Genomic DNA, 121,896 nt, shown 5'->3' with positions numbered 1-121,896 from the left:
TAATTATACACATAAAATGAAGAAATAGAACAGAGAAGCATGCAGCTGCCCACACGATCTGCTCTATTCGTGGAGAATAGATTCAGCTCTAATTCCAGATTTCCCCGTCCACCTAGAGGATTTTGCTTTGGTCCACCTCTCTACACATGCCAAAGAACATGACATCTTTTATGTACAAAGTTGGAGCTGTAAAATATCACTGTGGGCACATCAGATCTTACAGCACAATTGCTGAGTCAGTCCTGGTGTTGCAGAAAGTTTTATCTACCTCTGTGATGGGAAAAATCAATAAGCAGGTGGCTTACGTACAAGGCAGCCCGAGTATTCTTGCTGTCACGCTTGTTTCAGGTTGATTGACCAACTGTGCTGAAAGGTATATTCTGTGTTTCTATTGAGTTAGTTTTAACAGTAAGTCTGCCTTGAAAACAAGTGAAGAGGAGAATGACTTGAGTTAGCTACCCACTTGCCTTCATTCTGATATTAAAGCAAGAGCCACTTGTTCTGAGATATTCTTTCTAGCAAAGCCCATCTGAGGAGTAAAGTTCATACTGTAGAGATGTTGACTAACATTAAAAAGATTTCATCAACAAAGAACAGATGCTATCATCAGGAAATAGCATAAGGGAAGCAGACTGCCACCCATCCACGAACTCTGGAGGAGTATAAGAGACCTGGGATGCTTTCACAGGATCATAGATTGCAGGTAGCAACACAGGACTAGAGAAGTCACCTTTCCAGACTCTTGACGTACTTCCGTTATTTCTTTTCTGCAGGCAGAGGCACACTTATAATCCCATTCATAAATGAATTAAACTCCACTGAAACGTGGTGTAGATGGTTTGCTCTCACTACTCCTACGGGAAGATTGTTTGAGAACATCAAGTATAGCTAGGAACCTTTGTTTCATTTCTAGCTAAATTTATTCTCAGCTATTTTAAGACCATATGCTCCTATACTAACATTGTTACTCATTACCAGTAACTGCAGACATTTGTACACTTGCTACTTCAAGATTGTTTTTTCTCTTATTATTTGTTCTTCTGCATTTGTTTGTTTTCCAGTTGTCTGCTATGCTTTCAATAGTTTTTGAACCTGCTGGTCAATTTCAGTCTAATTCAGGAGACAGAAACAAGTTCTTGCAGGTTCACTGAAAATGAGCTGGGCGTACAAAGCCCAGAAGGAGAAAAGGACTGAATAATTCCATTTGGTGGCTGTCTTACAGACTGGCTAGTAACATGTATGTACTAGACAGACAGCCATCACATAGCAGCCTACAATCAGCCACTGCTGCTTCCCCAGCTTCTGCTGTGTGGTGGGTTATGTATGATTTAATCAGAGCTGAGGGTGCTATGCTATTACATCAGTCATAATGAACTAAAGAGGGAAACTGGAGTTATTTAGTGGGAAGGCCTGGGATGCAAGACACAGCCACAGGGTAGCACACTCCACTAGATTTACAGATCACAGAATGATTTCTGCACACTGGCAAGATCAGTGATACCTGCAAAAATGATACCTGCATTAAAGAAGGCTGCTGCTCATAGTGTGCCACTCCTAAATGGCAGATCCAGAGGGACTCATCCAATTCAGAAATGCTGCAAAAACACTGGTAATCCACAGTTCAGGGCTCAAGTCGAGTGAGGGAGAAACAGAAACCCAGAATATAGGAATCTCAGAGAGAGAGAAATGAAAGCTGCGTCTGTCACTCAAGGAATGGTTCAATTACACTGAAGCAACTCACTCCACCACTGTAATGGTAACCATTTCCAGAGCTCAGTGTACTTGTGAAATTGGGCCAGTACTTCCACTACTGAAAATACAGCCTTCCACTCTGTAGCATAAAGTCCTTGCTGGTATGTATGAGCTGGAGGCACAGAAGATGACAATTCACATTTCAGGCACCAGACAGCCTAACAAGAACGCAGCACTGTGGCTGTACAAACACAGCAGTTCCACTAAAATGATGGCAATAGGAAAGAGCTTGGTTTCTTCACAGAGCGACAGCCTGAGAAATCAATAGCCATTTATTAGATCCTGAATTGAACAGCTGAGGAAAAAAGCACTGTAAGCAATTTTAATAAACAGAAAATGACACACTGCAAACAAAAAGTATTTACAAGATCCTATGGCCTCAACAGATGGAAGGGAAAATTCTCACTGCAAAAAATCTAATCTTTCTTTTCATCTTGAATAACTGCACACCCCTTTCACGTATCACTAAAAGCCATGTAGCCCCCTGAGACTGAAGGGCTATTAAAAATGAGAGCTTAACCACCTTAGTTCTACTTTCCAAGCCACACATAGGCCTTACAGGTTCACCCATCTCTTAAGTTTTTCAGCCAAATCCCCTTCCAGAACCACATCACTAATTTCTGATGTTCAGAATTGCTGATGTTCAGAACGCCCTTGAGGACTTGCTCATACCAGAAATAAAGGTAAACAGATAGAATAACAGAAAAGCTTAGAGTTCCTTTCCCAACTTTCATTTTTGCAAGCAAGCTACTCTTGTATCACGACATTTTCTCCTTTAACTTTGGTCTATCTGATCCCCATATAAAGGCCAGGGTTCTATTACTGGCTGGGAAGAACTGGAACACTGCTGGCACAATCAGGTAAGGTAATTATGCTGTTACCACTTCCAACTGCTTATGGCAGTGCTTCAGATGTGCAGTATAATTCTATTAGCAGAAGAAACTGGTAAATGAGTCAGATGCTTCTTTGATGCATACCTACAAAGAAGGCACACTGTGTTTCTTTTCTGTAACAAATCATGCAGTAAAAGACAGCATCACCCAATTTTTCTTACTTTTGTTCTTTTTGAAACACTTCAGTGTTCTTGCTTAGCTTCTAAGATGGTCACATTGCTTGTGCTTCACTGACTTTTCTTGGCTTTTCACTGTCTTTTCAGCCAGCTCCTACGACCAATCTGCAGTTCTCTGCTAAAACTTGCACGCACACTTGTTCTCCCACACAGAGTTCACCCAGTAATGCCTGGGTCTCTGCCTTCACGCTTAACCTCTTGATGATACTCCTGCAAAGCCTGACCTGCTTTGCATCAGACGCTGTTTCATATTCAATGCTCTATTTCTTCACAAATCTATCTAGTTATTTTTTGAATCTATCTATAATTTTTGTAGGAACAAGATTTGTAATTTAAAAATGTGTTAAAAGAAAATAAGGCTCTGGGGTGACCTCATTGCAGCCTTTCAATACCTAAGGGAGCCTACAAACAGGAGGAGAATCAACTCTTTGAAAGGGTAGATAACAGCAGGACAAGGGGAAATGGTTTTATGTTGAGGGAGCGAAGATTTAGGTTGGATGTCAGGGGGAAGTTCTTTACAGAGAGAGTGGTGAGGTGCTGGAACAGCCGCCCAGAGAGGTTGTGGCTGCCCCGTCCCTGGAGGTGTTCAAGGCCAGGTTGGATGGGGCCCTGCGCAGCCTGGTCTAGCATTAAATGGGGAGGTTGGTGGCCCTGCATGTGGCAGGAGGGTTGGAGATTCGTGATCCTTGAGTTCCCTTCCAACCCTGACCATTCTGTGAGTCTGTGATTCTGTGTTAAAAAACAAACAAACAAACAAACCAAAACCTCTTTGGGCTTCAAGTCCAAAGACTTACAGTCAATTTCAGCCCTCTCGTTCCTCATCTTGAGAAGGAATTAAAAATTTCCTATTCACAGACTCCAACTTAGCCATGACTTTGTACATCATGATCATATCGCTCAGTCATTCTTTCTTGAACTGATCCAAATGCTGTCCTGGTTACTGTATCTTTATTAAAAAAAAAATCCAAAAGCCAATTCAGATCTCTTGTTGTTATTGCCATCCGGCTTTGAACTTGCTTATGTAAGCCAGTCTGCCTGCTCTGTACTGCTTACATAATTTTGTCAGAAGTCTTTGAATGTTGAAAGTCAACAGATAAATGATGAAAGAAAATCAATATATTTATATTTTTAATTACTTATACTGCCTTGGTTTCTTTAAACACTTTCTAACATCTTTCCTTGTTCAAAACAAAAACTGAATTTTGGACAAAGCTGTTGGACAGTGATCCTCATTTTTAGGATCAGATTAATTGCTGAATTTTGTCTTATTATGTAGTTCATTTCAAGGAAACAGTTCTCTACTTTCAGTGTCATGAAAAAAAAAACCAGCACTGGGTGAGTGTACACCTGCAAATGTCAGCAAAAGCAGACTAAGAAGGAAAGGGAACAGGCTTCCCATTCAGATCAGTCCAAGGTGCCAAAAAACCAGCCTGCAACCCAAATGCACATTCTTCACCTCCCCGCCCACCCCACCACAAGTTCCTACTCCTACCTCCTGTTTGCTGACACAGTGGTGTAATGGAATGGATCGTCGCACTGAGCTGATGGATCTGCTTCAGCTGGAGGGGAAATGAGATGAAGTATTTGGAAGATAGCAGTGTTCAGGTGTGGTTGGATGACCTGGTTAGGATAAGAACAGAGAAGGTTGCTTATGAACATTATTAGAAATGAGACATCTGCCACTGGGGCATTACAGTTTTTAAATACTAACACACTGCTAACACACTGGGTGTTTTATGCCTTTATAAATTAAAATAGTCTGAAATAGTTTTATTTATGAAGTAAAGATGTTATAAATATACTTAAAAAGGAAAAGTGTCAAGGCCACCTCAAATAAACCTCCCCCAAACTCATAACTGATCAGGTCTCTCTCTGGATTTCTGATTTTAAAAGTTCAGTCAAATTCCTCAAATATGTTTCTGTCACAACCCAAGAGGAAAAAAACCACAAATATTTGTAATGTTTTTCAGTAACTGGCACTTTTATGGACACACAGCCAATTATCTTAACGTGCTTTGGAGAACAAATTCATCATGTTCCAAATGATCAGGTTTTGAAGATAAACTAGTTCTCCTGTGTATTAGACTGTAGACATTTACCATGGACCACATTGAGAGACACTAATAGAAAAACTGTCTTTGCCATGGGAAAGCCTGGATACAAGCGTATGAGAGAACACTGTAAATATAAGTTTGGTCTGTTGGACCTTAAGACGGTAAATGAATGCAGAACTGAGCAAGCATAATATTCAGTCTTTGTATTTATTCACTGGAGGGAGAGAAAAACTGTGAGAGTCAGAGAAAGAAACTGGAGCTTGAGTTCACTTATTTCTTTGTAGAATGTATTACTTTTACTAAGGTGATGAAATGAAGTGTTCTGTTAGGAAGAACATTCATGTTCTTCATGTTAATATATTCAGTCTAGCAGACAGGAGGTTCCTTTGATGAGCTGAACATGAGGCTCAGAGAGAGGTGATAAAATGCTCAAATGCCAGGAATATTTGAAGTGACCCTTTAAGGAGAGGACAGAAGGGAGACCACAAAATAGAAGGAAGCTTCAAAATACAACAAAGCCTTATACAGCTTCAGGATGAATACTAATCAGTTATATCTGCTTATGCATCCTTACCATTTCCAAGTCACCGTTACTTGGAAGTATCAAATGTAATCAGAGTGAGAAAAAAGCAGCATTGCATTTTCATCAGGAACAGGGCAACTTCAGAAATTATGTGTATGGGCATCTCTTGCTGCCTAGGCATTTTCATGTTTCAATAATAGAACGCCAGATGAAAAGAAACAGCTTATTTAAAATTGCTCGAACACAGATTACAGGCTTGTCTTGCCAACAGAACGATGTATTTCCAGATCAGTTCTTTCGTGCACTCCTTTTCCAAAGACTGCTCATCTGTTGCCATAGAAACCCTTTCCGACTCACTCTTCCCTTTAGCACAGGTTCAGTTCTGGACGATCCCCTCTGCAGCTGCCTGGGCTGCTCTGGCCTTGCATTTGCTCGGGGGCAGCCAAAGGTTGGACTAAATGATTGAGGTTGGATTGACATTTGACGGTTGGACTACATGATCTTGCAGGTCATTTCCAACCTTGTGATTCTATGAAAGGGAAAGCACAACAGCTGCAAGTACACAACGAGCAGTTGCAGGCAGCAGATTTTCTGTAGTTTTTATGCAGGAAACTGCCACACAGTGGGAGGATACAATTTGGCTACCTGGTGCATGAAAACACGGGCGGGCACCACGACTGCTGGATCTGCAGAGATGCTTTGTAGCCCTGCAAAGGGGCCTGTCCCATCAACCACATCCTTCATTTTAAATCCTTGTTCTAATTCTGCTTTTGCTTTCATGGGAAGTAACAGAAAATGCAAAGATTCTCCTTTGGTTAACCGGTAACTTTGGCACATATAAGCCCCGCTTTGTACACGTGGGGGAGCTGCTCTCATAGCAGCGAGGGACGGCACAGGTCCGAGCAGCGGCTGCCCTGCAGCGCGATGCCAGCGGGGCAGGGCTTTCGGGGCTCCTCTTCAGAGCTCTCCCCTCAGGGCGCAGCTCAGCCGCCTCAGCTCCCGCATCCTGACAGGAAGGGCCCCTCCACCGCTTGCTTTCGGCGCTGCACGGTTTTTCTCTTTCTTTGTTTTTAAATCTTTTTGTTGTTGTTGGAGAAACGGCATTCGGTAAGGTCAGCGAGAAGGAGGAGGAGCCAGCCGCCCATCTGGCCCCTGGTACCGCCCCGAGGGGCGGTGCCAACATGGCGCTCCTCGCCCTCACCTCACGGTCCTCAGACAGCGGCGCAGTCGCTGCACTGCCGGTGGGCCCGCCCTCTCCGCCGAGTGGGGGCGCTGTGATTGGCTCTCAGCAGGCGGAAGTGGCCCCGCTTCGCCTTGAGTGGCGGCGGCTTGGCGGGAAGCTGCTGCGGGGAGTGCGCGGCGTTGGGGTCGTGCGCATCGTGATGCGCTGGGTTTAACTACCACGCCGAGCTGAGGGGACGGCGAGGAGCCATGCAGGCCTTCCTCAAAGGCCCATCCTCCATCAGCACCAAGCCTCCAGCCGCCAAGGAGAGGAGCGCGGCGGGGAGCAGCGGGGAAGGCAAGAGGCTCAAACCCGTCCCCTGGGTGGAGAAATAGTAAGGGCCTGCCGGGCTGGGGGCTGTGGGGCGGGTCGCGGCTGTAGGTGTCTCCGCTGGGGGACAGTTGCGCTCCAGAAATGAGCGCGGGGCGGTGTTCTGTGTTCAGCACAGACGGCTGAACGTAAGCTGAGCTGTCGGGTCACCGCGGGGAGGCAGACCGGAGGCGTCTGGCTGAGTTCCTGTTGGGATTCTGGCCTCGGCTGCGAAATTTACTGTAGCTCTTTGGCATCGATGTCATCAGGAAGGGGAATGTTGTCTTTCTCAATTTCCATTCTCGCTGAAACTGTTTGGTAATAAACCGCATTTGATGTCTTTTCTCTTTAGTCGCCCCAAAAACGTGGATGAGGTCGCTTTCCAGGATGAAGTTGTTGCTGTGCTGAAAAAGTCCTTGGAAGGCGCTGATGTGAGTGCTGCCGTAACGTCTGCCTGAGCACAGAACGTGTAGGCAGTGGTGGGGACTTCCCTTTTCCGGCTTGGCTATGGCTGATTCTCCAGGCTAACGAAGTGACTTCCAATGGCACGTGGTGAGCAGTGCGGTGTCTCTGCTGCTTCCAGCTCTCAGAGCACTGTGACACATTGGAGTTTTTCTGAGAAATCTGAACTGGTGAACTTCCTGTTAATAATTTCAGTGCTGCAGAAGCTTTTGTTTTCTAGATGTTATTCAGCTGATGCTTCTGTCATTTATGACAAAGAGTGGAGGGGAAACTTTTCATCGAACAACTTAGATTGCCAGTTATTGCTAATCAGTTTGAGTGATTTACTAAGAAAAAGCTAAACGTGTTTCTTGTTTTTGTGGTGTTTTTTTTTTTTCCCCCTCCTACTCCCCAAGTGTGGAAAATCCCTTTCTTACATATATGTTGACACTTCTTTAGCTCCATATTTCACCTAGAAGGGGTATTCTTGTGCTCCAAAAATGGCTCTGTTTCTGTGGACAGCCAATGCTAGATGAACTGGTTGGTAAGGATATTCCAAAAAGAGCAGTTATGATGTGGATATCTGCTCACTGAGAGCTATAAAAACTATGTCAGGCTTTTCAGAGAGTTATGGAGGAACCCTTTCACTTATTTGTACTCTGATGTGCGATGTGTATCCATAGTCTTTGGTGTTTGGAACTCTTACATTGAAACAATTCTCCTTTTGATTAGCTTGAGACTGTTTATACCTGAAAATATTCATTTAATCAGAACATGCAGAAGCTGAAGTATTTTATATTTGAGTATGGGGGTTAAAATGGAGCTGGGATGGCGGAATTGGGAAAGACTTGTGTAACTTATTTAGTCTATGTCTCCAGATTCAGATTATTTTAAGGACATGGTTATGACCTTACTGTGTAACGTTGCATCCTTGAAAATCTAGGTCTCAACAGCAACGCTGCTGTATTTTAGTATTTGTGTAGTTCTAGAAATTAGTAAGGCACTGTTAATGGCTGAAGCGAACTGAGTTCTGTCATCTCTTCTATCTGGACACATCAGTCTTGCAGTGTTGCTTAGGTGATGGGTTGTCAAGTTCTATTTTGAGCAGCAGTTATTTAAAACCCTTTGCTTCTGGATCAACCACGTATCTCCGTCATGAGCCTTGTGCACTTGTGCTGACTTTTTGCCTCCTGAGTTGAAAAAAGGCAAATTATAACTCTTTTCTATGGTGGCTACAGGCTCTGTATTTTACTATAGAAACCCAAGCTCAGCAAGCCATTTGAGAACAAAATTGTGAGTTGTTCAAATATTTGATGCTTTCAGAATTTAGATGGTTTTGACAATTCTTGAAAGAACTCATTCTGTCAAAAAGGCAAAAGTGTAATTTAAACTCTGAGTGGCTGACTCTTGTGTCAGGAGTTCTTACTGAATTTGGAGATCTGATGGGATCAAAGAAACAGCTGTGATGATGTGCTAAGCTTGTGTCATGTGCTTTATTTAAACCTTACTGTTGCAAATGGAAAGTTGGTCCTCTGTTGAATTGCTTTTAAGTATTTGTAGGCCCTGGTTTTGTAGTTGCTAAGTAGGGCAGGATTTCTAAAACTGCAGTATATCTCAGTCTAGAATTGCAAGCATCTCTCGTTATAAACTGGAAAGATCCGAGTCCAGGTGGTTTTGAGCCTGAGACATTGATTTCTGTTTTTGTTGCTGCTTTTTTTCAGAGAAACTGACATATGTTATGGTGTTCTTTAATTTTCAATTACTAGATTATATTTTACTGATAGAGAACCTAGAAAAGTAAGAGTAGGGCTGTAATTTTGGTTTCCATCCTCACTTGTGAAACTTGTAGACAGGTATTTGAGGCTTCTCCTGCTTGTGGCAATTCCATTGAGCAGGCGGTGCCTGCAGGTATCCTGCCTTCCCCAGCGGGCCTGGAGCAATGGTTAAACCAGCTCAGCTTACAGTCTGTTAAAATTAGAGCCACAGAGTTGCATGAAGGATGAGGCTGTGCTGATTGACAAAGCAGTGTAAATACTAGTGATAACCTCAGTGAGAAATGAGCATAAAAGGGGTTGAGCCCAAGCAATAGTTGCAGCATGGATTTAACAGACTCAGAAACACTGATTCCTGTTAAAGCTTTTAAGCAGCTAATGCTTGTTTTGAGAATTAGTGTGAATTAGCACAGAGCCATGGAATTGTGAATCTTGAAAACACAACTCCACAAAATGTCTGCTTGTGCAGTGTGCTGACTAACATGGCTGGGGGTGAATTTTCTGTTGTTGTTTAGGAAGCATTTCCTCTCCATGGAGATTTCTTAAAACTATATATAGGGAGACAATGATGCTGTGGGGTTTAATTAGACTTGAAAAATCCTGTGTTTGTCTTGAGTACTGTTTAGTTTTCATTAGCCAGGGAACCAAGCAACAAATGATTGGCAGAAAGAGCAGGGAAAGCTCAATGTGCTTTTTATAATAAAATGATGAAATTCTGCCATCCATACTTTTCCAGCCCATACACAGTTATGTTTCTTCTGTCTTACCTTAGTTTTTAAAATGAAATGCCTGTTGCATAAGAGGTCTGTCTGTCATTTTCTGACTGTGGATCATACATCCCTGCGTTTCACTCTGCTCTTTAGATGTCTTTGGCTTTTCTGCTCTGATTCTGTCTGCATTGCTTGCTATATTCAGCATAAAATTCTTTAACTTCAGTTGAATCTTCAGAAATAGAACATGAACCAAAAATAAGTCAGGCAGGAGAGGTTTATATTATTGCTGTTCTAAGAATGTGGAACTGGAACATCTACTGTCAAAAGCAGTTGTTTTAAAACACAACGTGATAATTTATTTGAAGGACTACTTGCAGAGGTGTCTAGCTCCAGTGCTGCTTGATTTCATCCAAAATTAAATCATGGCTAACTTACAGACTTTGGTTTTTGCTGGCTTTGTTCTCTCCCTGTTGCTGTTGCTCTGATGCATCTATGGGGTCAGTGGATACTTGCTCTCCTTTTCCTGGGCAACTCTTAAAAATAAATAAAGGAATTTCTCGTAAAATAAATCCTCCATTCCTCTAATAACATTTTCCAGTTAGAAATTGTCTGTGGTTTCCCAGGTAATGTCTTGTTAGCCTTGTGTTAGTTTTACTAATTGTCCATTTGTATGAAAACGTGCATCCTAGGGGCTGTGTGTTACAGTGGTGAGGAGTACAGGAACAGCCCTGTGACAGACAAATGAGGTCAGCTTTTGTTTTATTTCCAGCTTGTGAATTCCAGACGCCCAGCAGACATTTAGTGATAAGGAAGTTTTATGTGATGTGCTCCTAGGTATTATCCTATAAATATTATTGTGGTCTTCCCTGTGCTTCTTTCATCTTCCCATGTCAGTGTGCTTCTTCAGTGCATTCCCGTTTCTCATCCTAATGTCATTAGTGAAAATATTTGAAAGATCTGTTAAGTTAATCTCTTTGAGAAATGACACAGTTTCTTCCTTTGAAAAATCTTCTGTCAGGTGCTCAGATTCTCAGTAGATTTTCCTGTTTTGTTTGCTTGTGTTTGTGGTTTTTTTTTTTTTTTTTTTTTTTTTTTTTTGTTTGTTTGTTTGTTTGTTTTTCTTAATAAATATGCCTTACTGTTCCAGCTTCCCAATCTGCTGTTCTATGGCCCGCCTGGAACTGGAAAGACCTCCACTATTTTAGCAGCTGCCCGAGAACTCTTTGGGTAAGCTAGAATTGTGTTGCATTGGTATAAGCAACAATCACATGTCTTCTAATTGTTTGTCTCTGGTTGTTGCCTCTTCTTATGTCACTTCTGGAAACTTTCTCATATATTCTTACTCAAGAATGGCTTCATGTTCTGCTTCAGTTCTAACATCAGCTGTCTCTCTCAACCTGGTTAACTCATGGTTACCATCATGGCTAGCAATACATACTTGAGTTTAACAGCCATGGTAACCCTGTGTACCTTTAACCAAGTGTTCATTAGCAGAAAAGAGTATGAAAAGAGATGGTTTGCATGTGCTGTGCTGAACTTTGTAGAAGAACTCCAGTTTTGACAATTTATTCAGTAAGTTGTTAGCTAAACACATCTTCCTTCACAAAATGTCTGTATCTCAGTGTTTCTGCTGCATGCATTGAGTTATGGCAGGAAGTAATCCTGGGGCTCAGACCAACTTTCAGCATGTTATAGCTCTTGTGAACTCTGTGTACTTTCACTAAGAGAATTATAACATGTTTTGAGAAGTGTTTCAGCCTGATCAATAAGCAAAAAATGCACAAGAATGCTTGTTGGTATAATGGAACCTAATGCTGATTATGGTGGCTCTTTCCCCTCTGCCTTCAGTGTTTGAGAGGATAAATTCAGACAACTCTTCATTATGTGATCATCTGAATTCCCAGAACTCAAAATCCCCTGTATTCATTTTTATTTATTTTAAATCAGAGGTGCAGCTGTATGGTAGTGCTGCTAAATTCCACGTGTTTCATATTTTCTACCTGTTTACTGTTCTGGTAGTATTGCAGTGCAGACCACCCCCAGTGACCAGACCTGGAGATTTAACTGTTTCTTCCACATTGCTCACAGCATATAAGTAGGACACACAGTACAGTGCTCTGTGGTTATCAAGACAGCTTCCATTGCTTTTTCCTGGGAAACTGTTGTAATTTTATGCTTCATTGTTTTTGGCAGCCTGGGAGTCAATTTTAAGAACACCTAATTGAGATTCATACAAGGCGTGAATGGTTTCATCTTTATTGTGCTGTACCAAAGTAGGTTATAAAGTAATACTAGCAGAAACAATATCTGGTTCAAAAGGGCTGGAAGGATTGTTGGTATTCTTTGTCACACACTTTTACAAGCAATAACAGCTAACGTGCTGCAATAAAAATGTTACAGGCCTGAACTATTCCGACAAAGAGTCCTGGAGTTGAATGCCTCTGATGAGCGTGGGATACAGGTGATCCGCGAGAAAGTGAAGGCTTTTGCTCAGCTCACGGCGTCTGGAAGCAGAGCAGAGTAAGTGCTGAACCCGAGCTGGCTCTGTTTGGTGGACTTTCCTGCTTAGGACAAATCTCATGATTGTTTTTATTCAGGTGAGCTTCATAATTCTCACCCTGCTCTGAAGTGAGCACTGCAGTCGAGCTCGCAGTGCGTGCAGTACTCTGCTAAGCTTTGACTTGATGTAACTTCACGTAAAATATGACTTACTGATATTTTAACTTGACTGTGTGTCTCCTGGATAACAGATTTCTTATCTTTCAGTGGTGAAGTTTGTCCTCCTTTTAAGATTGTGATCCTGGATGAAGCAGACTCTATGACCTCAGCAGCCCAGGCAGCCTTAAGACGCACAATGGAAAAAGAATCTAAAACAACACGTTTTTGCCTTATTTGTAACTACATCAGCAGGTGTGGAAGGAATTTGTTGCTTATTTGAACTTGTTACTCTTCTTCCTACTCAGTACTTCTTTTTTTGCTCTGCTTAGGTTTCAACTTATATATTATTTTATAGTGTTATGCTTTGGTTCTGTTTGCCTCCGTAGCTTCATCTACATGAATGTGACCACGTAACCATTTGGCAAGCATTTTTCTTTTTCAGAATAATCGAACCTTTAACATCTCGATGCTCCAAATTCCGTTTCAAACCTTTGTCAGACGAAATCCAGCAACAGAGGCTATTGGGTGTTTCTGAGAAGGAAAATGTGAAAATCACTAGTGAGGTGATTACTGAGTAATATTATTGTTTAATCCAGTGCATAACTGCATTGCAGCACAGGGACCTGAGCCAGCACAGCTTTCCAGACTTCTCAATTGTACTAAATATCATGTTGAAAATAATTTGGATGTTATTCTCACCACACAGATGGGGGTGGAATTTTCAAGGTCGTCTTAAAATCAAACTGTCTACCAGAGTAGATTAGGGGAAAAACTGTTGGGCTTTTTGCTCTATACTGAGTATAACTTACTGAACTTAAATCCATACTTCATTCTGAAATATCCAGCATGTGTTTGCAGTGCTTACAGCTGTATAATTTGTGGTGTACCCAGCTTTCTTACGCTTTCTGGATTATGCTTGCAGTTACTCAAGATTTGTTAATCACAATGAGATTTTAAGGCTGGCAAGTAGTACTTTGTCACAAGTAGTGACAAAAGAAATGTTCTGCTAGGTTATGTTTGTTCATTTGTGTTGTTCAAATCTGGTACTTCAGTTCTATCTCTACCTCTTTATATGGGCTGAAGTGCTAGCTGTAATTCACTCCACTGTGTATCACTTTGCCCCTTCTGAATATGTTGCTTCACAAAAGCCATGTGAGTAATACAAGTTGCCGCAGTTAAAATACAAATACAAGTGTGGATAAAGCAGTGGATCATTGTGTTACTGTGCACTGCTGTCCTGAGTTTCATTTCCATTATGAGACAAGTAACTTGGGAAAGGCTTGGTGACATTTGCAGCATAAAATCCTGGTTGTGAGATCTTCTCTCTGCAGTAGGTCTGCAGTAGCATTTATATTAGCAGATAGGCCTGGTCTGGTATTAAATAGGGAGGTTGGAGGCCCTGCATGTGGCAGAGGGTAGGAGATTTGTGATCCTTGAGGTCCCTTCCAACCCTGGCCATTCCGTGATAGGTTGCACTGTAACTTGTGTATTGAGGCTGTCTGTGACCATCTGCTTCAGGTTTGTCTGATGTTCTAAAGTCGGTTGGTTGAGGAAGTCTACTGTATCTTAATTAACAGTGAAAATATAACTTGGCATTTTCTCACGTGATCTTTCAGGCAATATCTTACCTTGTTAAAGTGTCAGATGGGGACTTAAGAAAAGCAATCACTTACCTTCAAAGTGCCACTCGCTTGATGGGTGGGAAGGAGATCACAGAGAAGACTGTTACTGAAATTGCTGGGGTAAGCTTTGTTTTACAGCTTGTCCTGTAGTAAGTCTGATATTGTTTGTGTACGAAGTATTCTTCCTATCTCTGCCTTTGGTCAAAGTTCCATTAAGACAATGGTTTTACGTATATTAGCTTTGTCAGTAGGGTTCTGATACAAAATCCCTCAGGATTTAAAGGGCTGCCTGGTTCTACACGCTTATTACAATGCAAGTTAATTCCAACTTCTGTATGTAAAGGGAACATGTAAAACATGCTTAATTTGAACCTGAAGTATTCTCTCTGTGAATGCAAAATATGATGCCTTGTGTAGGACAGTAGGCTAGAATGTCTTAGTGCATGTGGGTTTTTTTGTCTGTGTGAGTATGAAGGTTGTCACTGGATGGTTTGGAAATACCATGAAGGAATGTCTTTCAGTAGCAACGTGCTTTCAACTTGATGTCCACAGCAGGAGTGTTTCTCAGGGTATCTGTGCAAATTGGCTTTTTACAGAAACAGCAGAGATTTCATCCAGAGTGATATAGATAATATTGACAGGGGGAGCAGAATTCTGGGAGAAAATAGCTTTTAAAAAGCTGATGTGAAGATGTTTCTACGGCAACGAAACACCCCTAAAGCAAGAAATGTAAGATTAGGACTTGAAAAACTGAAAAAGTGAATTGGCTTTAATGATGGACACCGTTCCTTTGAAGGTGTCACTGTAGTGACTGATTGTGGAGGCTGAGAGGAATGGAATGGGAACAGGCAGTGGCTACTGTGTGTGTTTCATAGAACAGTTGTGGCTTTTCTTTTACATTTTCAGTGAACTGTTCAGTTCACACACAGCATCTGGCTGTATGAAAAGAGCTGGAGTTCACTTACAGGTAAATGTAAGTCATCATTTCTAAGAAGCCTTTTTAGCCTTCTAAGAGTTATTAGGCTTCTTAGAAAGAAAACATAATAGGAAGGAGAAGCATAAAATTCCATTTGACAGCTTATTGAATAGTACTTAGTTCAGCAGAAGGAACACAACTCTGCATCTCCATAAAGACTTTCAAGTTTTTGGTCATACAGGCCTTTCACATGGAGAGGTAATCTTAGGACAGAAAACAAATAAAGAAGCTTTGAAAGCAGACATTCAGCTGACAGGAATGATGATGTGTAGAGGGGAGAATGTCATCAGTACTCCCTGCTCTGAGATAAATAATGGCATCTGTCAACTTTTCTCTTCCAATTTATTGAGTGATCTTTTTCAAGGGGCTTTTTTTTTTTTTTTTTTTTTTAAATATTGTCCCTATTGCATCACTGGAGAGAAAATTGATTTGCTGTGTTCCTTTGGTGCAGTACGGTACAGAAAGCATTGCCTGATAAATGAAGTCTTGCATTTAGTGTCCCAAATAAATGATTGTTTTGATTTGAAAAATGGCTTTGACAATTCACCTCCATTACGTAGTTCTTAATATCCCCAGCATAGAACAAATAGTAAAGGTGAGCTCTCAGTTGTTTATTTAAAAAAAAAAAAAAAAAAGAAAAAAGTTATCTAGTCTGTCTCAGCAACTTGAGAGTGGTGTGGTGAGTAGAAGAACAAAATGGTCTCCTTTATGGACAGTTCATATTTGCTGCTGTAAATATCAGCTTCAGTCCTGCCTGAATTCTGAGTGCACCCAGTTGAAAGTAAGAAATGTAACTTCTTGTTGCAGGTCATCCCAAGAGAAACAATAGATGGACTGCTGTCTGCCTGTTGGAGTGGCTCGTTTGAGAAACTGGAAGCAGCAGCAAAGGTAGAGTCCCTGAGTGCTCCAGCCTGCGTGTCCTTCTAGGTCACTGCTGGGTGAATCCATTGTTATGGCACTGCTGCTGACAGCCACGTGGCATCACATCAGTCAGGAGGGGCATTTCAAGAAGCACGGCTTTCACCTGATAGTATGCTGAGCTCTCCCTGCTGAGGAAGTTGTGAAAGCAGCAAAACAAGATTCCCTACCAGTTAACTGTCCTTTTCCTGAACTAAACTGATGGCATGTAGAGCTGTTAGACAAGGTCAGGCACAGCAGCAATTCATAGTGAGACGCTTAGCTCAGAGCTTTAAAATTGCATCTTCAGTGGACAGGACTAGTCTCTGAACTACTCACCTACATAGCAACACAGAGGCTGTGTTAGATGAGAAGTATCCAAATAAAGCTGTAATAAGCCTTAGGTCTTAAAATAATTCATGTTAATCTTACAGTACAGTAAGTTTGTCTTACCAACTGCAGTGACTTAAAATAGATCTTGCTGGAGAAGGCACAGGCTGCTGGTTTAGGGGGTGGATTTATTTTCTTTAATACAAACAGAAGTTCTACTCTGAAGAATGTGAAGTTCCTAATATCATGAGTTCGAGTTTAGATGGTGATAAACTGGATCTTGAATCTAGGAGGAATCCCTGGTGAAGCTGAGCGTCCTGTACCATTTCCTGCTACAGTGGGGGTTTTGCTTCAATATCAGCACTTGGTGAACAATTGACACAATTTGAGTGTGTGCTTTTATAAAGCATGGTACTCTGTGTTTTGTACCAGATTGCACTTTTCTATTTTCCTAGACTTCTGTCTGCTTAAATGGCTTAATGGATGCTCTTCTCAGTATTTACTGCCACATGGCACTACTGGTTTAACAACAACAAAATGGTATCTTCAGTAGCCATAGTTTTTAATTTAAAAGCTTCTGGCCTTACAGTTCTCTGTATGTCTGAGGTTACTCACTACCAGATGAAGAAAATAAATCAAATTTGGCTGCACTTCAAAATGTGAAGGCTGTGAAACTCTGTCACATGGTGCTGTGGATGCTGAGCTTTCCTAATTTTAGAGAGAGTTTGGACAGGTTCCTCAGAGGTTGCTCAGAGTGCCTCCAGCTAACAAAATTCTTGATGTGAGTTGTCTGAAGCTGGGACAGCCTTTAGGCAAACGTTGCACTATGCCTGCTGTGCTCCTTGCTGCTACTTTGGGTGACTGTGAGGCAGGATGCTGGGCTGCACGTAAACTGACTTGTCCTGCACAACATCAAGTTCCACAATAGGTTCCAGTAGTGTCTTCTGGTTCACACAGTTCCTCAGATTGGCCATTTTCCTGTGTTTACTGCTTAATTATTTCCATTTTCTTCTACCCTTACACAGAATCTTATAAATGAGGGCTATGCTGTTGCTCAGCTCATAAGCCAGCTTCATGATCTTGTTGTTGAGAGCGAAGACTTCAGTGACAAGCAGAAATCAATCATTGTTGAGAAGCTTGCAGTAAGTTGGTAGTTTCTCTTTTTAGGGTAAAGAAGTTGTTAGTCCACAGTGCTTAATTTCTCCTTTTTTTTTTTCTCATGTATTTAGCTCTGATACTTTCCAGTAATTCCTTGCGTAAAGCAGGTAGAACTGATTAACCCCTGTCAGTTGCAGTGTGAATGGTGCATCTCCCTTACTGTTTATGAACTGTGAAGTCTTGGCCTCCTTGAGAAAGCGTGTTTTTCCTGGTGTGGGCTGAGAGGGACACAATGTGTGAGCACTGGAGAAGTTGGAGCCAAACGATTAACCAGTTGCCAGCTTAGCCAGGTTGCTCTCCCTTGTAGTAGGGGACAGCTGGCTCGTAAGTTTGTAAAGGGTTTTAACCTCTTGCTTCTGATTGCAGGAAGTGGACAAATGCTTGGCAGATGGTGCTGATGAATACTTGCAGTTGATAAGTCTGTGTGCCCTTGTGATGCAGCAGCTAACACGAAACACCTAGCTCCTCCAGCAGCAGTTACCTTGGTGGTTGTGGGATCTGCCTACTCTTGTATTGCTTTTACAATAAAGTAACTGCTCAGTAAATAGTCATGGTTTGATTAAAAGAAATGTGAGAGTGACCTTATTAGCTTAATGGAGTGTGGGGCCTTTGGAAAAAAGGGTTAAAGAAGGAAGCACTTCAGCCACTGGAGCATTTTTTACCAGAGCTTGTGACATTAAATGTAGCAGGAAGCACTTTGTTTACTGTAAACAGATTTGATGGGGTGAGTGAAAAAAGTACACTGCATTAGGTGACAAATAGCCAGGTCTCATTTCAGTTACAAGTGGATTTTAAAGGCTGGTAGCATTTGCTGTAGCCTTAAATCCATGCTTTCTTTCACAATGCACTACCCACAACTGACCCTGTTCTCAACTGCATGCAGTATGAGAAATAGAGGTTGAGCTCCCCAGGAAGTGACAGAGCTGCTCACCCAACCATCTGCAACAAGACTTACACTGCAAGTGAATATAGAAGTATTTTATTGAACATTCAAACTTCATTAAGACATGTGCAATATGGCAAATTTTACTGGGTTTAACCCTAACTAAGACAATAGTATGATTGCTTGCTTGCTGGGGCTTAGCAACAGGGTCCAGATCACACTTACCACTAATTAAATACTTTATTGAATAAATACATATCAAACAAAAATGCATTTTAATGCTCTTATAAAAGTTTTGAGATTTTGAAAGGCCTTTCCAATTCAATCTGAAGGGTAAGTACATACAATAAAGGAAGGTAGGCTAGTTTAACATAATTGGCTGATTTTATACAGCACTTATATCTTTTAGTCCATAAGTAAATTATTAAATGATAAAGAACATCTAATACAACCACTTCTATGGAACTAGGAAATAAATTTCTAATAAAGAAAAAATTTACAGACCCCATGACTTTCCACCCAACCCCAACAGTCTAACCCTAAAGTGGATAAAGCCAATGGCTTTCCCCACAAGAGCTCACGACAAAAAGTCGCTTCGCTTATCAAAAATCTGTATTTCTGATCCGTTATGAGCATTGAGACAAGATTCAATATATCCCCAAAGAAAGAAGCACAATGCAAGTGAATCGCCTATTCAGCAACAGCGAGCACTGCATTCAAACCATCTCCTCTCCAGGGATTAAATGAGATCAGCCACATTCATTGGCATCTCCTCCACTGTAGTATTGTAGAATGTCTCAATATCACGCAGAATCCTCTTGTCCTCTTCAGTGACAAAGTTTATAGCCACACCCTTCCTGCCAAAGCGACCTCCTCGGCCAATCCTGCACACAACAGAGAAGGCATTTAAGCACAGGTTAACTGCTCCCTTCACTTGAAACACTTTAAAAATGAAGAGATCCATTCATTAACTCCTGCTTTTATCTGCCAGTGGCCAGTGTGTGCTGTGCTTACTGGACTAGCTGCTGACCGTCACCTTGGTTAGGAAAAACTAGCAGTTAGTGCCAACAGTATAGCAGTGTCCATCCTATGGAGAGTAGCGGAGCAGAAAGGTTACGCTTTTGGCTGCAAAGTAAGATCTTCACGGAATGGTTGGTACTGCAGTACAATGCTGACCTCCTGCCTCCTCCCCTCTTTGAGGAATTAGAAGCCCACACCACATGCATCCAGTCTCAAGCACGTGGAGTACAGAGATGCTCATCTTTCAAAAATCACAACCTCTTAGGTTCATCCACTAACATGGAACAGCACAGTCAATTTTGACATTGATGGTTTCCAGTGGGAAAACTTAGGGTTGTTATGAAGACAAAAATGAAAGCTCACTGTTCTAGGAGTCTACGTCACAGTTCATTTAGTTACACCCACCATCAGTTCTACCTTCCTGTGGACTGCCCAGCACAGCACCTCGTCAACAAGGGCTACACACAGCAATGGCTCACAGAACTTAGGGAATAATCATGACAAAAGAAATATAAATACCGACTCGCTCTTTATTCAAACTGTGCCGCTTACGAATCCACGTCCTAAATTACGTCAACGCCGTTTCTGAGCACCATCTTGTGTCATCAACTGCTGCTATCGACTCCTGTATTTTTTTACATCAAGTAATAAAGCACAGTTTACTTAATTTAGGGACAGTCACTGAAGCAGTTAAACTAAACCTAGGGAAACAAAACTCAAATTGCTACCAGAAGACACACACCACACAGGAGAGAATACCACTGCAGAAGGAGCCACCAAGAGCAAACAAGGCACACAAAACATGAACACAATTAGTCCTCCAGGAGTGAAGACACATTTAAACCACTAGGCTTGCTAACATTAATGTCTGGTGACTGAGCAGCAGCAGCAAAGCAAGTGAGGATTAGCTAGGACCTAGGATCCAGCTAACAACCTTGCTGGCAAGATGCTGTGCCAATAATGGCACTGTCATCATCTGCTACAACCTGTGACACAGGGGCAGTTCACACACCTCAACAGCACATGGATCGGCCACTGCTGAACTCAGCATATTTCTAAGTTTTCCCACTGCTTTTTAAAAATTGACTTAAGAGCTCTGCTCCTCCCTCATCTCAGGACTGCGTGCAAATCAGGGCCTTTTCAGCATAAAAAAGCCAATGCATTTACTTCCTGCTAGTTTTTGGGGTTTTTTTGCTTTGTTTGCAGTTATTGTATGCATGGATGGGTAACACTCAGTGACAAAAGACTAACAGAAGAGCAGGTGAGGATTTGCGCCAAGTTCTGTGCAGAACGTGGCATTCAGTGTAATGCACAAACTAGAGGACAGAGCAAACTAACCTGTGAATGTAATTTTCACGATTGGTCGGCAGGTCATAATTTATAACCAAAGAAACTTGCTGCACATCAATGCCACGAGCCTGGAAAACAAAACAGGACCTTTAATGCAAGTCACAATCTTTAGATTACATTACTTACCGCTTGCTTTTGTTGACTACATTGTTAGTGACGAACTACAACTGTGTAGTCCATAGTGGAGCATAGTCTTTTCTCTTCCAAGAAGCTCCAGTAGTTCAGGCTACAAGAACCTTCACTGTATTATGAAGCTTTTGGCACCACATTGAAACAAAAACATGCTCATGTGAGGTAATACTCACCAGCAAGTCAGTAGTGATCAAGACACGGCTTGATCCTGATCTGAACTCTCTCATGATAACATCCCGCTCCTTCTGGTCCATGTCACCATGCTGCAGTTAAGAACGTGAGAATTACTATGGGAATTCCAGTACTCCAGAATACCTTCAGAAGTAAGAGGATGTCTGAAGCCCAGCGTCCCTACCTGCTGTGGGAACTAAGCAGGTAGGGATAGAAGGAAACATTTTTCTTTAAGCAGGGGGAACGATAATACAGCACTGCACAGCTATATCATAACTTATCCTGCTTTTGTTAGTGTTGCTTTTCAGTATGTACCTGGCATTTCTGAAGTTGAGTGAGAGGAACAATTCTTACCAGAGCTGAGACTGTGAAGTCCCTGGCATGCATTTTTTCTGTAAGCCAGTCCACTTTTCTTCTTGTATTCAGAAAGATAACGGCCTGAGTAATGGTCAGTGTCTCATACAAATCGCAGAGAGTATCCAGCTTCCACTCCTGAACACACAGCAGAAACAGAAATAAAAACTCTAAAGCCATGATCAATCAACATACCCCACTGCACACCTATAATTAACATGACCTGGAAAAAACCAGAACAATACACAGTTTCTGCAGCAACTGTTGCACCAGATCTTCAGACACAGGACAACGGACATTAAGAAAGAGGTCCACCCCAGTCATTTTCAATCCAGTGCATCATTTTTCTTCTTCTTGCGTGTACTCTACTAGCATTATTACAGAAACCAAAGCTCAGCCTCAGTTTCTGTAATTTTAGCACAGTGCTTTAACAAGAAGGTAACATTCCTGAACTCTTCCAACAAGAAGCATAACTGACACCAACCTCTCTTTCAACGTTAATGTAGAATTGCTTGATACCCTCCAGAGTCAGTTCTTCCTTCTTCACTAGAATACGTATGGGTTCTCTCATGAACTTTTTGGTCACTTCCAACACATCCATTGGCATCGTAGCTGACAGCAGCACAACCTAGAAAGCAGTGCTCCGTGTTAGCACACACCAAAGACATGACATCAGTTTCTGCTCTGTCACTCTGTTCAGGAAAACTGGAACCATTAACAAAATCAGTGACTGCATTGCCATGTTTATGTCAGAGCACAAACCTGACCTTCTCTGAGGTCAAGGCAGGCAGGAAAGCAACTGAGCAGTTATCAGGTACACCTGTAACCAAACCTGCAACCATCAATTCCACCATGTAAGATTCTTACCTGAATGTTAGTGCTTAGTTTCTGGAAGATCTCATAGATTTGATCCTTAAATCCTCGGCTCAACATTTCATCAGCTTCATCCAGAACAAACATTTTGATCCATTTGGGTGCTATCAACAAGAAGAAAACACTTTGTGAAGAAACAATACTTCATTACTGAGTGCTCAGAGAAAAATCCAGTCTGTACTTACAAAGGTAGCGTCTGTTCAACATATCAAACACACGGCCTGGAGTTCCAACCACAATGTGTGGAGCTTCAGCCTGAAGTTTCTGCATTTCATTGCGAACATTTGTGCCACCAATGCACGCATGGCACGTTGCTCCCATGTAATCTCCAAGGGCCAGAATTACCTTTTGAATCTGAAAATAAAACCCTTCTGTGAGTAGCAGCTACTGGCACATTCAGTGCTACATCATTGCTGCTTATGGACTGGGAAGGATTACATGGCTCTACAGACTATAGTGAAGATCTGCCTCTCATTTTGCCCTTCTGCTCATTATTTAGGTGTTCATTAGAAACTTCAAAGTCAGAAGGACAGTTGTGAAGTTACTTTTCACTCTCACTAGTTTTAACTACCTAATGGCAATTCCCAACTACCAGTTAAGTAGAAAAGCAAGGCCTCAAAAAAGAGCTGTTATCATTTGCACATAAAGCTCTTGCAGAAAGCTCTTATGAAAGTGCCCTGCCATCTACGCCAGGCTTTCAAAGCTGCCTCATCTCAACAGCACCTTCAGACTAAAAAACAGAAGACAGAACCTTCAGTCAGAGGCTCTTCCTCCAGATATTTTCCTCAAGATTTCTTCTCTGTCTTATCTCATACATTTAGTTTTACCTTTAAAAAGAGTCTTTACCACAGCACTGGCATCTTGGTATATACTAGTTTTAAAAGCAGAGCAATTTTTATGCAATCGATTTTCTACTCTATTCTGAGCTCTGGTCATCTTAACCTTAAAAAACCAGCATTACTAGGTTACGTTAATGATAAAAGTTATGTGTCCTTTAAGCTCTGTTCAAGTACTGCCACTTACTAAAACAGAACATCAAGCCCTGAGGGTGACACAGACATGCAGTGTAACAGTAAGAAAACATCACAGCATTACAGAAACAATGAAGTGACCACATGTGCACTGCAGTTTTCATGTTGCACAACTGCACGCAAGTTTCAGTAGTTTCAGAAAACTCTATTTTGGTTCCACTCAGAACACCGTACTTGAGTAACACTTTTTTTTTTTTGCTGAAGATGCTCCCTTAGAACTGTGTACAACAGAGCAGCTGCTTTCTGCAGCCCTGCCCCAGCACACCCTCCAAATGCAGCACAACTCTTCAAGCAGTCAGAGAACTTGTGGGACAGAAGCCAGTTCATTTCCCCCATTACTCAACACAAAAAGGGTTCTGAATGGATAAGAGTTACAGCCCCTTAAGTCTCACAGTTGTGAAACCTGAAACCTATGCAACACACAAGCAGCTTTTTTTTTAAACTACACTATCAATACCTGTTGAGCCAGTTCTCTGGTAGGGGCCAATACTAGTGCTTGGGTCTCCTTGAGATCAATCTCCAACTGCTGCAGGATGGAAATAGCAAATGTGGCTGTCTTGCCAGTACCTGACTGAGCTTGAGCAATCACATCATACCCTAAAAAAAGTAGGATACACGTTTACTGTTCCCACACTGGTCATTCACGTTTAGTTTCATTTCATTCCCTTTGAAATAAGTGATCAGCATTACAAGTTCTCTCCATTTCAGGTCAGCCCCGAAAGATGGTGTACCATCACATCACTTGTTCCATAGAGATTAAAAACATGTACAAATGCAGAAATAAGATGAACGGTATATTCACTTCACATTTTCTTAATCAATGTGTTACTATTGACAGTAAAGGAATCACTCCCCTACCTTTGATGCATGGAATAATAGCTCTCTGCTGAATAGCTGAAGGCTTTTCAAAACCATAAGCATAAATGCCCCTTAGAAGGGATTCCTTTAAATTCATATCATCAAAATTGTCGACAATCTCATTCCAATTGCTCTGCAATGAAGAAAAACAAACAAGTTTTGGCCGAGTTACTCCATCCACGGCCCAGCTCCATGCATCGGGGCGGTTCGGGGACTGCGCTCACCTCAATGACACCATCGGGCTCCATTCCCTCGGGGCCGCCATGGTCTCTGCGGGAGAACAACACCGGCGTTAGCGACGGGCCGTGACGGATCGGCCCAGCAGGTGCTCTGGTTCCGTGCCAGCCGGCCGCCCCGACGCTCTGCCCAAACCCTCGGCCCGTCGGACGGACGCCCCGCAGCCCCCGGCCTCCGCCTCCCCCTCCCTCCCTGGTCACCTGCTGGAGGCGGCGGGGAAATGGCGGCCGCTGCGCAGTGCGAGATCCGCCGCAGCGCCGGGCGTCAGCGCGGGAGAGGGGGGAGGAAGGGGGGGGGGGGGCGGGGGGAGCGGGAGCCGCCGGCCGCGCCGCGTTTCTCCCACCCGTCCCCGTCAGCAAGTCTCGCGAGAGCTCCACCCCTGGGATTGCGCAAATTGGGCACCGAGGGCGGCGAGCGAGGAAGGCGCCGGCACAGCGCCCCGAACATGGCCGCGTCTTCCGCCCGGCCCTCGGAGCCGGAGCGATCGTAGAGAAAGGGAGAAATCGGTGGAGAAAAATAAAAAAGGGGAAATAAAAGCCCGCCAACAAAAACGCTGCTCTGTTTTATCGCACAGCGCGCAGGGATGGATCAGATCTAAAAACAGCCCTTTTTCAGAGATGGGGGGTTGTAAAGATAGGCAGTACGAACGAGAACCCCGAGAGAAAGGGCTGAAGGGCCGAACGCTGTGGGGACGCGGGATGGAAACGTCTGGAAGCGGGAGGGGCCGGGGGCGCGGGGCCGGGCAGCGCGTTCTGCCGCATCCCGCCCGCTCCGCGCGGAGAAGGGGCCTGGGGCCTCCGCGCCGCGCCATACCTGCTATAATCCGCGGAGCCGCCTGACATGTTCCGATGACCAGCGCTGTCCTCAACTGAAAAGGCAAAGCTTCCGCGGCGGCCGCCTTTTATACCCGCCCGCTGCCGGACTCGTTTCGCTCCGCTCTGCGCATGGATATACGCCTCACACCGCGGCGAAAAAACGCGAATTCCCGCCGATTGAGGCCCCTCTGCCAGCGATCCCTTCCCGCCCGCTCCGTGAGGCGCTCTCAGGGGGTGTTTCTCGGCCCCCGGGGGTCGCGAGGGCAGTGGAGCCTCGGACTACTTTTTCCTCCCCTCGGAGCGCGGAAGGATATTGCACCAGTGGCGGCGTGATGGTAACGCGCTCCTTCCTCTCGCCCCCCCTCCCGCTCCGCACGGGGTTTCCTACCCCGGCCCTGCTGCAACGCGGGGGAGGGGAGCGCGGGGAGCCGCGCTGAGGGGTCGGTGCGCGACATGGCTGCGTCGTGCAGGCAGAGCGCGTCGGTTGTTTTTGAAGCTTTCCGTGTGCAGTCCGAGGATGGCAGGGCAGAGCAGCTCCCTCGGGTATCGCGGGGCTCGCCCCCTGCTCCCCACACACAGAAGTGCCGGCGCCGTGCAGGACGGCTTCCCCGTGTCAGCTCGCGGCGAGGGCGGGAGGGGCCGGCAGAGAGCAGAGGAAAGGAAAGAGCGGCAGCGGGAGCCGCCCGGCCTGCTTTATGCGGGGGAAACGGCGCCCTGAGGTGCAAGGGATGCTGCCCCTTGCTTTCACGTTTTGGAAGAACGTGTTGGTGGTTTTAATGCATCTCTTGGGTTCCACAGTATTGTGTTCGTATTTCATACAGGCAAATAATGCAAGTTGTAAGCCATCGTTGGTGCCCTCTTTAACTGGCGTTCGTGAGTCACCTCTGAAACTTGTTTCCATAGTGATTCTATAGGAGCAAGTGCAGTGCTTGGAAAACACGACCCTTTGCTTGTCAGGAATGCTGAGAATTGTGCAGAATTGACTAGAATATCTGTGAGGAGAGGCCGAACGTACCGTGCTGTGGTAGCATCTGCTGGGGAAACACCTCCAGAAGTAACAGCACGTGCCGATGTCCGGGCTGAATGGGACAACCTCTGCTGACCTGCCCTGCTGCTCCCGTGCCTGCCCCCGTGGGCTGGGAGGGCTGCGCTTCTGCTTGGGGCTGCCGTTCACAGCAGTGTCTCAGCACCCTCCTGAACCACGGCCGTGCACCTCTGATGTTTTGTATTCCGCTTTAGTTTATTTGCAAGAATGTGTGGAAAAGCTTTTTAGGATGTTTAGGAACGTCGGCCAGCATTTTCAGTCTTTGAAGGCCCCTTTAAAAAACTTATAAGCTGCTATCTGGGAAGCAGGTACAGCATTGAAAGGTCAGACTTGGCCACTGACAACGTCTGGGACTTGCTGCATCCTCTGGCTTTGAAGCTTTCTAAGCTTCGTGCAGCCATCTCCACTGAAAGTCTGCTCAAGGCCCGTGTTTGCGTTATCATCGGGCTGAAGTGATACCAAAAAGATATTCAATAATAGCTTTGTCTGTGCTGCTGTCGTTAGGATCCACAGCCGCACTTTATGTGCACGCTGTGCGCTTGGGTAGATGTCTCCCCGAAAGACAATCTTGGTGAATCATGAGATCTTTGGTGGGAATGAACAGAACGACGCATTTATTAATACGGGGTAACAGATGGACCAGCTAGTTTAGCAGCTGGGTTTCCAGTCATTACTCATGCAGATCAAAGAGAAGAATGATATATCTAAAGAAAGAAGTAGGAGTTGACGCCTCCTGAAGCTGAGCTCCAGTTGAGCAATCCTTTGGAAATTTCAGAAAGCTCCTTTTAGAAATCTCCTGCCATGACTTGAACATACCATGAAGCTGTCACGGACTTCTTGGAAATCCTGGAAGACCCTGAAATCTCTTTCTGCACTTGTGCACAAGCAGTTCCAGCCTTGTGTTGCAGTTGATATCATGCATTAAATAATCCCCACAGCTAGCAGGGCAGAGAAACATCGTACACAGTTTATTCAAGGTAGGTCGTGCTGAGGATCAAAATGACTTATTAGGGTGTTGTTAGCAAGAGGTAATGTTTTTCAATTCGTCGTTCCCAAAGGATCCTGCCTAAACAAAAGCATGCTTCCTTGGATGTAGGAGTGGATAGCAAAGATTCTGGAAGGTCTCCAGGGGAGAGAAAAGGTCTGAGTTGCAGGAGCCCCATGCCTGTTATTTAACTAGTCCCAGGGTTTTGTTAATGCTGACTTATCTTGTCATTCCACTGAAACTGCAATCTAGACAAATTAAAGAATAGTAGTTTATAAGGTGCAGTACTGTTAATGCACTGAGGCTTGTTTTTATTCTCTAGTATTTTGGTATGATTTGACATCCACAGAATGATGATGTTAGCACATCAGGCTGCTAGGTTGGATTTGTCATCCTTTTTAAAAGTTATTTCACAACTTGGGTGTTTGTTTTTTTTCCCCACACATATTTGTGCTCCCTGTAGCTGCAATCAGGCTTTAGTTATGAAGTCTCCATGATGCCATGTCGAGTGAAGTGGAAGAACTTCCAGACGTGGCATTTTCTCTCTCAGTTGAAGATTGTCTCAGTGAGTCGTTGTGCTTTAGGCCGATGAGGAACATTGCCCAAAATGTTTAAATGAATGAGGAGCCGAGCGCTGTGCAAAGCCAATGGGATTTGGGCTGCTTTATTTCATTTCTTTGTCCCCTGTGCTCAGTGTGTTCTGGACGTTCAGACTTCGTGCCGAGGCCGTAGGGTGGATGGGGCCTTTTGCTGGGCAGCTGACTCACCTGTGTGCAATGTAGGCACCGTGGTTTGTGGCTGTGCTCCCTCACTGCTCCGAGAGCAGGTCTGCAGCACTCCTCCTTCACCTCTGTACGGCTGTGTCTCTTAGCCTGAGTCCTCTCATTGCCCGTAATATAACGGATATTCCCAAGGCAAGTACTCGAAGCAGAAGAATATCTTCTGTCATTTTTTTTTAATCATTAACTCCTCTGTGTACTGTGGAGCTCCATGGTCATGCTTTCAGGTCTTGAATGCTCTCCTTGCGGAATGATTGCATTATTTCTGACAGTTGTAGAGGTTTGGAACCGCGCCCTGGACACGCCTGCAGCTGAGCTCTGTTCTCTGGTATCTGAAAGACTTTCGATGTGACCACAGCCCTGTCATTCTAGCATTAAATCGAATAGGTGATACCAATTAGAAGCTTTCCATTGACTTCTGTTGGGATGAGAAGTTTGCACTTCAGTATTTTTCCTTTGTAAAGTGGGGAAGCAGTACTTTCCTCAGAGGTTACATGTGGGCTGGTGTTTGAAAAATGTGGAGATATGTAATGGGAAGAGGCTTAGAAAGCATTTGATAGGAGTTGCTTGCATGCTTTCAGGATAGAGTCTGTTCTTTCTGTTGCAAAAGCAAAGAAAGAGCGATTAAGCAGGTGGCAGCTGCTGATAACATCCGGGCAGTCCTGGGTTACATTTGTTTTTTAAGTTAATTAGAAGGCTTCTGCACTGCTCTGAGTAGCATGTCATGTATTTCCCTGAGAAAGTCTTCAAATAATGTTTTTTTTCCATTGCTGAGAAAAAGGTAATTTAATTGTATAAAGAAAGCACTTTTCCCTTTGATATTGGCAAGTCATCTAGGTAAGTTATTTGTTCTCGTGGTTGTTCAATCTGGAATCCCCTGAAGATGCCTGAGATTTTTTAGTCACTGAGCTGATTTCACTTCAGTTTTGAAAGAGCCGTACTGGCTGAGCTGCAGCTGTATTGAATTTGAAGTACCTCTCCTCATTGATTAAACAAGCCTCCAAGAAGCAGAGTGGTGTTTCTGTCCTTCCAAGGAGGACCCAAAGCCTGTGAGCTGCGCCAAGGCAGGAGCAGTGCCTCAGCAGCTCTTGGATTGAGCAGGGCTGTATCCACAGCATCACAGTATGTAGTAAAACAAAAAGCCTTAAGAGAGCCAGCCCTGTGTGTGCACTGAAGTCTCCATCTCCTCCAGCTGAGCGTCTTAACCTGTAAAACGGAGTATTTTGCGTTTAAAGAGCTTGTTCCAACATGTAAATGTTAGCAGTAAATGGTTGTTAATAAAATGAGCTGTGTCGGTAGAGGTATTGCCTTGAGGTAAACCTTGGCTTCTAGAAACTGAAAGTTTTCCACAGAGCTTTAATTTTTGTAAGAAATTGGCATCTGTTTCTGTCTGGAGGAAAGCACAGCTCAGATTCCCCCAGTTCTGGTTCTGTCAGCAGTGCTGGCTTAATAGAAGAATGCAGATAAGTACTTTCAGCCTTGTGCCCTCATTTCATCTGCCTGGAAAATTATAATCTATTTTAGAAGTGTCCCTTAGACTGTAAACTGTTGAGGGACTGATTGCTTTCTGTGCTTTGCTTCCGTCTGCTTCTGGTCATTCCGGGAGGGGAGCTGAGGTTTCACCTGGGTTTTAAAGAAAAAAGTAGTGGAGGTAAACATTGAGGTGTGTTTAATCACTTTTGTTTTGTTAATCTTTGTGAGATTTTTGTTTTGTATGAAAAAATGTAAATATTAGGAGGCTTTCCTCCCTCCCAGCATTCCAGATGCTGTTGCCAGGACTGGGTCTGAAATGTGTGCCTTGAAGCTGCTGAGGAGCTCACTTGTAAGCCTTCTCCTCTTTTGTTTGTGGTTTCTTTTTAGGGTTGCAGAGCACCTGTAGGCCAGCCCTCAGCTCCCATGGTTTGTGCTGTAGCCCACCTCAGAATGCTTTTCTGTTTTGTATGCTGAGTGAATGCTACTGGCAGAAATGAACGTGTAAGGTGCAAGACAGTGAAAAACTTGTTCTTCTATTTTCAGGTGGTGCAGAACAGAACAGCTGCCCAGGTTCTGCCAGGATGCAGTGATGCAAGCACAGCCAGCACACAGGTAATCACATTATTTTGGCTTGGAAGTGCTGCAGCACTGCTTGTGCTAACCCGGGGCTTCATGACACTGCTGTCAGCAGTGACCAGAAATCTTTGTTCTTTACACAGCAGGAAACAGAAATGACAGTTCATGTTGAATTACACAAATATATTGATTTATTTCATGCAGATCTGGGAAGTACTGAGATGATAATTTACTGGCTTTTTTTTCAATAAATGAAGCAAATGCATGTTCTGCTGTTGAAAGTCATTTTGTCCTGTGCTAGGTACTGCAATAGCAAGACTGTGAGCTCTTGTATAACACGATTCCTTTTGTTTTAGCAGGAGTTTAACAAAGCACTGATTTAGTTTATTTGTCAGTAATGAGTAAAGACTCAATTACAAACTATTTACAGCTGTCTGGATTTATGTGGATGTGATGTTTTGTGCATCTTGAGCTCAGAGTTTTTCCATTCTCACATTTCTGTATGAAAAAGCTGAGCATCAGGGATTTTACATAGCTTCAATTCATTACACGAAAGGAGTTCTCTAGTTTCCTTTACTATTGTACATTTGCATTGCTAACATTCATCTTCTGGACATGGAAGCTTCCACCTTTGGGAGCACATTTTTTCCTGAAATCGCATCAGAACTGCGTTTGTTAATTCTCAGTGCATTGGAATTGTCTTTGCTAATTTACTGGGCTAACGAACTGCATGGCTTTCTGCAGAAGGAAAGAGAGAGAAGCGCGAACTGTAAAGAACTGCTGCCTCAGAGCTGCTGTTGCCATAGAGCTTCTAATGAGGAAAAAAACTGCAGCAAGGATTTCTGCTGCTGCTGAAGGTAAGATGAGGGCACGCAAAGGCTGTAAGAGGGGGTGGGGAGGCAGAGGGAGGGAGAAGAGAAAGAAAGTCTGCGTCCTTGCTGCCTGAAAAAGGAAATTCAGTTTCAGTGTACACGAGCAGAATTGCTGGTGCAGAAGAACAAAGCTATCTCGGTTGTTTAGGGTAGCAGGAGTGATGAGCAAGCAATCGCATTCCCATGCTTTCGGGAGGAAATGCTGCAAAGAAGGGAGGAGAAGCAGAGCTGTCGTTTGGAAAATACTGCTGCTTCCAGATACCTGCTTCTTGGCACTGTGCTGGCGTTAGGATTGGTCCCCAGGGCAAAGACAACTGTGAAAAAATCAGACAGATAAGCAGGAAGTAAAATTAGTGCTGAAAATGTTCAGCATACGCTTACAAATTCTGTGGGTCCGTATTGAAATGAGTTACATTCAGCAGTGCAGTGCTGTGAAGCCTTTCAAACTGCAATTGTGGTTGTTTTTTTACAGTGAAGTTGTTATGATAAATGAATCCTTTATCAATCTTTAATGCTGAATACAGAACTGAGGTCAGACCTGCTTTCTGTGGAATCTCTTGAACAGGGAAAGCTCTGTAGAATAAGACTCTCTAAAATCTCTCCAGTATTATCCACAAAATACTCATCCCAAAAGCTGTTGTCACTGTTTCTATGTCTGTTGTGTAGCATATTGCAGCTTTTTGCTATTGCTTCCCTGCTCATTCTCAGTCTCTTATCACTTTCTGAGATGACTTAAGCCCTGCCCAGCAAACCCAGCACACCTGCCATGTTTTCACAGCAGGACCCTTAAGAGAATAAAACAACTTTTAGAGGGTGTACTAAAGGCAGTGATAACACTGAGTGTCTTAGCTACACTGATAAAAGTGTGTTTATATTGCTCAACCACCTGCTCAATGTACTGAGTATGTTTGGATAGAACAGAATTGTGAATTTCCTTTGCAATTTCTTAATTTGCACTTCATCACCACTTATCAAATGTTTGACTATTTCTCCTGGAATTGTGTCTGAAGATGGGCACAGAGTGAGTTTTTCCAGTAGCAGCCTGTTAGATTGATCGAGAATCATCAGTACAGGTTATAAAGAAATGCATATTTGGGATTCTGATTGCTGTCAGCATTACAGTCTCTCACTACGACTTGGTTATTCTGTGAGATTATGGGAGTTGCATGAGCCATTTCTGAGTTGGGAATTGCACTGTGAAAGATCTATTGATTATAACACATCAGTTATTTTCAGAGGTACGTCATGAGGAAGCAAATGTGTAAGTGTACTTCATGGGAGTTTGACTCATTTTGTGAGTCACACTCACTTTGTCAGTCTCATGCACAGCAGATAGACTATCTGCAGACTTTGGAACCATTCTTACCTACAGCAGTCCGCAGTGAAGCCAGTGGTTGATGACATCCTATTAAGGTTTGCGTGGATCCCTTGAGCTAACACATGGAGGTGAAGTCTTACTCCATGATTGAGGTGACCCTTGATGATACAAGCATTTAGTTCAATGTCAGCAGGAGGCTTAGTGGTTTTCTGCTCCAAAGGGTTACTAGGGTCTTGCGGGAGTGAATAATTATGTATCTGAGTTCCACACTGCATTAGACTGTGCATTTCAGAGAAGTTCAGTCAGCTTGTGGATCACATTCCTTGGAGTTCTTCAGAAATCCCAAACAATACCTTGGTCAAGTATGACTCTGTATTATAAACACCCCATATGGCAAGAGAAGGTGATGGAAGCTCCTTCGAGTGGGATACAATGACAGAGCAATGACAGGTAATAAAGAAAGAAAATTGGCTTTCCACTTCTGCCACCAGAAACAGCTCAAGAGGAATGCAGTCTTTACTCCGCTGCTAACCCTTGAATGAGGGTGAGGAGGAGTGGATCCCAGCTCCATCTCTTCCAGTCACTTACATGCACTGCTTGCTCCCTGAGCTCCCTGGTTAGCCATGACTTCTCACCTGGCAATTCCACTCCACTCCTTGTACAGACTGACTGTCCAGGGAGGAATGAATGATCCTTAAGCAGATTAAAATTTAGTTGCCTTAAATAAGCTCTTGGTGGGAAGTTAGTGTTGCACAGTCCTAGATCAACTTAATGTAATTCTACATCTACAAAAAGCAGACAGCTAGAAGCACTCATGTTGCTAATTGACAGATTATTCTCAGATATGGGTATCTTTTGCATAAAGTACATTTTGTTGCAATTGATGGTGTCCAAGTACATATTTATTCTGAAAAAGTGAAGACCTACTGTAGTGCTAATGCAGAAATGTCTTGGTGTGTGAAATGGAATGCAGATACTTTACGACCTTCAGATCAAAGCTGCTCTGTCTTAGGCTGTGTAAGCTACAACCATCGTGTCTATGAGCTTTTGTGGAAGTTTCAGAGGTGTTTTGTGTTGTGGTGGAAAAGGGACTTTGAATCTAGCCTTAAACGAAGGAACTATTTATAAATCTGTTGATCTGTCCATGTGTTTGTATGGAGCTCCGAAGAAAGAGGAGATGTTGTACTTCGTGCTTATTTTCTTTCTTCTTCAACCTGGGTTATATTGTGGAATTGCTTAAGGAAAGAATGAAGTATGGCAAAACTTTGGCCAGAACACACTGATCTCTGCGTTTGGGCCAGGAAGAAAAAAAAAAGGAGAGAAAAAGCAATTAAGCCACCGATGTTGCTGTGATTAATGCCAGGACCTGCACCAGTTCCCAAAACTTACCAAATGTGAGAGTTATTTTAATGGTTTCTGTTGCCCATAATCCCATTTTTTTTCTGTTTGCTAAGAGGTGCTGCACTGCTCTGTGTCCAGTTCTGTCTCTTTCAAGTAATACAATTCTTCACCACGGGCATTGGCAGTGCCTTAAGGCTTCATTTGTAGAAATGCTGAGTAGCCACCCTACCATTCAAAGCTAGAAGAGGCATTTCTCAGCACGGTTTTAGAATCAGGCCTCTATGCTCAAATGAGGTTTTTCAGTTTAGCTGTGATAAGGCTGTTTAAATGATCGCTCTGAATTCACCTGGACACCTCGAGCTGATCTATTTTTTTTCTTTAGGAAGTATTTTGTTAATAATGGGTTGATTTCAGGGAAGCTGGAATCAGTGTCCCTTGATGAATATTATTCTCTGTGACTCAGAACTGAAAGAGCAAGATGGGTAGTTCACAATGTGAAAGCAGGAGTTCAGTGTCTCATATTCAAGTTGCAAATCAGCAACATTGGAATTCATGGCAGAAGGGGTCAGAAGGCTGGGTTTCTGTGACCTTTGTTATTACGTTCTGAGAAGAGTTGTTCCTTTAGAGCTTATGTTCAGGTTTTTGCTGAGCTGCAGATCAAATCAGTTCAGTAGCACCAGAAATTGTAGTACTTGTTGCAAGATGCTTTACCCAATGAGGAAAACTTTCACTGTTTCCTTCTTGAAACAGCCTTCCTCCTGCTTTGGGATGCAATAGAAACGTGATTATTAGCTGTGTTGTACCAAATCAAATTCGTTTAGTGCTTAAATTAAATGGTGGAAACTGAATTGCAAAAATGGAGTTTGTGAACACAGTGAAATCCTGAGTTGTGTGAGAGTAGCTGGTCGTGGAATTGAAAATGTCTGTTTCAGTTGTTTTTAAGAATATTTGAGGAATCTGGATATTGTATTTTGTATGTCTGTCTAAGTATGGGAGGCCACATAATGCTGCCATTTCTAGTTCTGTAGCCACTTAAGCCCATTTTATCCGCAGAGCTGTGATTCTTGAATTGAGAGCAATTATCCTGGTGGCTATTAGACTTCAGAAAACAAGGAAATAAATGGTTCTTACATCTCGTAAAATTCCAATGTCTGCTGTTTGTTCTCCCTGCTTTCTGTTGTCAGGTGCCTGCAGAGCTCCCTCCGTGGCTGGTTACACTTGGGGAACATAGCATTAGATGATGACTGGAATTACAGAGTGTAGCTAAAAGGTTGTGTCTGAATTACAACAAGCACCCAGCAGGCAACTCATAGCAAAGCTGAGGAGTTTTTTGCATGTCATTTAAATATGCGTTTTGTCTCATTGCCACATATGGAACAACAGAGAGAAAAGAGCACTTTAAATCCAGACAGTAACAAAATGGCCATCAGGTGGCTCTGGTTCTCAGCAGTATGAGGCACAGAGGTTTGATTCAGACGTATTTTCGTGCCCCAGGCTACCAGTTCCAACTCTGTATGAGCCAGAATGCTGTCGGTTTTTTCTTCTGAGGCAGGCTTTGCAATTATTTCTTTACATTCACGTACAGCTTTATTTCTACACCTTGCACATAAGGAGTAACTGGCAAACTTTTTAAGCTCTGCTGATGGAGCTTAGCATTTCATACAGGTTACACAAGCGTGGTGTTACTGATACAAAAGGCACGCGAATTGTTAAGCCTGCTCAACCTTTCGTGGCAACCACGAAACCGTCATTCGGGGATGGTGTTTGGAGATCAGCGGTTTGGCTGCAGCAGGAAATCTGCCATCTGCTGGCCGAGGCGGGAAATTACACGGCAAGAGCGCTCCGGTGGCTCCAACGAGAGGAGAAACTGGCGGCTCTGAGGGGCTTTTCGGCAGCCGGGTGTTGCAGAGCAGCTCGGTAGTTTTCTGACAGCATGTTTTTCCATCAGAAAGTACTGTGCTGTTATAATGAAAGCTTTCTGTGGGAGCACGTCAGTGGGAAACAGGAATGTTCCATTCTGAAAAGGTCAGAACGTACCGTGTCCACATTTTTACACTGCAACACCGGTTTTTAGTAAATAATGTTTGTTTTTTTTAAAGTAATCATTTTTGTACACTGTAAAAACAAGAAGTCAAAATTAAATGGTCTTCTTTGTACGCAGCACTGCTGAGGCCTTGTGCAATCACTGTGATACATGAGGAGTTCGAGGCAGTGAGAAGTGTGGGAGCTCTGGCTCTCACTGTGCTGCTCTGACCGCTCGCTGCTGTGGCTGTGCAGGTGTGCCCTGCAAGGCAGTATGGCAAGGCTCTGCTCATCTTTTCATTCAGCTGAATCAGAGATGGAAGGATGCTGAGCTTTTCTTGTCTTTGTGTCTTTCTTTCTCTTGCTGCGGTTTTTCATGATTTACTTAAATTGCTGTAGTAATTTAAAGAAAAACTGGCCTGAACTTGGGCTTGTACCCAAGGAACTCCCAGTTATGCCCAGAATCATACTAGTCAGTATTCAGGGGGGAAAAGAAAATCAATCAAACAACTAACCATAACTCTTAGGACTTTCCTTTGTATAGGTTGGTACGATCAGTACTTGTCATGTGCTGAGAAGAAAATGTAGACTTTGCATTTTATCTGCAAGGAAAACAATGAATGAAAAAATTCCAGGATCTGATTAGCAGGAGATCCAAAGGTTCTTATTTTTATACGTGTCCTTAAAGCGGGGCTGTAGCTAAATTTGATTTCTTACAGACTGCTAATGTTGTTTTCAGAAAGGACAATGTTTCTGATTATGTAACAGCAGTCCTGACAAATAACATGTATACATCTGTGGGATGGCCACTTAAACTGTGTTACAGAAACGTTTAGATTTGTGTAACCAGGCTGAATTTATATTCAGAGATATTTTTCTAATAATAGATTTCATGGCTTCTTAGATACCAGGCAGAGCTCTTTTGGTCACTGTATGGCTGTGTGATCCAGGGCAGTGCCAGAACAGAGCATGTCTGCTTCTGTAGAACCCAGCACCGGGAGAAGAGAAGCATAATGGGGAATGTTTAGGTTCAGAAAGTCTGAGTTCAGTTCAGTTCTGTGATTTGTAGGGCTCTGCTCTCTCATGACTACTGCAGAGGTCTTTTTTGCCTTCTGCCCCATCTCCCATTTCCGTCACCCATCCTCTCGTTTGTTGGCAGTGCTGTCACCATCATTCTCTTGGCCCTTCCCTTCTCTGTGTCCTTCCTTTCTGTTAAGTTGCTGCTTGCTTTTCTTTTCTTTACCCCTGTCCATTTTATTGCATCAAAGCTTTACCATTTGTGGCACCTGACCTTTTCAGTAACTCCATGTGTAAGCAGGCAGTGGTTCTAGCAGGTGAACCAATGTAGCATTAAATCAGTTATTTGTGTATTTATTGTAGAGCATTTTTCCAGCTGAATGAATTTGCAGATCCACACGTGGTGAAGCTGTGTTTTCATTTGCCAGAACCACCGGCTTTTTTAGTCAATGTATTCCACCATAAACTCAGGATTTGGTAGAGACACGGAATAGAAAACTCAGCCCAATCTCTGAATTAAACACATTCTTAGAATGGAAGAGGGTAGACAAACATTGGGTCGCTTAAGTATTTGCTGTCTGTTTGTGCACCTCTGCCCATGCAGATCTCTGTCATCAGAACTCTGCTGTGTAGTTAACATACTGTGCTAATGGAATAACAGAGCTGCTTTATTGAGCATTTTCTGAGCTCTCCTTGTTATCTGGCTCAACAGAATAGGCTGCTAATGATAGACTGGTGGCAATGTTATTTGGAGTCAAAAAATTGACAAGTAAAATTGGTTCCTTTATTTTATTTTCTCTTCGAAAGATTCGCTCCAGGAAATTAGAGAAATGTAATTTCAGATATCTAAGAAAGGCATCCTTGCTCTGTAGTGGTTTAATTTTGTGTTGTGCATATTTGGTTGAAATTCTTCATGTAATCTGCAAAATTCTTTGTTTTTTAAACATAATATAGTGAAATTTGACGCAGTAGTTCGCTGTGTGCTCATAGCAACACGGGGCAGATGTGATGGTTGTGACTGGGACTTTGGAGGCTGAAAGCTATTGATTTGCCCAGTCCCTTTACTGGACAGCTTCTGAATCATTGGTGCCATGCCTGATGTACGTTTTTGCCAGATGTGCATCAGTTAAGCAGACACGGAGCATTGATGACCAACTCGAGTATTTCAGCTAACTGGATGGGAGCTTTTGCCTCTTAGATCTCATATATTTCAAAAGGCAAATATTCTCTGGTTTTCTCTGTGGGGCTTTTGGAGAGGATCCTGTGATGCTTGAATTATTCTAATGCATCTGCAAGATCAAAGCTCATCCCTTCATTTTGGGGGGGTGGTGGGTTTTCTGTTGTAAGGTCGATGTTTTCTGCAACGGAAGGCAAGAGATCCTCATTCATGAATTCTCTGGGAAGGCTGGGAGGAATGGGCAGGTCCAGAATTGGTTTCCAAGGTTTTCCAGGGCACTTGGGGAGAGGAGATTCTGTGTGATCCTCCGGCATCCCATTAAATGAAGAGATATCAGGAGAATACACTGGTTCTGTAGGAGTATCGATTTCTGTCCTTACAAACTCTGCACTGAGGAGCTCTAATGCTGCTTCAGCAGCAGATGATGGGAGGGTTTCTTTTGGACTAAAAACCCTTTCACTGGATTCCTCAGAAGATTCAGGTTTATGATGTTTGTGTTTACCATTTTTAATGTGTTTTCTATGTCCACACCTGTGGCCCTTCCTGGGCCCACAGTCAGTTTCCTGCTTGTGCCTTTTGGCAAATTCATGATCCATTTTCAATCCGTGCCTAAGTTTATGCCTGTGTTTGTGCCCAGGTTCAACTTTGCCATCTGGTCCCTGTCTGTCATCTTGTCTTATTTCTTCACCTGCTCTTTGACTTTCTCCTTCATTTGTATTGGAGGCTGGAGTTCCAACTACCTGTGGTAGTTGAACAAAGCTTCGTAAAGGAGTGAATCCTGGAGGCCTTCTCACCATCGCGGTCTGAAAAACAATGCAGTAATAGCTGTGTTGGTACATGGATGAGAGCAGTGGCTTCACATTTGGCAAGATCAAAACCTCATTGCAATAGATGGGTCAAAATCAGTTTTTTCAAAGCGATCTTAATAATCTTTTGTGTCTGTAATAAGCATGAAAACAAACGTCCTCTTCAGTAATTCTGGAGTATTTTAGCAGCTGTATATTGAAAGAGCAAATTATCACTGAAATTCTGCCAGTTCACTTGGGAGTGAAACTACAGAGAGGAACGTATGTGTTTGTTTTAATTTATGAACAATACGGTTCATTTCTATGACTGATTATCCCTGCTCATGTTAAAGTATAGCATTCTGATATACTCATACTGAAGTTTGACACATCTGTGGACAGTTTCAGTGCAGAAACATACCCTAGATCTGGATTGATTTGTCACATGAAATGTAGCTATTCAATTTTTTATTTCTTCATTTGACATATATGTTCCATAGGACTGTTGGAAAAAATACTCAGAGGTTAACGCTGACACTACAAAATGTTTGATTGTTTTTGAGTAATCTCTATTCCCCCATCAGTTCCACTGGAAAATAAAGATTGAGTGGCTGATATACAGTCCTGTGAAAAAAAATGTGTGTCATTTCTGTCAACCTGTGCCTGACCCTTATCTAACTGCAAATAGGGGCTCTTCAGGTTGGAGCTAATTTTGGAAGTTGTGGACACAATATTTTAAGGGAGACAAAAAGGGGAGCCATTTATTAGTTGATACATAAAGAATGAATAGATAATTACGAAAGTGCTGCAAGTTGCTTAATGGGAAATGCAGGTTAATCAATCTCACTTTATTCACTCAATCTTCGTTTCTTGATTGGGGAGCATGGGAATCTCTGGATTTATTAAAAACAGCAACAAAAACAACCCAAACTAACAACCTGCAATCATCAGAATTATAATCGGAACTAAAGAAGTTCTGACAATAAGAAAAATGTATGTTGTGTTCTGAAGCTCTCAAACTGGCCCATGTTCATGGCTAGTAACGGGATCTTTTGGAATGGATGAAGAAATTAATGTATGCCTTCGCTTATGATCAAAGAATGGCTTGGGTTGGAAGGAACCGATAAGATCCTCTAGTTCCAAACCTGCTGCTTCAGCCAGGGTTCCCAGCCACTAGATCAGGCTGCCCAGGGCCCCATCCAGCCTGGCCTTGAACACCTCCAGGGAGGGCCAGCCGCTGCTTTTCTGGGCAGCCTGTGCCAATGCCTTACCACCCTCTGAGAGAAAAATTTCCCCCTAACATTTATCTAAGTCTCCTCTTTTTTATTGTAGAATCATAGAATTGTTTGAGTTGGAAGGGATCTTTAAAAGCCATCTGGCCCAACTCCCTGCACTGAACAGGGACACCCACAGCTCCATCAGGTGCTCACAGCCCCATCCAGACTGACCTTGGGTGTCTCCAGGCATGGGGCATCCACCACCTCTCTGGGTTACCTGTGCCAGTGCCTCTCCACCCTTATTGTTAACATGTGTTTTTTCTTTTATCCAGTCTGAACCTCCCCTAGTGATGATGGGTAGTGAAGAAAAGCTGTCATACCATTAGCTGATATTGAGAGCAGTTAACCTGAGAGATGATTTTTTTCTCCAATGGGGCCACATAAATTTGTGCTTCACAGCGCAGTGGTAGCTGTGGACAAAACATCAAAACCAGCATGTTAAGGCTAGAAAACATCAAACAACATGAATGAGCAGCACACAAAAAAATTTACGTCTTAATAATACTTTTAAATACTTGGAGTTTTACTTGAATATATATGGAATCGGTTTTAATGATGGAGAAATCTATGCTGGGACAGATCGCTGCTTAGCTTTTTGACCTCTTAGGATGCCTCTGTGAACACTGTACTGCAGTTTTGAACTGGATATTGGATTTGTGCCCAACAATGTTCATTCCTAACAAACACTGCTTGTTAATCATACTACCCCTACTAAAGATGGGGAAATTGAGACAGTGAGAGGTATTTCTTATTTTTCTGGGTAATGCCAGCTGCACTAACAGTTTTTAGCTCTTAGAGATAAGCACTGTTCACATGGTGGGAAAAAGGAGTGAAAATGAAGAGCCTTCTCTTTCCCAGCAGCTCCCTCATCAGTGGTTTCTGGCTCAATCAGCATTACTTTCTAGTGTCTAAAGCAGATTTCCCCACTATCAGCAGCATATACTCCAGAAGCATAATTCCTTTGCACATTGAGAACACTAAAATCTCTCACTTTTCTTTACTGAAAGTGCAACAGATGCAGGAGCATTGACATCGTTTCATATCACAGCCACCTCCTTTCTTTGATTCTTCGTTATCAGAGAAAAGTCCCTTTTGCTTTGCATTGAGCGCCGATACCACTGTTACACTGAGTTACTTCAAGCTTCCTGTTTTAATGCTCTTGTCACTGGTTTGGGGTCGCAAACACTGGAAGTTTTTGTTGTTGAAGCAACAGAAACCAGGATCAAATGCGAGTTTACTTTGTGTATGTTTCAGATTGCAAAGGAATTGCCTGTTAGAAACACTACCATTGGCAACATCATCACTACTTACACTGTCTGTTGTGGCTTCACAGTCCTCATTAAGCTTTTCAAATTCTTTTTTTGAGCAGTTTGTCTTCTGGACAAAAAATACTAGGTTGTAGTTTTGTCCTGCAACCACCTAAAAATTAGCAAGAAGACCTTTTGTCATAAAGGCATTTTTATTGAAAAGAGTTCAGAGGCAGAGATGGTTTTCTACAAGCTTATACTACAGGCTCATATGACTTATAGTCTACAAGTCCTGACCCCCTGGGGCAATGTATGTTAAGAACAACATTAAAATGTTTGACAGAAAACCTATCTGCTTCTAATCAACTTACTTATTTATTCCTGTTCCCATTCTCAGAAATTCCAACACAGAAACTGAAGGAGACAGAAAGGTCAGAAAAACAGGTCCACAGTTTTGGCTTTGTTTTATTGGATGCCTGTCATAATTTAATTAATAACAAATGAAATCGTTAGAGACACCACTGTAAGGAGCCAAATATGATGTAAGAAGAATTGAATGTGAGTAAAATGAAGTGTGTGGTGAGCAGACTCAGTTGAAAATGAGCATATTTGCCAAATATATTAAGGAGGGAAACTGTTTTGGTTGAAGAATGTGCCTGGTACAAGTTCTCTTAGTATTTTTACAGAGCCCAAGATAATGTATCTTGCTTTAGAGACAGAAAAATACATAAAATTCTTTCAGTCTAATTTATAAAAGTGTGTATGCTAATATTAATCATTATGTGAAAAGTGATAAAAATATGTAAAAGATGAAAAGATGCTTACTGTTAGTGAGTTAACATGAGCTGATCAGAAATTTTTGCCCCAGCGGTGCCCGTTATGCTCATGAGAAGTTCCCAACACGGCATTTTCTGAACTACTCCCCTGTTTTATATTCAGTTCTTTCCATTTCTTAGAGCTTACAGCTACTGCAGGGTAGATAACAGCTGAAATAATTCGCAGAGTTTTGGTGTGGTAGATCAAGTGGGTAGTTCTATCTAATAGATCTTCTCTATTTTCAAAAGTCTATGGAATATTACTAAGGCTGATTAAAAAGTGGGGTAGAGATATAGAAATCGGATAGACAGTGTTAGCCTTCTTGCCATGCTTCTGCAATCCCCTTTTAAGAAGAAAAGAAAAAAGAAAAATCAAGAGGCCAGAGATTTTTAAATCCAAGCCAAAATGGTTAAAATTTCACAAGAAAAAGTGCATAAATATCTCAGTTACTGTGTGTATCAATGTGTAGAGAAAAATATTATTTGAAATCTAAATGTTAAGTTTAGACCTGTAACGATGCCATGTCTGTTCCTCATTTTTGTATTATATGGAGAATTAGATTTAAAAGGAAAAGAAACTCTCAACCTGAACTGTCGCTGATTCTATTTCTGCAGCTTGATAGTAGAAGTCATCATTGGTCTCTAAATTAAACTTTTCCACAGCAACCTTCAGTAGTTCCTTCACTTCTGCACTGTCAGTTGGGATGGCACTTGGACAACCAGCACAAACACGAGTGGGAGGATTTACCACTTCTTCAGCTGAAAGAAACCGACAGATTTCAGACGTAAGGAGCAAAGGTTTCTGTCTAGATATAGGCAGGGAAAACCAGTTATTTATACACCCCTGCCTTCTGGCACGCTTCCGATTTGAGTCTACCAAATTAAACCAAAATATCTTTGCATTTCATATGATCAGCAATGTTGTACCTTGGTTATCTGAAAGAGCCCTGCATCAGCGCCTGGTGTTGCATTGGATAAGTACAGCTCTCTCACACAAACAAGAATTGTATATACTGAATGTGGATAGCTAGCAAGTAAAGGCAGAGAAGACATTTATTGAACAAAAACAAGCAAATGAGTAACAATTGAGAATGCAGCACTTACTACGTACATGGGGTAATACTGGACTCCCTGTTATAAAGCCCTGAAACTGCCAGAATATGTCTCCAAATAGATAGGTGCAGGAAGCATTAAGAAACATAGATAGACAGGAAACATTAATAAGAAATCAATCTGTGGCTTAGATTGTAATGAACTTAGAAATTCTAAGTTGCTTACTTACCAGGAAAAAAATAAGCTTCTAATATAACAAAATGAAGTGTAACTATGCAGTATGAAATAAACAATAGTATTGGTAGCTGAATTACCAATTTTGGCCTTTGTCGACGTTGCCTTTCAAAAGAGCAAAATAGAGCGTATGAAATATTTATAGAAGTGAAAGAAAACTGTACAGTAAGACTTCATTAAGAGGCAGCGCAGCTTTCATCTTAAAATAATTGCTTTATCTTGTTATTATCAGTTCTCATCTCTTGGATTTTTATCTTACCTATTATTTTATGATTGTAATAGTACTGTTAGTGGTAATTACATACCTGGAAGGTTGCACTGGCTTGCAATATCTACAATCTCTGCCCGAAGATTTTCATATGCTTTGGCATCACATTTGCCTATACGCTGCAGTCACAACAAAAGAAACAAACAGAACCAGCTGCTTAGTGTGTAGAAGCAATGAAGAAGCTCACACTGTTCTTACTAACAGAATGAGTCAACCACACTACTGATAATTTCTTCCTTCAATATGCCAGGAGCAAGAAGCCTTTGCAGAGTTTGCAGAGACAAAAAATAAGGGTTTCAGAGAGTTACTTAGAGAAAATAAAATTGTGACAGAAAGGCTAAGTGACTTATTGTATGTATTCATTACAGAAGGAAAGAGAGAAGTTTACAAACCAGAATCCAATTTTTTGCAGAGCTCTGGTATTTGTCTTAAACTCCAAAGATCAAAAGGAAGATTACACATCTAACAAATCAAACATTACCGAGTTTCTGGGCCTGCAGTATTCACCCAAGTGCTGTAGGGGAGCTGTGGTAGATGATGTGCTTAAGATTGCCTTGCTATTTTAGGCTGAAATAAAAAAAAAATGTGATCCTGTTCTTTTTTAAATGTTGTAGATCTGTAAGGTTCATATCTGTACTATTCAAATTATTAGAAGGTAAAGAAAGAACTAATTGGCACGACTATATCAGAATTGGTTGTAAACAAAAGTTGTATTTTGCAGATTGCTTCAAAAGCATCACAAAAATTGGTAGAGACCTGACATTGATAAAGATTCAGAAAGATTTCAATGAAGTCTCTTACTGAAGTCTCTGAAGGAAACAAACTAACTGTAGAATAAGAGGAAAGGCCCCTATGTGGATAAATACTCAGTTAAAATACATGAAATAGCAAAGGATTAATGATTAGTCTCATAGAGAAAGGACTGCAAGAGCTGGATGTTAGATGTTGATCTGGGAGAAGGAAATTAATGTAGAGAAATGTAAAGCAATGCACAGGGGAGAAGCCAGTTCTGACTTCACGTTAGGCACTGAGCTGATAGATTCATGATCTTAGGGTTATGATGCACTTGAAAGTGTCATCTATGAAAACATCTGCCTAGCAGTGGTTTAGAAAAATGGGGGAAAAAATAATATCAAGGTTTATTATCTAGGCTAGAGAGAAGGAGTGACATTATGGCCCATTCCAGCTCTGTGGTTCACACACATGTTGAATACAGGGTGCAGTTCTGGCTCTTGTGTTTCAGAATGAATAGTATGCATGGTGTAGATTACAAGCAGCTTTCGTGGAATTTGGTTATTCTAAGGAGTGGAATATTTTGGAACAGCATATTCTAATAGTATCTCTAGATGATCAGTTGCTGATCTTAGTTGCTGTCTTAGTTTTGGCTGCTTAATTATTCCATCGATAAAGATCCAGTCTCACAGACACTCTGTGGTCAAATCAGAATGGAAAGGTGGTAACTCACCTGGATTATGCGAGATGGACAGAAGCCATTATCTCCCAGTGACAGGTTGGACAACTCAGGCTCAAGAAAATAAGTAACTAGCTTAATGTTTTAGGACAAGCATTGCTAACAGCGAATTTTGTTTCATCTAGCCAGATTCTCAGTCTCCTATTATTTACTACAGTGTTGTGACTCTTTCCTTTTTTGTTCAATGCTTCAGAAATGCAGTGATGTCTTTGAGACCTCTAGGGAGTCATTTACTAGCAGGAATGTAATGTCCAACCACACATTTCCACGACAGCTGAAGCAGATGGGAGTCGGGCTCTTGTGGCTCCTTCCCTCACATTTACCACCGCTGTTCACCATGGCTGCACGTTCCTGCTTTGGATTTGGCACAAGCACTTGTCTCACTCCTTGGTGAGATGGTCCAGGGAGATTGGTTGAGAGAGCAGCTCTCTTTTTGGTGCAGTTAATTCTGTTCCAGGTCAGAGCAACAAAGGAAGTACTTGGTTTTGTGGCGCTATCGGTCTAGATTATGCGTATTTGTTAATAAGGCTCTTCTGAAGCTCTCTTACTTGGGCTTTAGTAGAGATAGGTAGCAGTTCAGCTACTTACTTAGGAAATGTTCTGTGCTGGGAAAACGGCTAACTGTAACTTTTTGCTTTGTGTCTGAACAGCTCTCTGAATAGGAATTTCTTAAGGGTTTTATTATTAGGATGAGACTTCAGATTCAATGGAGTAATCTGCAAACATTTCACTCTTAGTCACTAATTCAAGAGAGAACTGCATAAATAGATGGTTATCTGTAAGCCTGAATTTTAACATCATTAGCTAAGTTAAGCAAGACTGTAAAATACATGTTTGAGTCAGATCTCAGCCGTTATTTGTTAATATGACATTTTTGTGATAAGTAGGTTGTGAAGATTACTTACACCTTCAGAAGTGGTTTTGCATTCGTGAGTTAAATCTTGAAATTGGTCTTTGGAGCAATTTGTTTCCTTGATTTCATATTTAATTATGTAATTCCATCCAGCTACCACCTGGAACAGATATTTAGGAGATATTTACATTATGTAAACTAATACAAACTTTGAAGTTCCACTACTGAATGCAATCAACGAAGAAAGCAAAACCACCCTTCTAAGCCTCTTCCATCCATCAAATCACATTGCAGTCATTGAGCCATACAGTATTTATGAGCTAACCAAAAAACGTTGTCTTTGCAGTACAGAAAGTAAACTAAGTCAAGTAGTTATTAGAAATGCAGCTTATATTCAGATTCTGCTTCTGGCAAGCCTGTAGCCTTGTGATGCATGGTTTCATGCACTTTCCTCCGAAGTATCTGTTACTTATTACTGCCAGTGACAGGAAGCTGGTCTAGATGGATGACTACACTAATACAGCTTGGCAGTTCCTGTGTTCCTAAGTATGTGACATAGTAAAATAGTATCTGAATAATGTAACTTTACACTGCTGGCATCATTTGTTATTGAGTGTCCTGTGTTTGTCATCTGCTTGTAATTGTGTCTGCTTTGGGCCTTTTCCCCCTCCCTTGCTTTGTCCAGATCTTTGACCTCCCTTCATTTTCTCTGCAGGAAGTACTTCTGTTTTCCTCACTGCAGCTATTGATTTCATCTATAAAATCTCTCCATGTCACAGTGTTGGATCAGGTAGTATTAGATTAAAAAAAGAGAAAGAAAGAATCAAAGATAAACTTTCTATCCCTTTCTATTCTAGATCAGTTAAAGCAGGGGGCTGTGACTAGTCTCCATTAGGCACAAGTGTCAGGATAGTTTTCTTTTGAGCTGCTGAATTGCAGTCTCTTTGACATTTGCTTGTAAGACTTAATTGTTGTGTAAGCTTGTCTTTCAGCTAAGAGAATTATTGCCATCAGTAAATAAAGGACCGTCAGAATTTAATCATGGGTCAAATTGATGTGAGACTCGATGCTTTTTGGCTAAGTAAAAACATACACAAATAAAAGGGTTTGTAGTTGGTGTTGAGTTATATACTGTTTAAAAAGCAAATTGGAAACTTGGCTTTCTAGCAACATCATGCCAATCCATAGGAGAACCTTTCATGGGGAAATAAGCACTGCCTGCAGTACCAGAAATTTCTGCAGCCTGAGCATTCACTTGCAAAGCAGATATTCTTCTGTGCAGAAATCTTTCAGCCAGCAATAAGCTTGCTTTTTTTCTTATGCATGTTTTCTTTTACTGGCTCACCTACCCTGTGGTGTATATCAGCTACTGACATACAGGTCCTATTGCACTGCAAACACGTAGGTGCCTTCTGCTGTTTGAGAGGCTGTAGAGTATGAGAGACATCTGCACAAGCTGGCACAAAACCTAGAAGAGATCTGTTCCTGCTGGAGCTTCATGGACAAGCCAAGTGGAACACTCTAGAGCATCTGAGATGACACAAGGTGCTTGTGTCAGCACTGAATAAAAATAAACTGGTGCTGAACACTGGTTAGTTGTAGCTGCAGATAAAGAAAAAAAGCCTTCATAAAATTGATAGCTCTAAAAATCCAGCAACAGTTTTTGATTCTGTGTAAGTGAAGAGAGTTATTTACATGGTCTGTGCTCTATATGAATTCTATATGCTTTTATCATGAAATATCACTTAACATCAAAAACATTTACATAACCAAAATATCTTTTTAAAAATGTGGAGAAAAAAAAATCATATACAGACCTGTCTTTGAGCTTCTGTTATTCCCACAAGTTTGAAAAGGACAGTTTCACCACTGTGCTTGTTGAACTTTACAATGGCTTTTTTCAGAATTTCTAACACTTGTAAATTGTCACTTGGTATCGAATGAAAGCATCCAAGACAGGTTCCCTGAGTAGATGGTATCATTGGTTGAACTGCAAAGGAACAAACCAAAAAAAGGCAGGTTTTCATGTTAAGAAACCTCAGGTTTTAGTTTTTCATGTTAAGTCGTGTGAAAAATGGTTCAACGTGCCAGAATCTTTTCTGCTTTTAAGCAGAATGATAAGCAAAATCCAGATTTTAGTTTCAGGGCCTGCAGAGACCCTCACTGTACTTAGATACAGGCTTCTGTGTGTGCTGGTAGGGGCCATCCATGAAACCTTTGTCCAGCAGCAAATTTAATTCAGAGGAATAGATGAATTCAGGAGTCACTGAATCCATTAAAAACCTTACAGGTAGTTTTGACACTGCTAAGGAAGGGCCTTCCCCATGCAGTTAGGGGAAAAGCAGTGAAGGTCACAGCTAAAGAGATGTTTTTTGGACTCTTGGAAGCTCACCTGCTGGGTGCAGCTGCTCGCTGTCCTCACCATCTTCCAGGAGGGGGACTTTGGCAGGAGCTTTTTGGCTCACCCACGTGAACAGCCCTGACTTAGAGCTCCTTAGGGACTGTAGTTGAACTGTCATTGCACTGCTGTGTTGTGTGAGCTCTCCCTGCTAGTCACTTCAGCTGCCACCTGCCACTTGGTGTTACTCTCAGGCATAACTAACTGGATTGGTTGTCGATAGGCAAGTTTGATGGGATGCTCAAACTTCTGTTTCTTACTACTAATCCTATTAACTCTCTTTCCTTTCTAGTAATCATGGATTAGATTTTCATAAATTAATTTTATAGTTCAGTACATAAATTAATTTCATGATTCAGTGAGCTTGGGACAATATGTGGTCTCTGTGGAATTGAAATAAAATTTGTGTGCCTGATCCTCAGCTGACATAAATTGACTTTAATGGCGTTATGCCTGCTTGCATCAGCCAGGGAATCAATCCAGGGTCAGCATGATCAAACAGTTCCACCAAGAAGGCTGAACTCTGTGTTCCCTAACATGAAGGGAAAGTCCCTCACCAGTTAGAGTCTATTGCTTAACTCTTTGTGTTTGAATCCTTTGCATTTGATTTGGCTTCTTTGTACATGTGGAATACCTCAGTGTAAGCAATGCTATTTAGTCTTAGATCTCCAAGAGGCACTCGATCAGAATTTAGCCTGTGATGTTTCTAGCATCACTTATTGCCCCTGGCTATTGACTCAGCAATGAACGCCATATATGCACTACAAAAAATTATTACTCCCTGAAAATGGGGTGATACAGGACAGCAGTATGCCCAGAGCCAGAAGGACTATGGTCTTTACATTCTGAACAAACATGCATGCTTTTTTCAGAGTTGCTATGTTGTGTAACAAGCTGAAATTCTTAGGCTGAATATGTAATTCTAATTCATGGCAGTTGTTTTTTAGCTTTTTAAATAAAGATTCAGATGCAGATTCCCATGCTCTCTCTGTGAGATTCACACACATTCAGTTGGCAACTAGATGTCACCATTGCCCCACTAATTGGAAACCCAGTGGCCTCTGCAGTAGCAGAGCATGAATTTGTGTGTGTTCCTGGAAAGACACTGGCTGTAGGTACAACACTACAGCTTTAATCAAGAGAGCTGGGGATCAAATGAAAACAAACCCACAAATATAAGCTGTCTAACAATTAGAAGGTTGTGGTAAATATTTCTGTAGTTAACGTGCACTTGGCTCCGTGCTACCAGTTAGATGGATTTTTAAAACCAGCTGAGATTTGTGTTACATGAATGCTAGCCATAGCTACAGAAATGTCTCAGTTGTAAAGCTTTCAAACAATGTGACCCATTTCTGATGAAGAGAATTACAATGCAAATGTAAGTTTTATATGAATATTTTATAGGCAAGCAAGGTAAAACTCTAATACTCTCCATTGTTAGGATCTAAGTGATGTTGTAGTTTATCATACATAATTCTATCGCTACTGATTATTATTTTTTTAAATTTAAATCTGCTCCCTCCCCATTCGGGAGTAAATTTTTGTTTTGAAAAGCTTTAACAGAAATAATGCAGTCATTCTCAGCTTGGAGAAAGTTAATTTCTGGTGCAATTTCATACCTGGTTAATTAAGGACAGAAACTTCAAGTGTGGAAAGGGGTATCTAGTTTCCATGTTATGGATGTGCTTTTGGCCTTAAGCAGATTCATTTCATTTCCCATGTGTAAGGAAACTTACAACACACCCACGAGACACCTAGCTTGTGTGTGCGTACCAGTGGAGTGAAACTTTTACCTTTAAAATGCAGTTACTTTTGAAAGATGATTTATGAATGTCTGAATAGAATGTGAGGAACTCCTAGTGTTAAAATTTTTGGAAAGTCCCAGCGTGATGTTTTTCCCATTCTTATTTTTCTATGTACTTTATGGATGCTGCCCCAAACAATTACTTACCTGGAACAATTTTGCAATCTTGTGAAACATTACTTATTTTTTCAGCGTTATTCATGTGAACTTGAGCTGTGCATTCTCCTGTTTTCTGCAAATACATACAGCAATATTTGACTTAAGATTGGTTGATGAAAAAAAATACTGTGCTGTACATTCTTTCAGCTGTTGAACAAAGTTGACAGTTGCAAGTTGAGTTTGGGGAACAAGTTCATATGTTCTTTTGTAATGATGTCAAGTTTGCTGTTTTGTTATTGGAAAAGCAACTGTCTTGTTTGCTAGAAGAGCAGAGAATGAACTGAGCAATTTATTTAGAAGATTGCTTTGTATCATGGTTGATAAGTGTTAATTAACTAAAGATTTTGCTGTCAGAATAAAGGAAATGAACACATTCTCATAAATGAAGTCTAAAGAATTGTGTTCCTCTCTGCTGATACAAGATGTGCACCAGCAATCATGACATTTCATATTGCTTCAAATAATGTGATCCCTCTTCAATACTTTTTTTTTTTTTAATGCTTTCTGTACAATATGAAATGACAATGATTTCTGCTGGGGATTTGCAGTGTTCCTGCATGCTGTGTGAGCCTGATTGCACCTCCTCTTTTAAGTGCTTTCTAATAGCACAAGCCAGATGGGCTTTGCACTGCTAAGCACCCTCTGGTAAATGCTCTGCCATAGTGGCTTCCATGTCAGTGTTTTTATTGGTGCCAATCTGGTTGGTTTGGTTGTGCAACTTTCCATTACACACGAGCAATAGGATGTTTGATAGCCCATTCTTGTTGTTAGAGTACCGTCTGCTGGATTTACTGTGAATCATCATATTGAAGATTTAGAATGATCCCTTCTGCTGGAATTCAGGTCTGTAGTGGTAAATTCACAAATATGGTAGTTAAGTTCAGGGTTGTAAACTCTTCTATACTTTATTTCTGTAAACTATCAAAAACAGCATAGCTGCAAAAGTTAATTCTCTTCCATGATTTTTTTGCTTTGTTTTGTTTTTTTTTCCCAGGAGAGCAAAGTCCTGGTCGTTATCCTGATGTTTCTGTTCTGGGCAGTTTTAAAGAGGAGAGATACTTACAGCTTCTGCAGATGCTTTGTAATCACAGTCCTTCCACAGTTTGTTTTCCTCAGTGGCACAAGTGGTCTCTCGTACCTGATATTTCACGTGCAATTGTTTGGCAGGACCTACCTGGATAAAAACAATATGCAAGTGTACGGGAACAGTTGAGTCACAGCCTGAACCTCCGCTTGATGGCCCGAGGCGAGCACTGAGTCAGCCCCAGGAGCACACAGGTGAAGGCAATGCAGCTGTGTGATGGAAAGGGAGGAGCCTGGCTGCACCTCTCCTAACCAGTCAGGGGCTGACTGCCACTGAGGAAGGCTCTCTCTCACTGGAAATCTCCTCTCGTGGAGTTTCTTGCATGCCTACGGCACCCCTGAGCACTTTTCATTTCTTTCTGATTATCTTTTCCTATGTGATAATCTTACTAGCCTAACTTCTCTGTATACTTATTGATCATACAATGCTTCACAACATCTGTATAGTTATTTATCTTACAGCAAGTCACCATTTGCATAGTGATAAATCAAGACATCAGTGAAAAGATAAGAACTGTGAAGAGCAAATACTATCCATTGGTTACCTTATGTTTTATATTATGGTTTCAGATTAGCTGCTGGTCTCTGCGAAAGGTCTCCCATGTATCACTCCCTCTCAGAAATTACCTGAGTATATTTCTGAGTCTTTACCTGTGAATATAAATATGGTATGTCCTACTACCTATGCTTTAACATATTTTATCTAGGACTTTAAGAAACAGACATGAGTGATTAGGTTTTATATTTGCATTCAAGCATATTCCAAATAAGCAAATTAGTCTGCTGCTTGGATAATTAACTACTAGTTTGGACTGTGCTCCTGTTCAGTTCCCTCACTCTCACACTTGTTCTCCTCCCAAATCTGTCATTCTCCTTATGTACCATTCTCCTTATGTACAGCCCTACAGGCCTCCCACAGGTAGCAATAGCCAGCAACTGTGGAGCAGCCTGGTGGTCCCCAGACTGCCTGTGCTCTGTGGTGTGAGGGTAAATAAGCTGCCCTGCATACCTAGGTGAAAAGGGCAGAGGGCTTCTGAGGCAGCCTTTGGCTGCTCCTGCAGTGTTCTTACAGGTGTTAAAGGCTGTGCTGCTCTTGGGGATGGTCTCACAAATCCCCTAAGATTTTCAGGCTATTGAAGTTTGTCATGACCAGTGCAAGTGCTTCTGATGTTGTTAAATAAGGGGGCATTTTCTCCTCGCAATAAACTGAGTAGTAAGCCCTGTACCAACAGGTAACATTAATACACTGCAAGGTTTGTAGCTCATCCTTCAGAGATTAAATAATGACAAGTTCTGGTTTACTGCCACTAAAAATGCTCTGTCAGTGTACTTTTTCAAATACAAACACGCACAGTTGCTGTAGTTTAATGTTAATTCTCAGTTGTATCACTTGAGGATAACCAAATGATACTTCTTGTCTTAATGGTATCAAGAAAGAGAAGCTGAGTTAGCATGGGTGGAGTATGCTAAATGTATGCTTGTGTAGGTGAGGACAGAATTATCTTTTGTTCTTTCAATTCCTGTTATACGTTGCTACATCTCTACAGAAAGTAGAAGTATGATGTGATGACTGCAGGCTGTAAGACAGGATGAAAAGATCTCTAAAAATATAATGGACTTAATCCTCAGCAGGTGTAAATTGACATTTATGGAACTGCACCAGGTTATACTGTCTGGGATGTGGCTTTAAAGAGCCAAACCCTGCTGTCTGTTAACGGTTGTAACCTGGAGTAAATCAGTTCAGTGAGCAAATGCAACTCATGAGAAAATACATTCTTTCTGTGTGTCATTTGTTGTTGTTTCATGTCGTTATTTTTTATGAACAGTTATGCCTTTAACTGGGGCAGGTTCAGTCTTCCACCAGTCAGCTTTTATGTTTTATTACCTTATCAATAATGAATGTACATGAATATATAATAACCAGCTATTTAATTAATGCATTCAGCGCTGTGAGACTAGCAATGAGTAAAATCTGTGCTCTTTCTGGAAAAAGTCTATAGAATATGAACAACTCTCTCTTGCAGATTCCTTCTGTTTTGTTTTTTTTTTCCTCAGCATCAGCCAGATCAGTAGCTCAAGTAATAATTGATTTTCACCTCAGATCTTTCAAGAAAGGGCACTATATTGAGAGAAAGATGATCAGGAATTGCATTAAATATGTATTCTTAAAAATAGAACATAAGACAAAATACTGAAAATAATATCTATCCTTCGGATAAGGAGGTTGTGTAATGGCTCCAATACAAGGAAGCAGAAAGGAAGGTGATCTTACAGCTGTGGTATTAAGAAGTGTGCATTTAGCTATTGTTATATTGTCAATAAAGACCATGGGAGTATGAATTTCTTTAATTATATGAAGGCTTTGACAAATTTCAGTCTTTGTCTGCTAAAATCACCCCAGTCTGATAACAGGAAAACCAGAGGGAAGGTGCCAGGAGACGTGGGTGCTTTACTGTAAAGCATTTAGCAATTTGTGTCCCCTTTCCATTGGGTCAATCAAAGCGTCTTGTGATTCTGGAGTACAAAATATTCTGTCTGACACTGGGATTCAGATCCAATAGAAAAAAGCTGCTGATATTTTCAAGTAAAGCAATGCTTGTCGTCATTACGGTTATGTTATCTTGGTGTGCGTCTCAGAGGTAAATACTCTGTTAGATTAACTTTGTTTTGTAACTCTGTGCTGAAGGACTGCAGGCAAGAGATCACATTTCATTCTTTATTTCTTCTCTAATTTTAACTGTCACTCTTTGACTAAAATATCACCTACTGCTTTTATATACATCTGTGACTCAGGACTAGTGTCAATCAAGTAATATTCACAAACAGTTTTTTCACAGCATTGGGGAATTTTATCAAGTAGTTTTTTTTAGCCTGTGATACTAGCTCTTCTCAAGTCAAAATGTATCCACTTTATAATGTGTGCTTTGCCATCCATCTGAAAAATCTTAATGATGGCAGAAAGGGGTAAAATTTCCAACAGAAAGGAGGAAACTGGATGGACAAATAAGACAAATTGTATTAGTGGTATAAGTTTTCTATTATTTGCTTTTTAGTCCTTGCATTAGTAAGCAATTCACCAGCACACAGTTCCACTGATAAGAACATAGTATTCATCCTTGCTTGTCACAGTACAAGTATCTTACTGTGAGCCATTTCTTTAATTTTTTTTTGGTAAATATTTCTGCACGACACTTTGCTGCCCCACTTGCTATCCCTTGTGAATCAGATGGAGCAAATCTGATTCAGAGTGAATAAACAATTCCAACATGGGTTTTTTTGCAAAGTCTACTTACTGTTCTCTTGGCTTCCATCACCATGTACAGAGCAAATTGATTACTAGTAGTGCTGTCTCCATTGTATTTCTGCAGTGCTGTGTCAACAGCTTCCAAGACATCTGGGTCATCGCAGTCCAAAAATTCAAATGGGAGAGGGGTGGCTCTAGCAGAAAAAAAGCTACAACAGAGTGCTACAACAACAAAAAGTTTCATAACTGGACAAAAAAAGTCCCCTGCATTAGAAGGCTCTTTAAAAAGCAAAGGGAAAAGGAATGCCTGACAAGGTTTTAATCACCTCTTATATTTTACAGGACCAATACCAAAGTAAACAAATGAGCGGGTTGCTGGGGTTGGTTAGTTCTCATCATATCCTGTTTATACAGCAAATAAACTTCTGAATTCCTCTAAACAGATTTTGTGTGGTCACCAGAATGACACTAAGGTTATTCACCTGTTATCAAGATAACAGGCTAACTGGCTGGAGCTGGAGATGAGCTTACACTGGACAGGATGGCTCCTGAGCAAAGCAGCAAGCAAAACGTTTGCAGATCTCTGGCTTTTTAACATCAAGACTGTTACTCAGAAAGAATTAAATAAGAAGGTCACAGTAGTAATGAAGTTCTAGTTCTGGACAGAGGCACTGTACATTTTATACATCTGTTTAGACACAATAGTTCTGAGAAGTCAGAAAATATTTGAAAGAAAAGTCTTTGGTCAGCTTCATGTCATTGAATGCCACAAAACTCTTCAACAGCAGTTGATAACCCTTGTCCTTCATTCTGCAATTGGAGGTGACTATCTTTGATGCTGTGTGAAGACTACCTGTGGACCATGGTTTAGTTGGTCTTCATGATGTATTCTTATCATTACTGATAGGGAAAATGACACCTAAGTAGAGATCAATGTTGCCTTTGTCTAGCAGAGGCTGTACTAGGGCTGGCAAGGAACATCTGGGACTGTTGACAGCGATGAGCACCAAACAGATTTGCTTTGAATCTGTGAACATGGTGGGATTTACTCAGATCCAGAATTCTACCTCCATCTTGCTCGTTGTGGTTAAAGAAATTGTACTTCAAAGTCTTTGTGGATAAGCTAAGCCATAGACAAGGTTGCTTGAACATTATGATACATTAAAAAAAAAAAAAAAGTAGCCAACCTTTACTTGGGCATGTGAAATGCCACCCTCATTTTGTTTCTTTTTCTTCATTGTATCCCTCATGCTTTGTTTTACTTTGTGCTCTTTAAAAGCTACTTTGAAGATCAAGTAGCTAATTTTTTTTTTATGTTAACCCCACGTTCTTGCTTATGGGATAACTGACCTGAACTAACTAAGACTGTCTGAGTGGACTTATCTTGATGGGGGCTCCAGTATAAAGAGACTTCAGAGCCCTTTCTTCCTGCTCCTCCCAGCTAAGTTGCCAGCAGAAAGATTCTTAGAGTCACAGTATCACAGAATGACTTTGGTTGAAAGAGGCCTTAATAATCATCAAATTCCAACCTCCTGCTGTGGGCAGAGTCGAGCCCACCGGATCAGGCTGTCTAGGGCTCCATCCAATCTGGACTTGGACACCTCCAGGCATGGGGCATCCATGACTTCTCTGGGCACCTGTGCCTCACCACCCTCTGAGTAATATTTTTTCTTAACATCTCTCCTAAATCTCCCATCTTTTAGTTGAAAGCCATTCTGCCTTGTCCTATCACTGTCAGAGCATGTAAGCTCCCTTCAAGTACTGGAAGGCCACAATGAGCTCTCCCTGGAGCCTTCTCTTCTACACAAAACAACCTCAACTCCCTCAACCTCTCTTCATAGTAGAGGTGCTCCAGCCCTTCGATCATCCTCGTGACTTTCTTCTAGACTCCCTCCAACAGCTCCACATCCTTCTTGTTCTGGGGGATCCCTAGGCTTGGACACAGTACTCCAGATGAGGCCTCATGAGGGCAGAGTAGAGGGGAACAGTTATCTTCCTTGCCCTATTGATCACCCTCCTTTTGATGCAATCCACAATACAGCTGGCAAATGCTTTGGTTTTTGTGTTTTGTTTTGTTTTGTTTTGTTTTGTTTTGTTTTTTAAATCAATGAACCATTTATCTGAAAGAGTGATTACTTGTTTTTGCTTTTCCCTCCCCTGGGAGCAGTTATGAACTACTAGAAAAGGACTGTACTTGAATGCAGTATTTTTTATGTATCTCCACCAGCATCTGTAGCAATGGAAGCACCTGTACAGGCCACCCTGTTGTGTTACACCACAGCTCATTAACTATACTCAGCCCTTTTCTAGATAACCTGGTAACCCAGCCACTATAAATCAGTTTATGTTAGAGTATGCCTCATGGGTATTGAATGTGCTGCTAAACATCTGTAGTAAGAAAAGACAAAACTTCAGCAACTGTGTCAAGAAAGAAATGATTACATGATTTTATTTTCTTTGGATTTTTATGAAGTGCAATGTAGTGCCATGGATCTTTTTTTTTTTTTTTATGGAAGATGATTATAGTTGCTCAGAGAAGTGCATTACAGTTAAGAACTATGAGAAAATGAAGATTTGTAGTTTTCACTGTTGGGGAATTTTCCTTTTCAGTTGAACTGATTGAGATTTCTACCCAGTCACATTATTTGAGAGACTCAAACTTTTGAATTTTTCTTTCAGTTATAGTGGAGTCTGAGATAGCTGGGATCAAGAAACAATCTGGAATACTCGCCTTAATCAGTAATGTCGGTGTTTCTCCTCCCTGGAAATTGTGTGCTTTTCCCCCTTTACCATATGCTTTTATCATTCACTGTGCATTGGTCATATGCCCTGCAACCCTCAAGTCAGGAATATCTTTCTCAGGGGTCATTCAAGACTTTCTGCCATGGACTTATGTGGAAGTAAAGGCAAAATCTTTGGAAGATCAAGTTTAGGTTTTCCTGGGCATGACTTTGATTGTGAAGGGTGATCTGGAAAATGTGGAGCTTCTGGCATCTCCCTTAGACTTGAGTCAGTGAAGGGAGTATCTTCATCAGTGCCAGCACTTTGAGGGCCAAGAAGTGATAACTCAGGAAATTTTGCACTGGGAGGTGTGAGAGAATCTTGCATATTTAGAACTGGAATGCGATAGACAGATCCAGTTACTTGGAATGGAAAGTAGCTTCCAGATGTGCGTGTCTTGTTGCAATGATGCTTGTGATAGTGATGATAGAGGTAAGGATGGTGTCCGGGAGGGGGAGGGGGAGGAGGAGGGCAGTGTGGCCCATGATGGGGAGGATGGTGTGGGTGATGATGTCCATGAGGAGGAGGGCAGTGTGGCCCATGATGGGGAGGATGGTGTGGGTGATGATGTCCATGAGGAGGAGGGCAGTGTGGCCCATGATGGGGAGGATGGTGTGGGTGATGATGTCCATGAGGAGGAGGGTAGTGTGGCCCATGATGGGGAGGAGGAGGAGGGCTATTTTGCTCATCATAGGGAGGAGGAGTAAAAGGGCGAAAATCAGATTTCTCTTGAATAAGAGGAGGACTGTGTTGTTTGCCATAGAGAGGAGGAGTGGAAGAGGGGTTTTCTGGTTCCTCCTGGGGAGGAGGAGGTGGGTGGTGATGTCCATGAGGAGGAGGGCAGTGTGGCCCATGATGGGGAGGAGGAGGTGGGTGATGATGTCCATGAGGAGGAGGGCAGTGTGGTCCATGATGGGGAGGAGGGGGAGGATTATGTTCTTCATCATAGGGAGGAGTAGAAGGGGGAAAATCAGATTTCTCTTGAATAAGAGGACCAGAAGAGGGGTTTTCTGGTTCCTCCTGGGGAGGAGGAGGTGGATGGTGATGTCTGTGAGGAGGAGGACAGCGTGGCCCATGATGGGGAGGATGGTGTGGGTGGTGATGTCCATGAGGAGGAGGGCAGTGTGGCCCATGATGGGGAGGACGGCGTGAGTGGTGATGTCCATGAGGAGGAGGGCAGTGTGGCCCATGATGGGGAGGAGGAGGAGGGCTATTTTGCTCATCATAGGGAGGAGGAGTAAAAGGGCGAAAATCAGATTTCTCTTGAATAAGAGGAGGACTGTGTTGTTTGTCATAGAGAGGAGGAGTGGAAGAGGGGTGCTCTGGTTCCTCCTGGGAAGGAGCCAGACCGTGGTGTGGAGGGGGAGGGTGGTGATGTCTACCATGGCAGGGAGGAGGAGGTTCTTTGTGGTTGCCTTGATGATCTTTGTTGAAATCATGGTTATGCTCAGAGTCTTCAGGTTTGAACTGAAAGGTCGGTGGACCTCTATGCCTGTGACGATGTCTGTGATGATGGGGATGCTTGTGTGGCCAACCTGGCGCTGGAGATCTGCATCTTTGTCCATAATATCGTTGCTGTTTATAAAAAAACCAAAACACCAGAGCAAGACATATTAAGTTATATGTTAATAGAACAAACAGAAGAAAATGGTGACAGAGAAAGGTGGGAGTTAATGGGTTTGCATTTATGGCTCCAGTGGTTTGTAAAGGAAAAAAAAAAAACAACTATTCTTTGCAAGATAGAAGGGAAGGAGTAGGTGATAAAATGTCAAATTACCAAAAAGCATCTGAAAGTACTGCACTGTGATAAAATGAAATGATGTAACCAACTGAGCACGATTTGTAATGGATCAAAGCGAAATGAAAACCACACTGGAATCATTGTTGTAATATGAAATGGAATTCCAAATATGATACAGATCATCTTCCCTCTCCTTGCTTTCTGAAATTATCTTTGAACTTGTTTGCCAATCTCTACTCACTTTAACTAAGCAGTGTGATTAAGCAGAGTGGAGACACCTTTGGAGGAGGCAGTGGGGATAGCACAATTCCAATTAATCCTCTGACTATCTTAGTAGTCAAAAGCCAGTCTGTTCTCACATACAGGATCACAGCCAGGGAGTACTAAATGACCTTTCTTCTGTGTTTCTTCTCTGAGAGTGGACTGAAACTGCAGTAACCTGCATTAGGACATAGCCAGAGACATTGCAATAATTGAGTACCTACCCAGGGACGATAGAGTTCACAGTTTATTTCTATTCCATTGGGTTCCTCTGGATCACTAACAGTTCTTGCCTTGCAGAATCCTGTGTGCTAAACAAAACAAAACAAAACCCAAAAACTCAACAATGCACATCTGGGTTCTTGTGATGGAGATAATAGAAGCCACTGAAAAGTCAGCATTTAAAAGTTAGGCCATCTCTTTGGATACCTAACTGCGTTTATATAATTAGGACCTGAGCTTTCTGGCCAATCATTCTTGCCCTCTAAATAATGAATAAAATATATTTCATTTTTGAGTATTCTGGACTATGAAAACCATTTCTTCATACACATCTAGAGAGCTATTGCTCTCCATCTTACTTCACTTTTGGTGTCTGTAAAAGTTGGTAATCTACCAATGCCTGTATTGACTGATTTTTACACGTATTTTTCTGTCTTTGCTTGCCAAATGTCTGTTCAGTTTAGGCTACTCTGAAATTTTGCTTGAAGTCCTCTGAACCTGTTGTGAGACTGCTTTTGAGATGAATCTCAAATCAGAGATTTTTTCCATTTATATTTTTGAGAAGTAATTTGTAGTAATCTTTAACATTACTTCCCTTGGTGTACAGGAGGTGGATGGTGATGTCTGTTTGCAGTGTCCTGTTTGCAGGGACTTTTGTCTGCTGTCTAGTACTGTGATAGCTCTCTGTAGATAAACCTGAATTATTCAACCCTCTTTTCCCCTGTAGCAGAGAGCAAAAAATAACCCCTGACTCACTGATATGACACAGGATATGTATTTCACTCAAAATCCATGATTCATGTTATTGCAATTGTTTTTATGAAAATAGCATGGAAAATTTACTAGGGAATGGCCACAATTTGAATGAGAAAGCCAGATCCAAACAGAAGAATTGAGCTCTAGGTCTGAAGTATGCCAGACTTCTGTTATATATACGTTTGATAGTTTAGACTGGCTCCTTGCAAGGAAGCATAGTAGGATCTGAACTTTGACATGCTGGGTTCTGCATTTTGGGTTTGGGTGCATGCTCCTAAGAAACACTTGGAATCACTGTGGAAAGATCATCCTGGTGCCATCACTTCTTATTCCTAGGCTCTACTTACAGCATGCCAGTCATCCAGAAATTCACATTCCAGTGGCTCATCTGCTTGTTGCTGTTCTCCTCTGGAACATTTGGTCTCTTTTATAGAGAATCCTAAAATGTGAGCTTCACGGGAGGCAGTCTGGAAAAGACAGGTCAACTGAGAGGTGCCGACGGGGTGTATTTAAATAAACAAAAAGGAAACAACAACAAAAAAGCTGTAATTTTAAAAGCAGCCATGCTTCATGCTGTTATTAACATCTCATATCATTCATACATTATCTGTGCTCTTCAGAAGTTTGCGCATGGCTCTGTATTCAGCAGGAAAAGTGGATTAGATAATTTCTGCCTTTGTTCCTCTCTCCTTTATGAGTTTCATAAATAGTTGCTTTAATTTTTGACTGTAATAGTTTATTTCAGGTCTGCTGAAGGTGTCTGTAGCACATGTGCCCGTAAGTTTCACTGGTTTAACTGAGCTTTTTGAAGCAGTTGCACACACTTTGCGGGATGTGTTCTAACGAAACTTGATAGTTTCTAAGTTTTATGCAGTCTGTTGAAATCCAGTGATGAATTCTGAATTCTCACTGTAGCTGAACGTGGAGAAGTGTGAAGACAAAGAAAAAAAAAAGTTTTAGGGAGAAATCCTTGAATCCAGGTAATTTGAAATCAGCTGGGGGCTGAATGGGCAGAAGTCTTACATGGAACTACAATATAAAGCATGCTAATTTTCTGAGCAGTATTGCAAGCTACAGAGAGGTGGGGTTAGCATGCTGTAATTTAGATGGATTTCAGAAGCAAAATGTGTTGTGGAAGAGGTCTTCGCAAAGGTGTCCTGAACTGGAACATGTATTGGCAGAATGATCCTGTGCTTTTTAAGTAAAAATCTCCAGATCTAACAACAAGAAATTGTGGTGATGCGAGAATTATACTTCTAGTCACCTAAAGGATAAGTCTTCATGTTGACATCACTTAGAGAAATTATTTAGCAAAGACAGTAGCTCCTCAAGAGGTACAATGAATTTAGAATACAAATTTACCACCTCCTGCTCTTCAGAGCTCTCAGAGTGCTGCTTTGTTCTACAGCAGCCAAAATGATGCTGGGTCTGCTCACAGACTCACGTGTTACATATTCTAAGAGTAAAAAGTTATCTGGCTTAACTTGACAGGATGTATGACTGTGATAAGGCACAGCTGTACATCTCGACAAACTATGGCTGGTAGGAAATAAACTCTTGTATAGTATAATATGGTAGGAAAATAGGCATACAAAATAAAAATATCCACACAAGGAAGGCTGACATTCTGAATGCCATAGCGTTAAGCAGATAAGAAATCGTTTTGCTTTCCTGTGCCTAGAATTGATAAGGCTTTGCAGAAGTAGAACCTTCAATTTTAAGCAGGTGATTTATATTGAGAGGTTACACATAGTATTTCTGATCCTAGAAGGATTTGATTTCAGGGCCCGTGGTTTTGGATCTGCTCCCAGAATGCTGTCATTTCTTGTTGGTAGTTCTAGGACCAAATGCCACTTACCGCCTTTAGAATCTTCTCAACTTTGTTGACTTTGAAGTAGTTTGTGTGGTTACCCTCACGGTTGAATTTTTCCAGGAGCTTTGCAGCAAGATCTTTATGTTCCTCAGTGACTTCTAAGACTTCAACTTTTACAGGACAATCTTTGCACTCTATTAAATCGGGAGGAACTGTGAAAACAGAGCGGTTACTAATATTGCAATGGATATTAATGCTCTTCAGAGTAATATCTGTGTATGCAACTTTAATGTGAACTCATATGAAGAATCTGAAATACCAAATGCTTCCTTGAAGTGAAATGTCTCTCTGCAAATACAGGTCTGTACTGTCATGTGAAAATGAATATTCTTAAAAAACTTCTAGCTTAACTTTGGAATCTAACCGACTCCAATGGGCATTCTTTCAGAATTTGGGGTTTTTTTTCTGATACTCATTATCTTGCTTTGGTGGACTGGAGAAGTGATATTTGATATCAATAAAGCCTATCTTAGAGGAGTAGGGCACTCTTAATTTTATTAGTCATTCTTAACGTACCATTTGAATTATCAAAAGTAGGAATGGTAAGCAGATGAGTCAACCTGTCATGGTTACCATCCAATAGCAGTGCACAGACTTGTACTTCATACTAGGATTGGTTTGAGGTTTGAGGTATGTGTTAGCTTACAAGAGTGGCTGTTTTACCTGGACTTAATGTACAATTATATCCATATAATTTAGGTTTCTTCAGCATCGAGCTCGTATATGTGATAATCTTACATTGCCCAAAGTCCTGGAGGAAAAAAAGAGAATATATGACTATCAGGTTATTTTCACTGGATTTAATGAGATGTAGTTGAGCCTAGACATTGTGCCTCCTTTTAATGTTCAGTATTTAGAAGGATAACAGATGTGGTATTAACAGAATGTTTGTTCTAGTACCACTCAAAATCTGTGTTCAGATAAGATGGGATCTCCTTCTACAAAAGCCTTTGTTTAATTTTCAGTTTGTAGACTGAGGAGGCAATGGAAAATTAACACAGTGTTCTCAGTCATTGTAGTGCTTATTTACTGTGAGGTACTGCTAACTAGCAGGGGAGGCTAGGATGCAAGAGTTACTCAAAGGTTGTATCAGTCTTTATCAAAGTGTGGATGGACCTTTTCTCACATTCATTTTATCCATCTTAACCTTTTCCTTCTCTCTGCCCATGGCCTCCCTGCTTTGTCCTGTGTGGCAGAGAATCACTGCTCTCCTATTTAAATAAAGTCTTGCACAGGTATTCTCATTCCACACTGCATCATTGTACTGCAACAAATAAGGACAAATACTGCAACGTATCGTATGTGTACTGACGCTAACAGTGTTTTACACTGTCATACCACAAACTCAGCCATGCTCTAAAACTGACAGAATATAACACTGGCCTTTCTGGCTGATATACTAGGAGCGTGAGTTAAAAGAAATCATTTCTAGTGCCCTTTAGTTGGTAGCAATTTATTCACAAAACATCAGTTCTGTTAAAAGCAGTGGAAAAGTGGAAAATGTCTTTTGAGACAACTAGCTTAATGAAGCTGTGCTTATTTGATAACCCTTTCCTAAACCGTTAGCTGATGCTTAGCAACTCTAGAAACCAATCAATTTTTATAGCAAGCCATATTAAAACCTAGCCTTTGCTTAGAGTGCACAGGAATTCCTAGGCAATCAAATTATGTGTTTATTGACATATGATTCTGCCTGGATGCTATCACTTACCATGGAATAGAGATCACCATATTCACAAGTCTCCCAGGGTCTTCCAGATAACACGGAGCATTCAGTTTCCAGCACATCCAAAGTTAAGTAAAGGACTGATGAATTTTCCTGGAAGAGAAGTATGGGTTAAAAAAAAAAAAAAGGTTGTTTTTGAGAAACTTGGTCTGAAAGAATTTTTTTTTAGAAGTAGATACGTTTAATCGTTCTTGTAGCTTCACCAGTTCCCTAGCAAGGCTCTTCTGGGCTGACAAGCATAGCATCATGGAAGGGTTTAGGCTGGAAGGGAGCTTTCAACGTCATCTTGTGCAGTCGGTTGGTCAAGGCAAAGCTAAGTTTTAAGTTAGATGAAAATTAGATCAGCCTTGTCCAGCTGAGTTGTATACACAACCAAGACAGATACTCTGCAACTTCTTTGAGCAGCTCTAGCACTTAGTCACTCACTGTAACATTTGTGGCCTTACACCTAGACAGAATTTCCTTTCCTGCAGCATATGGCTGTTGCCTCTCAACTTCTGTTGAGAGCCTGTGAGAAGAGTCTGTTGTTAACCCAGCATCTGTCCCATAAAGAAAATGGTAATGTTGAAAAGTTGTCATTCCCTCCTGATTTTCACATTAAACACCCTGGTCTATTAGCAAACCTGCTGACAGCTTTTCCAAATTCATCCATTTCAAATAACCTTAGTGACCAGATGCTGTTTCAGAACTTTGCTTCCTACCCTGTTTATTTGGGGGGTGATGCAATAAAACTGTAATCCCAATAAATTTAGAAGCCTTAACTCTGAAATTCTTCTAGTATGTTCTGTTTCCAGAGCAAATGGGATGAGGAATTACAATTTGAATATGACTGCCATTGTAATGGAAAGTGGTGTTAAGAATTATTATGCTCACAGAAACAGTATTTTATTTTTCTGTAGGGTAATGAATCTCAATTCACAGTTGGAATGCATTACTTAAACTCCGTGCAACCCCTGTATGGACATTAGGAATGAAAACATCTCGTTTTATCATTTGGATTAATTGATGCAAAGCCCTTTGCTGTGATTGAATGCGTCTTCAGGTTTTAGGAAACTTCATCCATTCAGATTCCTTTGTCAGAGCGTTTCCAAACAGGCAAGACCTCAGGAAAGAATTACCACAGTCTGCTGTAATGTTTTATTAGTGATGCCCCCAGTGTGGTGTTGCACACTAGTTTTGCAGTGTCTGTGGCTCAGCATTGTCACTCTTTTAAAACAACAGGCTAGGTGATCTGGACAAAGACATGCATTATTCTGTGTCAGAATCAGGAAAAGAATATAGCCATCCTGGCACCCATTCTGCCCATTATGCACACGATTATTCTCCGCTTGGAGATAGTTAGCATTTTTATTGTACTTTATAATTTTTTTTATAAATTCAAGCTGCTAGTCGTCATATTAGTAAAATGCAGACAGAGAAGGGAACAAATACAGTGACAAAGACTATTTTTCTCTCATTTGTGTTCATGGAATTGCACTGAATGGGATGGTAAGATGGTCTTTTGTAAAACGTACTATTCACTAGGAGTGAAGCGATTCAATGCATTTACTGTGTCATCAACACTTGTGAAATGCTAAAGAAGGCAATTTATCCCTGGCAAATATTTATTTTCTTCAGTAGGATGCATTTAGATTCTATAAATCCTAAAGCAGAGTTTGGGTTTAATTAGGTGTCTGCATCCTAACACGTGGAAGGAAATTGCTCTGTTCAGCAGCTCTGTACAAGCCCAGAACTGTTATGGTGAGGTACATGAAGTATCTCATGCCACTGCAACTCCCATGTAAACTTAGCAGAGATACAACTGCTAAGAATTTGTCAGGTTAAGTTTCTTCAGGGGATTGATGTCATAGTTTTGATGCACACTATTGCATGGAAAAATAGATTATCCACAGAATAACATTCCGGTTTTTTGTTAGTTTTTCAGTGTTGCCTTGTCAGGGTTGCCACCATTATGTTTTGCTCAGCATGGCAGAAACCACTCCCACTAGCTTTTGTTCTAAGAAGGCACAGAACCCTCGTGGGATTAATGTTTTAGCAGTAGGTTAGATCAGTTCTTATAGACTCTGCATGGCTGTTGATGCTGTGAAGTGCAAAGACAGCAAAATTTATTTACAGCAATTTATTAATGATGAATTTATTAAAATTTACAAAGCAAAGCAGGAACATTCTTCAAGGGCAGGAGACTTGAGGGCTTAAGTCTCTATGCTGAAGACTGCTTGCTTCCTAGATGAGCTTTTCAATCACTTGGCTGTTACATCAAAATCCAATAATATCATTCCCTGCATCCTTTTATTTGAAAAACAAGATGTTCTCTTGATATTCTGGAAGCCTACCTGGAGATCTGTAGTAATCTGGACTTTGGGTTTCTTTTTGAGTTTTTTCTTGTCTTAAGGAAGGGGCAGTTTTAAGCATCCATCAAAAAACAGTTTGCTTTTTTTTCAGTTGCAATACTGAGATGCGTAATACATCTCCTAAGCAATGCACATGTGCAGATTTTCATTTACTAAGCGAGCAGCTGAAAGGTAGCCAAGTTCATAGGTAATACTGAGTGTCCTTGGTCTCTGTCATCTAGAAGTTAAAGTAAATGAATTTTGTATTCTGTTGGCTACAGCTGTTAATTTGCTTTGGCCTCTAGGAAGGCATTCATTGAGAAAGGCTCGTGAATATAGTCTCTAGGAAAAAGAGAGAGAAATATGGAGAAACCTATGAAATGGGAAATGGTCCTCCTATGTACCTATGAAACAGCTCAACGTCGAGCCCTTTCCCTTTTTTGCAGGCTGGTATTTTCATCTCTAGCTTCCTCAACCTTTCCTCTTTCTCTCCAGTTACACAGAGATTTGTGATTAAGATAATAATGAAATACCTATTTTGAACTATACCTTGATCTAATTAATGCTAGACTTTAGCATATTAAAGAAACCCTCTGAGTATAAATTATGAATGTTATTTGAGACCTGACAACAGCCCAGGCAGATTAATTTCTAGTACTTCACAAAGCTATTCAGAGCATCTCTCATGCTACCATCCAGTCGGCCAAGAAAATAGAAGGCATTCAGCATCCCTGGAACATACAGTCAATCATGCACAAGTGAATGCTGTGATGATGTAAATCAGATCTGATTCATTAAATCTTATCAGCATTGCTCTGTTAAAAACAATCATCAGCGGCTTTCAATGAACTGGCTCATTATTTTATCGTCATGGTCTTGTATAGATCAGCTTTTAAATCAACACTTACCGTGTGCAGTCTGTGTGCATCAGCAACTCGGAACAGGCCGAACACGTAGCCGTCCTGGCGATGTCTGTTCACCAGATCCAGCGCCATTCCTGCGTCTGTCTCAATGGCCTCACAGTCCGTAGGTGCAGCGACCTGGCTGGTTTTGGTTTGGGCATTGCAACAATGCAGAAGTGCTAGAAAAAGAGCTGAAGTTACACGCAGCATTTTGTTTGTGGTGTTAAGTCACTTCTGCTCATGCTCTGAGAAAGCCAGTATTCTGCTTTTGAATCAAAGCGGCCCACAGAAGCTTTAAATGAATGCTAAAAAGTCACGGTTTTATATAAATTTAGGTGTTGTGTCACAGGACCATTACCTTGGCCCTGGATTAATGTTTGCAAACTGGAAGTAAATGATTACACTGTGATTTGAACAGATTTTGAAGAAAATGAGCCCTTAAATAGTCTTTGGACCACCATCAAAGGGGCTGTGTTTGTGGTTCTTTAAGCAGGCATTGTGCAATAGTGTTTTACTATGAAAAATATTTAGCCTCCTACACTATGCTGGTGAGCCTGGCATTAAGAAGTGTGAGTTTGTTTGCAGGTATTATGCAATCTATGCAATCTTGGTTTCCTGTTTGCAATAAAAATTGTTGAAATGAAAACATAAGGAACCTTTGTGGTTGTATTATGGCTTCGTCTGTGTGATTACAGCTCCTTAATGATGAGAGCACCAGTGAGCAAGAATGTCACTCAGATCAGGAGAAGAGATGTAGCTCATGGTTCCCTTGCAAGCTGGTGGTCCATGGCTTCTGTGCAAGTACCTGCCACTCTTGCAGATGGGAGAATTCAGAGCAGACTTCTATCAGCTTCACCTGTTTTCAGAATGGCACACAGAATAGGATTGATTGGCTTAATACCAGCGTAATCAAGTCGTGGCATGGAAGGACATAAACCTACCTTCGTGCTCTCAGTCTGGGTAATTGTGTGCTCTTTGTCTGCAGTAGTTTCAAAAGACTTTAAAAAAAAAACAGCCCTGATAGTATTTTAGTGTTTATTAAAATAATGCAGTGCATACTAATGTTCATAGCTTTCACAGCTGCCAATGTTTGCATGTTTGACTTTGAGGTTTTTATTGTATTAATTTTTGAGAGAAGCATTAAGAAATATTATGGGTAATCACTCTTAACCCTCATTAAACTAATCTTTATTGAATAAAAACCCAACTTTTAGCTTTCTCATCTGAGAAATCACATTTAAAAATGCCCAGAGCCAAAGCAGTGGCATATGAACCCATTGTGTCCATTTCAGTGTGAGAGTGAGGAACACTTGGCCCTAGTCTGAATTGATTTAAAATGGAAAAAAGTATTATACCTGTTTGTAAAGTAGTGTACATGTTGCCACAGAGAGATGTGGAGGTGAACAGTATCAGTGAGATACAGTCAGAAATGGTTTAAAAAGTGTGCGGACAACAGGTCTTAAAGTGGATGCTAGGACTGAGCAGAGTCACACTCTTTAATATCCCCAGTACAATAATCCTGGACACTAGAAGAGCACAAGGGATGGATTGCAAAAAGGAAGCAGGCCCACATGCTTCTCCTAACCACAGTTGTTTTGCCACAGTGAGACATGAATACTGGGCTGGAAGAAACACTCTGGTGATGCAGTCTCACATTTCTTTTGTTTAAGTTTTTTATGGTGTTTCATTATAACAATTCCAAATTTCTTCTGGAAAAAAAAAAAAGGTAAAATAAATGCTGTGTAAATAATCAAAGGCATCTGAAACACTTCTCCCCAGTTAGAAATAATATTCTCATCAACGCTGCATTTCATATCCCAGTCCCATTCATTACTTACAGCACTGTTTAATTTTTCAAATGGGCAGTCGTACTGAAGAAAGGCATCAAATTAGGTAATGTATAACATAATTCCCTTAGTCATCCATTGTTTGCAGATTGTTTGTTCGTTATTTTTCTTTTTGTTCTCTGCTGTTCGTGGTGACACTGATCATTTTCTTGACAGAGGCTTATGCATTTTTTATGGGTGAAACAGAAACACTGTGAATAAAGAGTATAAAATGTACAGTTCCTGCAAAATTAACCACAGAAGTAAAAGTAAGGTTCTGTTCCCACTATAGAGTTTTGTCCTCAATTTTTGAGAGAAATGACAAGTTGGTTTAATTATACAAGGTTATACTATATAAGCACAGTGTAATATAATATTAAATAACATTCGTATAGGTGTCATATTATTTAGGTTAATTATGTAAGGTTGACCCATAAAGTAATAAGAAAACCCACTAGCTTTTAATGCTAAACAGCGTTGACATCCTCTTCTCCATTTATGCACCATGACACAGAGCATGGCTTAGTAAGGGCCCTGAGAGCATCCCTCTCCCAGCAGTTTGGCTGCCAGGGCTCAGGGCCAGCTCAGCAGCAGCACAGCTGAGGCTGCACCCCTTTCACCTCGATGAGTTTGGGGTGAGAGTGCCACACAGCACTGCACAGCAGCCACAGCCAAGGCTGTCTCAGCCCTCTGAGGGCTTTTGCTCTCTGCAGTTACCTTTCTTCCTTGTTCTGATGGGAAGAATTTAAGAATTAAGAGCCGAAGTACCCACTTACATTTCTCTTGTGTTTTTGTGAAACAGAGAACTCAAAAGACAAGTGCTTTAATAAGCAGTTTATTTGTTTAGAGATGTTGTGCAAATGGGAAGACCGCTTTGTCTCTGTGGCTATTATTTTGTTGCAGGTAGTTAGGGTGACTGGGTGCTGACTAGACTTTGGCAGGCTTTCCAGTAAGCAAAGGATGTAGGATGGAATCTATCTGCTTTGCTTCTCCTGGGCATGAGTCTGATAGAGAAAGTTCTGTAGGGAAAGGGAGGATAACTGGTCCAGTGGCTGGTTTGTCTACGTGAGTCGTTTCTCCATGGGGGGCCGGTGGAGTAGACATACATTCTGTAGCCTTAGGTGGAACTGGTTTTCTATCTTCCTGCTCATTTTGACTTTCTCTTACTTTATGAAATGAGATGTCCTCAGTTGAAGGAGAGAGAATTTTGACACAGCCCATTGTTTTTCCTAGATGTAAGGAGAAAGGATTGGTTTCTGCAGGGAAAGCTTGTTGATGATTCTGACTGGATTCTTCAGATCCCTGATTAGTTTGTAGTTTTCCTTCTTCAGTGGCAGGATTCTAAAAAAAAAGGCAACAAAATCACATTTATTGAAGCTGTTACAATTTTTTTCTTATGTGAAGAACATCACCCTTTATCTACAATCCCAATTTGCAAAGACCAGCTGCAGAACAGAACCATGAGGGTCAGACACATGGAACTTCCTCTTAAGCCAGTGCACGAATCCTGGGTAACTACACTTCTTTTTGTTATTTATTATTATTTCTTTGTAGATCATTTTGAGCACTTCTCTGTGATAGATGCTGTACTCTCTTGCCTTTTTACCCACCAAGCAACAATCTGCTTTATCACAAGAGAGATTTCTTCCTGATTTGGCCTTATCACTTTCTTGAAGTCCATATCTTTGTGAATTAGAAAATTTGAAAATGGTTGGGCTTTCAGGAGTTCAATTCTTTTTTTATAAAGGAGTGCTACTCTTGCAATATTAAGATTAGATGAAGAAATACCTGTGGGCTGTAGATTTCACAGGATATTGTGACGGTCTCCTTGCGTTCCATGTCACTGTTTACTACAGAGCCTTTGCAGAAACCCGTTTGCTGGAAGAAGAAAATGCAAGTATTATTTTCACAGTGGTGCTGATACTTAGCTCTTATCTTGTAAAATTGGTGATTATGAAAGGCTGAGTTGTTACAGCTTCTACATGTATTTGTAGGGATAAGCAGCTTGGGCAAACTTTTATTTTGGGATTGGCAAGCTTATAAAGGAAGGCAGCATTTTGAAAAAGGCTTTATGTTTACAAAGCAGGGTTAGGTAGCACAAAAATAAGCTGTGTTAAGGTCTGTCTCCAACAGCACACATAAGTTCTGCTGCAGCAGAGTATCCCCGTGGAAGCGAGGTGCGTAATAGAGCACAGTGTTGTTTCTCAGACAGAAACAAATTCACATCATACTAATGAAAGAATCCACGACAAGATGTGGCTTCTAACAACTGTGTGTTTACTGGACTGCAGATAGTATGACTTGGATCTCAGTTAAGACGAGACTTGAAATGGAACATCTCAGCAGCATGCTCATTTAATCTTTAGGTTTCCTTTGATATTTTTTTCCTTGGATGTTTTCCCCGACTGATTTAATTGTAGCATGGATGTTCTTTGTGCTCTGTTTGCAATTCGTTGTCTGTATCTGCTTATATGGAAAAAGTCCTTAAAAATGTTTTGCTTTTGTAAAGCAATGGCTACCCATTTTTTTCTGGACTTACTTTTGTTTGTTTTGGTTTCTTTTGTTCATAGGCTTCTAGGAAATAGTTTGGAACTTTTACTGAATTTTTTCCTGTATTTTAAAGTAGTTTGTATACATGCAAGTCAGGGCTACAACCCATAGGAAGACTTCCTTGGGTTTTGTTTCTTGTCTGCAGAGAACCAAAGGATTAGGAATCATAGTATCTGCTTGTACTTACAGCTAATTCAGGTGAAAGAGGCTTGCACTTGGAGATGTCAGCAACTGGTTCCCTTCTGGGGCAGGATGTCTCCTGAATTACAAACTCCACAAAATGCGCCGGACCAGTGACCCACTGTTAGTAACAGACCAGTGAGAATCCAGTGAGAATCAGCCTATGTGTGGCTGTCCAGGAGGAGAAAAAGTCCTGCAGACCTCAGAATTGTTGTAGAACTCCTTTTAAGTGTGGAAAGAGCAGGTAGTATTTGGATATTGCTACTGAAAGTGATTTTTACCTGTGCTACTTTATTGCCTGATTATTTTTTTACTTCTTACAGATGCACAGTCCTGTTAGCTCATGGATGAGCTGTCGTTCAAACAAATTTCATTTTTCCTGATAGATTAGCATCCTCGTAGAACTGTAAATCCAAAGTCTGCTCATTGTCTCACTGATCAATTCACTACTTTAATGAAGAGGATCATTTTTTCCATTTTTTTGAAAGCACAGGTTTCCTCTGGGTTGGAAACTTGATTAAATATTGCATTGTAGCACTATTTAACAAAGAGCAAAATCCCCCCACTCTCTATGTGTAATGAATTTTAGGGAGACTGGATATTACTCTCATAAACAGCATTTTGCCAGGAAATCACTAATTCTCTATTATTCTAATATTAGTTTTAAACCAGGATTAAAGTCATTTAGATCTGTGTAAGAAGGGATGACTGTGCTTTATTAAATATGTTCTAGTAGGAGCCATTAATATACGGTGATGATGGAAGGAAGAGCTCATAGTGAAGCTTTCCTAGATTTTGGAATGTCAATCTTCAGTTTTACAAAGAGTTCTTTTTGTAACTGATGGAGTCAAAATCTTGGATCAAGCAGATCCTTATTTCCCAGGAGAATTCTCCATGGAAGTAACCTCAGTGCTATACGTATGCAGCTTCTAAACAAGCTGTAAGATGTAACAAATCATATTTCTTGACAGCTAAAGCAAGTCATATGAGCCTTGGCTTACCTGCATTGAAGCTCTCGTGACGTTGAGGACAGAAAAATAATGAGTTTGTTCACTCTTTTCATTGAATTTGGCCAGGCTTTTAACAGCAGTCTCCAGATACTTGGGCTCAGTTGGACAGTCATCAACTGGGCAGTCAGGACATACTTCCCAAATATATCTGGATGGAACTTTTTTATTCAAACAAAACAATGCTGTTAGAGAGGAATTCTCAGGACCATAGACACGTGCTGGCAGTGTAGGTCACTCCAAATGCATCTGTACCCCCAACCCTCCTCAACTCCAGAGCAGCAAGATGGTCATGGTTTCACTCTGCATTTTTGAAAGTGTCATTGGATTCAGAGACACTTCAGAAAAAAGCTCAGGCTGCTGAGAGTGGGCTTGCTGTTCTCACTTGCCCTTCACAAACCCGTAAAAATACTCTTTGGGACACAGGATAAAAGCCCAAATAGGAGCCGTGGGTTTCCCAGATGTGAAAAGAGCTATTCTCTGCACTGCTTTGTGCTGCAGGACTGCTCTGGCCTTACGATCACTGACCTGAGAAAAATAGGTCAGGTGAAAGCTAATGGAGACACTGTGTTGCCATAATTACAACTAAAATGCAAATACTAGATGGCAAGCTACTTTCCCAGTCCTTTTTAAAAGTGGGTGTAATAAATAAAGACATACCTGGCTGCAAATTGCACTCATAAGTATTCAGATGAGCAATTTTTCTTGGCTGATTAATGTAGATAATTGCTTTGCATTGACCATAAACCTAAAACAATGTAAACATGCAGAAACAATTAACCTTTAGCAGCCTTTGCAGTGATAGAGGGTGTGCTGTTAGTTTTCTTCTCACAGCCATGAAATAATTTTCAAGAAGAAAACTGTGTTAATACTCAGATGGGGCCGAAGCACGTTTCTCTTCTGAATATCCCTTTAGAAATAAAAACTCAGATTCCCCTGGTGTCAGTTCTGACAGTTCTGTCAGTTGCTGTGCAGTATTTGTCTGCAGGATGGCCTATGGAGGGCCCCTCTTCTGTGGGCTGAGAGCTGCCCATGTGTGAGAGAGCGCCTTACCCAGCCTGTACCCTGCAGTGCTCATAGCAAGGAAGGAGAGTCATGTGAATGACCCTAAATGGGTTTTGTGGTACAGTAATAGCACCCTTGCACACCAAGAAACACTGACTTTTGCCAGAATATAAATGCTGACCTATTAACATTCGTTTTACCTTTGTGTTTGAAAGTCAAATTTACATTCTCAGTGTGCTTCTGAAATACAATCAGGACCTCTAGGACAAACGTTTCTAGACTTCATAGAAGCTGTTCTTTTTTCACATGCAGGGCTTCTTTCTAGCCAGTCTCCATTTCTTAATGTTGCTTTTCACTTGTTTGGAATAATTTTTGTCACTTGTAATAACAGTCATAAATCACTTTGTCTTTGCAGCTTATCTTGCTGGGCTTTCTGTTTTCTCCCCTTTCCAACACAATTTTTTTTCAAAATTGTTGAAATAAAAGTGGAATTAAAGCAAACAAAAAATTCCATGTTATATAAAAGCAAATCTCTTTTATTCTCTCTTGACAGTCTGTCTTTAAAACAAACTCTTACAGGGCTAAATAGTGCCCTAGCATAGCTGTTTAGCTATACCTGCTTATTAGTTGTGATCAAAATTTTTCATTCAATTTTCATTTTATAGAATAAACCTTACCTCTCTATAAACTGACTAGAGGAAAACTGTGAACCTCAAAAATGAGATTTGATTTTTTCTAACTAAGACTGCTGTCTGTTGAGAATGCACACATAGGGATTTTGCTGTCTTTAGTAGTAGCTGAGTAACACTCATATCTGAGTAACACTCACACCTGAGATTCAGTATGAAAATAAAATCCTTACAGTTGTATGAGCTGGTCTGACCCTGCAGTTCTTCCACAGCTGTCTGCTGAGTACGTGGCATTCGGTATCCACTACGTCCAAGATGAGATAGAAAACAGAACCAGTGATCTCCTGAGCACAAGAGAAGAACGGGTCTTATCACACGAATAAAAAAACTTACATGTGTGTTAACTGCACATTTAGACTGAGATTATGTCTCATTGAAGAAGGAGGTAAAACCCAATGAATTGATTTCACTGGTTTATGGAGAAAAGAAACCACTTTATGGGGCAAGAGTCTTGTAGAAGTCTGGGGCCAATGTCTGTACCATTTTGACACGGTATTTCTTGTTTCCTGTGTCTCTCTTGTATAATATCAGCTCTACTACTCTGGTTATTATGAGGTGATTATAAAATCTACACATCTTTTTGTCTACCTGCTTCGGTATGCATCATTCTCCTCTGGGGAAAGGATAATTTGGGGTTTATTCAGAGCTCAGCAGATCTCTGAAGGTTTCATTATGCTGCTTTTAATTTTCATAAAAAGACCGCTATGCAAGGCCTTTTGATATCTGCTTGGTACTGAATAAAGGCTCGTATCTTTTCTGCTCCAGCAAAAAGATCCCCTCCTCAATGCTGCTGATGCTAGTACTGCTGTGCCACGTGTGCTGGGAAGCTTGGGAGCCAGAAGAGATTTGGCAGCAGCACAGAACTGATTGCGTCTGTGGCAGGATGTTCTGGTGCAAGGGGAAGGAATGAAATATTTTGGCATGATTTGTCATTTTGGTTAAGTGGCTGTTATTGAAGTTAATCATGAGTATCGTGTATGAAAGAAGGCTCTGTCCTACTTACGTGTAAGTTAATAGCAGATGGCTTATTAGTTTCAATTAGAGCAAAACTGAGCCACAAGTTGCTTAAGGGCAGATTAGAATTTGAAGTCATTTTGAAAATGTTTTTATCGTAAGTAGTGGCTAAAAAAGTGGGGGGAAGGAACTTGGGCTGATTAAATAACAGACATACTTCTTGAAAATGTTGAGGTGCATTGAAAGTTGCATAATATCGTTACTGCCAATGATTATCCCTGACATAGCCAACTGCTACTGTGTACTGCATTCCAGCAGCAGCAAGATTGTGACAAAGGGCTTAGATTGCTTGGTGTGTTATTACAGTGTCTCAAAACACCTTATTTGTAGGATGAGCTCATTGGATGCTTACACAAAATAATAGCAGTAAATTAAACTTCCGAAGAAACAAAGAACAAACTGTGCCCTAATTGAATAAGTTAAGATTCTAGGGAATTAAGTGGCAGACCAAATCCCAAGCAAGGCTCAGAATCCCCTTGTGCTGAGGTGGACTCTGCATGGGTGAAGGGAGAAGCAAGGAGACAGAGTGGTTCAGAGCATGTCTGCACCCAGCTTTGGTGACGGGACTGGCACCAGCTCCATTAGCAGCACTGGGTTCTGGGCCAACCCACAGGTGTCCTATGTGGAAACAGCTCTCAGGAGAGCTGACCCAGTGCTTTATGCATTTGGGCCTGGTGCAATCATTTAAGGTTATTCCTAGCTAGTGCCGGTAGCTTCATCTGTCGTTACACAAAATAGTAATAAATTAAGCATGCACAGGAAAATAAAGCATTTGAGGATACGTATTCCCTGTTGTCCCCTGTAATTTTTGCACTTGACCTGTTTTTGGATTTCTTCTGGAGAATGAGTCATCATTTGGAGATGTGTAAAGGAATTTCCTGGTCCCAAGCTGGATGTGTTTCCACCTGTTAGCACTCACATCTCTTGTGCAAAATGCGTGGTGACTTATTAGCTCTTGCACTCCAACTGCTCAAGGCAGTGGGGAGAAGGTGTAATATGAAATTAAATCCAAGTAGTAGTGTTTCATATCAAATTGGAACTGATGCCTGGAGCTATTCCAGGGGCAGGCTGCAGAGAATCATGCCTGAGCTTTGCTCTCTAATTGCCCACAGTGGTGATGAAACTGTTTCTATTCATCTGTGCATAAAGGTGACATGGCCCCTGCAGTCCTGTGAACGTAGATTTACATTTGTCTCAGAATATTTTGCAGTTCAAATCACCATTGGTGGGGAATAGTGATAGATACAGGGCTCTTCGTGAGAGAAACGGATGTAGAACGAGCAGTAAACTTACCTGAGGATGTTCTCTGACACTGAGAATGCGATAGAGGCTGAGGATGTAGCCCTCTGTTCGGTCGGCATTGATGTGGCGGAGGGCCAGGTCTGCAGCCTCCTCCACTGCAGCGTCATGGCAGGTGGGGGAGAGCAGCACACTTGGCAGCTCTCCGGCAGGAGGAGAGGCAGCCCAGGAGCAAAGCGCCTGCGTGCCAAAGAGCACTGAAATAAGTAAAAGCATTCTGCTTAGAAAAGCAGTGCAGCAGATCAGAATGGCAAGTTGGTACAGAAGAGCTGAGAGCTGTGTGAAACAGCAGGCTTTGTAATGGAACCATGTCTTTATAAACTGGTGTCCTCTCTTTGTTACGTACTGCACATCACCTTTAAACTATAGCTACAATTGCAAACACTAAGTCAATGATTACAAGGTTTTATGTAAGCGTTGTGGCTTTCTCTGAGACCAGAGATCACTTTTTCCTTCTGCCTTTACAGCTTCAGTTCAGACGTGGTTGGGCAGATTGCATGACTTTGACCTCATCACGAGGCACAAGAATATACAGAGAAAGCTGCTTTCTTAAGGAGCCATCTGTTCTTAAATAAACCTGCATACAGGACAGCTCTGGCTCCAGCTCTGCTGTGTCAGTGATCCAGATTTTCTCTCAAGTAAAACAATGACTGAGGTCTCACTGATTTGAGTGGAAGTGGGGTAAGAGTCAAGAGGTTGATGGATTTCACACCTGGCAATTCTATTTGTTAAATTCTAATTGTAAACAAATATACCAACTCTTTAAGTTATATGCTGTCAACTTGGAACTTTGCAGAAACAGAAAGGTCAGTCTGGATTCACTCTCTGAGTATTCCTACTCACTTGGATACCTGCAAATTATTGTTAACCCACGGTCAAGCAAGCGAAATGCAATCCATGTCCAGGCAAGAGGTCTGTGGACAAGTGGCCTGCTCAAGCCATTACATATTTTTGTACACACATACAACATGACAGCAAGGTAATGTAAAAAGACTTAACAGTTTCATCACGGTGTCTGCTTTTCACCAGGAATTTCCCTTGTCTTCGTTTGGGACTTAGCAATCGCTGTAATTGCGTATAGTAGCAGAGATGTGGTAAGCTGAGATTTGTTCTTGCCCCAAAGGCTTCACTTCTTTTGGTGGAGTGCTCCAAAATGAGCCACATTGAGAGGCTGGAGGAAACAGTAAATGAAGCAGGGTTGCTAAAACATTACTGGGTGAACACTCCATGACAGAATTTGTTCCCTTGCAAGGCCTTGACTCCAGCCCACTCATCTTTTGTTGCCTGGAGCTCTCAATTTATTGATACCAGATATTTGATCCACAACTCTGATTTCCCTGAACCTTTCCTGTTTCATTCCATTTTCTCCTGCCATCTGACTTTGTTCTTACTGCCACCTTGAGCAGAACACTTCCTGAACTTGCCATCCTTCCACATTACTTCTGATACTAAATAGCAGGTGCTGTTCTCTTTTTATCTCCTCTAACCTTAACTTCCAGCTGCTGCTTTCAGCTCCTGCCTGGCTGTCTTTGTAATCCTGTGGGTTCAGAAGCAGGTACAATTGCATATGGACTCCCTCCCCAATACACACAAATTTTAAGATACTCCTGCATTTCTATTGCCTGAGAACCAAGCTTAGAGATGGAGAACTGTCTGAAGTTATATGCTGAGAGGGGAATTAAAAAAAAAAAAAAAGACCTGGGGCTGTTATGCTTATCTCAAAGGGGAAAATCTAACAGAATAAAAACCCAAAACTTTTTAGAGAGAGCGTATAATGTAAACTTCAACTTGAGGAAGAGGAAGAACTTCCATTTGATTTCATGTAACCATGCTTTCCTCCTTGTGCCATCTCTCACTCTTTTTCTTTCTTTCATCTGTCTTTAAATTATTCTTTTTGTACTTTGAATCAAGAAAAATGTACATCCAGTTGGTTGCCAGTGCACATCATAACTGCATAGCCCTGCCAGAATTAGTCCAGACAGTTCTCTGTGAACTGCAGCTGTTCATCCTGTAACTGTGCCTTAGCCAGATGATTTAAGACTTCACTTTTATGCCTTGTTCAGTGTTACTGTCTTCCTTATACTGTATGGTGAAAATTGGCTCAAGAAGAGTCCTTGCTACTTAATATTAGCTCCCTGGCTTCTTTCCTCTGACCATTGCTACAGCCTGCTCCAATTTAAACTGAAGGAAGCCACTGGAGTATCATAAGCCTGTGTCTAGAGGCCTGAGGAACAAAGAAAATTGGTCAGCAGTGTCACCATTTTAATTATTTTAGCACTACTCAGTGCTCTGCTTTTATTCCTTTTCAGCAACATTAAATAATACAGTCCTGACGTGACTGAGGGCTGTGACTCGGGGGGAACCCATTCATTGACTTGGTGGCTGCCCCCTAATATTGCACAGCACATGCTCAGCTGTGCAGGCTTATTATTTCCTTTGACTTAACTGCTCACTGCTGAATTTGGAGGTTAATTTGCCAGCTAAGAGGCTGCACTGTGGCCACTATTGATTCTCAAGTGATTTGCTGAGTACAGATGAAAAAGGGTCATGGAAAATTCAGCCTGGAGAGAATTTAGTTTGAAATGACAGTGGTGTGCTATGTGGCTAACCTGCTGGGAGCTCCATGCTTGAGAGGACTGCGAGCTGCTGTACACAGCTGACCTGTTGTCCTGAAGGCCTGGAGAAGGGACAACTACCATTACCTGGTACAGTACAGTATCCCAGTACAAGTTAATAGCACTCCAGCGAGAGGCAGTCCTGCGTTATTTCACCTTGGAAGAGTATCAGAAGCAGGGTAACCGTTTCCCTGGTCCTCATCTTCGGTCATGGGAGGCTCTGTGGTCACAGCTATCTGTTGGAAGATACCAGTTACCTTTAGCCTTGCATCTATATTGAGTGAGGAAGTAAGAGTGCTAGGGATGCACAAAATTGTCTCTATTTAACACTACTGTAAAGATATTTTGTTTTGAATTTGTAGATTGTTGGTGGTATAAAGAATCTCATGTCATTAGCCCAGCGACATTCCAAATATTTTCCTCAGCAAGTCAGCAGGATCTGTCACAGGGGATGTCTGCAGAAAGGTGAGTGGGATTATACGTACATCCAGGAAGACCTGCAAGAACACTGGGGCTGGAACTCTTCTAAGAAGACTTTGGTTGGTGGCAGAGATGGAAAATTCAGATAGCAGTATCAAAAGGGCACATGGCTGTTGGCTGAGTCACCTCGAATGTCACCATTTGCTTTTCAAACTCAGGGTGAGGGCTAATGTACAGACTGTATCCTGGGGGAAAGGGACACAAGGGATGAGTGTTGAGAAACACTGCTGTAGCCATAGTACAGGAACAGCAGAAGCAGCAATGCGGACGCGCTCACATTGTTCCTTGTGCCTGGGAATGCTTCCCCTGCGGCTAAGGCATAATAACTCATTTTCTTTATCCTTAGAGTGCATGGCATTTCTATGGAGATGGGTGCCAGTTAGTACCGGCTGTGTTGGTGCCTCTTATAATGAGGAATTGTTATATCCCTGACTCTGTTCTTTGTACTCTTCCTCCCACTGGAAAGGAAAAAATGTCTCCGTTCAAGTAGCTGACCTCGAAACATGGACACAGCTGGGAAATCTGTGCATGTCCAGGCAAAGCAGCACATGAAGTACATATGCTTCAGCAAAACAGTGTTTGAAAACGCTGAAAAGCATTGTCAGTCAGTGAAGCAGACCTGACAAAACTATTCAGCCTGCATTTCAGAAAGGCGAGCATTTGTATTTTATATATTGCCATTTAATAGTCCTCATTGCCCAGAGAATCTATTAGTAAATGCTGAATCTGTTACTAAGATCCAAGGGCATGAATACTGGGCTATCCTGAAGGGAAACAAAGTCACCGCTTCAAAACTGTTATGAAAAATGTGTCCTTAGGAGGACCAGTGTTAAGGGGAGAAATGGTGTGCAGTTATGGGCTGGAATCTCAGGAGAGTGCAGAGTGATTCTGCTATTCTTTTTTATTAATTTTAGGGAAGAAATGAGTAGTTAAACCAGGTATAAGAGAACATCCATGGGACATGGATGCTCTGCTACGTACCCTTGCTTTGTGTGGTTGTAAAATGCAAAGGAAAATGAAGCATTTCTTGAGTTCAGAGATCCTCAGTGGCAGGAATCTCTTTTATAAACTTGCTGTTTCTGCCAATGAAGAATTTTCTGAGTCTGGAAAACACTGTCTCAGTATAACTTAGTGCTGACTCCATTACATACAAGTGATTTTGTTTGGTTTGCTTAAGGCAATTCCTAGTTTTGAAAATCCAAAAGCTACGAAATCTATTTGTTCAGACTAATTAGAATCCAGGTATTCTGCATCTGAAGTCATAGTAATGAGGATCTGAAGTATACCAATGCAGACCGAAATAGCAGTCATCTCATTAATCCTCTTCTGTATCTCGTGCAGTGGAGATGGGAAGACAAATCACCTTACCACCTCAGAAATTGTATGCAGCTCAGTAGTAGCACGTTTTAAATAAATGCCTGCCTGCTGAACATGAGAGAGTCTTGCAACACCGTACTTGCAAGAACCCATTCCTGAAAGGTGGAAGCTGCTGCTTCAGAGAGGAGGGCTTGTTGGTAGTATGCTGCCATCAAGTAATCCTGTGGCATACAGAGTCTGGACTGATTCTCCCTTTTTTGTTCCCCCTCCACATTCCCAGTACGAGTGCGTAAGTCTTTACCTTTCCCCATTGACACAGTGGAACAGAGGTTGTATAGCAGCCTGTTGCACTGTCACCAAGAACAAACGTTAGTTATCTTGCTTACTAAACACAGGAAGGTTGTAACTAGGAGAATAGAATAGATTATTTGAAACAGTTCAAAAATGACATGTGTACTTCAGGTTTTGCTGCCTGCATGGTAATTGTCTTGTAGCAATTGCTGTTCCTGGTTAAAGATTCATGACTGTCTTTGAGGCTGATCCCCTGGGCCTTCAGAATTCCAGTTTAGCTGACAGTGAAGATCCTTCTGGTCTCTGTGTCTCATTACTTCTCCTCATAGAATAGATTTTGGCTGTAATAAGTGAGAAATTCAGGAGAGATTTGGCTGCTAGGACAATGGTAAATTGCCATCACTGTCTGGGTTCTCTCGCATGAGACACTCTGTAGTATACTTTTATTCCCTGAACTGCTATTCCTCATGTACGTGTGGCATACAGCACCCATGATCATATTGCACCTGTGTACTGCTGGAAGGCAGGAGAGGCGCATGAGCTTGGATGGAAGTATTGATGCTTTCTGCCTGTGCAGCAGTGAGTGTATCCTGATTCTTTGTTCTTTTCACAGGCATCAGTGCTCTTATTATTCCTTATGTCATATCTAGAGTGTTTGAGGTTTTTCTGGTGGATGCTGTAAGTAGGTACATGCTAGGAAACACTACAGGTGGAATGGAAGAAGAGTTTTTTCCTGCCGTTTCTTTAGTGCTATTGGTATATGATCAAAAGAAAGGACTGACCTGATTTTCTGCAGTGCTCAGCACCCACACATCCCAGGGAAGCTGATGAGAAATGCAGAAGCTTACTGTTTTTGAAATCAAGCCCAGAATATGACTCATAATGCCATGAAGGAGATACTTGACAACTAAATGAAAAAATATACAGACAAAAGGTACCAAAGCATTTCTGTTGAACATTTTATTGTGAAGTAGTCTTTTAGGTGGTGTTTCTATCACAAAGCTACAACTGTTGTATACCTTTTACAACAGCTCCATTAAAACAATTTTTGCAGTGTTTTAACTAGAGCATCTCTGTACTTAGAGAAAGCTACTGCTGTACATTGCAATCTCCTATGTCTTGAAGCAGACCTTTGCAAGATCCTGGGCTCAGCTGTGTTCTCTGAAGGGTGAAAGTCAGTTGGACTGAAAGTCAAGTGTTCTCAGCTATTGGCACTTGATGCTGTACTGTGTGTGTTGATGCTGCTGCTGCATGCTGATCCTTCAGTTAGCTGTCTTGCCATGCCTGTGACACAGCCTAGATCTTGAAATGGCGAATCTTACCAGGGCATGGTGGAGGAGGCACAAAGCCAACTGGATGAGGTACTTTATCGTGCTGAGCAACCTTTGCAGCTGCTCTCTTTGCTACAGATTTTGCTGATAGTAGGGAAGGAAATTCTGAAGAGCTGGATTCAGATGCAACAGGGTTATTGTGGGAAATTCTGAGGTTATGGTTAATGAAGCCTTGTCCAGCACTGGGTACCAGTCCTGCTGATGTATCTTGACCTGAGTGAGGGTAGGAAACTCCAGGCTGGAAAAGAAAAATGTTGTTTGTGTATGTATTCACTTGAGATTTATAATATGCATGTCATTGATGACTTAGTATGGACCCTACTCCTACCTAGATATTGTCATCTAACCCAGATACAAAGTGTCTATGACCACTAGGAAAGTTTTGAATTTGGATTTCAACACAAAATCAGGAGCCCAGAAGCACGTTTTTAATATCTATTAAATATCCATTAATATCCATTATAATCATTAGAACAAAATCTGGTGCAGTGTGAACTTTCAGTGCAGCCTACGCAGCTAGTGAAACACTGAAACCTAGCTGCTGCCCTAATCTGCATTCTTTCTTTCATATCCCCTCTAGGCAGCTAATTACTACTATGCCTCCAAGAGCTCTGCTCTACAAGAAGCACTCAGTGCCCAGCCAGCCTTTCTCGAACTAATTGGAGTCTATGCTACCTGTGCTCTCAAGCCCTGTGCATGTAAATTTCCATTCTCTTGCAGTAGCAGTGCAGGCTAGGAGCCCTGAATTTGGTCAGGTCTAAGAACTACTTGTAGCAAAAGCTTCCAGTTGGTGAGACCTACCATAGTAGCTCTTTTATATTTTACATCTAGATGCCTTTCACCTAGCTGAGCAAAATTTAGTTCCCTTTGCCCCACTAGACATATGAAACTCCCATATGGTTAGGAAAACAAACTATGCCAAGCACAGATGGCAGAGGTGATAATTCTGGGCAAAGAAATCCATAGAATAACCTTATCTTGTCGGGCTTTTTAGGATATGGAGTTAAACAGCCATGTTATCACAGATAGATAATGCAATTTACAGTGAAAAAGGTAAACTCAGGGCATTTGCTTCAAAAAGTGCTAGTAGGATATTCTGGGAAGGAAGGGAGGGCCCCAAGAGCTGGTACCTGATGTCCATACAGCTGGCATTGTGCTGTTAAGTCCTGTGAGGGTTCTGTTACCATTGTTGCTGTGCAGAAACCAAAATTCTGGCAAAGCAGAATATAATGAAGAGAAAATAGTGAGAAAATAGGGAAGACTTGCGTTGCATTTTTTTCAATTTCAGTATGTTTAGAAATAGCTACATCTCATGATTTATCTGTGCAATAAAGTGCTTGCTTTTAGTCTGTTGGACTCAAAAGCCAAGCTGTTTAAATGTGTATCCAGCAAGTAAAGGAAATTCCTGTATTACTCTGGAGTAAGATTGTTTGCCTGGATATGAGGAAGGGAAGGAATATATGGATCCAAGCAAAAGGTTCCCCACTCGTCAAATCTGCCAAGGACACTTTTGGTTTTGTTTCATCAGAAAAGAACTTCAGTATGATGAAGTGCATAGTTCTCAAGAATTTTCATGCATTTCATATGCATGAAATTAGAGCTCACTGGTTTTGTGTTTGTGTACTGCCCATTCCAAAGGAGCTTGATTTTTCTCAGGTGCACATATTAAGAAAAGTAAATGATAGTATAAAGGCTGTTTATTAAAATTATTTTGTGTTAAGGATGCTTTTGTCCTTAATCCTTTTTGAAATATATTTAAATGCATCGAGATTCAACCCAGATACATCAGAGAGAAGGTAAACGGGTAATATAGCTTTAGAAAGTATGCATTGAAAAGGATATCATAGTGGTATCCAACTTTCATTCTCACAAAGATCTATTCCTGTGCAAGTACAAGTGCATCACAGCATGCCTCTGTTCTACCTCTGAGCTGGAGAGATGTGGACTGATGTGCTGGCATACTTACAGACTGATCCTCAGGAAGCAGTTGACAAGCCTCCAGATTATCTTTAGCCTGTTGTGATGTGCAGTTTGTGGCAGCCACAGCAAACTCGACATTGACCATCCGCACTGGGTGATACTGATAAAACAGGAAAGATGTTTTAACCGACTTTGCACTGTTTGAAATTGCGGAGCTGCTGAGAAAAGATAAAAGGCAAATATTGTGGCTTCTAGCTCTGCATCTCCCACAGAAGTCAAAGAGAACCCTGTGGCTAAGATGACACAAAACACTAGGAAAATCATGGGCAATTCAGTAGGGCAGCTTAAAGCAAGCTCAATCTGATTGTAAACATAACTAGCTAGTGCTGCTCAAGTACTACAGAGAAAATATTCTGTTTATGTGGAAGGGTAGACATTGTTCTAGCAGTTACCTGTTTTATGGCTCTTCCAATCTCCAGGAGCCTGAGGTAGGCATCAGGAGTTTTGCTGTTGTAGTCATTGAGGGCAGTGGAAACAGTTGCTAACACATCAGTGTCGTTTAGACTTGCCAGGAGCGGGCAGTCCGGGCAGAGCTCGTGAATATCTTCAGCTGAGTCTGCAGGAGGAGCAGATTGTTTTGCTCTGATCGTAAGTTGAAGTACATTGCAGACATAGTCAGTGATGCAAAACACAGTGTCTGTCTGTCCCAAATTATACTGCAAAAATTTTTTGCAGTGCAAGCTATAGATGGCAGTATTTCATGCAACTTTGCTATTTGAGTCCTGAAGTCTTCATGCAAGCAAAAATGCTGTGGATTTCAATAGTGTATTTTGCATATTCTTACTCAGGGTTTAATCAGTTTTCTTTCTGGCAAAATATCCATGACACCAGTGAAAAGATGTCTCAGCTCAAGGTGGTAAATTTAACATATTTTAGTTCTTTGGAACTGTGTTTGCAATAGTGTGTTTCATTCACCCACCAGTTTTAAAGGCAGTACTGAAAGCATCACATACAGAGCTAAGAGATCTCATGCAGACAGTGCAGAACAGACTGCTTTCTCATGACAATACTGGTAATGTTGGGCTCAGTAAATAAGCTGCATCTCGCATGGGGGTTCATTCTGAAGATCAACGAGCTCCTTGCTGGGGGGCTCAGACCAACAAGGAATCAAATCCTTGAGGGAAAGCCTCAATGCCAGCCATCTCTAGGTCAAACCTGGGAAGTGCTCCTGAAGCAGTCTTATCACATCTTAACTGTTACAATAAAGAGGAGCAAAGAGATGGTGCCAGGTCTGTAGGAAAAGATCACAAAAGATCACAAAAGGACAGCTGAATTAAAAAAAAAAAAACAACAACAGAAATTTCCAGTGTTTTAGAATTAGAAGTGGTAGGGAGCTGTAAGCACTGCTAGATTAATACTCCACCTTTAAATTCAAGTACAAAGAACAACATCTTTACCTGCATGTGAGTGGCATTTACTAGCAAGTACTGAAAACTGTCCATTCAGTTTCTGCAGTTTAACATCACAGTCACCCTCAACTGCCTAGAGAGAGACAGAAATCAAAGGGTTACGTTGTACAGATAAATAGGAATTTCTGAAAAGAGCAACTATTACTAAATTCGAAAGAACAGATCCTGGATTAAGTGTTGCTGAAAAAGCAGCCTGATTGCAAAGGCCTGGGCAGGCTTGTTCTGGTGTCTGTGGTTCTGTAAAGGACTGACCTAGGTGGCAAAACTTGGATCCAAATCTGGATCTCAAAAGTATCAGAACTGCCGTGGTATCCTGAGTATAGATATTTAGTTCAGGTTCCTCTCATAAAGAGCAAAGAATGTGAATTCTTATAGATTAAGACCTTGTGCAGAGCTGTTTGATAACATTCTCCCTATAATCCCAGCTAGTCAGTGGCCATGGTAACAGCAGTGTGCTGCCTTGTGTGTGCTGGTCTGCAGGCAAGAGCCAACAGGGGAGGAAATGTCAGAGGCAAAGGTGGGAAGGGGGAACAGTTAGAATCATCTCCCCCAGTACGGAAAATGAGATCTGAGCCCTGATGAATACAGGGGTGGATTTAGTCACGAGCGCTGTGAATTGGGCCCCATTCTAGAAACAGCAGGCTTAAATTGTCAGTTGCTTGTTCTGCTTTTTGCTTAGGAAGCAAAGCTGCCTGTACTCAGACAACACTTCCAATGCTTTGGTTAGGGAAAGCTTTTCACAGTTGGATCACGCTTGCATAAGAGCAAAATATTTGAGGCCAGTAAATTCCAGTGGAGCATTACTTTGAGGCCAGAGCCCTGTCCAAAGGGAATAGCTCTCTTGCAGTCACTGGTGGCTAGACTTGACGTAATTTCACTACTTCACACGCCACATGCAGCCAAGGGAACGTTGTGTTTGTCCAGGTTCACAGCCTCCTGTCTGCCATATGCAACAGCGCAGTGTTATCTGGGCTGAGCATGGAGAGCTGCACCTGGAGAGCCTGAGCAAGTCCCGTGGCATTCATGACACGTATGAGGGAAGTTATGCTGAGAGTGACCCGTCCTCCTCGTGTAACAGGATGTGAAATCCTTCCTGACATGAAGGCAACTAAATCAGCAAGGCAGATACAAGTGACTGGTGCTTATGGGCTGTAACAGTGATGTAACCTTTGCAGGCAAAGCTTAGAATTCTAACTGGTCATAAACTGGCCTCTATAACATCAGCATACTGAACTTGCACTCTTGTACCAAGCAAGTCATGTTTCAGATACTCACATGTTGTTCAAATGTCCTTACTGAGCAATTTGCAAGAGGTGTAGGATTAAGAATGTGACATGTGGTCTCTAATAAGTCAAGTTCAAGGAAGAGAATCTCATTATTTTGCCCCTGGAAGAAAAACAAAACAAAACAGAAACAGTAGTACTTCACAAAACATTTTGCTGGGTAGCTTTAATAATCAACAGCTGGTTTTATTGATGAAAAAAATTGATGTTTGTGTAACAAGATACCAAATAAACTCTGTTCACTCATGCTCATGGCCCACCCCATTTACCTCAGTGGAATTACACTGAATTGCACCAGCTAAGTTCCAGTATTCCTGTTATTTATGGACTGCAGGATCTTTTCTGGCTGTTCCTGAGCCTTTTCAATTCTAGCATTCGACACATCAATGGGGGGGCAGAAGTGAAGGCCCCTAGCTCTGAAGCTGACTCTGAGTTTTGAGTCACGAATGATTCTTTTTAAACCAATTAAATCATTTTAGTGTAAAAATATTAAAGAGAAAAACAGAATCACCAATGTTTTTGTGCAACTGTAGGAACACTTCTAATCTTATCAATGACTGCTTTATTCTCTTGTAAATGATACTGGTATCCTCTCTCTCATGTCAAGTAGTAAACAGCCCTGGAGTTTCATTTCAACATTGTGAGAAAATCAAAAGGTCTGAATGTGTGCATATGCTGCATTCATGTCTATTTCCACAGCCTTTCTAGAGGACTATAATGATGTGAATAGATCTCAGTGGAAATGAGTATAAGCCACAGTTACTTCCATTCAGCTTCCTTGTCAGCTCAATGGGATATTAGGTAAAATTCATAGCTACTACAAAATCACTAACAGCGTGGAGTTATGATAGGTATGCATTTGGCCAATAAATAGTTATCCACATCACGAGAATTATCCTTGCAGTTTTTCTCCAGATTAGCTACTGGGCTCATGAATCAGCGCTTTGGATGATCTCCCCTAGCAGGCATGCAGCATTTGTAGACTAAGCCCTTTCTAGCTTTGTACAAAAATAACATTTCTCTCTCCCCCTCAGTTCTGTTCCTTGAGATACATTCCAGTGACCTGGATTCTCATCTACTACGTGGTGACATTGCACCATTTCAATCAATAGAGCCATGCTGATTTACTCCAGGTGAGGATACAGCCCTTGGCAGGACTTGTCAGTCGTAGCCAAGCCTTTCCAGCTTAACACAGTGCTCTGCCTGCAAGCTCCTCACTTACCTGAGGCAGCACGCGGACTTGCTCAATTCTGTTTAAGGCAAACTTGTATCCGTGATGGCTGTGGCCATTAATATAATTCACAGCAAATTCAGCTGCTGCTTCAGATTCTGGGTCATCGCAGCCCAAGGGAGGCGGGGGAGCTGCGGGTGCAGCTCTGTGAATTGGGAGCTGCATAAGCAGTATGAAAGCTACGAGTGCCTTCATGGCACCCAGAGAAAATCTATTCCTTGCCGAGGTGAGGATCTAAGAACACTGTTCGGGTGGTAGCTGGGCAGCTGGAACCAGGGTCTCATTTATATAGTACATACCACAGACTTTGCATGAGCGCATGTCTGATATTTGTCCCAGTTCCAAGAAGGCATTGCAAACAACAAAAGTGAAAAGTAAATGTTAGGACATCAAGCCGACTGATTAATATTGGCCAAAGTAAATTTTATCAGGTAGGACATTGCGAAGTCCGCTAAAAAGAAGAAAACATCAGCAAAAATTTAAGATAATTTTTAGCAACTCCTCTGCCAGCTAGTTACAGTACAGGCTAGAGAAAGATGGTCCCTAGTGTTGAACGTGTAGAGATGCTGCTGCTAATAAAGCTCACTTGTGAACAGGACATGTTCTATCTGGGCTCTAATCTCACCAGACACCAATGCAAACTGGGAGATCAGAACTGTGATAAATCAGAAACTGGAATTTGAACAAGTTCTAAGGACCACATCCAACAGTGAATTTAATTATATAGCAAATTTTATTACTGAATTCATTGGAATAGCAAATGAGATAGAGTTTCTAAATCTTTTGATCAGCTCTTTGTTCCTCTGATCGGTCGGATACTTCCAGCAATTCCTGTTCAGTGATTCTGACTTTATTCTGCAAAGCAGGTGTCTTGTAGACATTTTTCTGGAATATGCTGTAAATATTTGAGGATTTGATAGAAGATCAGAAAAGGCACAAGTTTGTTTTAAGAAGAAGACCTAGAAGAGGAGGCCAAAATCATCCCCATCCCCTTAGGCATCTATTATTATGGTTTTGCATTGCACAGCTGACCTAAACAAAACAAGGTGTGTTTTCCATCTAAGGTTATTTGAGTTCCATGACTGGGTGCTGAAGTGCCTAAATCACCACGCTGTGGTGTGCTGGGTGAGCTCAGAACTGTTAAAACAGTCTCCTAGCAAGCAGGAAAAGAGATCCAAACCTCCCACGTCCTGTGTTGTGCCTGGACTTGAAGAACGCCGGTTATCTTTATGTTGGAACAGCCATCTCTGCTGACTTTCAAATATGGCAGTGAAAATGAAAGAATTATTTGTGAAAGGAGGGACTGGAAGACAGAAGTGTGGGGCTGCATTTCAGAGTTATTTTGATTCAGTTTGAGAGCGTCTAAGGAGGGCTTATGTTTAGTGTCACAATGTTTGTGTTTGTGGAACAACGACTGGATAACAACCATGTTCTGTGTAGCAGAATGTAACTCTTAGGATGTGCTCAGCATTTGAGGTCTTTAATTTAAGCAGAGAGTTTTTCTGTAGATAGATTCAAGCCAGAAAGGCTGTAGCTCAATCAGGAGAACGTTTGTTTTGTTGGGTTTTTTTTCCCTGGGGATTTCAGTATAGGTTTCTGGCAGTGCTCAGACTGGAGAATTGTGAAGTTGCCCTCTGGCTCTAAAATGTGTGAACCTCTGTTGTCATTTCCTAGAGGTTCAGGAATTAGCTGCAGATACACAAGGAATAGCAGAACTTTGACATATTTCGAAGTTTTCACTTTAGATAAATATTTCTCAGCTTGCGCGATAGCGTGAGTGGGACTCGAAGGTGGAAGGTGAGTAAAGTTGAGTCATGCCTTTTTCTGCTGGTATCCTGAAATGTGGAATATGCAATGAATAGAAACGGTTCTGTTCAACAAATTAAGTGATGAAGAAGGAGATCTGAGAAAGACTTAAAAAGATGGAATGATTTCCTTCAGCTCTGTGTAGGATGAGGTGAGCTTCGGATATGAGGATTTGCATATTGAAAAGATTGCTGGGGAAAGGAAAGATTTTCTTTCTTTTGAAGGACAAATTACTCTGAGCATGATTCATTTCTTCCCCTTGCTTAATGTCGTGTTGTTTGGCATTTGTTCTATTGTGTGGATGATCATTTGTGTTCCTGACTTGGGCCCGAAACATTTAAAAAGTGAAGGTCTGATGTCCCCGAAACACCCTTTGAGTGTTCATTGTGGGTATTTTTTAAATCATAGTAAATTCATGTAGGAAATAGTATTTTCCTCAATGTTTTTAAGCCGTAGTTCAATTTCTAACCCATGAATCTTTTAATTCTCTTTTTCCTTTTCTCATATGAAACATCGGGGTAAACCTCAAAATGGTGCAGACTGAAATTGGTTTTCACCCAACTGATACATAACTACAGCTGGACATGAACCAGTATTTATAATTAATTGTCCTTACTCGGTTTCTTAGGTTACATTTGATCTATTTCAGAGTTGCAAATGCTGCAGGATGTATAACATTTCTGTAATCAAGCTCTAGGTATCCCTAAACGTATTATGTAAACCAGCTCAGTCAACTTCAGGTTCTGTTTTCAAAGGGCAGTATTAAAACCTTAAATAGCAAGTGGAATTCAATATCTTGTTTCTTCCCTTTCCCTTGTCACTTACATTCAGCATTCCATTCACTCAAGCTGGATAAGAAGGAAAACTTTGGAGTCCACTGTACCTCTTTTCAGTTTCTCTGTAGGCTTACAGAGACCTTCCCCTTCTTGGCACCTCTGTGAACTTTCTTTGCTGCCATGCCAAGGATCAGAAATGCGCCCACATCACTGCAATGCAGTGTTTGCAGCTGGCATATCTTGCTCAGCTCTTGATGGTGGAGGAAGTGGTATGTCTTTTCTGTTTGTAAATAAAGATTGAAAGCACAGTCAGATAGTTTGGCTACAGGTTAGTACAGCAGAGGGACATTTTGCTGCTTGCATGCAGACTGACCCAGATCTGCCTAGTTATTCCTTCTGGAAATGGGGTGGCTGATGTCAGCTCTCCTGCAGGCCTGTGTCCCATCACAGCTGGCCCTTTTTTGGTACCCTCCCTCCAGAGGCAATCGTTGCAGAAATAACTTCTGTTTGAATTCAGTGCAGATCTATTCTCTCTCTTTCATGCCTGGAACATAGTAAAAAGTTGGCCTTTAGTAGTGGCTACGAATAGTTCTCACAGCACAAGAAAGTGAGCTGAATTCTGCAGGCTCCTGGACAGAAGGTCACGTCTCGACCCCGCTGAAGTGAGCAAGTCTTCCACGTCAGCAGTGTTAGACTTTGGCCCTAGTGAAATTAGGTTGCTTGAGAGACTTGACAAGGCTTTGCTGTGATGGAAATAGAACAAGCTGGGATTACTGCCCTTGTTACATAAAATACAGTATTGATTCAATGCTCAAGAATTGAGGCTCCACTGAATCTCAGCTCTTAATAATTCATATAAACCACAGTGGAAAGGTGAGGGGTTTTTTTTGTCTTGGTTTTTTTCTTTTTTTGGTTGGATGCTTAGAAGTAGTGATGGCTGGAGGCTTGCTGCCCCTGCTCAGTCTCATCTGGAAAAAAGACAAAGAATTGCTTCCACAAAATGTCAAATTGACACCTTTCTGGGCTTTAAATTCAAACAAATTAAACAAGCAAACAGATGAATATCATCTTTTTAAAGCTTCAGATCAAAGTTAAACACTTGTGGGGATTTTTGAGGCTCTTTTTTTAAATTACTGAAACGTCAGTTTTTTGGTGAAGCAGACAGAATTGGTCCAGTTCTCTGCACCACATCAAAAGACACATTCTGAGCAGTCAGGCATTGTACAGTACTCCAAAACTTAATCACCTCTTGCTTTACACTTGATTAAGTACATTACTTTTGGATCATGGAGTTCACAAGATATTGGAACATCAGGGCTGTCTTCTACATAGCCATCACCTGCACAGAAGCCTGCACACTAAGGCAAGAAAATGTCTGCTGGGGAGATGCTGTGCAGTTACAGTCACCAGTCTTGTCAAAGCAGCTTATTGCCTTTTTAAATGATGGTGTATTCAGGATTTAAAAACAAAACAGATGAAAACCTACAGAGATGCAGGGGGGAGGTGGGGGAAGGACAAGTTAGCCTAATTGACTTGTTTAATCTTATTGGCCCCTTTAAGTCACCTGGACAAATCTTCAGCAGATGTAAATTGTCTTAGGTTCATTACAGTTCAAGTCCCCCCAGTGTCCCCATGCCAGAAAAAGGCTGTGAATTCTGAAGAGTTTTGCCATAGCGCCATCGTATGTTAATTCTAGAAGTATTGTGAATTTTTCTTCTCTCTCTCATTTTTTGAAATGTAAGAAAATCTTTAAGAGAATGAGGGCTGATAATATACCATAGCATGCTGTTATATTTGCTGTTGAGAAACTTCTCACTGTGAGAAAGAAAATGTGCAGAAATAGTATCCAGTTTTTGAATGCCTAGGCTTGGGTATCCAGCTTAGAGATTCCTTTTCACTGAACTTTGCTGATTTTAATCTGTTTATTTTCTTTTCGCTGTAAATGGAAATAATGGCTATTTACCATATCACTCCCGTGTTCTGAAATAACTGACTGACTTTAGTAAAATGCTTCAATATTGTTAAGTAGAAGGATCTGTTCAAAACATGAGAGGAATTTAAAAGTCAGGCAATCCAGATGGCACTCAGTAAAAGTTTTGGGGTTCCTGGACTTACTGTGGATTATTTCAAAGCAATTTTTTTTTTTTTGAAAGAGAATGAAAAGTTGCCAGAATCCTGAAATTTTTACTGGAATGGAAATTCTGATTTTTGACCAACTGTCCCAGACAAAGCCAACCAAACCTATTTCTGTTCTGTTCTGGCTTGCTCTGTTTTGCTCTTCTATTGTCTGTGCCACTGAAATACTTGAGTGCCTTCCAGAAGTACATCAAGTGACATAACTAACGTTTGTTACATGAGAGCTTATTCTCCTTTTCTTCCCAGTGGAAAGCTTATATAAGATGTTTTGTCTTAGCAAAGCTTTTGATTGATTTAAATTTTCCTCTCCATTTCCACATTTTTTCCTGCCATGCGTTTTGATGTTGTAGCCAGTAACAGCAGTTTTCTGAGCTGAGGGTTTGAAGTCCATTGCTATGGCTTTTACCCTGTGTTATGCTGTCCTGATATTTAACACCCCCTCCCCCCTCCACACACACACACTTAATGTTTATATTTTTTTTACCCTTTTATCAAAGCAAAAGCTATTTATGTTGCCATGCAACTCTCAACAACGGGATATTTTGGCTTCAGTAGGAATGTCATGGTTCTCTCAGTTCCATGCCTGTGCAGTTTGATGGGTGTGGGAAAGCTTTGTTGAAGACGGATAGGAGGCAACTGTGAAATCAGAGATTAGCAGTTACTGAAGTTTTTTGTTGAGCTTTATGTCCTTATGCTAAAGTTCGAGTTTGCAGCTTCTGTGGGCGCTCACCTTGATCACTGCCTCGTATCAGAACCCAGAGCAAATAAAGCAAGATACCTGGGAAGAGACTGCAGAGCTGAACAGCGTGAGCCAAGCATGGATCGTACAGCAGAAACAGAGTATTTCTCAGTGATTAAACAGACACCCTGTGGTCAAAATGACCTTTTCTTGTCTCGATGATAAGCATGTCGGCCTAAGTGAATTTAAACCCCACTTACTAGGCAAATTGAAACATGCCACATTAATTCCTTCCACTTAGAGGAACATTAGAAGATGTAAATTCACAATTGGTCTGGAGACTGTCGTGTCCTGTGATGCCGTTAGTCTCCTTGATGGAGAGCTCCACATGATAACTCCACATGTTACCTTCTCTTGCTGAGTTAAATCCTGAAATTTAGTAGCAAGTGTTAGGGAAACCTGCTGTGCTCTTGGATTCCCACGTGCTCTGCTGCTATGACATATTTTTGATATGAGAAACCAAGTTGACTCTTGGCATTGTAAGGAAGTGATTTTTGCACTGAGGTTGGTAGAAAAAGCTGTACATTCATTCTTATGCTGTGGCGATCTTTAGCTTGTTATTTGCTGAATAAAATAGGTCTCCTCGAAGAACATGAAATTGTTGCCTCCCCATAGAGGGCCACTGTTTTGAAAGCAGTGCATGCATCTCCGCATGGAGACTCACTGGCATAAATGAGAGGAGAGTCACGCTGTGACAGACACGAGTAGGGAATGGCGAGGTGGGAGGATGGCAGACCAATATGCTTTCTCACCTTGGAACATTCCTTCAGGGGCATGACAAACACAATCAAGATCCCAGTTAAATTTACATAATTCTGACAACCAAGGGAGTTTTTTAAAAATTAAAGTTATTTATTTTTAGTGAGGCAGATGATCAGGAAGGCTGCTTTGTGTTTTTTTGTTGCTTTTTTTTCACACTGCTAAATGTCCTTAAATCATTAATTTATTCACTCTGTCTGCAGCCTCCCAGCCACATGGCTAAAAAACTCTAGCTGTGTGGACATTTTAATTTAGTAGCATGGAGGCAATATGTTATAATATATTTGCAATAGGGGAAGTGGATCTTTCCAAGTTAGCCCAGTTTGAAATAAATTATATAGACATTTTTGCTTAAGGTTTTGAAATGTTACATGTTAGACATAAATTGCAGAAAACTTTGTGACAACAAAGTAGTTCAACTTCCAGCTTTCCTTGCTGAATTTATACATCAGTATCACAGCAGACCTGGACTCCAAGCTGTCAAGAGCAATAAGCTTGAGGGACTCAGAACAGACACGGGTGCCCAGGTGACCTTCCCTTCAGTGTCTAAAAGAAAGGGAAATGTGAATGTAAGCACTGTGGGCTGATTAAAAACAATATCCCATGTCATGTTTGTATAAAGAGGTGAACATTGACACCTTTTTCTTGATAACACTGGTGAATTTGCTAGGTCTTGTAATGTCAAAGGAGAGCTGTATCCTTTACATTCAGCCAGAAATTCTAAACCTATAAATGGTCTGAAATTCTACCAACCATAAAGCATACAAGTAACAGCCTAGAGTGGAGTACTCCACTTGTTCTCACCAGCTCATGAGTAAAACAGATAGAAACAGCTCGCACTGCCACACAGGTGAGGCTACAGCGTTTTTGGCGGACGCCTCAGCCTTTGCCTGTGCTGTATCACCACAGTTATTCTGCTGACATCTTTGCTCTCACCCGGTTTCTAATTTTTCCATTCGTTATTTCCACTCTTCCTTGCTGGTGGCAATGCTCTTTCTCTGACCTTGGACCTTTTCGGCTCCTGTCGTGTAACTCAATCAATATGAGTCTACATCATAATCTTCCTGCCAAATATGTCTGAAACCTGCGTTTTACCTGTCATTGTAATTCAGAATGTTCATACATGCTGATTTCCATATGACAATCTCCTCAACAGTGCAGATGCTTATCCTGCTCCCAGTTTGGTCTGCCAAGTCTGTCATCATGGCTCTCCATTCAGCAGACCATCAAGCTCAATTTTCTCATCTTGTCTGTAATGCCTTGACCAAGAGCTTCTCATTCAGCCATTTACCCAGATCTCGCCTCATCCCATCTGCCATCACTGTTTCTTTGAGCCATTCAGTCACGTCGCTGACAAATATGTCGTTTTCATTCTCTTCAGAAAGACTCTTGGTTCTGAGCTTGTCCTTGAGGCTCTCACCTGTCTGAGATCTCACAGGGACTGAAGAACTTCCCCTTGTCACAACAGCTAAACTAATGTGTTACATGACCTTTAAACTTCTATTTATTATACAGAGGCTTGCACTAACATTGAAAAGTTATAGGATCTCACAAGTCAAAGTATCTGGTAACTACCTGAAGCTGTGTCTGCTTCACTTCCATTTTGACAGGTATTTATCTCATCTGCCTTAAAGAGCATTAATAGCAATGTCGCCCTAGGGATGGCCTTTCCTTCTTTGCTTACTAAGAGAGGTTTGGTCTAAACCCACTTTGGTAGTCCTATCCTATCTCTTGCCTGCATCTTGGGTTTGTTTAAAGAGGGAGGAAACTGTCCTATAGCCATTGCACAAGTCTGGAAATTGAGACTCTCTTTGCCATGACTGGAGGAAGGTCTTTTACCTCTCCATCATTTCACCAACAAATACCATTTCCTTGTTACAAAAAGGGAAGGAAGATCTAGTTTATGCATTTTGAAACCCGTGAGTTCCTAACACAGAAGTTATTAATACTGGTGTCAAACACTGATATTTACCTTCTTATCAGATTCACCTGGAATTCAGTTGCAGGACTGAGGGCGTTATCACTGGAGCATAAGACTTGACTAGATTATGATGTGGCATTTCACAGATGCTTTCTAGAAGGGAACAAGATTTTTTGTTAGCTTTGTTAGACAAAAATATAGAAGAAGCCATTTGTCTCAAGTTTTGTGACAAAACAATTTGCTTCATTGTGTGAAGCTTTTCTTATGCTACCAGGTAATTATCCAAGCAAAGGACTGAGTTTTTGAGAGAATTGCTGGGTGTTAGTTAGAAATGTTCCAATCCGAAATCTCACTCAATAGATATTTATAATGGAAATTGTTTACTGAACGCACCAGAAGTACTCTTATACAATACTGTGCAATATTAATTAAGTGTGTATCATAGGAACAGGTAGAGAAAAAGCATCAAAAGGGGATTTTTTTTGCTTGAAATTCTCTGCCATTGTCAGTGTTCATCTCTTATCTTGTGATACAGCCCTGCAAGTTCTTGAGAGTGATGTACTCAGGACAGGCTCAGGGAAATGCCAGTATGGATGGACAGATGCATTAGATGTACTTCAGAGAGCTAAAGCACCGCGGCAAAGAACTGCTGGGGACTCTCTGTACACATAGCACCAAATAATTTGGATTCCCTGTTCTATAATCCAAAAGCCATTCTTGGCTGGGGGAGATCTCTACAACAACATTCTTGCCTCCCCCTGAGAGAATGAAGCCAATGGTTATTCTGTTACCCCTCATTATCATTCAGTGTGGTATAAACTGGCCAGGACTTGAACTCTCAAGTGCCCAGGAGGGCCAGTATATGAATATACCTTGTGTCAGCAGAGGCCATTTCAAATAATACAGATGATGACAGATTGATGTTGGTAGCTCATTAGGCAAAGCAGACCAAGACATCAAATTCCTTTCAGCAAGAGTATGGCTGGACTGTTTGCTGTTGTGCAGTAATGGAGAGACACATTTTTCTTCTTTGATTTCTTTTGCTTCCTTCTTCCCACGTTTGTATCAGACAGTGCTGGCTATCGTATCTGTCATCATGCTTGACTTTCTTAATGCAAACAGCTGTGCCAGAGGAATCTAGGTGTAAAGCTAACCCAAATCTGTAGATACAGTATATATACAGTGCATTTCAACAAAAGACCTGTGTTCACAAGCCTCCTGTGGCATACAGATTTTAATATAACGCATGGTTTCTAACTCATCCAGATTCAATGGTACAATCTTCCTACTGAAATCTGAAAACATAGAAAACAGATTTCGGATACGGCACCAGTTGTATTTGGGTTGCCGCCTCCTTAATGTGTTGATTTCTGCACTTGTGGACAGTGCTTTCCCAATTTTGGAGCATGCCTTATCCCATTGTTAAGCTGTTATTGTTAAGCTGGTAGCCTGTGGGCCACAGCTGGCCTTTTGCCCCTCCCCAGAGAAGATGAGCAGTTTTCCAAGCAGTAAACACTGTCACAGTCCTCTGCTTACAAGTCGGAGTCCAGTAGAGCAAGACAGATGATTTCTGTCTGTGATCTGTCTGTGCACCCCAGCAGACAGGGAGGTCCAAAATTTAGTGCAGGCAGGAAACCCCAGACCATTCTTGGTCTTTGTGCCCAGTCAGCTGAAAAACTGTGTGTCTGGGCAAACAGGTCTGAGTCTTGCTGGCCATGTGGCTACCACAGAAGGGCTGCTGCTGGTGCCAGAAGACAGGAATCCACAGCTGCTGAAAGAGACCAGAGACATGAGATGGACACCCGAAGGTAGAAATCAATGCAGGGAAAGGAGTAGGGGAACAAGCAGCAACCAGAAAGATCCTAGGGTGAGAAGAAATGTTAAAATACCTGGGACTGATAGCTGTCTGCTGCAAAGAGCTTACTAGCCCATGTAAATGCCAGTCTCTTGATCCAGCCTCACTGTACAGCATCATCTCTGGAGGTTCTTTGCAGCTCCGTAGCTTTGCGATTTGATAAATAATCTTACAATACACTGAATACTTTGTCCTCACAGCTGGTATTATACTTAGTGCTTTTCATATCCAAAATGGTTTTAAGAAGAGTATCTGAGTAGTCATCCCTTGGAGGCAGGAAGAGACAAACGTTTCGTTTTAAACAAAATATAATCTTTGAATAAACAGCATTACCATTTTGTATGGTAAATGCCACGAATGGACCTGATTGCTACAGTATAAATATCATCTCTTAATGTGAATATGCATTTTTCCCTATTTGCTGTAATTTGCTCTGCAGTTATGACCTTGGTTCAGGTTTGGTGTAGGGTATAGCTGTAAATTGCAAGATGGGTGATGAACTGCTTTTAACAGAGCTAACTTGAAGTAATGTCAATGAGAAATGATGCTGTGGCACAGCAGTCAGGCATTCCCCATGTTTGAGTGTTGTGCAAGGCATCTTAAATGAAGAGATTATTGTTAACATTTTGTCTGATGTTGCTAATCTGATAGTTCACATACCTTTTATTGATTTTGCTTGAATTGAGTTTGTAAGCGTTGATTTGGTCTTAATTTATATAACCAGTGGCTAAATGCACTGTTTTCTCAGTAATTCTTGCATTACGGAGAGCTTGATGCAGTGACAGTAACTGGGTCTGGCAGTCTACCATCTGGGTACACGCTAATAAAATAATCATCTGCATAATTTTGGAAGTCATTGCAGATACTGGGAGGAAAATGTATGGGATTTGATCTCAAATTGCAGGCAGCCCAGTAGAATAATAATGATACAAATAATTTCCCCTAAAATCCTGGAATGGTCTCTTGTGGGATTTGTTTTACATGCATCAGAAAGCTGCCTGTGCTAACTTTGCTTTGATATCAAAGGTAAATAGAGGGTGAATGATTAAATAATTTCTATTCAGTTTTGCTGAAAGTAAAATTCCACTCGATATAAAATGAATAGTTTTGGATCTTTATGATATAGCAATGAGGGGGGAGGGAAATCTTTCTTCTTGCATCACTAAATAATAAACTAAATTAGGATCTACAGATGTCAGTCACAATTGGGTCCCACTGTTGGGACCGTTTTCTCACCAAGCAATATTTGCTCCTCTGCCTTTTCTGTGTTCTGAAATCAACTGTAACTCACTCTAAAACTGCACCCAGATAAATCCAGAACAAGTGATAATTCCTTAGGAAGTACATTTTTGTAAGAAGATATGTTTGGCTCCAACATAATAGCACTGTGTGCTTTTCAGGAGTGACTTCCCCTATTCAAGTCCAAGGGCTCTTTCTACAGCTGGAGCTGAACATGGAACTGCTTATTCTGAGGCAGGAGTGCTCACACTTTAGGTTATTTCCTAAGCAGCTGTTTCCATACTCAGTTTCCACTCTGACCCCATCCAGTTTGTCTTTAGGGAAAACACTGGAGAGGGTGCAACAGTGTTTGTAGGAAAGGCATTGGAGCAGTGAGCCAGGGTGCTTGGCATGTGTGGCAGAGCAAGACGGGACCTGGAGATCTTTGTATTTTTGATCTCGAGCACCACAAGTTGAAACTTCCCTTCAACTTAAGTCTGCTAAAAGAATTGTGGGAGAGGAAATTAATCAAACAGAAGAAGCCCAGGACTTTGGTAAATATTAAAAAAAATACTTTTCTCACTTAGTGTCTGGCTTACCAATCCTGTTCCCTCAGACCAGGGACAGTGTTGGATCGTTAACCCTAAAGACTGCACTCAGGCTGTTTGGATGTATGAAGGAGTTGGGAAACCAGTCTTGACCAAGTATGAAGGAACTACAGAATGGAAGATTACCAAATATAAAACAGAAATCAAGACAGTGTTAAAAAGTTGCAGAATACTATGAGAAGCTTATGGTAGGAAGATGGAAGAGCAAACCGGCTCAAAGAAAGATCAAAGAAATCTGACCTGAAATGAAAGAAGAAAGGTGTCCATGATTTCAAAGAGAGGTTACTAGGGGAAAAGAACCTGAGCCTACAAACAAAAAATGGTTTAGGGTCGTTAGGAATTAGAGGAGACAATGTGCATGGGGCTAAGCATGTCGTACCTGCAGCCAAGGTCTCTCACACTTAATTTTTAGTGGTTGGTAAGCTATGCAAAATCCATACATGTCGTGTGCCCCAGAGAGGTGTATTCTGAATTCAGGTGGCTGTATCATCAGTGAGATGGGGAACGTGCTGGAGGAGAATTAAGGATATGGTGCTAGTAGCAGGTATTTAGCAACGGGCTGAGTGGCTGCCACTGCAGAGTGTTTGGCAGCCCCTGCTCCATGGCTGCGGACTGCATGCCAAGAACCATGCCTAACGCTTCCCATCCGCAGCAAGCTCAGGGCAGCCTGGCAGATGTCCATTGGAAGTGTTCAACCATGTCTGTGACGCTGTGGCAGGTCGGGGCAGGCGTGGAGCATGGAGCAGGCTCAGTTCCCATGTCTGCCCAAAGGCACGGGTTGACGTTGCCAGTCGGCTGATGTAGCTGCTCGCTGCCGCTGAAAGGGGAGGTTCCAACCCCTGCTCCAGCCGTAGCCTCTCACCCTTCTCTGGCATTCCTCTGTCATTTATCTCACCAAGCGGCGAAGTGATGCAGGGAGCTATGCCAGCAGCAAATGAATCATTCATTATGGTAAGGTTAGCTCTTTGGCAGACTAACCCCATGAGTTAGGCTAACAGAGATCCAATGAGTGGCTGTGCTGGCACTAGGGAAATGACAGCAGCCAATGGGGAACCTGGATAATCTAACCATTGAGTCACTGAGTCATAAAAATTTGTTTGGAAGGGATCTCTGGAGATCATCTGGGCAAAACGCCGACTTAAAGCAAGAATATCACCAGCGTTGCAATGGTGAATGGAAGCACCAGCTGTCTCAACTTCAGTTTATTTGTGCGTGAAATAGGGAAGCTGAGTAACTGTTCAGTGATGTATCTCGAGATCTGTAGGTGAAAAGTATTGCTTTAGCATGAAGGACTTCTTAGACCATGCGATACTGCTTTGTGCCAAGGGTAGGGTTTTTCCTGGCCTTTGTGTAGGCTTTGTGATATATGGACTAAAGTTTTAGGTACAATGCTAAATTTGTTTGAATATTAAGGTTTCATAAGCAAGGCACATGAAAAAAATACAACAGTATGTCATTGAAGAAGGGATGATGCACAGACCCATCTGTTTCTCAGGAGGCTTAAAGATAGTGGGTTGCCTGGAAGCTGCTCCTGATGTGCTCATGGCTGTCATGTTTGTCTACCTAAACACAGTGATGTCAGAACAGAGGCACCTTCATTGCTCCTTTACAGTAGCTGCTTCAGACTGGATCGGTTGTAATCAGTTCCTTTAAAAAATATTTGCTTTTCAACAGAGGTTTATGTAACATGTTCTCCGTGTTTCGGCATAGTTTAAAACATGAGAGATGGAAAAGAAGTTAATGAACAACGTTTCAGTCAACAGCAAAGTGCTTTCTTTCTTTAGTAAATACCCATCATGTGATGATGCAATAATAAGAAGTTCATGGCCAACCACTTTCAGTTCACTCTTCAGTACATTTTTGAGACCACATACAAAAATCCTGCACTGCCCATGAAAGAGTTAACTGGAGACAGGGAGCATTGGTACATATATATATACTTTAGGACGACCTTGATCTTATTATAGAGGTCTAGGGAAGAATTACATTAGGATATTAAAAATAAGTGAAAATGAGGGGAGAGCCTTTGAATCCTCTCTGGAGAAAGAGCCTGGTGACAGTGAGGTTCTTGTGAAAAAGGACTTCCAAGCTGGCAAGAAAGCAGAAGGGGGTGGATAAGTAAGAAATACTAGAAGGCTGAGGATGCTGAGTCCAAACTGGAGCCTGCTGGCTGGTTTGAGGACATCTCAATTGGCTGAGCAGCTGAGTATGAGTTAACAAGGGGACTGAGTTCAGAAAAGAGCTAGGTTTTCATAGACGTGCACAAGGAGTTTGTGGTCCCTGCAAGGGACAGTCTGTGTCAGCCTGCTTTGAGTGATGCATCTTTTCACTATACCAGAATATGCAGCCTTGCTTTGACTGCAACAGGAATTAACAGCAAACAGCCTACATTTCCCTTCCCTGAAGAATATGAAAGCTGTTGGCAGAGGTGGAAAAGAGAAATTATCACAGCAAAACCTGGAGAGCTCTGTGCACTTTCATGGGGGGAGCTGGGATTTAGGGGTGAGGTACTTTTGACCCTGAACTCTTAAGAGACTGAACACGTGAAGTTCTTCATCCCAGGCGTATCTAAGTAATGAGCAAATGGGATACCACACTGTGATTGGAGAACAGCAAATAAAAATGAGCTATGTTTAAGAGTAGTAACTATGGGGCTGCTCAACTTGTACCAGTAGCATGTAAGGCTTATGAATAAATTTAAGAGGAAAGAATAGTATGAAAGTGGGAGGGAAGGAGAGAGAAGTGAAATGCAACAAATTTTTATCAATGCTGGGTCTTTTCACACTATTATTTTTAAGACTCACCATTTTCCTAGCCAAGGAAAATGTGGCACATCTCCTAGGTTTTATTAATGTATCTCATATCTGCTACATGGGGAACTACTAAAAATGTTACTCACGTGTGACAGCTCTGCTGGCTCAATGAAAGACAAAACTGTCTTTCATACACAAAACTTTACCATAGAAAGGAAAAATATCAGCTTGCAGGAAAGCTAATAGTGAAGTTTCTCCTACATCTTAGGTTATTCTTAAAACAGATTCTGCTCTAATATATTCATTAATGTCCTCAGCAATCAAGTGGGGATTTCAGCAAGTCACTGGTAACTTTTAGAGGGCACGATAGTAGGGGAGGATTGGAATATTCTACATAACGGGCCAGGTGACCTTGGCAAGGAGAGTAACAGGATAAAAACAAAGAAATAAAAAAGCTGAGCCATGTGGCTGGGGAGTTGGTGCAGTAAGCTCATCAGAAGCATAAATGACTGGACAGAAAAATCTGAGCATTTGGTCTGGATTCAGGACGGTTGGATTGTCAGCAGAAGGCATCTGAAAAAGAAATTCAGTGTCTGATCGTGTCTTGAGGAGCAGCAGACAGGGAAGTGTCTGTTGGTAGTGAGTTGCAGTTAAGGGGGGTGTAGGGAAAGGCTTCTGAGACGGGCAGAGCCCGTTATACACAGACAGACCAGGGAAATATTTGCTTCTTGCAAAATGAAGGAGGAGCACAAGTAGCAACAAGGAAGGCTTTAAAATATATGTATACATATGTATCCTTTCAGACATTATTAGTCACTGAAAGCTGGACAGACTGTCTAAAACGAAGTGGTTCATCCCTACTTCCTCAGCCCATGTTTGCATTGTGCAGTGATGGGGAAGCTGGAGGTGCAGGCCAGTCCCTGCAGGCCCAGCAGCAGCCATCGTAGCAAAGGCAGTTCTGATCAGACCTAGCTTTAAAAAAAATAAAGAAAAACAGCAGAGATAGGGAGCAGCAATGTGATAATTCCATCTCCACTGTGTGGAAGGCCAGCACACAGTGACTGCAGAGCTATTACAGATTTGTCTGTGTATCCTTTAAAAAGGAGACTTGGAGGATGCTGATAAAATAGCTTAAACTTGAGATCTATTGCAAAGGCTTGTTCAAGATCTGCCATCACAGATGGAAAAAACCAATGGATGTAAAGTGATATGAATGTATGCCCTATGCAGACCCTATGGCAAGGCAGTTTGACACAGCTGTGTCTGTACAGTTATGTACCTAAGTCAGATGGAATTGCAGGAGGAAGGCTGCGTTGCAGTCTCCATTTTGCAAACGTGAGTCTGGAGTGGCTGCCGGTGTCAGTGAGGTTATACCAGTTGGCTTCCAGCCCAGCACTTTGGTTTGCTTGACCAACTGTCTTTTCACCTTTGCTCACAAACAGCAGCAGATAAAAGTTGGCCTCCTATGTGCTCTCGTTGGTGACTTAATCCCCAGCACGGGCTCACTTATCAGCCCTCTGTACACAAGGCAGAGTTAATTGGCTCAGATCCACCCGAGCGGAGGTCCCTGGAGCTATGCTGATTTTTACCAGAGAAATGCTGTGACCTCGCCGCTCCACTTCTGTATGTGAAAAGAGCTCGTCAGATTTTTCAGTGAACTTAAATTAGTGATAAAAGATCTTTCCTCTGCTCATCGGTGGGGAACGCATTTGCTGTTCTGAGTACTTGCTGGGGAGGGGAGAAGTTGTTCCCCAAGCAGCCCAACACATTTGTTCCACCTCCCCTGCTCTCAGCCCAGGCTCACACGGTGTGTTCACGTGCAAATTCCTGCGTGTTGATGTCACAGCCTCTGCTTAAGTGGCCTCTATTTGTATTAATCTTGCCCTGCAAGGTAAATAAATAATCTGGAAAAATAAATAAGCAGCCCAAAAAGCACGAAAAATTGCTGAAGGTGCAGTACTGACTTACCAACGGTAGATGGTACTAATACATCTCGGTAACATTTTTCTGGTGCATTTTAAAGGGCAAAAGAGGCTTAGATCTGAATCCGCTAAAAATCCTAGAAGCCAAAGGCTGTAGAATATCATCTCCTCAACATCAGAGGCTGTTTAGCAGCCCAGTCACGGCCATATGTCAGTCTGTTGAGCTTTGCTGAGTTCTCAGCTGAAAAACGACCATTCCGGAGAGTGGCAGGAAGCAGACCGGTTGTTATGAGACTTTGTGAATTTTAAATCCATTTTCAGGAGTTCATAAAAAATTCTCTCTGGCCTGCACTGAGAAGCACTCTGAAAAATTATTGCAAAGATCTGAAAGGCCAGAGTGGAAGGCTTCTGAGATGCAGCAGCGTAGGTTTTTACTCCTTACTTAAACTCTTCTTACCCTAATGATGTTTCTGTTCTATATCTTAATTATCACTGATGGAAATCCTAATCTTTCCTTCCTATGCTTATAGGATCCTGCAAATGTCATTATGTCACAATGTTTCGCTGCACTAGGGAGCCCAGGGAGCATTTCTGCCATCCTTATGCATGTGATTAACACAGATTTTTGCAATGGGTAGCAGCTTACCTGGGCTGGTTTCCATGGTGCCGTTAAGCTGCAAGTGTGGGATCTGGCACTCATTTGCTAAGAGCTGATGAGGAGTTGAAAGGGATTTTTCCCTTTGACCTCTTCGTTCAATGTCAGTAGTGCTAATCAGTTTCCTTATTGGATTTCAAGCATTCAGGTACTCTTCTTTGATACACCCTCTGCAATTTGCAGTAAGGACTGATTCAAAGGATATAATCAGTTTTGCAATGTAATGATTTCTTCCAGCAGCTGCTGATACTTGCTAACCTGTATGAACCACTGCTTCCTTACTGACAAGGTGAGCTGTGTTGTATTCCTACCAGCTAATGATGCTCATGGACAGTATAAATAGAAAGGGTTGAAGATACTACTGCACAGGTTTGGTTTTGGCCAGGAATGGTTTCAGTACAGCTGTTCCAGCCTTTGGGCAGGGACCTTATTTCAGATTCTCTCTTATAGCCTATTTTATAAGTTTTATAATAACCTTCAATTGTTCATTAAAACATGAGACATGCAAAATCTGCTCATACTTACTGTGGCAGTGATAGAAACAAAAGGCATATTTTGTTAGTCTATCACTGCAGGCTAAGAAAGTCCTGCACTGTGAAAAGGTGCCCTGCTCACGTGCACAGTAATTGTCAGAGATATGGTAAAGTCAGTTTGCCAGTGCCTGCTGACTGCTGTTCTGAGCACGTTTTTGTATTGCCCTTCAAGCTGAGATGACGGAGCACTTACAGCATGGGTTCCTAGCCTAAACACCTGTCCAGGTATGAGTGGCTAAAAGTGTTAGTGCTCTAAATCAAAGCTAGCTATCAATCCAGATCCCAGTGAAACCAACGAATGGTTTCTGTAGATTGTACGAAAGAACAGGTTTGACTTGTACAGTCTGAGCAGATACCATTGAAATCAATGCAAGGATGCTTATCCACTTCAGTGGATGAACACAGTCAGGCTCTGTGTTTTCTCTGTGCATACACCCTCACCTCTGCACCCACATGTATGTGCATGCACACACAGAACTACAGAAGACAGATCCCTGAAATCTATTCAAAAAGATTTTTGAGGTTAAGATTTGTCTTCAAGGAGTTTTATTTCCTCCTAGAACAGCCAAAATTAATAAACTTTTTGTCTAAGAACATATACCAGATTTCAGTTCAGCGGTATCTGTCAGAAACAAATGCATTTCATTAGGAATTTGGGTTCTTTTTTTTTCCAGATCACTGTGAAATAAATAATGTAAATATCCTCACTTCCAGACAGGCAAAACATATTTAAGAAATGGTTAAATATACCCGTGAGAGAGCTACCAATCAACACTTTTTTTACTAGTTTTGTTTTGCATTCTTTTCTGACTAGTATATTCATGACCAGCTGTTTTTAGAGCTAGTAAAAATTCTCAAGCTCACATTAGGAAGGGTTTCAGTTACATGATCTGTAGCTACAGTTGTTAGAACACTTGGCATGGCATTTAAAAATGGAAAAATTGTTTTTGTTGAGTAAAGCACCAAAGCTCTGAAACAATATTTCAGTGGACTTACAGCAAATGTTTTTGAACTTTGCCACTAATGACCAAGTGACAGGCAATTTGGTAGGCAGGGAGTTTCCAAATGTGACTTGAAGTAACTTAATTTTTGTGAGCATCAGAAATTTCAGTGCACTTTCATGGGAAGGACTTGCACCAAATTGCCCTTATCCACATTAACGTGCTGGCTCTTTTCTCCCAAGAATTGCCTTCATATTGGTGGTCATGCAGCAACAATCTCCTTTGTGTTCGAGGGTCACTTTAAGTGGAGAAACTAGAAAAGTTCGGTCAAATTCTACCAATTTTTGCTCTTAAATGTGCACTGGCTAATAATATTTCTTTTTTCTGGGCAGAAAGTACCTATCTTGTGTACCATCAGTCTCTGGCTGGCAGCTTGCACAAACCCCCGTCTCCATTACAGAAGCGAGCACAATAAGAAGCAGGTTTGGACTGCGCTGATAGAGGAACTGGGGCTTATAATGGGGCAGCAGCTTGGTGCTCTCTCAGATTACTTCAGACTCCAGAGGGAAAATAAATACTGAGAGTTAAAAGAATGTATGAAATTCAGAAAGGCTACAGGAAAAACCAGCCTGCCATTCTCAGAGCAGCAAAACTAATGAAATAAGGATGGATGATTGTATCTACCTCTGAAATTCATTAAGCAGGATCACGTCAGGACTCCTGATACAGGATGGAGGACACAACTGCCAGTGTTTGTGCCACTGTTTCCCTGGGGAGGGGCTGGAAAAGGAGGGAAAGAGGAGGCAGGAGTGACCTTTCCCGTTTAAGGGCGAGGATGTGTGGGAAGGGCCCTCTGTGCACGCAGCCAAAGCACACTGCTTGTGCCCACAGCCCTGGTCTTCAGCCTGCAGCTACTCTAGCACTGGGTCATTCCTACCCTTCAATCCCAGAACTTGCTCCCCAGCCTGCTGCCTGAACTGCTGGCTGCTCACAGACCAGGCCCTTCTTGCTGGTGTTCCAATCCCCATCTTCCCATCCTTAGACCCAGCAATCCACAAGCACTAGCAGTTTTTGGAGTGATGCTTGCCCCTGGGTGGGCTGGCGAAGCTCCAGCTGCAGTGCAGCCAAGGGGCTGGGAGACACTGACAGCATGGAGAAGGGCAGCTCTGCAGAGCTGCTGTTTGCTGGCTTGCTGGCCCTGGGATTAAATCTAAGCCCCAATATTTGCTCCTTTAAATGATTCCTGGTTTTATTCCGCAGTCACTGCCTCCATATCAAAATTTGGAAAATAAAGCTATAGAGCCAGAGCAGATCAGCTTGAGTAGTGTCAAAGAATCTGAATGGAGGTTTTATTTTTAGGGTAGAAGTGGTCATTGCTCTGCACATGAGCGAACAGAGGATGCAAAATCCATAAGCAAACCAAACATTTGGCTTCACATTCAGACATCACACTGTGTCTCTTAAGCAGTATTGCAACTAAAGGCATCGAGGAAGTTAAACACTGGTAGGGCTGGGTGAGATTTTTTTGTGGTTGTGTAATGAGAATTATGGCATATTTCTGCTTTTTTGAAGAGAGATTGAGCTGGAGTCTAAGTAACATTTGTCATGGTACCACCAGTCAAGTTCAATATGCTGGAGTGGAACTGGGGGTGGAGGTGGATGGGGAAGCAGGAGGAATAATTTCAGTCCTACAGCTATTACTTTTGGGCTGGAAGCAGGACAGCATGGGGACGTGACAGTTCCCTGACAGTTGCTTTTGTCCTACCCCAGACAGTTGTAACAATTACACTTACACTTAATTACTGCACTTAGATTGTGGTAGGCTGAAGCATTCAGTAGCATAGGAGGTGTAAAGAAGCAGAATGCATTTTAAATTTAGAAAATCCCCTTGAGAAATATCCTTATTTCACACTTATTATTAGTAAAGCCAGCTTTAGAGAGAACATTTTTGCTTCCATGACTGGAACCAGTGTCTTCAGCAAGAAGCAGGTGTACAGAAATCTCTCGTATGGGGACAGCGATGCTCCATCTGTTCTGAAAATCTAGTAGCTGCTGAGTCATCTCCCATGCTGTGTGTATTTGACATATTTTTTAAAGGTTATTAATACTGGGGCACTGAATGCTTAACTGATATGTATGTTTTTTACATTTTGTTTCATTTTCCTGTGAGCCTGAATGTAAATACTTGTCTGATCCTGCCACTGTTAAACTCAATGACTGAACTCCTTGTTTGTTCCAGTGGTGGAGATTTAATGTTGCAGGCATATATAATTGAAATAAGTGACCCACAGTGATACAAGGCTCAGGTCCAACAGACAGGGCATTTTCTTCTTAAGCTGTTTATAGGTGTGAATTAAGATGCCTATGAAAAATGCTTTACCATTTCTTCCAGATTCATCCTTGCAGCAGAATACATGCAGAGCAAGCAGAGTTTGTAGAGAGAGGACTGGAGCAAAAAATTACAGCCTACATCTCGTGCTGCTCACAGCCTTGGTTGGGGCTGTCAGCACCCAGCAATGTCTGTGCTGCTGCCTATGGCCGAGTTGTCAGTTTCCTGTGCTCGTGGTGCACCTTGTGTGCTGGGCGTCTTTGGAAATGTGGGTACTTGTTTTGCTGCCTAATTGGAAGCAGAACTCATTTGAAAATGTATTTCTTTCCCTCCAGGGATGGTACTATACCAAAATACAGAGTATGCTTTGGCTTAATTTAATAAGTCATAATCTCTTCTCATATTTTATTACATTTTAGTGAGAGGTGATTTTTTCCAGAGATGACTCAAAATAATACAAAAGAAACAACCTTGTCCTGTGAACAAAGCATGAATTATGGCTGATAAAATCAAGATAGTTTGAAGGCTTGCCAGCACAAAGAATGAACTCCCTTGGATTCCTAACGTACAGAGTAATGTCAGCAAGCCCAGATTTCCTGAGTAATTTTGAAGTTTAAAGGAACCTTAAGGACACTCAAAGGAAATCAGTAGAAAGAAAAAGTTTCATATTAACACGGAAAAGAATTACTGTGAAATGAGGAAAGGAACGAGCTGATTTCTGCTGTTCTGATGAAGACCCACAGCCTGCAATGCTCTATGACACACTTAGCTGGTGCCGTCTGGATGTGGATGTTGTGCTCACTGTGAACTGCCATCTCGAGGAAGTATGTAATGCTGTGTGTGAAAGGGACATCAGCAGGACGAGGTGTTCGCTTGCTTTTGTGAGTCTGTTCCACACGGGATATTGGACTGAAGCTCCATTGCCTGTATTATCTCACAGCTCCTTGCCAGGTGCAGTTCAAGACATGAGCTTTGGCTTTTAATGCCATTTATGGGTGGAATACAGCATATTGTACTGGCTCAGATAGGAGGTGTAAATCCAGCAGGTAGCTATAACTGAACCTTCAGAGATTTGCATTGTGAATCTCATATATTTGGTAACCTGGTGGAGCTGCTGTTTATTTTTATGTTGGAGAGCATCTTTCTGTCAAGCTTTCCTACAAAAGGAAGTGGAACTGATTCAAAGAATGAATATATGGGCTTTTACGATATACTGAGCTCATGTTTAAGGTTCCCAATAAATTCATAAAAATTCATCCTATAAAGACCCATAGAAGAGTCTCTCATCAGCTTCTCTGTAGCAGAATGCAAGAAATCAACTGGCTTCAGTGGAGAGTATATCTTGTATGCTAAAATCAGCCTCAGCTCAGCAAAGAACAAAATAATGTATGTGAACATTTTTACACTGGGGACGTGCTTCCAGGTTTTGGATGCAGGTAGATGTGTGCCTGCATTTTTCTCAGTGAGTGTAGATATGAAAGAGCTGATTGCACAGAGCATGAGAGACTGTCTCACATCTCACACTTCAGTGTGGTCTGAGGAACTTTGTCTCTCACTGAATGAGCACACGTGATGTATGGTCTTGGCGTTTCTGGAATGACAAATAATGCAAAAGGCTGCTCTTACAGCATGGCAAAGCATTCATTTTCCTACACAAGAGTTTTCAGAAGGCATCCACCAACTGTGAACCTCAGTGCTGTGTGCACTGTTTGAGATTTGTAATCACAGTGCTTCTCTGCTTCGTGCTTAGGAGTTGTGTTCCTGAATGTTCCCCACCGCTCTGATCTCAGTGGTTTTTGGTTTTATGGTACTTTCTAGAGAAGGACCTCTTCAAAACTGTACTTCTCAGAAATGAGACATGTTATGCCAACAGCACTATTTAAAAACAATGCCTGGAGATCATATCCCAGGTTTTTCCAATCTTTTTTCAATCCTGGTAAAAGATCTCGTTCTGTGCATTTGTGCTTTAAGCTCATCTGGACTGGCATCGGTGTTAGGAAGATAGCAAAGGTTTCTAAAATCTTTACATGGGTTATAATTTGCTTTGCTTGTAAATTGTTACCAATTGATTGATACTTCTTCTATGGCACAGTGAGAACCAAAGCTAGACCTGTGTCTGGGTGTGCTTATCAATGCTGCTTTTGTGATGGAAGTCAGTACCATTTCTTACAGAATACATGGTGTCGACAGGCTAAGTAAAGCTCTGTCTATGTGGGAATTAAACTGATGCACACATTTAAAGATATCATCTATCTTTAGTTTGAAGTCTAAATTAGTTTGAACGTACTTGTTCTGCTGTATGAGAGGAGTTCAGCTTAAAGTGGGATTCAGAGAGACATCATCTCCAGGTATTCTTCCACCGTGCAAAATTACTGAGTTAACTGTGCTTTCTCTGCTTAATGTTCCAAAGTTGTGGACCTGGTGTGAGGTCCACAAGGGGTGTGCACTTACCTAAGGGCAGTAAGTGCTCTTTTCCTGTCTGAGACTTTGCTTGCCCAATTGACTCCGGCTATCTGCTGTGATAAGCCATGATCAGACACCTGATTCTGAATACAGTTGTGCTGAAAAAGCCCAAGGGTTGTCTCCCAATCCTTCCTCCCCTCGCTGACCCCTCCCAGTGGTTTCTCACTGTCTCCTGCCAGATGTTATCACATCCTCAGATTGTTTGCAGAGATGTTCAGAAGAGTGCCTTTAAGATGCTTCTGCCCAAATCCTCTGGGTTAGTGAAGAGCTATTACTTAAGCCATTTTAAGTAAACCTGTCTTGTTTTGATTGATAGGGATTGGGACTGCTTAAGTGATCCGCTTAAAGGCTGTCCTTTCTGCCTGCTGCTCTGGTGGCAGGGCTGTGACAGGTAACAGGACACAGTGAGCACTCCATGTTTGCAGACCACAGCTGCCCAGCATCCCAAGGAACCCCTCAGCCTCAGTGACACCCACCGTTGTGGAGTCATCCACTCCTGACTGCTGGCACTGCAGCCCAGCACACGGACTGTCCGTGCCTCTGTTTCTGCATGCATTCACAGCCATCTTCACGTGGGAGTTCACTGCAGAGCTGTTTGATCTCCTCAGTGCTGGGTTATGGGCAACTTGTGCTACTTCTGCACTTCGTACAAGTTACTTTTTTTTCTTTCTCGTGTCTCAAGTAAATGAGAAGGGAAATTTGTATTCACAATGGGAAGCTATACTTCACTTTGAAGGATGTTGTTTATGCCGATGACTCACTATTGGGATAGCTGCTCTGTTAAGTGGCCCAGCAAGGAATCCTCCTTCTCAGCCCTCCTCAGAACAAGCACACAATTCCCCCAAACAATGTGTCAAACTACTTTCTGTCCATACAGAGGGCTAAAATCTGTTGTCTAGGTGTTCTAAGCCTGTAATGTGGTCTAAGTAACTCTTCCAGAGGAACAGTGAGAAGTAGAATACTGCTTCTCTGGCTGGAAGGATCCAGAACTGAGCCCTTAAAATGAAAATTAACGGTTCCTTGGCGATGTGGCAGAGGTCAGCGTGCAAAGTGAGTGATTTGGTAATACTGTTAGAGCCCAGGAATTAAAAATCTATTTTAAACCAAGTAGCCTTCCAGAAAATTCTCACTCTTCAAATTATTTTAAGATGCTTTTGGTTCTCTCAGGATGACATGATGGATGGTGAGAAAAGCAAATTAAACATACTGAGTTTAAGCTGGTTTACTGCTTTACTGTGTCCTTCACTGGGTTTACTGTTTTTTATTTTAAGCTGCAAAAGAGTTATTACCATCTTAAAGCTTGGGAGCTGCACTCTCCAAATCCGTATAACATCATGCAAAAGTAAATGGGACAGTTAACTGACAGCCACTGACATGACTTACTGCTGGAAGCTCACACAAGCTTCTGACATGAAAATCCTGCCTGTGAAGGCACAGAACAGAATCCTGTCACCACCTGAGGCAAGCACAGCTCCAGCACAGCAGCTTCGGGTGCAGCTGTGCCCACAGCACCGAGCAGAGGAACAGGGCCTGCCCTTCCCTGCATCCTCATGGAGCTCAGTGGGCTACCAACAGCTGGGATGCCGTGGGCCCAAGGCTGCTCCTTCTCCAGCAGGGTGGAGCCAGGGATGGGAGCCGGGGCAGAGAGGGCAGCACGAGGGGCCTTTCCCTGCTCCTCTTGCTTTTCTGACACATTGCTCCTTGCTCCCTACAAAGGCTCATTTTCTCAGGCTGATTTCAGAAGCAGTGGGAGATGCCGATGTGAAGCCAGTGCTGTAAAAGCGTGCAGAAACCTAGCTTAGACTTGGAGCCTGGCCTAGCCAGATCAGCAGTAAAATTTTCAAAAGAAAAGAGGAAAAAAGCTATTTCCCATCACAGGAGCAGTGGGGTGTTTTCCATGGGAACAATGATGTTCTGGTTAAGTTCTAAGAACTTTTCTAATTATTAGGCCAAACCAATGTGAAAGCTGATGTCAGCAGGAAGAGCTGATGGGAGGAATTATAATTCTGTCTGGGGCCATATGAAAGCATTATACCATGTCTTGCTCCAGACTTTGCATGACTCATTTTCCTCCTGGTCAGGATCTTGTATTGAAGTGCAGACTGGCAGTTCTCTGGATCTTTCCTTGTGCCAAAACTGCTGTGAAGCTGAATTTGTTTTGTTGTTTTCTTTTCCAGTGCCACTGTGAGAAGTACCATCAATAGAATTTCTTTGCTGTGGAGGGAGCATCAAGCAAAGCATCACACTGCGTGGGGCAGTAATTGCAACACTCGCTGCTGATTTATTGTCAGCACATTCTCATGTGGAAGGAGTCCTTCCTCTGTTCCATCTGTAAAACGCCACTGATTTCAGGAGCAATTATGGCTGTGTGCTGCTTCTCAGTATCTGCCTCTGAGCATTTAGATCTTTATTGTGTGTAGATTTTCTCTAGGAATCTATTTGCTGCTGAGACTCACATTAGACACCGCACTGCACAACTCTTTGAAATTAAACTGTAATCTTCCAGCTGTAAAACTGAGATTTTGCCCCTTGATTAGAAAGCATTTTTTAGAAGCAGGTCCACCGAGTGATCTCTTTCCTCCCCTTTCAGCTCATCCCAGCGCTCACTGCTGTCACTGGAGAAGTACCAGCAGGTACAGTTAGACTGGATTCCAAGATACTCTGAGGAGACTGTCTCCACCTTTTTAATGATGCTGTCAGTAGGGAAGCAGGTTATAGGACTGTAAGCCTATGTTTTGCAGAAAGCAACAAAGCAAGGAATTGCATCATAGAAAATGGGCAAAATCTGAAAATGATGAAGTCTTCAAATCAGAGAGGAAACCTTCTCAGCTGCCTTGAGATCTGTGCCACTTGTGTCCACCTGGTGAATGAAGGCACCGTGCCAGCAGCCGCCACATTCATTCACAGGTGTATGGCACTTCATCCTTGGGCAGTCTTTCTGGTGTGTAACCTGGAAGGCTTTGTTATATGTCAAGCCTGCATAAATGTTCACATGGTTAAAACATTCAAATGCTTCTGTCACACCCAAAGAGCACTGGCAGAGCTTCCCTTCCCTGACCCTCTCCTAGGTGGCTGTGTCAGAGGTGTGACTTCTCAGCCAAGGTGGGCATTCAGTGCCTGCCCTGCCCATCCGTGCTCAGCTCTGCTATGAGGTCTCCATTCACACTTGAGAACAGATTTTCCCAGATTCAGACACGTGGATACTCAGAACTTCTCAGTTTATGCATGTGAGAATAAATAATTGCACACAGTCCACTGGCTTTGCACAGGATTTGAAATACAATTGCTTTTTATTCAGTAGGACAAAAATACGGAGCAACAAACAAAAAAACCCACACCTACTGTATACCTATGATTCCCACTTCTATTTCTTTACTGCCATGGGTGTTATTCAGAGTCCTGTAAGTTGATCAGGTTTTCTTTGCAATTCATCTTATGACTTTTGAATCTTCAATCTCTTTCTGCTCTGCCATTTGGTTTCTACCTCAGCTAAATCAGAATGTGTACGGTGCAAAAGCATTTCTTTCTTCTTCCTCTTCTTCTTCTCCAAATCTTCTGTGTGCTGCTGCAAGTCTGTTTCTATTTCCCAGAGACTGGTATATCTTGATTTATGTGTTTGGTTTTGATAATTTTTTGTGCTGCAAACAGCAGTCCTCTGCACAAGAGCTGGAAGAAATGACTTCTCCTGCTCCGTCTTATCTTCTCCTGACGATGCCTCCTCAAACAGATAAGCCTCTTTCCATCACTCCTTCCCTGTTTTCTGATGCAAATTCATAAAACTGGAATTAAAATTCATCCTGCTGCAGCATGTGGTGGTTTCCCTCTCGACAGTTTTCTGAGTGAGAGCAGCAAGTGTGAAGGTGTTGAAAAGCAGCCCGCAGTGCGCCGTGTCAGCTGTAGCTCTCTAGCAGGAAACACTGCCGTAGTGAGATCAAAACCTGATATTAGCATGGTGTCCCGGGTAATGCTGCTGTTCTTTTTTGTTCTCTTACAGAACACGCTATTTTCTTGCTTCACTGCATCTGCAGCACTCTGGCTGTGGCAACTGTCATTATTCAGGGATGGTCTATCATGCTTTTCAGTGGAAAATTGGATTCTTGACAAAATCATTTTACTTAAGTTTTGTCTTTGGTAGGAAACCTTCACTTTTTTATCAACAGCCTTTCAAAAAGGATGCTGCTTTTTGTTAGTTGTTTTTTTTTTTTTTACCTGGAACTTCTAGAATTTTTTGTCCTTAATTTATTGTTCTTAATTTTTCTGGAACGTAGGGACAGATGTGTTTATATTTTCTGTCTGTTTTTCATGGCTTATAATAGCACTGACTCTTGTGGTTCTTCAGAATTCTGCTTAAGCGCCAAGGAAGGAACAGAGGGCCAGTATCTATTTCACACTTTTAACAGGGTAAATCCAAGCTAGCGCCACTGGAGCCGAGGGAGTTTCTCTGTGTATGTGTCAGTCTGTCCACAGGGCTTCTCGACTGATGGTGCAGTGGGTCAGAGCTCCCTGGTGGAGACACGGCTTATATTGGCAGGAGAACAGTAATCTTTCGCCAGTAGACTTCAAACTAGTTTCTTGTACTTCATAAACTGTGTCTGGATGTAAACTAGTTTCTGCTGACGCTGCTTTTCTTAGAAGAAGTATCATTTCCATCTTCTGATGGGGACAGACAGTCCAAGGAGCAGACGTGAGCTCAGATGCGGTTGCTGGTCCTGCATGTCTCTGGATGGCCCTGCAAAGAGGTTTTTGCTCTTGTTGCTCAGTTGTGGCAAAAGCAGGTAATTCCTTACCTCCCATTGCTCACCCCGGGGTTACTGGGATGCAACTGTGAAGGAGCAAGAAGATTTGGTAGGGAAAGCATTTCCTCCTGCTAGCCTAGTGGACGTCTGTGTTCATCGCCGTGACCCATCAACACTCTGTCCTCTGGGCAATAAGCCACCGGGCCCTGAGGTGCTCCTGGCACCTCCCGAAGGGCAATCTAAGGTACGTGTCAGCACTGATTAAATGGAAGCTTTATAGCAGGCGGTTTGGGCCTTGATTATTTCAGAAGCACCAGTAGTCAGGGAGCTGGATCGCTCGAGCTGTCAGCTGCGTGATTTAGTGCGATTCCTATAGGGAGTAATGAAGGTTGTGATAAACTGCAGTGTAAGAAGCCGGTAAATAACTTTTATGGTAAGAATGTATTTGGAAACACTGAATAATGGTGACCGGTGTCACAGATCTTATTGAAAGGGGCTTTCCAGAGTTATGTATTTAAATGGATACCGTGGGCCCAAGCCATCTCCTGGAGCTCAGCTGAAATCGATAGAATGACTCCAGGGTTGATTTAAAAAAAGAAAATGCCATCTGTAACGTTACGTTTTTATTGATAGCACAAAGCAATTAACTCCATTGGAGAAGTGGAGTACATGTGTTTATATTAATACTGATTTATTACTTTATTACTTCTCTAACACAAAACAAAACTTCCAAACCCTGGCATACACTTGTTTCTCTATCTTGGCCTGTTTATCGTTTCTTTTTATCATGAAGCCCACACAAATGAAGAGAGACATTTATTGTGTTCCTTTATTTTGCAGTGCATAATTCAAATCTGGAAACACTGCTTTCCAGAAGAAATGCACATTTATTTTTAATACTTTTCTACATTTGTATTTTCAATGGCTTATTTTAAGAAATGGACACATTTGGGTTTTTATTTTTATTGTTTTTAAATTCAGCAAACTCTGTAAAGCGCAGTGAAAAACTGCATCTCAGGTTCTTTTGTTAGGTATAATTACATCAATGGATTCTTCCTAAAAATAACATACGAGCCCTTTTATGATTTCAAGTGGCTTCCAGCCAACATTCTTTGCTTTTCTAGCAATATTTTCAGGGTAAATAACTGAAGTCACTCTGCAGTGCTATTTGCTTTTGGCATGTTGAGCCATGGATGCCATAGATGGGACAGGCGCTGGTATTGACTGCAATTAGAGTTTGGTTTGATGACACTCAAAGCGTCTGCCCATGTGGAGCTGATGTCCTCAGAACTTCTCTGCAAAGGTCACAGTGCTCTTTTCTCTGCTTCCTGTGCTTCAGGCGCTTACAGAGCACAGCAAGCTGGCTTTCTGGTTGGTTGGTACCTGCACTGACTGTGATGTGTGACTCGGGCACACTGACAGATGAAAAATTAGGAAAAATCCTCATCTGTCAAAATTGAAATGATTCATAACGTGGGATTCTTTTCCACCACTCTCCTAATTCAGCCAGAGCACACAGCTGCTTTTTTGGAATTCACATGACAGGATGTTTTGACATTTTTGAAACAGAAATCTTCATATTTTCACTTCAATTGAAACTGCTTTCTACTGCGAGGTTTTAGAAAATGGAAACCAGAAGTTTTAAATGAAAGAAATAAAATAAAATAGGAACAAAAAGTTAAACAAAGCAAACCAACAAAACACCCTGAGTGGCCCAACCTGAATGCTTCTTTCAGCTTTCAGTTTGCTGGATTTTTACGTCTTCTTTCCTTCACTGCAACACAGAATGCAAAGGATTGACAAAGCAGGGTCCTTCGATTAATGCAGAGGCTCCTCTTGCTCTACAGCACACTTGTGAAGTTGTGATGAGGCAAATCACTAGGGCTCAGTTGTCGTCTGGGCTGTGTTCTGACATTTCCAACTGCTCTGTGAAGTTGCAAGTTTTTCCTTTCTGTGCCTCCCTTGCAACTCTGCAAATTATATCTTTCAATCAAATTAGCAAAAGGCTTTTTATACGTGCACAAAGGGGTTCAGATAGCGATAGTGTATTTATAATGCATATAAAAAGATAAGAGTTTAAGAGCAGATTAGCAGATTGGCAATCACAGTCCTGATGCTCTTCATCTGTTCCTTTCCTAGGAACTGGCTGAGGACTCCTCTGCCATGTCAGAAGTGCTGGTGCTGCCCGTGCAGCCAGCCCTGTGCTGTGAGTTTCTGAGTTCCTACATGGCTGAGCTGCCATGTGGAGGGCTGATGTCCTGGCACAAGGACATGCTGCTCTTCCTGGGGTGGATGCAATTGCCAGCCCCAGAAAACCTGTACACAGGTAAGGTAATGCAGCTATCCACTACCGTGGGTTATGCTGTCATTCTGTATTAAGACAAATTAGTGTACTCGGAAGCAATCAGAAGTAATTATTCTTGAAGAAACAATAGGCATCACTCTGTGGCTTCTGTCTGACAGCTAAAGAACTCGGCTTCCTGTGAAAAACCCATACAGCTTAATCTTCATGTGTCGGATCATATTTCTCTGTCTTCTCTTGGTAAATGTTTACATTGCTGCAGCAAAAGGAGCACTGTGTGATCTTGACTAACAGGGGACTTGTGTGCTTAGAGATAGTAATGGGATCCAGTATCTGCGTGCTATCTCTCCCAAGATGAACACAAAGGTACAAAAGGTACAGAATAGTACCACTGCAGGGACTTGAGGGATCCCACTCAGGACTAAATCCTGGATCCATGAAACCACCTCCTGCTTCTACATGAGCTGACACTGCAATAAAACAATGATAGGAAATGAAACAACAATGAATGAGCACAGAGACCTGGCTGTTCTTTTGCTCTTCGGGTAAGAACATGAATGATGTTTCAGCTGGTTCACTTGAGGAGTGTAAATATTTGCACTGAATCCTGCTTCTGCACCCACCCCCACTTCTGCATTTTCATGCCCATCACCCGCCTGTCATTTTTAGATGTTCTCTTAAAGATCAAACCCTTTCTGAAGGCTCCAGTGGAATCTTTGAAATGTTACAGAAATCTGAAGTCAGTGTGTGTGAGTAGAGCCTGTTTTATATTCTCTGGGAGGAAGTATGGGATTCATCTCAATGAAGATTGTGCCAAATAGCAGCAGACTGAGATGCAGGTGAGCTCCATACTTGTAGTGCTTATCAAGCATGTCTCTTTCTCAGGTTGTAGAGAGAATCTAAATTTCAGATCGTGGAAAATCTGTTACCTCTCTACTTCCTTTTAATTTTGTTTTCATCACTGGTGCTGCCCACAGAGGGTTGTTCCAGTCTTTTACAACTTACATTTGTGCTAGGCTGTGGAAATGGGAGACTAAGTAACAACAAAGTGATCTTGTGTTTAACACAGTCAAGCAGTGTATAGGAAATCTACGTTCAGTTCCTGGCTTTGTTTCGGATGTCCTGTGTAACTGAATATGCAGTTTCTTTTCACTTCAGTTCTCCTTCCATCATATATTACCATCAGTCTGATTGTGAGGATGTAGTCACTGATGAGAGATTGAAACATTCCACGTTACTGGGTATTTGGAGACAAAATAGCAGTAGGACAGTTAAATACTGTTCTGTAATAGGGTTTTGCTGTATCTGTGAGAGCTGACAATGAGATGTGACTGTCAGGATGGGTTCTTTCATCAGACTACACTTTGGTTGACCTTAGTTAGTCTTCAGGAGATAGTACAACTCTCCATAAACTGTTTTTCTTGTTTTCTTCGTGATGAGAGTGGTGTAGCACTGGAACACCCAGACAGTCTGTGAGATCTCCATCCATGGGCATTTTAAAGATGTGGCTGTGCCAAGCCGTGGTTGAGCCAACCTGGTGATGGCAGTAATTCTTCTCTGAAGGGGAGGCTGGGAATCTCTGGAAGTCTCCTCCAAACAGCGGTTCTGTGATCCCGTGGTTTCCATAAGATTTGCCTTACATGGAAACATCAAGGTTATTTTAGGAAATATCTGCAGATGTGAGCAGTGAAAGCAAACAAAATAGGAGTTTATTGTCATTTAGTACTCGTATTAAATAAGACTTCTAAAAAAGACAAACACTCAAATAGCCTTGCGTTCTGTTTCTCACAAAGTAATACTAACGATAGGTGTTAGGAAGTCATATCCTCTTTTTGTGTTAGATCTACTGGTTACGTGTATCACTTAATACCTAATTTGATAGGTCCATACTTTTGTCACTTCTGTGTAATAATACTGAGACAAAAAATGGCCAGGCATTAACTTTACAATCATGCTGCAAAATGCAGCTCAAGTAAGTCTCTTATGAGGATACTCGAGGCTGAAATATCTTCCTTACCTACAGAAATTCCAAAATAACACATAAATGCTGTTATTATTCCACTAATAGGAGATATTTGCTCTTTCTTATGTTAAAGTTAAATCATTATTCCTTATTTCTGTCTTAAGCTCAAGGTCCAAGTAGTCCTCTCTGTGTAACAGAAACCAGCAGAACTTCATCAGTCCTCTCAAAACTCCGAGTGCTTTGTGCATAATGCCCTGCAGCTATTAGCACTGAAAGCTCCCATAAAGAACAAAACCTGTACTGTAGTAATGACACCAGGTTCTCATTTTATATTTTTGTGTTTACTACTTGTTACTATTTCATGTACACGACATGATATAAAAAGATAATGTACATGCATATTTACAAGGATGCGCAATATCATGGATTTAAAATGTTCTATTAATGAGATTTTAAATCCTGGTTTTGACTGTGAAGGGAAAGCACTGCATTTTCATCCGTTATGTCATCCTCATCCATAAATGAAAAGAAAATGAATGACAGGAATTAGGGAAATGAAAGACAGAGAAACTCAAAACACCAAGTGGACATTTGCTTGTCACAGCTTATTCCTCCTGTTATCTTGCAAGTGCTGTCTTGTACCCATAGTAACTACCTGAACTTCCCATTGGTACAGTTTCTGTCCTGAGAGAGAAAAATAACTGTATTATAGTGTAATTATTTTCCTTTGATGTTAATATGTTAATCTCTTGTTCCTTTAAAGCTGCCTTGTTACTCTGCATGTGTGTGTGATGGGAGGAGGTGGAAGAAACATCTTCAGTTCCTCCTGGGTACTGACAGGGGATGTCAGGGCTGGCAGAGAAGAG

General features: G+C 41.7%; 6 protein-coding genes and 3 non-coding genes across 20 annotated transcripts; 1 reads left to right on the top strand and 8 right to left on the bottom strand.

The window, feature by feature from the left end:
* Window positions 1-6,694: 6,694 nt before the first annotated feature.
* RFC4 (replication factor C subunit 4) lies at window positions 6,695-18,041 on the top strand. Of its 2 annotated transcripts, XM_052685553.1 has the most exons (10): window positions 6,695-6,954; window positions 7,282-7,360; window positions 11,003-11,082; window positions 12,256-12,375; window positions 12,622-12,765; window positions 12,956-13,076; window positions 14,130-14,255; window positions 15,919-15,999; window positions 17,364-17,480; window positions 17,863-18,041. In XM_052685553.1, exons 1-10 carry the CDS (start codon window positions 6,830-6,832, stop codon window positions 17,956-17,958), a joined length of 1,089 nt encoding a protein of 362 aa, XP_052541513.1. In that variant the 5' UTR covers window positions 6,695-6,829; the 3' UTR covers window positions 17,959-18,041. The 2 variants fall into 2 exon arrangements, with proteins under 2 accessions (XP_052541513.1, XP_052541514.1); XM_052685554.1 differs by lacking the exons at window positions 6,695-6,954; window positions 7,282-7,360 and adding an exon at window positions 7,380-7,561.
* A 418-nt stretch (window positions 18,042-18,459) lies between these two features.
* On the bottom strand, window positions 18,460-25,346 carry EIF4A2 (eukaryotic translation initiation factor 4A2). The gene is made up of 11 exons (XM_052685542.1): window positions 25,219-25,346; window positions 24,393-24,438; window positions 24,169-24,301; window positions 23,768-23,907; window positions 22,465-22,633; window positions 22,274-22,383; window positions 21,891-22,034; window positions 21,407-21,544; window positions 21,055-21,144; window positions 20,738-20,817; window positions 18,460-19,263 (listed from the first exon to the last, which is right to left on the bottom strand). Exons 1-11 carry the CDS (start codon window positions 25,245-25,247, stop codon window positions 19,119-19,121), a joined length of 1,224 nt encoding a protein of 407 aa, XP_052541502.1. The 5' UTR covers window positions 25,248-25,346; the 3' UTR covers window positions 18,460-19,118.
* Window positions 21,213-21,340, bottom strand: LOC128082847 (small nucleolar RNA SNORA63). The gene has a single exon (XR_008207868.1). It is a non-coding gene; the product is annotated as a small nucleolar RNA SNORA63 (small nucleolar RNA).
* On the bottom strand, window positions 21,666-21,846 carry LOC128082860 (small nucleolar RNA SNORA81). The gene has a single exon (XR_008207881.1). It is a non-coding gene; the product is annotated as a small nucleolar RNA SNORA81 (small nucleolar RNA).
* On the bottom strand, window positions 23,985-24,054 carry LOC128082862 (small nucleolar RNA SNORD2). Its single transcript, XR_008207883.1, has one exon. It is a non-coding gene; the product is annotated as a small nucleolar RNA SNORD2 (small nucleolar RNA).
* Window positions 25,347-37,423: 12,077 nt separating the features above from the next.
* KNG1 (kininogen 1) lies at window positions 37,424-54,836 on the bottom strand. The gene is made up of 10 exons (XM_052685536.1): window positions 54,566-54,836; window positions 51,253-51,363; window positions 50,178-50,262; window positions 47,646-47,818; window positions 45,881-45,988; window positions 43,542-43,623; window positions 42,536-42,708; window positions 41,199-41,306; window positions 40,208-40,297; window positions 37,424-38,628 (listed from the first exon to the last, which is right to left on the bottom strand). The coding sequence occupies exons 1-10, from the start codon at window positions 54,758-54,760 to the stop codon at window positions 37,924-37,926; spliced, it is 1,830 nt and encodes a 609-aa protein (XP_052541496.1). The 5' UTR covers window positions 54,761-54,836; the 3' UTR covers window positions 37,424-37,923.
* A 2,103-nt stretch (window positions 54,837-56,939) lies between these two features.
* HRG (histidine rich glycoprotein) lies at window positions 56,940-67,420 on the bottom strand. 11 transcript variants are annotated; one of them, XM_052685527.1, is made up of 9 exons: window positions 67,115-67,420; window positions 63,862-63,969; window positions 62,814-62,901; window positions 62,136-62,302; window positions 60,625-60,744; window positions 59,524-59,610; window positions 58,332-58,872; window positions 58,077-58,166; window positions 56,940-58,046 (listed from the first exon to the last, which is right to left on the bottom strand). In XM_052685527.1, the coding sequence occupies exons 1-9, from the start codon at window positions 67,316-67,318 to the stop codon at window positions 57,382-57,384; spliced, it is 2,070 nt and encodes a 689-aa protein (XP_052541487.1). In that variant the 5' UTR covers window positions 67,319-67,420; the 3' UTR covers window positions 56,940-57,381. The 11 variants fall into 11 exon arrangements, with proteins under 11 accessions (XP_052541487.1, XP_052541491.1, XP_052541493.1 ...); XM_052685531.1 differs by having other exon boundaries at window positions 56,940-57,911; window positions 58,110-58,166; XM_052685533.1 differs by having other exon boundaries at window positions 56,940-57,854; window positions 58,110-58,166.
* A 2,333-nt stretch (window positions 67,421-69,753) lies between these two features.
* Window positions 69,754-77,013, bottom strand: FETUB (fetuin B). Its single transcript, XM_052685543.1, has 7 exons — window positions 76,673-77,013; window positions 74,539-74,649; window positions 73,332-73,419; window positions 72,666-72,832; window positions 71,672-71,785; window positions 70,723-70,812; window positions 69,754-70,275 (listed from the first exon to the last, which is right to left on the bottom strand). Exons 1-7 carry the CDS (start codon window positions 76,892-76,894, stop codon window positions 69,862-69,864), a joined length of 1,206 nt encoding a protein of 401 aa, XP_052541503.1. The 5' UTR covers window positions 76,895-77,013; the 3' UTR covers window positions 69,754-69,861.
* A 5,313-nt stretch (window positions 77,014-82,326) lies between these two features.
* On the bottom strand, window positions 82,327-88,888 carry AHSG (alpha 2-HS glycoprotein). Its single transcript, XM_052685556.1, has 7 exons — window positions 88,607-88,888; window positions 87,377-87,487; window positions 86,090-86,174; window positions 85,085-85,248; window positions 84,679-84,792; window positions 83,843-83,923; window positions 82,327-82,950 (listed from the first exon to the last, which is right to left on the bottom strand). Exons 1-7 carry the CDS (start codon window positions 88,808-88,810, stop codon window positions 82,678-82,680), a joined length of 1,032 nt encoding a protein of 343 aa, XP_052541516.1. The 5' UTR covers window positions 88,811-88,888; the 3' UTR covers window positions 82,327-82,677.
* Window positions 88,889-121,896: the final 33,008 nt, after the last annotated feature.

This window comes from Tympanuchus pallidicinctus, unplaced genomic scaffold (assembly GCF_026119805.1).
Source record: "Tympanuchus pallidicinctus isolate F22 unplaced genomic scaffold, pur_lepc_1.0 scaffold22, whole genome shotgun sequence".
In the NCBI taxonomy this organism is placed as follows: Eukaryota; Metazoa; Chordata; class Aves; order Galliformes; family Phasianidae; genus Tympanuchus; species Tympanuchus pallidicinctus.
The sequence above is the reverse complement of the archived record's forward strand: the minus strand, read 5'-3'. Positions and strand labels throughout refer to the sequence as shown.

Coding starts and splice junctions, on each gene's coding strand:
- FETUB (XM_052685543.1), bottom strand. CDS start 76,894: ATGCTTTTACTTATTTCAGTGCTCTTTGGCACGCAGGCGCTTTGCTCC. Junction 71,786..72,665: donor TCACGAGAGCTTCAATGCAG/GTAAGCCAAGGC, acceptor TGTTACTAACAG/TGGGTCACTGGTCCGGCGCA. Junction 70,813..71,671: donor CTCTTTCACCTGAATTAGCT/GTAAGTACAAGC, acceptor TTCTTCTTCCAG/CAAACGGGTTTCTGCAAAGG.
- KNG1 (XM_052685536.1), bottom strand. CDS start 54,760: ATGAAACTTTTTGTTGTTGTAGCACTCTGTTGTAGCTTTTTTTCTGCT. Junction 45,989..47,645: donor TAACAGAAGCTCAAAGACAG/GTCTGTATATGA, acceptor TATCTGTTCCAG/GTGGTAGCTGGATGGAATTA. Junction 43,624..45,880: donor GCAAAACCACTTCTGAAGGT/GTAAGTAATCTT, acceptor TTGTGACTGCAG/CGTATAGGCAAATGTGATGC.
- EIF4A2 (XM_052685542.1), bottom strand. CDS start 25,247: ATGTCAGGCGGCTCCGCGGATTATAGCAG. Junction 23,908..24,168: donor TATTATTCCATGCATCAAAG/GTAGGGGAGTGA, acceptor TACTTTTTTTAG/GGTATGATGTGATTGCTCAA. Junction 20,818..21,054: donor TGATCACTACTGACTTGCTG/GTGAGTATTACC, acceptor TTTGTTTTCCAG/GCTCGTGGCATTGATGTGCA.
- AHSG (XM_052685556.1), bottom strand. CDS start 88,810: ATGAAGGCACTCGTAGCTTTCATACTGCTTATGCAGCTCCCAATTCAC. Junction 87,488..88,606: donor AAGTCCGCGTGCTGCCTCAG/GTAAGTGAGGAG, acceptor TTTTTCTTCCAG/GGGCAAAATAATGAGATTCT. Junction 83,924..84,678: donor TGCTTCCTGAGGATCAGTCT/GTAAGTATGCCA, acceptor CTGCTTTGCCAG/AATTTTGGTTTCTGCACAGC.
- RFC4 (XM_052685553.1), top strand. CDS start 6,830: ATGCAGGCCTTCCTCAAAGGCCCATCCTCCATCAGCACCAAGCCTCCA. Junction 7,361..11,002: donor AGTCCTTGGAAGGCGCTGAT/GTGAGTGCTGCC, acceptor TTACTGTTCCAG/CTTCCCAATCTGCTGTTCTA. Junction 17,481..17,862: donor TCATTGTTGAGAAGCTTGCA/GTAAGTTGGTAG, acceptor TTCTGATTGCAG/GAAGTGGACAAATGCTTGGC.
- HRG (XM_052685525.1), bottom strand. CDS start 67,318: ATGCTGCGTGTAACTTCAGCTCTTTTTCTAGCACTTCTGCATTGTTGC. Junction 63,970..67,114: donor ATGCACACAGACTGCACACG/GTAAGTGTTGAT, acceptor CTTCTCTTCCAG/GAAAATTCATCAGTCCTTTA. Junction 58,873..59,523: donor GTGAACTCTATCGTCCCTGG/GTAGGTACTCAA, acceptor TTTTATAAACAG/CAACGATATTATGGACAAAG.